This window comes from Odontesthes bonariensis, chromosome 2 (assembly GCF_027942865.1).
Source record: "Odontesthes bonariensis isolate fOdoBon6 chromosome 2, fOdoBon6.hap1, whole genome shotgun sequence".
NCBI lineage: Eukaryota > Metazoa > Chordata > Actinopteri > Atheriniformes > Atherinopsidae > Odontesthes > Odontesthes bonariensis.
Window position 1 is genome coordinate 31,805,435 of NC_134507.1, and position 131,632 is coordinate 31,937,066.

At 45.1% G+C, this 131,632-nt stretch overlaps 1 protein-coding gene across 1 annotated transcript; it reads right to left on the reverse strand.

Moving 5' to 3' along the window:
• Window positions 1-11,670: 11,670 nt before the first annotated feature.
• slc30a6 (solute carrier family 30 member 6) lies at window positions 11,671-120,744 on the reverse strand. The gene is made up of 15 exons (XM_075481407.1): window positions 120,546-120,744; window positions 114,513-114,559; window positions 109,445-109,531; window positions 95,503-95,587; window positions 77,208-77,250; window positions 75,034-75,099; window positions 66,448-66,528; window positions 62,160-62,195; window positions 51,280-51,374; window positions 44,337-44,385; window positions 23,026-23,145; window positions 19,956-20,058; window positions 18,587-18,634; window positions 16,436-16,504; window positions 11,671-12,796 (listed from the first exon to the last, which is right to left on the reverse strand). Exons 1-15 carry the CDS (start codon window positions 120,727-120,729, stop codon window positions 12,245-12,247), a joined length of 1,665 nt encoding a protein of 554 aa, XP_075337522.1. The 5' UTR covers window positions 120,730-120,744; the 3' UTR covers window positions 11,671-12,244.
• Between the last annotated feature and the right edge of the window lie 10,888 nt (window positions 120,745-131,632).

Sequence of the window (131,632 nt, forward strand, 5' to 3'; positions counted from 1 at the left end):
CGTCAGCTTTTTTTAATTTAGTCTTAGTCTTAGTCACAATGTCGAAAATCAATTTTAGTCTTAGTTATATTTATAATAATAATAATAAATTTATTTGTATAGCACCTTTCACAGAAAATAAAATTCACAAAGTGCTTCACAATACGATGCAAGTCAACATTTCATATACACACATAAACTTCTCCACACATACACACACACACACACACACACACACACACACACACACACACACACACATTAGCTAGTTACCGGTAGGTTGATCATGACTGGCTTTACTACTATACCCAATCAATTTCAACACCACGTGCATCTAAGTTTGACTACTTTTCGGTCAGTCTTGCCACACTCATAGTAGCTAGCTCTGGTCTGGTGAATCTACTACCATATTTTACTCGCCAAAATGTTCTGATCAACACAACACAGGCAGACATGTATTTGTCATTATCCCACTGTCCGAACACACTACGCTAACTGTTATGATTCTGACACACTTCTGATCATGTTAACGTTGAGTGCTGTTCACCATGCTTGTTGGAAAATAACCAATTCAATATAATGATCAGTCATGACCAATGTTTCCAAAAGCTTCTGTGCGTAAAAGCATCTCTCTCCAATTGTTTTGATATGGGCGACAAATAACACCCTCAGCGTGACGCTGTCAGAGCTAGTTAGCTAACTTATGTTCTGTGGGACAGGCGCCGTGCAGGGACAAACAGGGCAACAGCGCGTAATCTTCTATGAAGTTCAAGAAACACATATTAACAATTACAAATTCCAAATTAATTATAAACAATTACATTTTTTAATGTCCATTTGTCCATGGCTTGTAAATTTCGTCTTATCTTAGTCTCGTTAACGAAAATAATTTTTTATTCTCATCATATTTTTATTTTCTGGAAGCAATTTTGTGCGTCATCGTCTCATCATCGTCACGGGAAAAAGGGGTGTTAACGAAATATTTTCGTCATCGTCCTGGACGAAATTAACACTGCTGTAGACAGCTATGTCATTTTTACCAAGGTCCTATTTAAAACACAGCTTCTATGGCATTTTCAAAATGGCCTTGGTAAGTGCTTTTCAATGCATTTTCCCATTGCATTGTGGGTATTTTCAAACTTCCCCTCACTATCAGTTTAAAGGAGAAATGCAGATCAGATTAATAACATGAAGCTGTTATAACAGGGCAGCCATCTTGGCTCTGCCCTCATTAGCAGTCTGAGAACAGAGCAGGCTAACAAGGCGTTGCCCCGGTAACAGGAGCAGGTGCGGCTCATCTGTGTTAAACAGAGAGCAAACTGACATATGTGCACACACTATGGCTTCTTAAAATTAGACTATAATTTTGACTGTAGCCTACTGTCTCGAACAAACGGTCGCTGTTCGAAAAGTAAAAGTCGTATCCGAATAATTTTTTAACCGTCAGCGCCCCAAGAGACGGCATAAGTCAGCGGTGTAATTTTCAGTCGGCTACTATGTGTGGCTGGTTTTTTATGTCAGTTTTAAAATATTTTTTCACCTGAATTTGATGACTTTAGGCGTTTATAATGGAAATGCCTACGTTTCGAAGTAACATTTGTCCAAATCGGAAATTACCCAAGTAGAGTATTTTACACATTTTTGGTATCTTATATCCTATTATTTTTTTTAAATCCCTCCATAGTTTGTCCCAGCATCTTTTTAACTTTTGGCAGGACCAGAATATGTGTGGATGGTCAGCATCCATGTGACCACATGCTCTCCAGCATGGCTGCCGAGCAGACACCACTCCTTTCCTAATCTTTGGAGTCATAAAAAATCTGACCGTATTCTTCCAGTTGAATTCTCTCCAGATCCTGGAGCTAGTGGACGTGCACTGTGTTTTACAAATATTAAACCACTCTTCCTCAGTTATTTGTTCTTTCAATTCCTTTTCCCATTTTTCTTTGATATATAGAGAGGAAGACTTTCTGCATGACATCAACCTTCTATATAGGACTGAGATTACTCTGCATTTTTTACCTTCATATGCTCTCCGAAATACCACAACAACTTCGTTATCAGTGTCAGTTTTTATCTCCTTCTCATAATAGTCCTTTGTTTGCAGGTAGCGATATTGTTCATGTTTATCTAATCCAAATCTGCCCCTCAACTTCTCAAAACTCTGCAGCTTACCTCGTTCAACCATTGTACATATTGCTGTGATCCCTTTTCTCGCCCATTGTTTAAACCCTTTATCATTTATCCCAGGTATAAACCTATCGTCATACGCAAACCAACTCAAAATCTTTATCTCTTTCTCGAGTTTATACCTTTCAACAACAGTATTCCATATTTCCATTGTATTTTTGGTTATTACATCTAATTGGTTACCTAATTTTCCCAGCAGGCCTTTATTTGCTATCAAGTTTCGTACTTCAGCGTCCGTCTGCTTTATTTCTATACTTTTCCATCTTGAAAAATACTCATTGTTGCACCAGTATATCAAGGGTCTGATTTGTGCGGCATAGAAATACTCCTCTAGGCTTGGCAAAGCCAATTCTCCTTTGTCTTTAGGGAGCTGCAGAGTTTTGTACCTGATCCTCGGTTTCTTCCCTCCCCATATAAACCTCGATATCCACCTGCCCCATTCCATAAACTGCTTTGGTGGGATCGTTACTGGTAGAGATTGAAACATGTATAAGAGTCTCGGTAGGACATTTATTTTAATTATCTCTATTCTTGAGCTGAAGTCCAAAATAATAGCTGACCATCTCTCCAAGTCTCTCCTAATTTCTTGATTTATTTTGGTTTAGTTTGCATCATATAGCTTGTCTATTCCTTTCCTGATGTTTACACCCAAGTATTTTATTGATTTAGCATTCCAATTGAGTTTATATGTATCCTTTATCTCTTGGGACGGGGAGTAGTTAATTGGTAAGATCTGTGTTTTGGTGACATTAATTTTGCATAATTCTCTAGTAACCTGATAAGGTTTGGGAAGCTTTCATTGGGTTGCTTTAAAAATATCAATATATCATCCGCAAATAATCCTATTTTATGTTCCTCCCCATCTATTTTCACCCCTTTAACTTTTTCCTCCTGCCTAATCATTTGGGCTAGTGGTTCGATAAATAATGCGAATAGACTCCGAGAGAGGGTGCACCCCTGTCTTGTCCCCCTTTCCAGACTGAAACATTTTGTCAAGCTCCCACTTATTTTAATCCTTGCCATAGGTTCCTGATATAACAACTTGATGCAGTTCACAGATTCCTCATTAAATCCAAATTTTTTCCAATACCTTATATAGAAATACCAAATTCACACTGTCGAAAGCCTTTTCGGCGTCTGTGCTTACCAGATTTGCACTTTCCCCCTTGCTCTGTATGTTTTCTAGAACATGTAAGCTCCTTCTTATATTATCTTGTGTTTGCCTCTCTTTAATAAAACCAGTCTGGTCTTCATCAATCAAGTCCTGCATAAATGTCTCTAATCTCTTAGCTATAATTGAGGTGTAGAGTTTATAATCCACATTTAATAGCGATATGGGTCTGTAGTTGCAGCAGTATTCTTTGTCTTTACCTTCATTTGGAATAATAGAGATAATGACTTCTTTCTTTAGCCCCTTTCACACTGCCGAATAACCCGCGTTTAATTCGCGAATTTAGTGTGTCCGCTGTTGTGTTCACACTGCCGACCCGGGCTGCCGCGTCAACTCGACTCGCCTTTCGACCCGCGTCGGACCCTAGTCTTTTTGCCGAGCCGAGTTTGATGTGAACACAATCGACGCGGGTCGGACGTGGGCGTGACGTGAGGAGTTTAAAAGACAGAATGGACAGCTGATTCAGAACAACAGCGACAGGTGAGGACAAGTTTTACTCTGTTTTAGCCTACATCAAGTTGGAGACATTTTTTAATATGGCCAACTGGTGAGACAAGGAGGTCCGTGAGCTCCTCAGCCCCCGAACAGAGGACGTTATTTTCCGCCACATTTCGGGGACGGTGAAAGATGGACCTCTGCTGGAATTCGGGCTGGCGAGAAAGATGGGAGAGTGCGGTTTCCCACGCAGCAAGACGCACCGTAAAGTAACATCTCCATGAACTGCATTGCAAAAATGAGTTCTCAAGGTGTCCCACCATCGTTTGTTTGAAAAATTTGATGCAGACAGGTGTATTTAACCCTACCTCCGACGCATGGCTTGTGCCTACGTCATTGTACACGCCCAGCATTTTGTGTTTCGTGTGACGCTCTGCCACTAGGCAACTCCCCCTGAACTCGGCTTCAGGCGACACGGGTCACCCTGACACGCCAAGCGTTCACATTGCTCGACGCGGGTCGAAGGTGCAATTTGGACCCGCTAAGATAGCGGGTCGCAGTGTGAAAGGGGCTCATGATAGAGGGATCTTGCCTGACCTGAGACTGTAGCCCCTTTCACACTGCCGAATAACCCGCGTTTAATCCGCGAATTTAGCGTGTCCGCTGTTGCGTTCCCACTGCCGACCCGGGCTGCCGTGTCAACTCGACTCGCCTTTCGACCCGCGTCGGACCCTAGTCTTTTTGCCGAGCCGAGTTTGGTGTGAACGCAATTGACGCGGGTCGGACGTGGGCGTGGCGTGAGGAGTTTAAAAGACAGAATGGACAGCTGATTCAGAACAACAGCGACAGGTGAGGACAAGTTTTACTCTGTTTTAGCCTACATCAAGTTCGAGACATTTTTGAAAATGGCCAACTGGGAAGACAAGGAGGTCCGCGAGCTCCTCAGTCCCCGAGCAGAGGACGTTATTTACCGCCACATTTCGGGGACGGTGAAAGATGGACCTCTGCTGGAAGGGCTGGCGAGAAAGATGGGAGAGCGCGGTTTCCCACGCAGCAAGACGCACCGTAAAGTAACATCTCCATGAACTGCATATACAATTGCATAAACGATATCTCAAGGTGTCCCGCCATCGTTTGTTTGAAAAATTTGATGCAGACAGGTGTATTTCACCCTACCTCCGACGAATGGCTTGTGCCTACATCATTGTACACGCCCAGCATTTTATGTGTTTCGTGTGACGCTCTGCCACTAGGCAACGCCCCCTGAACTCGGCTTCAGGCGACATGGATCACCTGAACACGCCAAGCGTTCACATTGCTCGACGCGGGTGGAAGGTGCAATTTGGACCCGCTAAGGTAGCGGGTCGCAGTGTGAAAGGGGCTTATAATTAAATGAGTCCTGTAGTAGCAGGATTAACTCTTCCTTGAATGTTTTATAAAAGGAAGCTCCCAATCCATCAACTCCCGGTGACTTCCCTGATTTCGCCCGACCGATTGCCTCTTGAATCTCTTCGACTGTAATCTTCGAAGTCAATATTGCATTTTGCTTTGTGCCTATTGCTGGTAAGTCTAAGTTGTCTAAAATATTCATCAAGTGTTCTTCACCTGCATGACTTTAGTGGCTTTAGATCCTCCCTCATTATAAGTCTGTTTTATAAACCTTGCTTTCCTTTCCACCTCTTCTAACAAGATAACATCTATTTTTTTTCTGACTTCTTTAATCTGATCAAATATATCTGAATCTTTTGACTGCTTGTAATGCTGTTCCAGTTCTTTTAATTTTTCAATTTGTTTCTGATATGTTTCTAGTCTGACTCTCTTTAAAAATGCTGTGTGTGAAATCAACCTCCTTCTGATCACTGCCTTCAGGGCATCCCATAAGATTGTCGGATCAACTTCCCCATTGTCATTTTCTTTCCGATATCTGGTTATTTCCTCTTTTATTTCTCCAACTAGTCCCTTATTGTTCAGTATGCCTTCGTTAAGTCTCCATACTGTATTTTTCCTCTTATTGTTCAAATAAATTTTTAGGTAAATAGCACTATGGTCTGATACATCAGCCACCCCTATCTTACATTCCCTCACTTTGTGTGTATCTCCTTTACTCATTAGAAAGTAATCAATTCTGGAGTACATAGCATGTGGAGCTGAGTAGTGGGTATAATCCCGATCAAGTGGATGTAATTCTCTCCATACATCCTGCACATCCATTTCTAACATCATTGTTTTCATATATCTATTAATTTGTTTTTTGTTTCTCTTCATACTTGTAGTGTCTAACCCGTAATTCAATACCACATTAAAATCCCCACCGCACACTAATGTCCCTTCTGTTTCCAGATTTATAAGATCAAAAACTTTTTCATAAAATGCTTTTCCACTTTCCGGAGGAGCATACACATTGAGCAGTGTCACCAATTGATTTTCTACATTCCCTTTTATCATGATATATCTTCCCTTTTTATCACTAACTTCTTTGATCAGTTCGGACTCCACTGTGTTAGATATCAGTGTCACCACACCCCTCTTGTGATTCTGCCCAAAGGAACTGGAAAATGAGTTCCTGTAGCCCAGCTTTTTAAACTTTGCATGCTCCTCCTGTGATAGGTGAGTTTCTTTTTTTTCAAAGAAAAATAACCTGCATTTTCTCTCTTCTAAACTTAGATAGAGCTTTATTTCTTTTTTTGATATTGTTTAAGCCGTTAATGTTCAGCGACACCACCATTACATCATTATGTTGCATTGTTTGTATCCCTTGAAATAATTCCTAGCCCCTCCACTGTAATGTTGTCAAGCAACGTTTCCCCATGAACAAAGTATGAACGAACACAAAAACTGAACTTCCAAGCAAAAAAGAGCCTCAATCCCCATAGGCCCTGTCTCCCTGTTGGTGGGAGTGGGGGATAACTTTTTCTGAACAAAAGGCCCCCCTAGTGGTTTGGGGTATACCTAAAATAGGCCTTCCCATCCTACTAGGTAAGTCCAACAATCAGTAGGTTCCTAGCTCTCTCTATCGATTCACATGTAAACATAAACATTAGAGAAGTCTCATTTGTAGAAGAGGGAGGGTAATCTTAAGAGTCGCCACTCTTAGTCTTCTCTAGTGGAACCCTTTCTGTTGTATCAAATTTAGATAAAGATAAAAAATAAAAATAAAAAAACATCTCATCAACCTTTACCTTAAAAACAGTAAGCCTTTAACTCTTCTGGGCTCCCTAGGGACTCTTCCCCTCCCTCTCCCTCTCCCTCTCTCTGTTGACCAAAGTCTTCCTCGTCTCCTCATCTAAACTCCTGCAGCTTTTCTCTCGCTCGGTTCGCTGCGTCTTGGTTGGCGTCCTCGGATGCAGCGGATCCTCTGTTTATCTCCTGCCTCTCTCCGGCGTGTTGCCACGGTGAAGTTCTCCGGATCCGCTCCTCGAGTGAAGGTTGGCTGCTGTGCTGCTCGCCCGTCTCCAGCCCTCTTTTCCGCGTGTCCCGCGCTGCGTCTTCGGCGCTATTATAAATCTTGGGCCCGTCTGACCAGTGGATTCTTATCCTACTCAGAGGTGTCTGAAAGCGTATCTTTTTATTAGGGCTATGACTCGATTAAAATTTTTAATCGAGTTAACTACAGGCTTTGAAATTAATTCATCAAAATTAATCACATTTTAATCGCATATACTTTATCCTTTAGAAAATTAACATTTTCAACAATATTTCAACAAACACAGAACATATCCCTATTTGAAATCTGAATGTAGCATGCATGAAAACACAGTATATAGAATCTTGGATGTTAAGCTGCGTTGGGCCCCCGTTAGCTTCCACGCTAGCTGCTACATGTTTAGCGTTGAGGTGATATTTGAGGCTTGATCAGCGGCGGCGCCAGCGATTTTTTGTTGGGGTTGCTATGCAGTTGCTGCATGAATGTGAGGGGTTGCTAGTCAAAACAGCACACACACACCCCGCGCATCAACGCAACAACGTTATCGTTGCAATACACCTAGCAGCATTTCCGGTGCTAGAGAACTACAAACATGTCCGCTATCGACGAACATCCAGTCTTCAATACAACTCAATGGGATTTACAAAATGTCAAATAAAACACGACAGAAGCAACTTTTCGCTACAAAATTTGATATGGATTACCAGTGCACACCAGTAACCACTCCGGTGAGTTGAGAAGTTTGAAAACGGACGTTTATTGTGCTTTTACGGACCTTTTAAGACATGCACATGACTAGCCGTTCTGAAGCAGGTTGAGAAGAATCAAAATTAGGCAAATACCAGAGACAGCAGTAAACATCAAAAAAGCGGTGAGGGGGGTTCTAAAACATTGCAGACGACTCAGAAAAGAGGCTTAATGTTGAAAATACAGGAATTCCCCTTTAAGTCCGCCGTGGGCAACACTGAAGTCACTATTGCATACAGTGCACCTCGCCACGGTGTCATCGTTCTTCACCTTCACTAGACATGGATATACTTTAGTATATTCTGCTGTAAAATGAGTCTTATATTTTAGTTTTTTACTCGAGGATTCACCCTCTGCTATTTGGCAGGATGCACAGTTTTGAGTGGTAACTTAGGTGACTGTCAGAGAGTAAATTGAAGCCCTCCCACAACAAACGTTATTGGCTTATTTTGCTGATTAAACCAATCAGCGTGCTCTAACAAGCAGTCGCCTTGAACGCTCGTTGAACAGAGCATCGCTTTGGACAGATACGCACAGGTTTCACAAGCAACCTCTCAAGGGCCGTGTATACTTTCGCAGCAGTGTGTCACAGTGAGCTTGTCGCTGACACGACACAGTTATTTTTGATTTATGCCTACTTTTGAAGCGCTGTCTGCGCTATGTTATCCCACGCCACAACGCAAGAGGGACAATCACGAACAAGCTAGGATTGTGGGTGTTACAGTTACGGAGGTCATTCAACAACAATGGCGACTGGACGAATGCGCACTTTGATTGAGATGCAGCTGATCGATCTAGAAATAGAAGAAATATTGCTACTACTGTAGCTGGCAGAGAGGGAAAGAATCGTCACGGTTAGCACAGTTAGCGTCATCATTAGCCGGTTAGCAAACCGGAAATACGCATAGTGTAGAGCGGATGTAGAGTTGACCAATCAGAGGCCTCCTTTCTCTCCTCCCTGCGGCGATGTCTGCGGCACTGTCCGCGGTGAGTTACAATTTTGGGGAGGTGCACCAGAGTGTCTGCGTAGTGTCTGCGTTAACTGCGACACACACGCAGACGACCTGGTTTCCGACCATAAATCAGCCTTCACACCCCTCTCTCTCTCTCTCTCTCTCTCTCTCGTGCCTGCGCAGTCCAAACGCGCATGGTGCACGAGTTATTGTGTTGCCTGCACGCTCTCACTCGCATTGGAAAAAAAAAAAAAAAAAAAAAAAAAAACACTCCCTCGAATAGTCTAAAATCCGGGATATTTTATCCGACTCGCGGGCATCCGTGATTAACTATCAATATCAGGGAGACTCCCGGAACTTCCGGGAGACTTGGGATGTCTGATAGAAGGTCAAGGGGCAAGACAGCCCCAGCCCGTACGCAACCACACACGCACACACAGGCATACCTGTCCATCTCATTCATTCATAGCCCGTTCACTAAGGATAAAATAGCCAATCCACAAAGGCTACTTTGCCCACTGTGTTCCTCAAATAAGTTTTGATCAACTTCATCTTGGAAAAAAAGAGCTGGGAGGGAATGAGCTACAGTGCGGACTTTCTATCTCATCTCATCTGACGCACAACAGTTGTAGGCGACAACTTTCAAGAGATAGTTCTACCCGGCGGGCTTCCAACAGTAGCCTCGTACAGTGCTAAATCACACAGGCACGACATTACGTTCAAACTTGCTCACACCAGTCTGTCCGCTGCCACAGCGGACACATAGCCTACTCAAGCCAATCTACTCGCATCACATTATGGCAGAGGAAGCACGCTGGCAACCTAACATAAAGTAAAAAGTTTGTCCGTTATTTTCAAAAGATGGCGCTAACTGCACTGACTAGGCTACTTAGCAAGTAGCTCTAGATAGACTGCACGCACCTAGAGTCGACTAACAAACCAAGTTACAAGAAGACTATTTGATAATAGCATATGAAAAACAACTGGGTTTTCCTACCTTATTTGTGTTGCTTGAAGAAGGACATTCTCAAAATCGCCATATTCCAGTTAGAATCGCCAAATATCCATTTAGAATTGCAGTTTAGCTATGTTATGAGTGAATGGGTGCTAAAATGAGAGGAAAACTGTAACATATGACTATTCAAAAACGAAATAAACTGAGAATACAATTAAATAGGGTTTCTATTTATCTCATAAATCTGCTTTATGGAAATATTATTTTAGACCTCCGATTTCCCCGGGTAATTTAGAACAGACGTGATTGGCTGACTGTAGAATGACATCACCACAGCTACTGTAGATCTAGGAACAATGTGGAAAGCCGTTTCACCAGTAAAGCTGGTGTTTTATACCTTTCCATATGTATATTTATCAGCTAAAGAACGAAAAACGGGGATAGGCTACCACGCAGCAACATACGTGATTCTTTACTTCTTAATATTGTTGTCGTTGTTGCACTGCACTTCTGTTCTTTGTGAGCAGTAAACCTGCCTCGGGCCCCAAAGTTGGGGTAGCTATGGGGTTGCTGAGCACATTCTTGGGGTTGCTATAGCAACCGCAAGCAACCCCTTAGCGCCGCCTGTGGGCTTGATACGCTGCGGTGATAGGCAAATTCCTTGTTGCATAATCTGCACACAACCACGCTCTTGTCGACGCTTCCATCCGTCTGTATTTAAATAAAAAAATAAATTAATTATAGTGTGCGATTAAAATGCGTTTTTTTTTTTAACGCGCTAATATGTGTGTAGTTAATTAATCGAAATTAACGCGCTAAAGTCCCAGCCCTACTTTTTATCTTTTAGAACCTTTTTAATTTCGGAATAGGATTTACGTTTCTTCATCACCTCGGTGGGGTAATCGTGGTCAAGAAATATCTGTCTCCAGAAAAGCTATCAGGCTTGTGTTGATAATAATAAACTCCTGGACTATTTTCAAACTTCCAAATGCATCGTTTGGTGAGTACACACCATATTTGTACTACTGTAGAAGTTTGGTGTCATGGCATATGATTTTAGTGTGGTAATTTTGGAGATACGGACCAGGATCCATTAACCCTTGTACGAAGCTATTCGGGATAACTCAGTAACTCAGCTGATGTTCAGCCAATATCGAAAAAACTGCGGGTGGGCTACTTGGCTGGATATCACGGTTCAAATGACCCCAGGTTGAATCTACTCCGGAGTATCACTTTAAGGTTTTTTTTAAGGTTTTATTTTTCCTTTCTTCTGTGAGATTTCCCAAAAAACTCCAGACCAGTGGAGGCACATGGTTCCTGGTTCTGGTTCCTTCCTCGTGCACGCTCACGACGGGCACTGAACCAAAGCAGAGATTTAATGTGATGCTTCGGCTTCCTTTTCGGCAGCTTTAACTGGACTCATTTAGATTTAAACTCATTTAACTGGATTAGTACCGATCTGAACTGGACGGCATCTTTAGTTGTGAACTGGTGATGATATAGAAATAAAATAAGAGTTAAAAGATATCAGAATCTTTCCTCCCAACTGAAGCGTCTGAGGTGACAGCATTTCTTATGATCAGTCACGTGCACGTGGAGTAAAAAAACGTGATTAGATTATGCAACGGTACACAAAGCGATGGCAGAGGTGCAAAAAACGACTTCAATCAAATGCAAAACCTCCCGAAAAAAAGTCTAAAATTTGGAAAAACACGTTTTCAGAATGACTGAATGAACCAAAGTTAAAAAACTTGCCTGAACTGAAAAAAATACCCTCAAAATGACATAAATCGACTGCAAATGACCACAGAAAACCTTTAAATTTACTGGATTTTTATAGACAAAACAGAGACTTAATGTGACTTCGATATAAATTCACCCTGAAACAAGTGATGAGCACGTTCAGAGGGGGTCAGAGGGGGTCAGAGGGGGTCAGAGGGGGTCAGAGGGGGAAACGTTACACCAACTTCAGCTTTAATCTTTCTCTGGAACCCTCTGACCCGCTGAGAACCGGTTCTCCTGCCGGGCTTCTGCAGAACCGGCTCCAGCTCTGCGGTTTGGTCCGTTTCAACACTTTAACTTTGGTCTCAAACGGGTTTTAAATCCTGTGAGAAGAGAACTAAACCGTGGTTTTTTATTCTCACGTCGTCAGTGGAAGGTGATTTAACGCCGTGGCGTGCGGTCACATGACGCTTTCCCCTCTGGTGGCTTTAAATGCTTTGGTTTGATCATCGTTCTCCTCGTAAACAACCAGGAAGAAGAGCTCTGCTTCCTCAGTCAGTCCCGTAACCATGGAGATCTCCATCCTCTTAATCTGAAAAATAAATACCCCGGAGTCGCCGCCCAGGAGAACGCTACAGCACCTACAGCGCCGCTCGCCATGTCGGCGCTCAGGGTCGATACTGTCTGTACTGCTGGGGGCCCAGAGGGTTGCTGGTTCCGAACCGGAGCGCGGCCGCCGGGCCCTGCAGGGCAGTTCTGTAGCTGTGAGGCGAAGGTCCAAACTCGGCGCCGAGTCCCGGGCCGGCTCCGGGCCGTGCCAGGCCCTGACTCAGCGTCCCCGCGTAGGGCGCCGCTCCGTAGGCGAGTCCCAGGCCGCCGTAGGGCCGGTGCTGGCCCGGGGCCGGCAGCACCACCGGCTGCACGTTCCGCCCCGGAGTGTCGAAGGAGAACTCAGGAGGAGGGCCGGAGAGCCTGGAGGGCGTGGAGGTGAGCGGGTCCAGCAGCCCGGGGGGCAGCGAGGCGGCGTAGCCTTCAGCCGTGCCCGGGGGGGGGGCAGCCGAGGGCGAGGAGAGGGCGCCGGTCAGGACAGGTCTGCTCCAGTCGTCCTTAAAGATCTGCACCGTCAGCGTGGAGACGAGTGGAAGCAGCCGGTTGGTGACGTGAGCCAGAACCAGCTGCTCGTTGGCGTCGCGGCGAATACGGACGTGGGCGGAGCCAGCCTGAAACACAGCAAGAGTGGACAGGAGTGGACAACTGTTACAGAGAAAAAACATGGAGGAGAAAACCAGAGAGACTCAGAGGGAACCGGGTCAAAAGCCTAGAACTGCGTTCTTAGAACTGCTCTGTCCGAATGTGGCTAATGACAGCTGTGAGAAGCAGGAGAAAACTGTCAGAGACCGAGCTGAGCCGCTCAATTCAGTCACATCTGTGCAGCTTTGAGTGTTTCTGGTTCTGATCCAACTCAGCGTGTTCATGTTCAACCTTTTCCCTGGAAGTCTGACCTTAATACACCCAACTGACATCTTTGTTGTGGCCTCGTTTTTGTCCTCGCAGGAACATTCAGAGCTCGAAAGGACAAAACCACTGAGTAACACAGTAACACACACTCAGTGACACACTCGCGCTCGGCGCCTGGGGCAGGAGTGCAGTCAGAGGGTCAAATCAGTTTGGACAGCTGCTCTGTTAGCGGTGGGCCAACAGCGAGCGCTTGTGTAACTGCAGCAGCGTCGCAAACGACAACAACAGCAGCGGCGCCATCGAGAACACAAACGCAACAAAAAGGCATCAGGGTAAACAAAGGTAAACAGAAGGCAATGCGCCACCTGCAGGCGGCCGGCGGTACGGCCGCTCGGTCTGACATCCGACGGGATTCAGCCGAGGAACAAAGAGCTCAGTCCTGATCACAGAGAACAGAGAATAAAGCTGGGGTAGAAAGGAGATGGAGTCTTTCTGCCAGGGTCCATGACAGCTTTCCTTCCCTCTGACCATCACTGATGTGCAGCTCCTGATGACCTTTAATGGAAGTTAAAGTTTGAGCCTCACCTGCAGGTCTGATGAAGGACTCATCAAAGTAAAGTTCAATCATGGTCAGCCTGACTCTTCAGAACTCTAAGAGCCAAAAAGAGCCTCATTTCTTTATCCACCGGCAGGAAAACGTGGGATGTGGGCTGCCTTTTGTTCAAGCTTTCTGTCCTTTCTTTAAGGAGTCTTCAGGAACAGTTCTCCAGGCTTCTTGAAGGACATCCCAAAGCTTTTCTTTGGATGTGGGCTGCCTTTTGTTCCGTTCTCTGCCAACATGATCCCACACTGCTTCAGTAATGTTGAGCTCCGGGCTCTGGGGAGGATTCATCCCTCCATCAGACCTGCTGCCACTGATTTTCAGCCCACTTCTTGTGTCCTTTGGCACAGCTCAGCCTTTTCTCCCTGTTTCCCTTCCTTAAGAACGGCTTCTTGACAGCCACCCTTCCATGGAGCCCATTTCTGATGAGGCTTGGGCCAACAGCAGATGGATCAGCTGAAGGTCCAGATGCATCTCTCAGCTCCTGTGTCAGGTGTTTGCTGGATTTTTTCCTCTTTCTTAAGGACATCACTTTCAGATCCTGTTCATCTGCTGTAGATAGTTCTTTAGGCCTGACACTTCTTCTTTTGTCCTCCACTTGTCCAGTTTCCTCAAATGTTTTAAGGACACACTGCACACCATGCTGAGATATGCCAAGTTTTCAGCTAACAGCTCTTTGGGAATCACCTTGTTGCTGCAGAAATCCTGTTTTCTGTCTGTCAGACTGTGTTATCTTTGCTGTTTTTCACAGATGCAGCTAAAGAAATGGGAACAAATCTTAGTTCCAGTCTAAAACCCACAAAGAGCTTCTAGATTATTCATTTCTGGTGGCATAAAACAGTTTAATCATTTCATTTATATTCATTGTTCCATAATTAGTCATTAGATTATATCTTATCTTCCTTTTTTAAGCTTTAAATTTAATCTAATTTACTTTTTCTTGATGTTGAATAACATGTAATTCTTATTATTGTCTGTTTGTTTTCCTACTTTTCTACTTTTAGATGTGATAACGTTCATTATTTTGGGATTAGGATTTTTTTTTAAACTGAATTTCTTCACTGGTTCATCCCTTGAGTTAGGAGCCTTTTTCCTGCCTGAATGGTTCACAGCTCAGAGTTAAGTGGCTTAACAGAGAAAAAATGGACTGAAAATGAGGGAAAAGCAGAAAAATGTCCAAATAAAAACGTTGAAAAACCTACAGAAAGTGTTGAAACTATTGCTGAAGATCACTTAAGCTGCTTGGATGCAAAATATAAAGACATAAAAGGTGTCTCATGACCAAAATGCTTCAAAAACCACATAAAATACTTAATATGGCTGTCAAAATCATTCAAATGTAGTTTGAAATTAATTGTTATACAAGAAATTATAATGAAATGTCTGTTTCTGTTAATTTTAGGCCACTTTTTGAGTAAATTAAAGCTGCGGTCGGCAACTAATTTCAGTCATATTAGCTTGAACTGTCATGGGATTCTGGAAGTAGAATATTAAATAGGCTGTTTAGGAAAAATAACAAAATCTGTAGCTCCCTCTAAAGCCTGTAATCATGCTTGCAAAAACCGAGCGCTCCCGGCTGTTTTTAACCAATCAAGTTAGGGTGGAGGAATCCTACCTGTCAATCACAGCTTGTGCACACGCTGCTGAGCGTGAGTCTGCCCCAGCTTGTGTGCGCTCACACTGGTGTGAACTCACGTGCACAACCTCGTCCACAGAGGGGGAGGGGTTTGGGGGGCGATTCGGAGCTTGGTAGAGGTTGGGGGAGGGACCTGAAAGTTGTATCAGTTCGAATTTTCTGACTTTAGACTCGCAATTTTGAAAACCTGCCGACGGCAGCTTTAATGTAAAAAAAAAAATCTAATAATTTTTTGTTGCTCGTCTGACTCCAAATCTCATCTGTTACTGAATTTTATTCCTGTTTGGTGATATAAAGTTCTGTTTTTAAAGTCCTGTGACAGGCTGCTGGGAACAAAGTGCCTAAAGATCCAGTTTAAAATGGCTTCTTTGCTAAGTTGTCTGTTCTGTGTGGACACAACTCTGGTTCATCCCTTGAGTTAGGAGCCCTTTTCCTGCCTGAATGGGTCATAGCTCAGAGTTAAGTGGCTTAATGAAGAAAAACTGGACTGAAGATGAGGGAAAAAGCAGAAAATGTCCAAAGAAACAATTTAAAAGACGTTCAGAAAGCTGCAGAACTGTTGATCAGGACACTTTAAAGCTTACAGGTGGACTGGATCAGGACGATAACAAACTAACCAAACTGATAAGCGACTTCATAGCCATGCAGCTTGAGCTTTCAGCCACAGAGGAAGAGGACATGGAGTAACAGGTGGGTCTTCATGTTTGGCCACACTTCAGTTGAATTAGCTCCAGTTAAAGGTTGTTCTTCACTTCTCTGCTTATGGCAGCCGGCTTGTTTTCTGTTGACAACGTGCAACACAGATGACAACTCAGCAGACAGCAGCAGTGTTTCCTCACTAAAGTGGATGAGCAGAGCGGGGGAAGGACGGGGAATCTCCGCATGAATGACTTGTTCCTTCTTCACGTCTGGCTGAGCAAATCCCTTCAGATCGCTGCTCCGATCCGACAAATGTCGAAGACGGAGGAACGGGAGGAAGGAGGGTGAAGAAAAACTCGGATGAGCTGGAGGAGGAGGGAGGCCGCACACTGAGGTGTCTGAGACTTACAGCAGGGAAGGATTGTGGGAATTCTCTTAAACAATTAGAGACTGAAAATGAAGCCCAAGCTCTAAAACACAGAAGAAGAAGATGAGCTGTGGCTGCAGGACCGATTTAACACTCACCAGAGATCCAAAACCAACGGTCCAGAAGTGCTCGTTGCGAACCTCCAGAACTCCGTCCAGAGTCGACACCTGGTTGGACACATGGAGAAACAATCAATCAAACCGTCGTTAACACCCATGCAAACTTTCACAGGATTATTCTGTGGTTCTGGGCCAGGAGAAAAAGATAAAAGCCACAAATTAAATAGAATTCTTTTGTAATGTCCTTTGAATTATTTAGGAAATCTCTGCTCCATACTTATTTTATAATGAGGTAATTTAAAGGGTTTCCACAAAGGATCTGCAGTGGTGTGTCGAGCTAAGCTAAGCTAAACTAAGTAAGATTAGATAAGACAATATGAAATAAGCCAAGATAAGCTGAGCTAAGCTAAAATAAGTAATGGCCCTGTCACACTGTTGCGTATGAGAGAAGTGTATGAGTTGCGTATGAAAATTAATAATATAATTTTCATACGCACGAAAAGTCCTTGAAAATAAAGAATTGTGCGTATACTTACCGTATTGAACCTATGAGTAGCGTATGGTCAGCGTATGGACAGCGAATGGACAGCGAATGTTAGCAAATGTCAGCGTATAACCAGCGTACTCTGCGTATGACTAGCGTATGAGTAGTATATGAACTGCGCATGCCCAGCGTACGTTTCAACACGCCTATATCAGCAGCCTTTCCACATTGCTCCATTATTGCAGGAGACGACGCGCTATCAACATCTCTCGAGACATTCATCTCGATCATGCCTCCCAAGAAGCAATCGTCGTTTGCCCAGGCCCTGGGCCGAGGCCGAGGTCGAGGAAAAGGCAAAAAAACACAAGAATCATTCTCACCCAAACCAGCTGAAATGCCTGATGCACCTGCGGGTGATGAGTTACATGCTTCTGAGCCATCAAGATCCCCAACTCCTCCTGACCGCTTCCGTGAATCGTCGGTTGCCTCAGATATGTCAGTTGCCGCCTCCATCTCCGCCCGTCTGGCTACACCTTCATGTCAACGTATGGCAACTTATGTCCAGCGTTCTCGACCTATCAGTAACGTACCTATATCGTACCTCTAGCGTATTCAGCGTATGCCTAGCGTATGCTTAGCGTATGCTTAGCGTATTAACCATACGCTCGCATACGCACAAAAGTTTTGAGCATGTTCAAAAATGTATTTCTGCCTCAGCGTATGCCAACATATGCCAGCGTGCTTGAAACGTATACAACCTATGCCTAACGTTCCCCTAGCGTATGTCAGCGTATACCAGCGTATGAGTGATAATTTTCATACGCTAGTGCCATACGCAACAGTGTGACAGGGCCATTAGATAAGATAATATGAAATAAGCCAAGATAAGCTGAACTAAGCTAAAATAAGGTAAAATAAGTTAAGCTAACCTAAGATAAGATAGGACCATATAAAATACGCTAAGACAAGCTGAGCTAAGGTAAGCTAAGGTAAGCTAATCTAAGCTACAATAAGCTAAGATAATATGAAATAAGCCAAGATAAACTGAGCTAAGCTAAGCTAAACTAAAATAAGATAAAATAAGTTGAGGTAACCTAATTTAAGATAAGCTTAGATAGGACAATATAAGATATGCTAAGGTAAGTTAATCTAAGCTACGATAAGCTAAGATAAGACAATATGAAATAAGATAAAATGAGCTAAACTAAAATAAGATAAAAATAAATTAAGCCAACCTAAGATAAGATAAGCTTAGATAAGATAGGACAATATAAAATATGCTAAGGTAAGCTAAGCTAAGGTAAGCTAACTTAAGCTAAGCTAAGTTATTTTATTGATCCCAGACACAGGTAATTTCTGTGTTTGAGTTACCCTTTTTGTGTTTAGGAGCCGCTCTGCTTTAACTGTAGTCTGAAGGTGTTTGTGTTCACAGAACTGATATCATGTGACTGCAGCTACCTGCTCTGAAACACACTACACCTGTGAGCTGTACACGCCTCCTACACGTGTCCTACACGCCTCGGTGTTCAGATGCAACCCAAGGCTTTCAGTTGCAGATTTATGAAAAAAAACCTAACAAACTTAGAATAAATAGAATCAGAAAATAAAGAGAATTAAGCTCCACAGCATCGATGTCAAGAAGTTCTGTTGGTCAAACAGAGCTGAACTCTTACCGCCCAGAACCTGATTAAGACATTTCCTCTCACCTCTCTGAGGAGCTTGTCCAGCTGGCCGATGACGTGGGAGGGCGTGGTCTGTGCACAAGAGACAGCAAAACATTAGCAATCAGAGACAGCTTAAGCTTAGATAAGATACGACAATATAAGATACACTAAGGTGCTGTTTACACATACCCGGGTATTTTGAAAAACGCACATTTTCTAACCTTTGCAAAAATAACTAGGTGCACACAGCCCCGTTTTAAAAAAAAAAGAACACGTCTACATTGATCAGCATAAAAACGCTATCAAGAGCTGTTAAATTACGCCAAGCCTGACGGTGGCAGTGTTAGAACAATGAGAATTCCACACAAGCCAATCAGAAGCCTAATAGAGAACCGCTGACAGGAAGAACTTCCGGATCCTTTTCAAGAAGAAAGTATGGCGCCAGGCTCATGTGTGTGGACTGACAGCGAGACTGAGTTACTTTTAAACGTTGCGCTGGACTATAAAACTGCTAAAGCCCTGAAAATTGTATGACTGTAATTTTCAAAATCACACAAGCGAGTATAGCTCTCAACAACAGAAATGCTGCTAGTACCTCCATGCTTGCCAGATAAACAATGGACGGAGAGAATGGCGTTTTCACGCTAGCATTCTGCCAACATGGCGGATAGGGGCGGGGCTCTGTACTATGACGACAACTCCTTATTCTCAAGCCCAAAACTCCGTTTTTGTCTCTTTCAACCAGTTTATACACAAACGCTAAACGGAGTTTTTAAAAAAATCTCCACTTTTGCCAGAGTTTTTTTTATGCCTCTTTTTCGGAGGAAAAAACTCCGTTTGTGTATAAACGAAAGGCACAAACGAAGGGAAAGGTCTTTGTTTATCAAAATACCCGGGTATGTGTAAACAGCACCTAAGACAAGATGAGTTAAGCTAAGCTAAGCTACGATAAGCTAAGATAAGACAATATGAAATAAGATAAGAAGAGCTAAACTAAAATAAGATAAAATAGGTTAAGCTAACCTAAGATAGGACAATATAAAATACGCTAAGACACGATGAGCTAAGCTAAGCTAAAATAAGCTAAGATAAGACAAAAAAATATGAAATAAGCCAAAATAAGCTGAACTCAGATGAGCCAAGCTAAGCTAAGCTAAGCTAAGCTAAGCTAAGATAAGATAAGATAAGATAAGATAAGATAAGATAAGATAAGATAAGATAAGATAAGATAAGATAAGATAAGATAAGATAAGATAAGATAAGATAAGATAAGATAAGATAAGATATGCCAAGACAAGCTGAGCTAAGGTAAGCTAAGCTAAGGTAAGCTAACTTAAGCTAAGCTAAGTTATTTTATTGACAGAGTCCCGCTGGGGGTGAACAGAACCGTGGAACAGAACCGGCGTCTCACCTGCAGGAGGACTTTGCCGCTGTAGACGCTCATGGGATACATGGTGCCGAAGGTCATGAGAGCGATGGCCACCGCGGACGCAGTGTCCACCGCGTTGTAGTTACTGACCACAAAGAGAAAGGAAGTGTTATTTATGACCACCATTGATCCGCTTTCACCAGTTAAACCAGTTTAAATAGATGGTAACTAAGTAACTAACATCCAGATTCACTCCAGGAGCAGCATCTTTACATCTAGATTTAGGTTTATGGTTCCTTTTATCAGAACCAGGGGTCCAAGTTCAGCCCCGACTCGTGTAAAAGTTTAACGGGGAAGGAGGAGATGCAGAAATGAGCCAAAGCATAGATTGGTTCAGAGAGATATCAGAAACTTCAACCCTAATCCCTGATGGGGGACATTTTTCTCCACTTGGGGTGTACTTTCTTCTCTAATTTCACACTGGAAATAGTGATACTCATATTTGGTCCAGTTGTGCATTTTTGACAATTTTTTCAAATTTCAAAGACAGATCATATACAATGCAATTTTTCATTGTGTAGTAAAAAAACTCCTTAATTTCTGAAAAGGGACATTTTTGTCCCCTTTTAAAACGACCTAAAAACATAATATAAACATCACTACCAAGTTTTCAATTATTTAAAAAAAATTAACCCTTTAGATGCCAATTTGAACTTCTTAGCCCAAATTTTGAGCCTTTAAGGTGCCAGTATTTTCAAAACATTAAAAAAAATTTAAAATCCCTAAAAATCAATGTTGACATATCCCAGACCATAATTACCCCCGCTCAAAAATTCCACTTCTATATATTGAAAATATATAAATTTTTTTTTTTACAGATATTGGCGTTTACATCGTATAAACCAGTATTTAAAGGGTTAAATTTTTTGAAAATAATTGAAAACTTGGTAGTTATGATCAGAACTGAAGTGGAATAAAAGATCTACGAAAAAAAAAAACGGAAAAAAATATTAACATATGACGTTTTAAGGTCGTTTTAAAAGGGGACAAAAATGTCCCTTTTCAGAAATTGAGTTGTGTTTTAAATCAGGTCTGAGGGTTAAGTAGATGTTGGCTTCTCTCTGACAGTTTTTACATCCCAGATGTTTGAGGAGCTCATTTCTCACTTTAAATCGTAGATTTATCAGTTGGCCTGAAAGTCATTAAAAGCAGTAAAAATGTTAACAAACTGTTAAGTTACAGGCTGATGATTCGGCTTAAAAAGTAAATTGTTGGACAATCCTTTACTTTTATAATCAAGGCTTTGAGGCGTCATATCAAATTCAACATAAAACACAGACTGAAAGCAGCATAACTACAAACTGGAACTGGTTTAATGAAGCTTATCAACCCGGAACACACCTCCATCAGTCAGATAGCAGTTGCTTTGGCTATTAAAGGGATAGTTCGCCTCTTGACATGAAGCTGTATGACGTCCCATACTAGCAACATCATTTATGAACATTTTCTTACCACCTGCTGCGTCCTGTGAGCCGAGTTCCAGCCTCATTTTGGCGTTGATGAAGGTAGTCCTGCTAGTTGGCTGGGGTTTAAAAAATAAAGCGTTTTGCTTCTCAAAACAATATGCGTTCAAAAGAGTAATACATTTGCATCCCAAAATCGTTCTCCAGGAAAAAGTCAGACCTCACAATCGCTTGGCCCTATTTTCTCTCCCTTCGTATCACTGCCTGCTGACGCCTGCCGACAGCCGCGCCTGTTACGGTGTTTGCTGCTCGTGTAACCGTTGTCTGCGTTGTGTTGCGTTTTTAGAAGAAGGACCGACACTCTTTTAGCTTCAGGATTGGACTTTTATTGCCTGAATAACGATATGGAAACCGACCGGTCAGCTCACAGTCGCAGCACAGCTTCATGAGAGAAAGTTAGCAAGTTTAGCTTAGCCTTCGAGCCAAGATCGCTAACAAACATTATTTTAACATTACAAAATAAAAACACATCTAGTCAAATGCAATGCTGTCGCCATCTTACTGAGCATAATATATAATAATAATCCTGCTAACTGTATTATTACATCACATACAGTTTCAGTATAACGCTGTGCTTTGTGTAACAAACCTACCATGGGCTCAGTCCTGGTGTACTGGCACTGCGCCTACATCACAGCCCATATTTACGTGCTGAGGAGAGCCCTGCCAACCAGTGCGCGTCCATGATACACGAATAAAGGTAAATATAATTGGCAGTCACTGTGGAAGTGGAATCAACAGCCAACCCGTTACACTCGGAAGCAGGGGACTGCTCGGTCTGCACTTCGGTCTGCACGGTCTACACAGCAGGAAGTGATACGAAGGGAGAAAAAATAGGGCCAAGCTGTCAGCAGTAGGGCTGTAGCGATACACTAATCTCACGAAACAATTCGATTCAAAACGATTCGATACAATGCGATTCAAAACGATTCAATACGAAACACTTCGATACGAAACGATTCGATACACTTACATCATTTTCTGGGGGAAAAAAAGGGGGCCACAAAAATAAACAGTTTTGCTTCTCCGCCCCGCCTGATTCACAGTGTTTACTGCTTGGAAAGTTTCCCTTTCTGTCGGCAGGCGGCAGCAGGCAGTGATACGAAGGTGGAGAAAATAGGGCCAAGAGATTGTGAGGTCTGACTTTTTCCTGGAGAACGATTTTGTGATGGAAATGTATTACTCTGTTGAAAGCATATTGTTCTGAGAAGCAAAACGCTTTATTTTTGTGGCCCCAGCCAACTAGCCGGACTACCTTCATCAACACCAAAACGAGGCTGGAACTCGGCTCACAGGACGCAGCAGGGGGTAAGAAAATGTTCATAAATGATGTTGCTGATATGGGATGTCATACAGCTTCATGTCAAAAGAGGCGAATTATCCCTTTAAACCAGCTGCTTGGATATATTTGATGGTTTTCAGCTGAACCACGGGTGGTTTTTCATGGCTTTGGAATGAAGTGAAGATAAAAATGATAAAAATAACTAGAAACAGTGAGTGGTGCAGGTCATTAAATGGTTCTAAATGTTCTCAGGTGGAGAATGTTCGGTGTGCTGTTATCAGTGGGACTGAAAGAGTTTAATCCTTACTTGATTTCTATCAGCATGTAGGTGGTGCAGAGGGACAACGCTCCCGCCATGTTAATCAGGACGAACGGGTTCATGCGGGGCAGCAGGACGCTGCTGAGACCTGGAATGATGCCACACAGGCTGCAGGAACACAGGAACAACATGAGTGAACAGCATCGCATCCACATTTACTCACCAAATCAATTCCCAAAGCTCCCAAATGTTTAAGAAAAAGCAAAATATTGAGTGAAGCAACCCAAAATAACAGAATAATAATAATCTTTTAGTTGCATCTGTGGGGGTGGGGAAACATGTCGTACAGAAGATATAAAACCTGTCAGACGGCAGTTTAAACATGTTTATTATAGGGCTGGGCGAGTTAATTCGTTAATTATTTAACGTCGATAAATATTTTATCATACATTAACGCAGGTTTTATTAATTTTTTTTTTTTTAATTTTAATTTAAAGGGAGGGGGGGCTTTTGTGCCTTTAATGGATATGAAAGTTCAGAGAGACAGGAAGCAGGGGGCAGAGAGAGGGGGAACGACACGCATCACAGGGCCGTCTGATGCGGGACTCGAACCGCGGTCAGCTGAACCCACTACGCCACGGACCACCCCTGTTTTATAATTTATTTTATTATTGTAAAAGTCTGCTGCTCACAGGCTTTTATTTTGTAAAAGTAAAAGTAGTAATCGGCGGATCCACCAAACCTGGAGAAGGGTACGGAACTTTTACTCGGAATTCATTTTTGGATTTTGCGTACAAATGCGATTAATCGTGATTAATCAGGGAAATCATGTGATTAATTAGATTAAAAATTTTAATCGTTACCCAGCCCTAATTTATTATAAACTGATATCAAAATGGAGTCTGTCCTTCGGAGCAGCTGCAGGTCGTCTTCCGAGTAACCGACCCTGACAAAGGAGACGACCCAAAGCTAAACCGTGACGCCGGTTATCGACCCAATAGGTCAACGCGGGCTATCTGACTCCGGATATAAATGAAGGGGATCCTGGATCCGCCTATTTTAGCTCATCAGCTTGTGGCTCTGCCGTTTCATTCAAGCAGATCTGAATGTGGATTTCATCAACTTCTCCGGTAGTTTAAAATGATTTTAAAAACATTTTAAGAGGCGGATGTGTCTGTATATCTGAGCGAACAGACCCTTTCAGAAGGGTTAAATCTGGATTTTACAGCCCCAGGTTTGACCACATGAAATTTAAGACCTTTTTAAGACCTTTTTAAGACCACAAAAAATGAAAATTAAGACTGGGGTCGCGACCCTGGGGGGTTCGATCCCCTCTAGGACACAAAACACCACGTACACAAATCAGTTTAAAATATGTAATTTCACAGGTCATGCAGAGCAGTCACTGTACATATTGTGGACAGGTCAAGTAATTGAAAACACAGGTAAAAAAACACATATGCTTAAAGTGTACTTTTGACAACTGTACTTAATACAAAGTACAATATTTTCGGCGATTTAAAATGCGCTTCATTGCATTATTAGTGCGCTTGAGCACTACTAAAGCGGTACTTCAGCACACTTGCAGCACTGAGTCTGCTAAATTGGCACCACTTTTGGACAGCTTTAAGTGCACTACTAGCCTATTTTAGAAATTATGATCCAGACACAATTTAAGAAGACACAATTTAATAATGTAATCCAAGGTGTTCTACAGGTATTAAGGGTGGAACACAATCACAGGGTATTGTAGCAGCAATTTCTGAATCGCTAAACATAGCTTTGAACAGTGTTCCAATGCCTTCGTCAGAGTTGTAAGAGTGGTGGTCTGTAATTGTCTTTAACACCCAGAGCACCTCTGCCCGAAGTGACTGGGCGCCACCAAACCCTACTGACGGTGCCCTTTGCCGCCGGGCACGGTTGTTGCTGGCCATCTGTGGAAGAAGTTGCGGTAACTTGACGCTGTTCACCCCTGCAGAACATCGTGATGCTCGGTTGACGTTCTTGAGCTAGCTTAGCATGTTTTGCGCTCCTCATGTGAGAGTCCAGGGCAAGGTGACCTAATGTTGTAAGTTTGAATTGTTTACGACAGTATTTACATCTCGCCTCCACGTCAGTCTCCGGGGCCGCGAGCAACCAGCTGCTGTATTTTGGATCACTTAGCCATTGCGGGTTAAATTTGCACTTTCCCATCTTCGAAACAACTGACCACCAACTGCCAGGCGGGTTGGCTCACGCGCACTGTCACTGTCACTGTTACTGTACTCACGAACTCTCAGGCTAGCCGAGACCTGTGTGCGCATGCTCCATACACGTTCGAGCGCTCTGTTATTCATGTTTGACGTTCGTAGGGGCTGTGGTTCGTTCACGTTTTCTGCGTTGCTCGTAATTCGCTACAGATTGGTTGAGGGGGAAAAATAGACCAGAGAAATTTAAGACCTATGTATGACATTTTAGACCCGTGACACACATTTAAGACCTTTTTAAGGCCTAGAATCGGGGGTATTTTTTTAAGACTTTTTTAAGACTTTTAAGACCCCGTGGCTACCCTGCACCAGCGAGACGAACCTATGGTAGCATTTATTCATGAGCTGATGATGCGACTGGCACAGAAACCTGAACGGATCTACCAGGCGGTTCGGACAAAGGGACGTTTCCTCGTCCAAAGGAGCGCCCGTCGCTGTGAGGTGAACTCTGGACGTGGTCGTCACCAGTTTCCAGAATGTCTCTGGTGTTCATGAGTGAAAACGGCTCAAATTTAACTCGTTTTTTCCAACTGTGATGATAAAATCTTTTACAGTCCAGCAACTTTCCGTTTGATTCGAAGCTTTGGAGCAGGAGATTCCTTTGGGTGGGTTTTATTCCGCCTCGATGCCACGAGGTGACGGATCGCAGTAAGAAGTTAACCGGTTCTGTGACACTGAATACCCAGCGAGTCACCTGAGGTGACCTCACTAAGTTACTAATCCTGAACCCCGAACCAGGGTCAGGAAGATGGCCGGCCGGGTTCCTCACGGGTCGGATCTTTCTTTGTCACAGTTGTATCCATTAAAATGTAAATGTAAATGTACTTTATTTCTACAGCCCTTTACAGACGATCCTTACGGTGTACCAAAGTGCTTTACAGTAGGTAATAAATAAAGAGAAGAAGAAGTAAAAACAAATAAAAACAATAAAAGAACAGTGAAAGCTATAAAATACAACAAAATCAAATAAGATAAAATAAGATAAAAGTGTCATCATACTACTGGGTATTAAAAGCCATCCTAAATAAGTAGGTTTTTAGCCTAGATTTGAAGAGGCCCAGGTCAGAAATAAGACGCAGAAAGCACAATTAAAAACCCGATGCCTGCTCAGATGTAGGTTTTCATGTTGGTATCCCAGCGGTTTTCTTTCCTGTGGGTCAAACGGCTGAAGTTTAGGCCTCCTCCCCTCAGCTTCCCTCAGCTCTGTACGTGTTTGTCCTCAGGATTAGGCCTTTAACCTCATCACGCCGTCATAATGGTCTTTATGAGACTTAAACTGGACTTGATGGGATCATTGTTGTTTGGTTTCATGTTCTGCTGCTCTGAGCCTCAGCAGCCCTCAGTCAGCGGGTCACATGATGAGAGTAATTCCATTACAGCTATGGTTGGGTTATGCTCCTTATTTGGGCAAAGGGTAATTATCCTTAGGGGCCGCGGCTCAGTGGTTAGAGTCCAATAACCGGAAGGTTGGTTAGGTTCGATTCCCACTCTCGCCACTCAAAAATTGGTGGAACTGACAGCTGGAGGGGTGTCCGTCCACCTCCCTGCCCCGGCCTTGAGCAAGGCACCGTACCCCCAGGCTCCCCGGGCGCTGCGAATGGCCGCCCACTGCTCCAAGTTGGCATCTGTCAAAGCGTGTCATACCCTCTGATCAGCCCTCCTGTCCCTCGGAGTCAGCCCCTTTTCAGCCCTCCTGCCCCTCGGGGTCAGACCCTTTTCAGCCCTCCTGCCCCTGGGGGTCGGACCCTTTTCAGCCCTCCTGCCCCTGGGGGTCGAACCCTTTTCAGCCCTCCTGCCCCTGGGGTTGGACCCTTTTCAGCCCTCCTGCCCCTCGGGGTCGAACCCTTTTCGGACCCTTTTCAGCCCTCCTGCCCCTCGGGGTCGAACCCTTTTCGGACCCTTTTCAACCCTCCTGCCCCTCGGGGTTAGACCCTTTTCAGCCCTCCTGCCCCTGGGGGTCGAACCCTTTTCAGCCCTCCTGCCCCTCGGGATCGGACCCTTCTCAGATCTGTGGCACTCTTTAACCTCGGGAGCCCGTTATTACACTCAGTGGGGTCACATGGCCCTGAAAGGATCGGATTATTGGCTAAATTACAATCAGACAGTGAGCTGAGCAAGGGTAATTCTCCTTGGATATATGGCGGTGAATGAATGGGATCAGAGGCACAAAGCGTGTCATACCCCGGTATGATAGGTGGCGCTGTACCCATTCCAACTATTGCTAATAGAGCCACTTACTGTTGACCTCTTCACCACCAACAACAACAACAAACTCAGGCATTGAAGAAAGATGGAGAACGCAGAGCAAGATGAAGCTACGTCCCTCTACATTTGGTCTGTGATGAGCTGCTTGTTGCACAAACTCGATGCCCAACGGAGCATTCTCCATCGCGTTGTTTGTTTCTTTCTGACGGCGACAACAACAGTAATATCCTCTCCTTTGACTTCCGGGTCACGACCCCGGGAAAACATCTGGAGCATGCGCAGAACGCAAAGTCTAATTCACCACGTGCTTCAGCGTCTACAAGCAGGTTTAGAGTGACTTTCAACCCAGTTATCTCAGGGTCTTAATCCGATCCGATCCAATTCTTAGTCAGATTAAGGTGTCTACATGCACTTAATAACTCAGTCTGTGTTCGAAACCGCATACTACATACTGCATACTACATACTGCATACTACATACTTATCGATCAGACAGTATGCAGAGCGTTTACCCACAATGCATTTCGCTCCTACCCGAGCCGAAATCAGCCGGCCTGAAGCTGATTTCACTTAAGCTCTAAACTCTGTAAACTTTAGCAACATTTGAAACATTTTCAGGCGAGAAAGTAGTCGTTTAGATCCCCAACGTGTTGAAAATCTGACAAAATACCGGCTATTTACAATTTTGTTCCCACGAATTCGGCACTACTAAAACTAGCCGCATGAGCAACGCACTTCCGGTTATTTTCACAAAATAAAACACCCGTTGCCTTTTATCATAGGGAAAGCCATTACGATACAATTGGTGCTTTTGTTTTGAAAACAGGAAGTGAACCTACCCTCGTTGTTGCTAGCTTGAAACTGCCGTTTTGACAGGAAATGACAATCGGCGGCGTCACGTTGCATCTTGGGTAGTTTGAGCATGAGTAGTAACCTCATGATGCATACCCAACATTTCGGAGAATCTAGCATGCATCCAGGAACTTCTCGCTTATTCAAACTCGCTTACTAACTCGTAAAGTTAGTATGAGTAGTGGGAGAAGTAGGAGAAGTATGCGGTTTTCGAACACAGCCTCTGTCTGATTGTAATTTAGCCAATAATCCGATCCTTTCAGTGCCATGTGACCCCACTGAGTGTCCACGCAGGAAAATCCCTCCCGACCGTCAGAACAAGCCGTGACACGTCGGTATTCTTCCTTGAAAAGTCCTCTTTAATCACACCAACATGTCAGAGTTCCAAACCACATAACGATGAACGTTGCCTCCTCCAAACGTTTGGAAATATTCCTTTGAAGCAATACAATGTAACTTCTCAAAAAGCCCATTATGGAGCTCCCCCTACAGGCTTGGAGGTAATGTACGGTTACGACACTGTCGTAATTACAACACCCTTACAACAGGAATACAACAGGAAAATAGTTTTCCTCAGTTATAACAAACTAGCGAGTCACTTTCCGAACACAGTGAAACATCAAGCAAGTATAACACAGCACAAAGCATGGCAGCAAATAAGCTACTTACTAATCCAGCAGAAAGGTGGCTAGCTCTGAATTAAACTTGTATCCAAATGTTTCTTTCAGCTCTCGCCAACGAGTAAAAGCTGTTCCGAGAGCAACTCGTCTTGCTAACTCTTACTTTGTTGGCCTCTCTCTTTCTCTTCCTTGCTTCATCAGTCAACGTCTTCTTCTGTTTCTTCGGTGTCTCTGCCATGATGATCGTACTGACAATGTTGCGCTAGCTTAGCCTTATACCTGGGAGCGTGAGAGGGGTCTATTTGTTTTTGCGGTAGGTGTGCCAGAAAGCAAGTCGAAGTACTTCCGCTCAGCTCCCGGGCCGGTCCAGCAAAGTTACATAGCGCAGTTATTCCAACTCAGACCCCCGAAGGGCATAGGAGACAGGCCAATCGTAATATTAAAACTCATTCTAGCCGCACAATTTTTTTCAAGCTGTTATTTTAAGGTAGAAATGTTACATAGTATTGCTTTAACTGATAAACTCTTAAAGTAAAAACCCAACATCAAACTTCTGCAGGTGTTTCTGTTTAATTTTATGTTAAGACTTCTGAATCCAGTAAATTCTGTGATGGATCTAATCTTCTGAACCCCTCAGAGAACGATCGTCACATTTGGGCCTGCTCAGGAAACAGTGGTTTGATCTGATCCGACGACATCAGGATGTGAAACACGAAGACGGGACGCTCTGATGTCCGGGCTGATTTAATCAGAGAGAATTGACTGCTGTTAGTTTAATTGAATGAGGTCATGAGGCCACTCAGCACACACATCAATACCTTAAATGGAGAGCAAACATCAATCGTGCATCAACGTGACCTCAAACATCTTCAGAGAAAATGGGTAATTTATTTATTACGAGCTAAACTATCTGTGAGAGGCGGGGAAGAAGCTGGATCCATCGAGCTGGAAAAGAGCTGGAAAAGAGTTTGGAGTTGAGATGTTGAACTTGGACAGAACCACTCCAGCACCTCTCTGAGGGCGGCGGTGGTTGTTCAGGTTGCATCGCACCAGGGACGGGAAGGAGGTGACCAACAAATGTGTGGCAGACAGGTACGAATCCTGTACTTGTCATCATAAACTCACTGTCACTCAAAAGCCGCATTCCCACTGTAGGAACCTTCTGCAGTTCCTAGAACCTTTTAATCCACGGGGCCGTTTTTTCCCTCATTCGCACATACAGGAACTAGGGACCACGGCCCTCAGCTCCTGGAACCATTTCAGCTCCTTCTCCTCAGCTGGGTCTGTTCTGGTTTCCATAGGAACACACCTGACGGAGGTGTTTGGTGGTCGGTAGCTCCGCCCCTTGTCATGATGTCACGGCTGAAATGTTTACACATACGACACGGACACAACTGGCGCGTGTTTAATAAGTTAAACTGACACGTGGTCTCCTTTGTCTGCGGCGCTCTGCTCTCCTTCCTTCATGAAACCAAGAAGTATGGCCTGCGCTCCGTCCTTCGTCTCCTGACTCTCTCTGTGAGCTCTTCCAGCCTCCATGTTAGACGCCCGATGTGATCGTCCATGATTAATATCACCATCATGCAGACCATGAACACGGTGGCCTCCCCGCTCTCCATGTTAGCTTCTTGGTGGTGTTTTTTCTTCTCTCCCTTACTTTTACCGGGTTTTGTTTTGTTCTGTTTTGTTTTTGAATGTGGCGCTAAAGTAACATGTCGCTGTCGCAGACGGCTGCGCTGCATCAGTCCCGACCTGGTCCCGACTCATGTGGGAATGGAAACTGAAACAGTTTCCCTGGAGAAGGGCAGCTATTAGAACGGAATTCCAGGAGGACCGTTCTTAGAACTGCGTTCTTAGCTTTCAAGTCTCAAGTAAGTCCCAAGTCATTTTTTCTTGACAGAAAAGGTGGTGGAAGGACCTGAAACAGTCTGAGGGACTGAACTCCCCAGCATCCCTGAGCTGAAGCTCCGCCTCCAGGAGGAAACATTCAGACCTCACGCTGATATCAAACACTGGATCATTTCATGAACATCTGGACAGATGAGCCCCCACTGGAGGTAAACGTCCCTTCAAACAGGGAGGCAGCCGTTCAACTCATTTCTCTTGAGTTGACCGAGTGGACGACCTCATGCAGAGCGCTCAAAATGTTGCGTGGACGTGACGGATAAAGTGGCGTCCAGCCTCTGCAACACCCCCAAACAAACGGAGCCAGCATGGGTACCACACCCGGCTGCTCTAGGAGCAGATGAAACATCCCATAGTTAAGCTGCTATAGGCCCAGCCTGCTGGGGGGCCTCATCTGTCACACCTTTCCTCACTTTACTCTCTTTTTCCCCTGTTTAATTTCTCCAATGACATTATGTACATGTGACATTATTGTGGTCATTAACTCGTGTTTCCCTGTTCCAACAGGTATCCTTTGAATGGTGTTACAGTGTTTGTTGTCTCCTCTTTTCTGTCCTCTCAAACCCCAGCTGGTGGAGGCGGATGGCCACCCTTCCTGGTTCTGGCTCTGATGGCCACCCTTCCTGGTTCTGGCTCTGATGGCCACCCTTCCTGGTTCTGGTTCTGCCAGAGGTTTCTTCCTAATCAAAGGGAGTCATTCCTTTCCACAGTCGCATCAGGCACGCTCAGGACGGGAGATTGGACTGAAGACAAGTTTCTGTACAATCTGTTGGTTTCCTTAGCGAGGAAATTGTTTTTGAATTGGCTCTATATGAACGAATTGGATTATTTTATAAATAATTATGATTACAATGAATTGAATAGAAATAGAAAAGAAAAATAATTTATTTTTAAATTCAAATTAGTCAAGTAGCTCAACATTTTTTTTAAAATATTTACAAGGATTGTATTAAAGGGGAACTGCGGTATTTTCAACATTAAGCCTCTTTTATGAGTGGTCTGCAATGTTTTAGAACCCCCCTCACCGCTTTTTTGTTGTTTACTGCTGTCTCCGGTATTTGCCTAATTTTGATTCATCTCAACCTGCTTCAGAACGGCAAGTCATGCGCATGTCTAGAAAGGTCCGTAAAAGCACCATAAACGTCCGTTTTTAAAATAATCAACTCACCGGAGTGGTTACTGGTGTGCACTGGTAATCCATATCAAATTTCGTTGCGAAAAGTTGCTTCTGTTGTGTTTTATTTGGCAGCTCGTTCATGCTCGCACTATTTTCTTAGCGGTGGCGGAGTAATATCAACGAACATCCAATACAAAATGTCAAATAAAACAAGACAGAAGCAACTTTTCGCAACGAAATTTAATATGGATTACCAATGCACACCAGTAACCACTCCGGTGAGTTGATGATTTTGAAAACGGACGTTTATTGTGCTTTTACAGACCTTCTTGTACATGCACATGACTTGCCATTCTGAAGCAGGTTGAGAAGAATCAAAATTAGGCAAATACTGGAGACAGAAGAAAAAAAATCAAAAAAGCGGTGAGGGGGGCTCTAAAACATTGCAGACCACTCATAAAAGAGGCTTAATGTTGAAAATACCGCAGTTCTCCTTTAACAACAACAATAATAATACCAATTCTAGTAAAAAAAATACTACTACTAACTAATAATAATAATAAATGACTAAATAAACAAATAAAAAAAAATTAAAAATTCCAATTGGCTTGAATTGGACTTTATTATTTTAAGTGCCTTGAGATGACATTTGTTGTATTTGGCGCTATATAAATAAAAATGAATTCAATTGAATTGAATTAACGGGGCAATCAAGGCGTCTCCAGGTCCCCCGCCGCGATTCAGATTGAATTTCTGATGCACCCAAAGTCGGCGCTGTGAGGCGGTCTGAGGCGACGGCGCCGGGCGCTGTCACAAACGTGCAGCAGGGCTCAGTGGCTGGGCGCCGCCAGCTGTTGTCATGAGTTAATGTTTAAAAACAAAACACAGACACGGGTGTCAACACGTAATTAATGTCAAACGTGTCATTCAGAGCTGCGTGCTCGCCACGGGCCGACGCTTCAGAGCAGAGCAGAGACGGGAAAGGGGGGGAAGCAGCAGGAGAGGACGAAGGACGGCGAAGCTTTCACCTCCAAACGGCTCGCGTGTCGCTCTGAGAATAGAAGCGGGTAGAGTGGACGGTGTCATCAGAGCCCCGCCCTGCAGGAGGCGGTTCTGGTTCTGATGTTACCGGGATGGATGCTGCGATGCACCGCGGGGCGCCGTGCGCTCACCTCAGACCCACAGAGTCGGGCGCTTACAGCGACGCCTAAAACTGAGCTCCGAGTCACAACATGCGGGTCGTCCCCGCCAGATTTATGAGGCTTTCTCCTCCTCTGCAGGATCAATAGATCCATGCGAAAAATGAAAGGTTTCAGGTTCTGCAGCAGCGGCTCGAAAAGCTGCTTTTAGGAGAAGATCTTAAATCTGAACACGAGATGATCCGATAAATCATCTCCGCAGGTCGAAGGTTCAGAAAGGAAGAGATGAGACCAAAGAAAGGAGCCGAATCAGCCTAAAATATGCTGTTCCCATCCAACTTTTTAAATTAAAAACACAGAAAATGTAGAAAAAAGGATGTTTTTTACATTCAGGAGAGGTTGAGAACTTTGATAAATGTGCAAAATGACCAGAATAAAGGATAGATCACAGGAACCGGTGGAACCAAGTCCAGTTCACAGAGAACATCCTCAAGTCTTAAACTTAAGATTTTAAGGAATCCCTGAAAATGAGTCAAACTGAAGCACAAAAGCATTTCTGTCTGGAAAAAACACAGAAAAAGTCATTTTTAATCTGACTAAGAATTGGATCGGATCGGGTTAAGACCCTGAGATAACTGGGTTGAAAGTCACTCTAAACCTGTTTGTAGACGCTGAAGCCCGTGGTGAATTAGACTTTGCGTTCTGCGCATGCTCCAGATGTTTTCCCGGGGTTGTGACCCGGAAGTCAAAGGAGAGGATATTCCAAAGGAGTGGCTCTATTAGCAATAGTTGGAATGGGTACAGCGTCACCTATCATACCGGGGTATGACACGCTTTGTGCCTCTGATCCCATTCATTCACCGCCATATATCCAAGGAGAAATACCCTTGCTCAACTCAGTCTGATTGTATTTTAGCCAATTATCCGATCCTTTCAGGGCCATGTGATCCCACTGAGTGTAATAAAGGGCTCCCGAGGTTAAAGAGTGCCACAGATCTGAGAAGGGTCCGACCCCGAGGGGCAGGAGGGCTGAAAAGGGTCTGACCCCGAGGGGCAGGAGGGCTGAAAAGGGTCCGAAAAGAGTTCGACCCCTAGGGGCAGGAGGGAGAAAAAGGGGCTGACCCCGAGGGTCAGGAGGGCTTAAAAGGGTCCGACCCCTAGGGGCAGAAGGGCTGAAAAGAGTCCGACCCCGAGGGGCAGAAGGGCTGAAAAGGGTCCGAAAAAGGGTTCGACCCCAAGGGGCAGAAGGGTTGAAAAGGGGCCGACCCCGAGGGGCAGGAGGGCTTAAAAGGGTCCGACCCCGAGGGGCAGAAGGGCTGAAAAGGGTCCGACCCCGAGGGGCAGAAGGGCTGAAAAGGGTCCGAAAAGGGTTCGACCCCTAGGGGCAGGAGGGAGAAAAAGGGGCCGACCCCGAGGGGCAGGAGGGCTGAAAAGGGTCCGAAAAGGGTTCGACCCCTAGGGGCAGGAGGGAGAAAAAGGGGCCGACCCCGAGGGGCAGGAGGGTTGAGTGGAGTCCCATAATGATCCGACAGAACGGATGGAAGAGGAAGCAGTTCAGGCTTCACCTCTACAAACTGCCCAGATAGCAGTCGACTCCGGGGCGGATCCGCCGTCCTGATCAACCGCTCACCCCGCCTCCACTCAGTGTTCAGCGGACCCGTTGCTGACTCTAGGCGGATCCGCACATTGTACACGCTCTTTTCAAACCTCGGCTTCAGCTGCATTCGGAGTTGGGCAGCGACACGCCCCGCCCCCAAACAATGTACTGTGAAACAGCCGAAGCGCTGCACACTCTGGGCGGATCCGCATCATTCTTTGTTACAGCGTTATTCCAAGTTGGAAAGCAACAGCGAAACGTCTCCTTCGGCAGATCGTACACTGTAAGTAAACTTCCTACACTGTAAGTAAACTGTTAAAACTGTTAATATGTGCTTGTTTATGCAGATGGAAGCGGGTGAATCTCTCTCTATGATTTAACTTTTAACTTTGTAATATAGCATAGCGAGATAGCATATATAGCATATAGCATAGCAAGCGTGGTTAGCTAGCTCACATAGCATATTGCCGGTAGGTAGTGTAGATTTGAGTTAACCCTGGTAGTTTTGGTCACTATATCATTTACTCCTCACTCATTCATCTAAGTTGACTATACACAGGTTTTGGAGTGCATCACTATGTGTATCCTGTCACATTAATGCTGGGCGGTATGACCAAAAATACATATCACGGTATTTTTTCACGGTATCACGGTTTCACGGTATATCACGGTATTTTTTTTTCATGCATAATTAGGTGTTCACAGCATTTTCTACAGATTGAGAACAGATTTAAAAATAAAAATTCTTCAAAATAATTCCTTTGTTAATAATTGGTCACACAGAACTTTATTGTATTAATATTCACATCTTCATTGTGAACAAATGAATAACATGGCTAATTACACTGGTCGGACTGTTCAGCTGTTTCAGACTGATACCTCCGGTTCAGACTGGTCCTCATCCTCAACACGCACGTCTCTTTTTCAATAGTCATCTGGATTGAAGCAGCAAACATTCAGTGTAAACCTACTTTATTTGATTCACAGCTGCTAGTGTTTTGACCTCGACAACCCAACTACATTTTTTTTTTTTTTTTTTAAACGGCAAACTTGCGACTAGTTAACTTTATAAAGAAGGCATAATCGCTTGTTTGCTATGGGTCGGGTCGGGACGGGACAACATTGACTTTTTAATGGGAGCTAATCTAACGCGACGCTGAAGCTAGCAATGCTTCCACGCTTCCAGGGATGATCTCGCTGATGGAGAAACACGCGGTGTGCACTGAGGGGAGGGGTTGTGTGTGTGTGTGTGTGTGTGTGTGTGTGTGTGTGTGTAGGCTGACAGAGAGACGGAGGGAGAGCAGGGAAAGGAAATGCAGCTTAACGAATACGAGTATTTTTTAAATAGCGTTAAAAAAAATAATAATAACGAAACGCAATATGTGGCGGCCGGTGTTGAATCTGTGGCGCACCGCCACGAATTAGTCTATGTGTGGGAAACACTGCTATCCACCTTCACGTAACGCAAGTGCTTATTACCACCTCGCATCCATAGACAGTAAACATGCGTGTTTAGAAGCGCAACACTGAAAAGGGTCCTGTCTCAAACAATGTCGCGCGACGCAGCGTTCCCCCCGTTGTGTAATCAAATACACCGGTATGGCGGTATATTAAAAATTCATATCATAACGAAATTATAAACCGGTATTCGGTGTGAACCGGTATACCGCCCAGCACTATGTCACATTACAAATTGTGATTATGATAGCGGATGATGATAACTTAATTGAAAATCTCATTATGTGATTGCAGATTCTGTCAGAAAAAATCCTGTCGCTCGTGCTTCCACTGAACATGATTTCTGCAAGCATGCCATCCGGTGGTTCAACTTGGCAGCAGATAGGGGAACCCCAAGGAGACGCAGTACACACGAGGTTCACCCTGCTGACCATGTCTAAGCACAGCATATCACATGTTAGGCCAGTTCTTGTTTATTTATTCTTTTTCATTTAAATGAGTATGTGAGTATTCATAAATAAATGTAAGAATTTCCATCACATTTTTTCATGGTTTTTTGTGTCTATTATCTTATTAGCCACTTGTAGTGATGTGTTGGTCAATCTGGTGTTTGTGCCAGCTCTTAAGTGAACTCAATTCCACTTAATGGATTGTATCCAACCAATCATATGATCACAAGGATCATACTCTGTCCCATATATCTCCAGGGAGGTTGGTGGAGGTTACTGGAGGATGAGGGAGGCAGGGAGAACAGTACAGCACAATGGATAGCAGATGAGATCATACTCTGTCCCATATATCTCCAGGGAGGTTGGTGGAGGTTACTGGAGGATGAGGGAGGCAGGGAGAACAGTACAGCACAATGGATAGCAGATGAGATGAAGTACCCAGAGAGAACCCATGCATGTACAGGGAGAACATGCAAACCACATACAGAGAGACCCCTGGCTGGATTCTGCAACAGCTGCAACAGTGCTACCAACTGCACCACTGTGTAGCCTCAAAACTGTAAATTTACTCAGAATAATAACCCAATTTTAGGTCTTTTGCAGCTTCACAATAAATAATTTTCTGGTGTATAAGGCTAAACTGGTGGGGTTTTTATGGAGTAATTTTCTCGTTGGTAAACAAGTTTTTATCTGTGTCTACTTTTGTTAATAAATTCATAATAAATAAAGGTTCTGGACCAAATGAGTCCACCTCCGTATCACAAACGGATCCAAAACGGATGCGGGCCGGATGTAGCACTTAATGTGTGGATCCGGATAGGGTCTGGGGCGGATCCGACCCAGATCCGTTCCGGTGTGCAAGTGGACTCCGTTCCGAGTCCGTTTTGCGGATCCGTTCCTGAGTCTACCCTACGGAGTCCGTTTGCTATCTGGGTGCCCTTCAATAACTTCATAGCTGAAGTGGAAGCATTAGAACAAGCAGGGGTGTTGATGGAAACTCAGGGTGTGACAGAAAGTGAAAGGAAAGAACGGAGAGAAGAAGAACAGGAGACACCAAGAGAGAAGAGGATCCACAATCCTTTAATCCCTGCTTATGCATTGATATAATTTGACATGAGACGGTGTGTGTGTGTGCTGATCCACACCCACTGCAAACAGGATTAAAACAAACACTTGGTGCTGCGCTCTGTTGGCTCCACACTGAGCCCGATCAGATGGGCTCAGGCGGAGGCCAGAGTTCAGCTTCTGGGACCTAATGATGGAGTTTACTGAAGGAAACGTGCAGGAAACTCAGTTCATCTGAGCAGAGCTGCACTGTGAATCTGCTTCTGAGTGTCTGATTAAACCAGAAGCTGAAGCTTTATAACACATCCAGGTTATCTGCTGGTTATCTGCTGGTTATCTGCTGGTTATCTGCTGGTTATCTGCAGGTTATCTGCTGGTTATCTGCTGGTTATCTACAGGTTATCTACTGGTTATCTGCAGGTTATCTGCTGGTTATCTGCAGGTTATCTGCTGGTTATCTTCAGGTTATCTGCTGGTTATCTGCCCGTTATCCACAGGTTATCTGCAGGTTATCTGCAGGTTATCTGCTGGTTATCTGCAGGTTATCTGCTGGTTATCTGCTGGTTATCTACAGGTTATCTGCAGGTTATCTGCAGGTTATCTGCTGGTCATCTGCAGGTCATCTGCTGGTTATCTGCAGGTCATCTGCTGGTTATCTGCTGGTTATCTGCTGGTTATCTGCAGGTTATCTGCTGGTTATCTACAGGTCATCTGCTGGTTATCTGCTGGTTATCTGCTGGTTATCTGCTGGTTATCTGCAGGTCATCTGCTGGTTATCTGCTGGTTATCTGCCCGTTATCTACAGGTTATCTGCAGGTTATCTACAGGTTATCTGCAGGTTATCTGCTGGTTATCTGCAGGTTATCTGCTGGTTATATGCAGGTCATCTGCTGGTTATCTGCTGGTTATCTGCTGGTTATCTGCAGGTTATCTGCAGGTTATCTGCTGGTTATCTGCAGGTCATCTGCTGGTTATCTGCTGGTTATCTGCTGGTTATCTGCAGGTTATCTGCTGGTTATCTGCTGGTTATCTGCTGGTTATCTGCAGGTCATCTGCTGGTTATCTGCTGGTTATCTGCAGGTTATCTACAGGTTATCTACAGGTTATCTGCAGTTTATCTGCTGGTTATCTACAGGTTATCTACTGGTTATCTGCTGGTTATCTACAGGTTATCTGCTGGTTATCTGCTGGTTATCTGCTGGTTATCTACAGGTTATCTGCTGGTTATCTGCAGGTTATCTGCAGGTTATCTGCTGGTTATCTTCAGGTTATCTGCTGGTTATCTGCCCGTTATCTACAGGTTATCTACAGGTTATCTGCAGGTTATCTGCTGGTTATCTGCTGGTTATCTGCAGTCTATCTGCTGGTTATCTGCCCGTTATCTACAGGTTATCTGCTGGTTATCTGCAGGTCATCTGCTGGTTATCTACAGGTTATCTGCAGGTTATCTGCAGGTTATCTGCTGGTTATCTGCTGGTTATCTGCTGGTTATCTGCAGTCTATCTGCTGGTTATCTGCCCGTTATCTACAGGTTATCTGCTGGTTATCTGCAGGTCATCTGCTGGTTATCTACAGGTTATCTGCTGGTTATCTACAGGTTATCTGCAGTTTATCTGCTGGTTATCGACAGGTTATCTGCAGGTTATCTACTGGTTATCTGCTGGTTATCTACAGGTTATCTGCTGGTTATCTGCTGGTTATCTGCAGGTCATCTGCAGGTTATCTGCTGGTTATCTTCAGGTTATCTGCAGTTTATCTGCCCGTTATCTGCTGGTTATCTGCTGGTTATCTGCAGTTTATCTGCTGGTTATCTGCTGGTTATCTACAGGTTATCTGCTGGTTATCTACAGGTTATCGACAGGTTATCTGCAGGTTATCTACTGGTTATCTGCTGGTTATCTACAGGTTATCTGCTGGTTATCTACAGGTTATCTGCTGGTTATCTGCAGGTTATCTGCAGGTCATCTGCAGGTTATCTGCAGGTTATCTGCTGGTTATCTTCAGGTTATCTGCTGGTTATCTGCCCGTTATCTGCTGGTTATCTGCAGTCTATCTGCAGTCTATCTGCTGGTTATCTACAGGTTATCTGCTGGTTATCTGCAGGTTATCTGCAGGTTATCTGCAGTCTATCTGCCCGTTATCTACAGGTTATCTGCTGGTTATCTGCAGGTTATCTGCAGGTCATCTGCTGGTTATTTACAGGTTATCTGCTGGTTATCTGCAGGTTATCTGCAGGTCATCTGCTGGTTATTTACAGGTTATCTGCTGGTTATCTGCAGTTTATCTGCTGGTTATCTACATGTTATCTGCTGGTTATCTGCTGGTTATCTGCTGGTTATCTGCTGGTTATCTGCAGGTTATCTGCTGGTTATCTACAGGTCATCTGCTGGTTATCTACTGGTTATCTGCAGGTTATCTGCAGGTTATCTGCTGGGTATCTGCTGGTTATCTACAGGTTATCTGCTGGTTATCTGCAGGTTACCTGCTGGTTATCTACAGGTTATCTACAGGTTATCTGCTGGTTATCTACAGGTTATCTGCTGGTTATCTCCCGCTGAGCAGAACAACAGCAGCAGGTTTGGACACGTGAGCGATGGAAGCAGCATCAGGTGACCGAGTCGTTTGAATGTGGGAAGCTTTTCTCACTTTTATACTTCACAAGTTAAATCTTTAAGTTTCAGATGCAACAAAGTAATTTCCTGTCATATAAGATGGATGTCAGGGACGTTTGTATGTAGCTCCAGTTCTCCCGTGTGAGACAACTTGAAGGAGCATGAATAGTTAAGGCATCGTCTTTGAGACGCTCTCAGAGCAGCGGAAGCGGAACAGATGCATCATTTTTTATCCGGAGAGACAGAAAGACAGAAAGAAGTGAAGTGCTGGGGCGCACAGGGACGCCAACTGAAGAGGAAACGGGCAGAGAGCAGACGTGCATCTGTCATATGGCAGTGGCTCGGATCTCACGCAGAACAAACCGCGGCTATCAGCACATCCGCGGTCTTAAAAGGTCTCAAACTGCACGTCAGGATCTGCCAACAAGAGGTCCACCACCTTTATGGTTCTGAAACAGCTTTCCCAGGGATGCTCACCAAGACTCGGACCCGGCTTCGTAGTTCAGGCTCCTCTGGGGAGGAGGAGCTCTGTGAAGATGGGTTTGTCTGAGCGTAAAGCCGAGCTTTTATCTGAACTCCTGTGGATAAACCCGGCTTCTCCAACAGGTCTTTAATCTGCAAGCTCCGCCCACCGGGCCCCCTTCTGTCGGTGACGGCAGCTGTTTGTGGCGGTCTTCAGCCACGTTCCTTCCCAACAACGACCTCTGAACAAACTCTGCCACGGACTGGGGTTTGTTCCAGGTCCGACTCTGCAGAACCCAACCGGTTCCAGTCTGTTGTCTGTGTTCCTGTGGGAAGGAAACGCCTGAACTACGGAAGCCCGGAGGGAGCTCCAGAGCTGGAAGTTAAAGGGAAAACCAATTTTATGGGTTTTAAATTTTATAATAAAGTTCTGAGCAGATAAATTCCCATAAAATACATTTTTTAATTTGATTTAATTTAGTTTTTTTGCATTTACAGGACTCACTACTTTTATTTGTGTATTTTATTTGCATTTTACTGTCCCTGCTTTTGATCTTAATATTTGTCTTTGATCCCACTGTAGCACTTTGAGATTTTGTTGTAAATGTAAAGTGCATTATAAATAAAATTTATTATTATTATTATTTTCTTTCAAAAGAAATGGTGAAATGAGTCGATAAGCTGATGGATGCAGAATGAGCTTCAGTGGCAGCACGTCAGTAAAAGTCTTTGTGACGAATCAAACTTAGTTCACTCGAGTTTCTTTCCTTTGAAAAGACGGCGTCGGAAGAGCCTGGGACTGTTTTATTCTAAGAGAACATAACGGAGAGTTTTAGCTCCGAGTTTCACGACTCCCAACCCAGCTGATCGCTGCTGATGTCTTTCCTCCTTGGCATCGCGTTAGCACACACCTGGATGCTTTTACAGAGCTGCTCACACCGAGTGATGGTCAGTTAAATCCAGTGAAGACAACAGAAGTCTGTGAGAAGAAGACCCTCTGATGATAGAGTTTTATTCGAGTCCAGAAATACCTCAAAATAAATAAAAAGACAGAAGATCCCGACATGTTTGCTGTGGTAGAAACCGAAGTGACGAAAAGGACATCACTGCCAAACATTTCTTTGTCTCTCATACAACACACATTTCCTTTTAAACGTGTCTCTGTCCTCCCCGACGGCAACTTACACGTACACACACACACACACACACACACAGAGATCTCCGGCTCCTGGCTGGTGAGGCCAACAGAGCAGCAGGCTTTATATAACCCAGTTGGCCCCCAGAATCTGCCTGGGTTAAGTGAGGAGAGCACAGACGCTAACACACACACTGTCCTGCACACACTGAGGAAACACACAACACGGCTGCACAAAGGCACACGCTCTGTCTTCCACACACAGTCAGAGTGGAAACTAGGCTGGGACGTCCTGTTCACTTCTGCGCTCTGAGCCAATCACAGCTCAGTTCTGTTGCACAACTCTCCAGGCTGTCGCCCTCGGTAACCTGCACCGACTGAGCTGCTGACTGCGTCGGAGAGAGAGCGCGTACACCGTGTACTCCGCTGACTTCAGAGGAGGGGACGGGCGGCAGGATGTAATATTCATCACAGCGGTCAGCGCTGAGCGGCAGCCCGGAGTCAGATGGAAGCTCCTCGTTCCGCCTTATCAGCCTGATAATCAGCCTAATAATCAGTCTGATAATCAGCCCAATGATGTAATCAATCTAAATGTATGTTTTCTGTTAGTTAACCCCTCATTTTCTTTATATTTTCCCTCCAAGCATCCAGACTTTCTGTAATCTTTAAAGGATTTCTGAAGCATTTTCTGCTTTTTCACTCATTTTCAGTCCAGTCATATCATATATATATATAATTATATAAATATTAGTGCTGGGCAACGATTAAAATGTTTAATCTAATTAATCACATGATTTCCCTGATTAATCACGATTAATCGCATTTGTACGCAGAATCCAAAAATGAATCCAAAAGTAGTGTATAGCTTTTAGCATTTAGTTTTATTTTAAATGTGCTGCCATATGAATGAAAGTGCCATAACATTTGTTTTGCAAACACACTTTTAACATCAGCATCTTTCTGTAGTTTTTATGTAGAAGCCTCGCTCCACTGTCTGTTTCCTTGAATGACTTGCTGCTATCAGTTGTGTGTTTTGCCTTTAAGTGATATTTTAGACTGGAACTACTACGCTGAGAAGACAATTCAACTTGGCAGTGTTTACAGATGACTTTGGTTCTGTCGACTCTGTGAGCAACAGACTTTTACAATAATAAAAGCCTGTGAGCAACAGACTTTTACAATAATAAAAGCCTGTGAGCAACAGACTTTTACAAAATAAAAGCCTGTGAGCAAGAGACTTTTACAAAATAAAAGCCTGTGAGCAACAGACTTTTACAATAATAAAAGCCTGTGAGCAACAGACTTTTACAATAATAAAAGCCTGTGAGCAACAACCTTTTACAAAATAAAAGCCTGTGAGCAACAGCCTTTTACTAAATAAAAGCCTGCGAGCAACAGACTTTTACAGAATAAAAGCCTGTGAGCAACAGACTTTTACAATAATAAAAGCCTGTGAGCAACAGCCTTTTACAAAATAAAAGCCTGTGAGCAACAGCCTTTTACTAAATAAAAGCCTGCGAGCAACAGACTTTTACAGAATAAAAGCCTGTGAGCAACAGACTTTTACAATAATAAAAGCCTGTGAGCAACAGACTTTTACAAAATAAAAGCCTGTGAGCAACAGACTTTTACAATAATAAAAGCCTGTGAGCAACAGACTTTTACAAAATAAAAGCCTGTGAGCAACAGACTTTTACAATAATAAAAGCCTGTGAGCAACAGACTTTTACAAAATAAAAGCCTGTGAGCAACAGCCTTTTACTAAATAAAAGCCTGCGAGCAACAGACTTTTACAGAATAAAAGCCTGCGAGCAACAGACTTTTACAGAATAAAAGCCTGCGAGCAACAGACTTTTACAGAATAAAAGCCTGTGAGCAACAGACTTTTACAGAATAAAATAAATAATAAAACCTGCGCTAATGCGCGATAAAATACTTAAATAATAAACAAGTGAACACGATAATAACGAGTTAACTCGCCCGGCCCAAATAAATATATATTAATCTATAATGATGTGGTTACATCATGCAGAGCTTCAAAGTGTGAAACAGCCTGAAACAAGTAATCCAAGAAGCCAAAGCTTGTTTGCTCCTGAACAGAAATGACTGGTGTAGATTTACCGATTGATCAGCCTGATAGACACGGCTGCAGATGTTCGAATATTTGACCCCCGAAGCCCAAAGGAAGGACTCAGGTCAAGCAGGGTGAGGGGCGGCTGAAATGTGCTCCCCTGTCACTGTACTCTCTGACAAACAACAAAAAAAATAAGCTTACAGCTGTTTCTGAGAGGCTGGATCAATGAGCCGCCCCCCTCTGACCCTGAGCCCGAGTGACCTCTGACCTCAGAAGGTGACCATATGTGCCACTATAAACACACACCTGGACAAACAGAAGCAATCTGAGCCGCAGCACAGGTAGCTTTCCCACTGCTGAGTGTGTGTAAACAGATCTGCTGATGGAGGAGGAACTAACAGGAAGGATGAGGCGGTGTTCTTACCTTCGACTCAGGTCGGCCACGTGCTCCTGGAGCCAGCTGCTGCTTGCCGCTGCGGAGAGAGGGACGCCGTTAGTGTCATTGCATCACTCACAATCCCTCACTGCATCCCAGCGACCAAACATCCTCCTCAGCCCACAACTTTAAGGATCGACTTCATGGCTACATTCAGTTTCCTCCTCTGAGACTTTGTAACCGATTCAATAAACATTACGGATCATCAACAACAGATCATTTACAGAGAGGAAAGTGTCACAGTGACATCCTGCTTTAAGAGAAGAAACCTCAAGTTAAACTGGTTCCTTTGGTCATCTTTTAGGTCGTAACTTAAAATAAAACAGAAAACTTCAGCTTTCTTCTTCTGAAGTCGTTTTCAGCCTTAAAGCGGGTTATAGGAGGGAACTCCTATAACCAAGTCTAAATTCCTTCCGGATGTTTCAGGGGATGCTCGAGGATTCACCCATCTTCAGTCCAGTTCTTCTAGCCGAGCTTTAGAGGAATAAAAGGCACCGAACTGAAGGATGAACCATTTTGGTTTGGTCTTCTTTAAAAGCTGGCGTGCATTAGGGCAGAAATCAGCTGTTTCTGCTACTAAACAGTGAACTTAACCAAAGAATTCCTGAACTCAACCAAAGAATTCCTTAACTCAACCAAAGAATTCCTGAACTTAACCAAATAATTCCTGAACTCAAAGAATTCCTGAACTTAACCAAATAATTCCTGAACTCAAAGAATTCCTGAACTCAACCAAAGAATTCCTGAACTTAACCAAAGAATTCCTGAACTTAACCGAATAATTCCTGAACTTAACCAAATAATTCCTGAACCGGTCCTCATTTTTCTCCAGTTTCCAGTTGGCCAACATTTAGCCCAAACCAACACCTGCTGACCAGACTACTGGTTCTGATGAATCCTCCCCAGAGCTCAGAGCTCAACATTACTGAAGCAGTGTGGGATCATGTTGGCAGAGAACGGAACAAAAGGCAGCCCACATCCAAAGAAGAGCTTTGGGATGTCCTTCAAGAAGCCTGGAGAACTATTCCTGAAGACTCCTTAAAGAAAGGACAGAAAGCTGGTCTGAGAGGGTTCAGGCTGTGTTGGAGGAGAAAGGAGCTCAGAGCAGATATTCACCTTTAAAGCTGCACAGAACTGAACTAACTCTGGTTCTGACTCAGATTCTGGGTTTATGTCCATGTTTTAAGCTGTTTCCTGATCCAAAAACAAACGAAGGAGCTTTGAGACATTTTGCTGAATGTGAAATAAATTTCAATAGAACCAGAAAACAGGGAAGGTTTTGCCCGATGATCAACTTTGAGGTTTATTTGCTCATGAAGCTGCTTTTCTTTGGCAGTCGTGTGCTTGTGGAGGACATTTCTTAAGTAACTTGCAGATGGAGATGAGAACAGAAAAAATGCTTCTAGTTCAGCGCTGCATGAAACATTAAGACCCAGCTGCTTCCTCCATCTCCGTACGATCGCTCTGATCTGTTGCTTCATTCTCCTTTTATTTGCCTCCTCGTGTGGACCTGGCTGAAGTGTCTCTGAAGGAGAGGTCGGCTCCTGGAGGATAAGAACGCCGCCCACTCCTCTTTAAATAAAGATAAGCTCTCTCGCTCGGCTGGGCCGTCCCACCTTTAATGTGCGACGACGCCGCGGGGCCCGAAGGCTCTGCGCCGGGTCAGAGGACCTTCGCTTCCCATCCCGCTCAGCCCTCAGTGTGTGGGTGCTTTGTTTGTTTTGCTAGCAGGGCGAGTCAGTCCAAACAAACATTTTAATGGAGTGACTTATTTATGATCCGTGCATCGGAGGCAGCGTGCGGCGTCAGGGTGTGACAGCGTGCGAGCGGCCCCAGCACGCCACATTATCCCCGTCTGGAACACGGTTACATAACGCACTCTCAGAGGCTGCGTGTGAGCTTCAGGGGGAGCTTTGTGTGTTCCAGCAGAGTTAGAGTGCACGTGCATGTGCACGGGTGTGTGCACGGGTATGTGTGTTCCAGCAGCGTTAGAGTGCCTGTGCTCGTGCACGTGCCCGTGCACGGGTGTGTGCGCTTCAGTGTGGAGTTCTTCCCTCTCTCCAAAATGTCAGATGTTAAGTGGTGTTGAGACTGTCGTGAACGCAAGAGCAGACAGCTGACACACACGTGCACGCACACACGTGCACACGCTGGAACACACTGACGTTATTCATCAGTGGGTTGTTCATACTGAAAGTGAGTCAGTGAGGAGGGGAGGGGAGGACAGAAGTGGAGAAGGGGGGAGGACAAACAAGGGAGGGATGGAGAGAAGGGGAGAAGTGGACGGGAGAAGGGGGGAGGAAAAACAAAGGAGGGATGGAGGGGAGAAAACAAAAGGGAGAATGGAACCAGAAACAAGAAAGAATAAAACATGAGATTTTGAAGTTAAAGGTGTAATTTCCCTGGTTTGGGGCTCAAATAGTAGGAAAATGACGAGTTTTAAGAGTTTAAATGTGAATCTGATGCATCAGTAATCAGTAGCCCCTTTCACACTGCGACCCGCTACCTTGGCGGGTCCAAATTGCACCTTCGACCCGCGTCGAGCAATGTGAACGCTTGGCGTGTTCAGGTGATCCGTGTCGCCTGAAGCAGAGTTCAGGGGGCGTTGCCTAGTGGCAGAGCGTCACACGAAACACATAAAATGCTGGGCGTGTACAATGACATAGGCACAAGCCATGCGTCGGAGGTAGGGTTAAATACACCTGTCCGCATCAAATTTTTCAAACAAACGATGGCAGGACACCTTGAGAACTCATTTTTGCAATTGTATATGCAGTTCATGGAGATGTTACTTTATGGTGCGTCTTGCTGCGTGGGAAACCGCGCTCTCCCATCTTTCTTGCCAGCCCTTCCAGCAGAGGTCCATCCTTCACCGTCCCCGACATGTGGCGGTAAATAACGTCCTCTGCTCGGAGACTGAGGAGCTCGGGGACCTCCTTGTCTCCCCAGTTGGCCATTTTCAAAAATGTCTCGAACTTGATGTAGGCTAAAACAGAGTAAAACTTGTCCTCACCTGTCGCTGTTGTTCTGAATCAGCTGTCCATTCTGTCTTTTAAAATCCTCACGTCACGCCCACCTCCGACCCGCGTCGATTGCGTTCACACCAAACTCGGCTCGGCAAAAAGACTAGGGTCCGACGCGGGTCGAAAGGCGAGTCAAGTTGACGCGGCAGCCCGGGTCGGCAGTGTGAACGCAACAGCGGACACGCTAAATTCGCGAATTAAACGCGGGTTATTCGGCAGTGTGAAAGGGGCTAGTGAGATGCATTTAAAGTGGGAGGGTCCTGTAACCTGCTGACCACACTGGGAAGCTCTTATTGGTTCAGGTGAGGTGTCAATCAAAAGCTAAAGGTTTCGCACGGCTACCAACTGATTTTAAACCGTTTTTATTTTAGACTCAACGTTTGACTGGATCATCTGGGTTTCTGCCACGCCTGAACGCTCAACACGCCTAACATGGACTTACCTGAACGTTCAACACGCCTAACATGAACTCACCTGAACATGCCTAACATGAACTCACCTGAACACGCCTAACATGAACTCACCTGAACACGCCTAACATGGACTCACCTGAACGTTCAACACGCCTAACATGAACTCACCTGAACACGCCTAACATGGACTTACCTGAACGTTCAACACGCCTAACATGAACTCACCTGAACATCCCTAACATGAACTCACCTGAACACGCCTAACATGAACTCACCTGAACACGCCTAACATGGACTCACCTGAACGCTCAACAAGCCTAACATGGACTCACCTGAACACGCCTAACATGAACTCACCTGAACACGCCTAACATGAACTCACCTGAACACGCCTAACATGGACTCACCTGAACGCTCAACAAGCCTAACATGGACTCACCTGAACGCTCAACATACCTAACATGGACTCACCTGAACGCTCAACAAGCCTAACATGGACTCACCTGAACGCTCAACATACCTAACATGGACTCACCTGAACGCTCAACATACCTACCATGGACTCACCTGAACGCTCAACAAGCCTAACATGGACTCACCTGAACACGCCTAACATGAACTCACCTGAACACGCCTAACATGGACTCACCTGAACGCTCAACAAGCCTAACATGGACTCACCTGAACGCTCAACAAGCCTAACATGGACTCACCTGAACGCTCAACATACCTAACATGAACTCACCTGAACGCTCAACATATCTAACATGGACTCACCTGAACGCTCAACATACCTAACATGGACTCACCTGAACGCTAACCATTACTAACATGAACTCACCTGAACGCTCAACATACCTAACATGGACTCACCTGAACGCTCAACAAGCCTAACATGGACTCACCTGAACACGCCTAACATGAACTCACCTGAACACGCCTAACATGGACTCACCTGAACGCTCAACAAGCCTAACATGGACTCACCTGAACGCTCAACATACCTAACATGAACTCACCTGAACGCTCAACATATCTAACATGGACTCACCTGAACGCTCAACAAGCCTAACATGGACTCACCTGAACGCTCAACAAGCCTAACATGGACTCACCTGAACGCTCAACATATCTAACATGGACTCACCTGAACGCTCAACATATCTAACATGGACTCACCTGAACGCTCAACAAGCCTAACATGGACTCACCTGAACGCTCAACAAGCCTAACATGGACTCACCTGAACGCTCAACATACCTAACATGAACTCACCTGAACGCTCAACATATCTAACATGGACTCACCTGAACGCTCAACAAGCCTAACATGGACTCACCTGAACGCTCAACAAGCCTAACATGGACTCACCTGAACGCTCAACATATCTAACATGGACTCACCTGAACGCTCAACATATCTAACATGGACTCACCTGAACGCTCAACAAGCCTAACATGGACTCACCTGAACGCTCAACATACCTAACATGAACTCACCTGAACGCTCAACATAACTAACATGGACTCACCTGAACGCTCAACAAGCCTAACATGGACTCACCTGAACGCTCAACATACCTAACATGGACTCACCTGAACGCTCAACATACCTAACATGGACTCACCTGAATGCTCAACATACCTAACATGGACTCACCTGAACGCTCAACAAGCCTAACATGGACTCACCTGAACACGCCTAACATGAACTCACCTGAACACGCCTAACATGGACTCACCTGAACGCTCAACAAGCCTAACATGGACTCACCTGAACGCTCAACAAGCCTAACATGGACTCACCTGAACGCTCAACATACCTAACATGGACTCACCTGAACGCTCAACATATCTAACATGGACTCACCTGAACGCTCAACAAGCCTAACATGGACTCACCTGAACGCTCAACATACCTAACATGAACTCACCTGAACGCTCAACATAACTAACATGGACTCACCTGAACGCTCAACATATCTAACATGGACTCACCTGAACGCTCAACATATCTAACATGGACTCACCTGAACGCTCAACATATCTAACATGGACTCACCTGAACGCTCAACATATCTAACATGGACTCACCTGAACGCTCAACAAGCCTAACATGGACTCACCTGAACGCTCAACATACCTAACATGAACTCACCTGAACGCTCAACATAACTAACATGGACTCACCTGAACGCTCAACAAGCCTAACATGGACTCACCTGAACGCTCAACATACCTAACATGGACTCACCTGAACGCTCAACATACCTAACATGGACTCACCTGAATGCTCAACATACCTAACATGGACTCACCTGAACGCTCAACAAGCCTAACAAGAACTCATCTGAGCGCTCAACACGCCTAACATGAACTCACCTGAACGTTCAACAAGCCTAACATGGACTCAACTGAACGCTCAACACGCCTAACATGAACTCACCTGAACGTTCAACACGCCTAACATGAACTCACCTGAACATCCCTAACATGAACTCACCTGAACACGCCTAACATGAACTCACCTGAGCGCTCAACACGCCTAACATGAACTCACCTGAACGTTCAACAAGCCTAACATGGACTCAACTGAACGCTCAACACGCCTAACATGAACTCACCTGAACGTTCAACAAGCCTAACATGGACTCACCTGAACGCTCAACACGCCTAACATGAACTCACCTGAACGTTCAACACGCCTAACATGAACTCACCTGAACACGCCTAACATGGACTCACCTGAACGCTCAACACGCCTAACATGAACTCACCTGAACACGCATAACATGGAATCACCTGAACACGCCTAACATGGACTCACCTGAACGCTCAACAAGCCTAACATGGACTCAACTGAACGCTCAACACGCATAACATGAACTCACCTGAACACGCCTAACATGGACTCACCTGAACGCTCAACACGCCTAACATGAACTCACCTGAACGCTCAACACGCCTAACATGAACTCACCTGAACACGCATAACATGGACTCACCTGAACACGCCTAACATGGACTCACCTGAACGCTCAACACGCCTAACATGAACTCACCTGAACACGCCTAACATGGACTCACCTGAACGCTCAACACGCCTAACATGAACTCACCTGAACACGCCTAACATGGACTCACCTGAACGCTCAACACGCCTAACATGAACTCATCTGAACACGCATAACATGGACTCACCTGAACGCTCAACACGCCTAACATGGACTCACCTGAAGGCTCAACACGCCTAACATGGACTCACCTGAATGCTTTAGACCCATTTATTCAGCTGTTTGGGTTTACAACTTATGGACTTCTCCAGGGAATAACCACAGATGCCACCTTTCAGGACTCAGGTCCGTTTTACTTCAATAATGCCCCAAAACAGAAGAAGACATAAAACGTGCTGCTTCTCAGCGATGGCTTGCTGTTTCTTAGCGATGGCGTGCGTTACCAGCCCGTTTCTTAAACAACCTGTAGGAGCTGAATGTACCTTCTGAGACGTAGGCGAACGGCTTGTTCCTGACGGACAGTAAGGTCAAAAGGTTGAAGAAGAGCGCAATGAACGTCCCGACCAGCAGGCGACCTCTGCAGAAAAGACACAAAAAGTCAGAGTGAGAATGTGTCAGAAACATCTGTGAGATGAGTGACAGCCATCACAGCTGGACCTGTTAACTCCTGCTCACAGATCCTCACTTTCAGAAGGATCCTGGAAAAACTGCCGTACTTTCATCCCTTCACTGGGTCCCCGGAAGCTTTGAGGCTGATTTTAAGGTATTTTAAGGCTGTTGTGAATGCTTCTGACGGATCATGTCGGAATAAAATTGTAAATAGCCGGTATTTTGTCAGATTTTTAACAAGTTGGGGATCTAAACGACTACTTTCTCACCTGAAAATGTTTCAAATGTTGCTAAAGTTTACAGAGTTTAGAGCTTAAGCGAAATCAGCTTCAGGTCGGCTGATTTTGGCTCGGGCAGGAGCGAAATGCATTGTGGGTAAACGCTCTGCATACTGTCTGATCAATGAGTTTGGCTGTGTTCAAAACCACCTATTTCTCCTACTACTTCTACTAACTTTTTGAGTTAGTATGCGAGTTTGAGTAAGCGAGAAGTTCCCGGATGCATACTAGATTCTCCAAAATGTTGGGTATGCATCATGAGGTTACTACTCATACTCAAACTACCCAAGATGCAACGTAACGTGACGTCGCAGATCGTCATTTCCTGTCAAAACGGCAGTTTCAAGCTAGCTACAACGAGGGTAGGTTCACTTCCTGTTTTCAAAACAAAAGCACCAATTGTATCGTAATGGCTTTCCCTATGATAAAAGGCAACGGGAATTTTATTTTGTGAAAATAACCGGAAGTGCGTTGCTCACTAGCTTTAGTAGCGCCGAATTCGTGGGAACAAAATTGTAAATAGCCGGTATTTTGTCCGATTTTCAACATGTTGGGGATCTAAACGACTACTTTCTCGACTGAAAATGTTTCAAATGTTGCTAAAGTTTACAGAGTTTAGAGCTTAAGTGAAATCAGCTTCAGGCCGGCTGATTTTGGCTCGGGTAGGAGCGAAATGCATTGTGGGTAAACACTCTGCATACTGTCTGATCGATGAGTATGTAGTATGTAGTATGTAGTATGTGGTTTTGAACAAAGCCTTAGAGTCTGAATTGGGCCAACTGGACTTTTTCTTCTTCTTCTTCTTGGTTCTTGAGGATGTTTCTTCTCTCATCTGAAAGGATTCCTCTGTCCTACACTTGTTGGTGCAGAGTATCACCTTCTCAGCAGTATCGGGGCCGTTCACACTTTGGCGGGTTGTTAAGGTCACCTGACCAGCATGCCGGTCTCACCTGCGAGTTGTCTGAAATAGCGTGTTTTGGTCACAGGATCCGAGGTGTGAATATCTGTGAAAGCAGCTGAGGAGCAGACCTGATCCCACCTCCTCTGTTTAAAATAGGATTTTTTTCTACAAATTGCAATGATAACAACTTGGATATCAAAGGAAAATGGGAACTGGAAGCGAATGTCATAATATCAGAAGAAGAGTGTGAGGAAACATTTAAAGAGGGACTTAAACTAACTAGTAGTCCAACATGGAGGGAATTCGACTGGAAAGTGAAAATGCTTTACTTTTACACTCGAAATACAGCAATACAACTGATTTATGTTGGAGGGAGTGTGGAGCAGTGGGTGACTCCACTCATATTCTGGGATTGCCCAAAAATAGTAGCCTGGCTGACACGTCCACATCTCGATGAGATGGTGGTCTGGGAACTAGGTGTGCATTTTCTCGTATTTGAGGCGTGGTTTACGAATGCCTAGAGCCGTTTATTGGGCGCTACGAATGTCTATCAAATGGCGTCTGGTTTTTCCCATGCTGCTTTACACGCGATTCATAGCCAATTGTATCACTTATACCAGATGACGTATGTCGAGCGACAGAAATTCGACGAGCAAATACATCCTTCTTGGCAATGAAATCTTTCAACACCAAACTTTGCTCTTTTTTAAAAGTAAACTTGCGTTCTAAGCTACTTAAAACACTTTCTAAGGCTGCATCGAACGGTAACGTTGTATCCGCTGCCATGTTGGATTAACACTCTACAAGCTTCGGTGTCGCGCATTGACGTCGTCATCGTCTTGCAACGATTAAAATGTTTTAATTTAGCGCCGCCCCCTACTGTTTAAGATGCAAACTGCAGTAAAGCCCGATTTACAGTCGTCCCGGAAAGGCCACGGAGACCCTCCCGGAGACACTCTCCGGCTCTTGCGTGCGTCGGCCAACATTCCTATCTATCCGTTGAGGAGGCGGAGACTCGCGCAGACGGCAAGGGTTGTGATTGGTCGGCTAACAACGTCATTTCTGGAATGACTTTTCCGGTTTAGCTCCTTCCTCTCAGAGCAACAACACCGCCATTTCTGAAAGAGTTTACTGTGTGCCGGTCAACATTTGGTCAAACTTATTTGCATTTCAATTTCAACAAGCTCCAACTCCAACAACAGTCTTTCTCTCTCGGTCGCCATCGTTCACTGCGAGGAGTGGAACGGAGCCGGAAGGTGAACAATCAATCAACCACTTTCACCATAGACGTCGCCAGATTGGGTCGTATAGCGTAGCGACACCTACTGATCGGGAGGTGAACTGCCTTGGGTATCTGTTATATGCTTTGGGCACATTGGTAATTATTTTGGTAATTAATTTGATTACGTTAATTTGTGGCGCTGTTGGTACACCTATAAATAGGCTGGGTTTCGACATGTTAGGGAACTGACTTCCACCGTTCCACTCGCTTCCTCTCGCTCCATCACCAATGGGAACGCGTTGTGACGCGGTGCACGCTCGTCCAGTCGCTGTAGGCCGCAGCTGACGTCTCCAGCCTGCCATGCAGTATTTTTGGATAGTCTTTGTTTGTTTTCTCGTTATGATTTTGGCCTGGTGGGACCGGTTGTCCTGGTTTCGTTCTTTCTTTTGCATTAGGTTCTTTTTTGCTTTAGTCCGGTACTAGTAGGGGCTTCGACGGCCCTGTATAGGGTTGGCCCCCTGCTGTACCGTTTTGTTCTGTTTGATCGGCTCACCAGGTCCAACTTTCTGTTAATACTTTTGGGGTTGTGCTTCTCCTTCTTTCTTTTTTGGGACACGGGAAAACTGAGGGAAGTTAACTCTCTTTTTCTTCACAGAAAATCAAAAGCAGCTGAACCAAGAACTAAAGTTCCAGAGAGTTTAACAATAAAATATATATTTTTTGGAACCCTCAATCTGGTCTCGTGTCCTCCAAATATGTTGTGCCTTGGTGGCCGTAACAGTATCCGACATCCCAACGGAGAACTTCCAAAGGTTTAATAGCCTCTGCGTGACCACGGAGTCGGATTGACGGATAGCGACAGAGAAGCATACCGAGGCCTTTAGTCAAATCACTTGTGAAATCACCAACGCATTGAGGAAAATTAGCTTAATTTTTAACGTTGAGCTTGACCATTAACAGTTATTTTTAACCTGCTTCAGAAATAAACGAGACCCCCTAAAGCCTCGTTTCCACTATGCAGTCCGGGTCGGGTCGGGTCAGTTCAGGACGGTACGGTACGGGTCGGGTCTCTTTGGGGTCAGCTTGCATTCCCACTGTACAAAGGGAACCCTCATGGGGTGGGCGGAGTGCGTGCCGAAGCATAAATAGCAAATAACAGCTAATAACAAATTACATCCATACTTGGGAACCACCTCCAAGCTTCTTCAGCTTAATGCCACACTGGCTCGCGGTCTGGTTGAAACCACTCTCTGACATTTCTGCGGCAATCAGCTGGAAAACTTTTTGGTTTGGCACAGCGCCATCGAGCTCCGGCTGCACAGCCTCCTCACTAACAACGGAGAGCAGAGCCTGGAACCGGTCCCCCAAGCAGAAGGGTTACACACATGGTAACGGGTTCCATGGGACCGGTACGCTTTGGTGGTAGTGGAAACACTGAAATAAGCGAACCGTTCTGAACCGACCCGTACCAGGCTGCATAGTGGAAACGCGCCAATATTGGGTCATTGTATCATAATGTGAAACATCCAGCTGTGGTGGTAAAGGCTCTTGTGCAGGGACGTATGCAAATCATTTACTCTCTGCTGTTTCTGTTCTGTTCCTCCATTAAGCTGAAAAAACTCTAAAACCCTGATGGGGACGATCGAGAAGAAGCCCAAATGCACCCAAACACACACAAACCCTTCTCTCAGGTCCTTTAAACTGAATAACTGGTGTTAAGGGGACTCCTGAAGTTGCCACAACAACTCACGTCCTCCCAGAGCAGGTCAAACGGGGACACACAACTGCAGTCTTTAATACACTAATTACATGGGACAATCCATTTAGGAGCCTGAAACTTGGTGCCCAATGGTGAGCCACAGTAACGGGAGGATAACCCCCTCAGCCCCACACCTTCACCACCTCCCTCAAAGCGCAGATTAAAGATCACGTCTGTCTCTGCCGTCTCTCATGTCGTCCATTCACATCCATTCAGACCAGAGGACAAAGGACAGGGTAGAAGGAGAGTGTGGGGGAGGGGGGTAATCTCATCACAGGAGACGGGTTTAAACCTCCCTGTGTTACGCGTTATAAAAGCCACCATTAATCTGTTTCATCAAGGAGGGGGGAAGGGTTACCGGAGCAGGAGATCTGGGAAGAAAAGCGTTTTCCATGAGACTAGGGAGCCAATCGGATTTTCAGAGAAAAAAAAAAACGGAATAGACGAGTTTCCCTGAGTCGGCAGAGTGGGAGAAGGTGGGGGAGTGGGCTCGATTCCAATGAGTTCAGACTCGAGTCCAATGACTTCAGACCCAAGTCACGAGTTTAATGACTTCAACTCGACTCCAATGACTTCGGTTCGAGTCCAATGACTTCGACTCCAGTCCAATGACTTCGACTCCAGTCCAATGACTTCGACTCCAGTCTAATGACTTCGGTTCGAGTCCAATGACGTCGACTCCAGTCCAGTGACTTTGGTTCGAGTCCAATGACTTCGACTCCAGTCCAATGACTTCGACTCGAGTCCAATGACTTCGACTCGAGTCCAATGACTTCGGTTCGAGTCCAATGACTTCCACTCGAGTCCAATGACTTCCACTCGAGTCCAATGACTTCCACTCGAGTCCAATGACTTCGACTCAAGTCGTGAGTTTAATGACTTCAGACCCGAGTCACGAGTTTAATGACTTCAGACCCGAGTCATGAGTTTAATGACTTCGACTCGAGTCATGAGTTTAATGACTTCGACTCGAGTCATGAGTTTAATGACTTCAGACCCGAGTCATGAGTTTAATGACTTCGACTCGAGTCATGAGTTTAAAGACTTCAGACCCGAGTCATGAGTTTAAAGACTTCAGACCCGAGTCATGAGTTTAATGACTTCAGACCCGAGTCATGAGTTTAATGACTTCAACTCGAGTCATGAGTTTAATGACTTCAGACCCGAGTCATGAGTTTAATGACTTCAGACCCGAGTCATGAGTTTAATGACTTCAGACCCGAGTCATGAGTTTAATGACTTCGACTCGAGTCGTGAGTTTAATGACTTCGACTCGAGTCGTGAGTTTAATGACTTCGACTCGAGTCGTGAGTTTAATGACTTCGACTCCAGTCCAATGACTTCGACTCGAGTCCAATGACTTCGACTCAAGTCCAATGACTTCGACTCAAGTCGCGAGTTTAATGACTTCAGACCCGAGTCATGAGTTTAATGACTTCAACTCGAGTCATGAGTTTAATGACTTCAGACCCGAGTCATGAGTTTAATGACTTCAGACCCGAGTCATGAGTTTAATGACTTCAGACCCGAGTCATGAGTTTAATGACTTCGACTCGAGTCATGAGTTTAATGACTTCGACTCGAGTCGTGAGTTTAATGACTTCGACTCGAGTCGTGAGTTTAATGACTTCGACTCCAGTCCAATGACTTCGACTCGAGTCCAATGACTTCGACTCAAGTCCAATGACTTCGACTCAAGTCGCGAGTTTAATGACTTCAGACCCGAGTCATGAGTTTAATGACTTTAGACCCGAGTCATGAGTTTAATGACTTCAGACCCGAGTCGTGAGTTTAATGACTTCAGACCCGAGTCGTGAGTTTAATGACTTCGACTCCAGTCCAATGACTTTGACTCGAGTCCAATGACTTCGACTCAAGTCCAATGACTTCGGTTCGAGTCCAATGACTTCCACTCGAGTCCAATGACTTCGGTTCGAGTCCAATGACTTCCACTTGAGTCCAATGACTTCGACTCGAGTCCAATGACTTAGACTCGAGTCCAATGACTTCGACTCGAGTCCAATGACTTCGACTCGAGTCCAATGACTTCGACTCAAGTCGCAAGTTTAATGACTTCAGACCCGAGTCATGAGTTTAATGACTTCGACTCGAGTCATGAGTTTAATGACTTCAGACCCGAGTCATGAGTTTAATGACTTCGACTCGAGTCATGAGTTTAATGACTTCAGACCCGGGTCGTGAGTTTAATGACTTCAGACCCGAGTCGTGAGTTTAATGACTTCGACTCGAGTCGTGAGATTAATGACTTCAGACCCAAGTCACGAGTTTAATGACTTCGACTCAAGTCCAATGACTTTGACTCGAGTCTAACGACTTCGACTCGAGTCCAATGACTTCGACTCGAGTCCAATGACTTCGACTCGAGTCCAATGACTTCGACTCGAGTCCAATGACTTCCACTCGAGTCCAATGACTTCGACTCGAGTCTAATGACTTCGGTTCGAGTCCAATGACTTCCACTCGAGTCCAATGACTTTGACTCGAGTCTAATGACTTCGGTTCGAGTCCAATGACTTCGACTCCAGTCCAATGACTTTGGTTCGAGTCCAATGACTTCGGTTCGAGTCCAATGACTTCCACTTGAGTCCAATGACTTCGACTGAAGTCCAATGACTTCGACTCAAGTCCAATGACTTCGACTCAAGTCGTGAGTTTAATGACTTCAGACCCGAGTCGGGAGATTAATGACTTCAGACCCAAGTCACGAGTTTAATGACTTCGACTCAAGTCATGAATTTAATGACTTCAACTCCAGTCCAATGACTTCGACTCCAGTCCAATGACTTCGACTCCAGTCCAATGACTTCGACTCCAGTCCAATGACTTCGACTCCAGTCCAATGACTTCGACTACAGTCCAATGACTTCGGTTCAAGTCCACTGACTTCGACTCCAGTCCACTGACTTCGACTCTAGTCCAATGACTTCGGTTCGAGTCCAATGACTTCAGACCCGAGTCAGGAGTTTAATGACTTCAGACCCGAGTCAGGAGTTTAATGACTTCAGACCCGAGTCTTGAGTTTAATGACTACAGACCCGAGTTGGAGCTTAATAACTTCGACTCGAGTCGTGAGTTTAATGACTTCAGACCCGAGTCATGAGTTTAATGACTTCAACTCGAGTCATGAGTTTAATGATTTCAGACCCGAGTCGTAAGCTTAATGACTTCGACTCGAGTACAATGACTTCAGACCCGAGTCGTGAGCTTAATGACTTCGACTCGAGTCATGAGTTTAATGACTTCAGACCCGAGTCATGAGTTTAATGACTTCGACTCGAGTCATGAGTTTAATGACTTCGACTCGAGTCATGAGTTTAATGACTTCGACTCGAGTCATGATTTTAATGATTTCAGACCCGAGTCGTAAGCTTAATAACTTCGACTCGAGTCGTGAGTTTAATGACTTCAGACCCTGAAGTGTGGAGGTATTTTAAAGTGGACGACAAAAATGCTGCGATTGCAAACTGTGAGATATGCAAACTTGGGATTTCAAGAGGTGGTGAAGACATGGCTAACATCCTTGATGAGAACAGGAACAGGCTCAAACCTGACAAGGTAGAGATGTTGGTTTTCATCCAGAAAAATTTACATTTCCTTCTGTGAAGCCACAGGAGGAGAGGAAGAATTAGGAGTGCAGTTAAAGCACATTACTGGCCTTACTTTATAACACTGTGGCACTTTAATTTGCTTATTTCTTTACATGCCTGCAGGTATTTCAGGTTGAGTTGCTGCTCGTTTTTATATTAGACATTGTTGCACTAAACTACAACGTGAAGAATTTGTTTATTACTTGATTCCTTTTTTTGTTCAAGCTGCTCTGTTTATAAGTTCTAAATGATAAAATAAGCCAGAGATACTCACTGTGCGGTTCCTCAAGCTTTAATTGGTGGCTCGCACTCGCATAGTAGCTTATAACAACATGGTAACAATAACAATACATTTTTTCAAATAACATACAGCGAATACTGCACAGTATTAAGTATTTTTATTTAGTTTCCGTTTTTATAGTAAGTATTTTTATTAAGTATTAATTAAGCCTTAATGGTGTTTCCTAATGGGAGAACTGTTAAACCTGGCAACGCAGCCCGCTCCTTTAGCCAGCGCGAGATGCAGGCACAATGGATCGGTTTTTAATTAAAAAAAGGCAAAAACCAGCACAAAAACAAAACAAAAATCAGCATGAAGATGCCAGAGAGGGGACGAGCAGGCAAACGTCGGGTGTACCGCGAGATGCAGGCACAATGGATTGGTTTTTAATTAAAAAAGGGCAAAACCCAGCACAAAAACCATGCTCATCTTGAATGTCTCACTATGATTACAACAAAAAACTACGCATAATATGAAGAAAGTCAAGGACATGCATGCCAGCTTCTGATCATCATAGTATTAAGGTAAATGTGGTCTTAATTGAAAATGTGTTGGCTGTGTTGTTTATGTTTTAGTGAGATTTTTATATGTAAAAATGCATATTTGCTAAAGGGCACTTTAGTGCTTTAATGTGGCTCTTGTGAAAAAAATAGTGACTATCACTGAAATAAGAGAATAAAATAAAGAATCAGGGACATCCTGGATCTGTTTCTGCGCCGTTCTTCATTTTTTTAAAGTCCTGTAGAAGTATCGGATCGGGACATCCATTGTTTTATGTCCCATTTCTAAGCATCTCGACCAGATGTAAGCGCAGCCCACGGTGAATGGAAATGGAGACACGGGGAGCCTGAAAACCTCTTTTGTTTTGTCCTTTCATACGTTGGTGGGAAACAGAAAGAATAACGTGCCGGCTAACTGATGGAGCTGCCCGAGGCCGGCGCTCAACACTGTCTGCATGTGTGTGAATGACTGCTGGTGCAGACAGATATAGATCCTGTCAGAGTGTGAAATTAACAATGAATGTCAGTCGGTCTGATCCTCCGAATGTGGACTTCTGCTCGATGGTGTTCCTGACCCAGTTGTTTGGGATGTTCTGTTCTGACAACAGCTGGCACTGTGTGCGTGTGTGTGTGTGTGTGTGTGTGTGTGTGTGTGTGTGTGTGTGTGTATGTGTGTGTTCTTACACTAACTGTGGAGTGAGGACCAAGTCAAGTTTGTAACCAACAGAGTGAGGTCATTTTTACATAGTGAGGACATTTTGGCTGCTAGAGTTTTAACCCGGACTAAAAGATCTGAACACATCACAGCAGCTTTAAAATCTTTACTCTGGCTTCTAGTCAGTCACAGAATAGATTTTAAAAGCCTGCTGATGGTTTACAATCTGTGATATGTTCAGAGAATATAAACCCAGCAGAGCTCTTAGATCCAAGGACTCAGGTCAGCTGGTCCAGTCCAGAGTCCAGACTAAACATGGAGAAGCAGCATTTAGCTGTTATGCTGCAAACAAGTGGAACAAACTGCCAGTGGAGATTAAACTTTCACCAAATGGAGACATTTTTAAATCCAGGTTAAAAACATTTCTTTTCTCATGTGTCTATGCATGAAATATCTTTTAACTTATCTGGACCGTTGCTCGTTTTTAAATACATTTAAATGATTTTATTTGTTTCTCTTTATATTCTTTTATGTATTTTTAATGCTTCTTCCACTCCCTGCTGCAATGCTTTTATTTTATGTAAAGCACTTTGAATTGTTTTGTACATGAAATGTGCTACAGATAAATCTGACTTTGATTTGATGATTTGATTTTGGCCGGTCCTCACTTTGTTTCCCTCTAGATGACCTCCTTAGGTTATATAGATGCTATCCTCTAATTTTCTCAGAAGGAATCTCAGAATGTCCTAAGTGTCAATTTTTCACCCCTAAAGTTTAACACAGATTAAAATCTTTTTCTGAATCTTTTGTGCTTCTCAAAATCTAAAGCAGTGCATTGGATCACTATGCCACCGAGTGTCTGGAATGACACTTTGTTTGTTTCTAAGGCCCCATCCACACGTAGCCGGATATCTGCTAAAACGAATATATTTTTCTACGTTTGGACCTGTCATCCACATGAATTTTTGGTTTTCGAACGTCACAATATGCGCCAAAACAACAACAAATCTGCTTTAAAGTCTAAAGTGTGACCTTTGTTTACTGAAGAAGCATGGATGTCTTGAGAACTGTGGTGGTTATTATTGTGCAGGCGTTGTTTACAGCCTTGATTTTACACGCCCAAGTCGTACTCCCCACTCCTGTCGCTGTGGGAATTATTACGTCCTCATATCGAGGGGCAGTCATGCGATCACCTGTCAGTGTGCTCAAAAAAGTTGCGTGCACACTTTATTATTTAGCTGACGAGGGCAGATTGCGCAAAACAGCAAATGCATTTGGGTTGTCAAGACACGTGAAAACGCAGATGTTCGGTTATGTGTGGAAGGTGTTTTTTCCGAAAACGAGGTAATGTGGATACAAATTATTTTATAAACGGAGGGGGGGAAACATTCGGTTTTAAAAATACCCGGCTACGTGTGTACATAGCCTAAGTGAACTAGAAATACTGGTCCTCACTTTGTGATTGGTTTTGCTCGGCCCTTACTCAGCACTAAGTGCGAGAATGTGTGTGTGTGTGTGTGTGTGTGTGTGTGTGGAGGGATGATACTCACGTATGGACCTCAGGCTGCTCCATGAAGCGTTCCACGCTAACAAAACAGAAACAAACACAGTAAACAACAGCAGCCAGGTGGGACTAAAATGATCCTGTGGGTTGCACATGCACATGTGTGTGCGCTGTGTGAGTCAGAGAGAGTGATTGAGATGAATGAAATGAATGAGAGGAGACAAGGAGCGAACGAACAGTGAAAGAAAACAGGAAACACTTTACAAGCACAAAGACACATGGAAAAAAATCCAAAATCGTCTGCACTGCTGAGCGTGTACATGTGTACATGTGTGCGTGCACGTGTTGCCTCACACATTCGCTTGATCGCTCGAACAGGGAAAGCTGTCGGAGCTCAGAAGCAGCGCACAAATTACATGTTAGATAGGCTGTGAAACCGCATACTACATACTTATCGATCAGACAGTATGCAGAGCGTTTACCCACAATGCATTTCGCTCTTGCCCGAGCCGAAATCAGCCGGCCTGAAGCTGATTTACCTTAAGCTCTAAACTCTGTAAACTTTAGCAACATTTGAAACATTTTCAGGCGAGAAAGTAGTCGTTTAGATCCCCAACGTGTTGAAAATCGGACAAAATACCGGCTATTTACAATTTTGTTCCCACGAATTTGACGGTACTAAAGCTAGCTGTAGTGAGCAACGCACTTCCGGTTATTTTCACAAAATAAAAGACCTGTTGCCTTTTATCATAGGGAAAGCCATTATGATACAATTGGTGCTTTTGTTTTGAAAACAGGAAGTGAACCTACCCTCGTTGTGGCTAGCTTGAAACTGCCGTTTTGACAGGAAATGACGATCGGCGACGTCACGTTACGTTGCATCTTGGGTAGTTTGAGTATGAGTAGTAACCTCATGATGCATACCCAACATTTTGGAGAATCTAGTATGCATCCGGGAACTTCTCGCTTACTCAAACTCGCATACTAACTCCAAAAGTTAGAATGAGTAGTAGGAGAAGTATGCGGTTTCAAACACAGCCATGGACTTTTTATCCGTCAAAAAGTTTTCTAACGGCCAGAAAACCCCCAGAAAAGTCTCTTTTCCCAGCGTGACGTCACAGCTGTGTACGTGCACTGTGATGTGGGGGGTGACTCTACTGCGCATGCTATGGGCCGCATAGCGCGGAAGTAAACACGGAAGTCATAAACTTTTTCGGCGTATGCGCCAGGCAAGCAACTCCATTGAAATCAACGGCGGCCATTTTGCGGTCCGTTATCCAGTTAAAGGACAAGACCGTTTTTTTGACATTGGGCCCTTGATTTCACATTATAACATGATGTTCTACTCACCCCTGCTTGTTGTTGGTCATTTGGAGCTGTTCCGAAGATATTCGAGAGGCGTCTGGCTGCTCTCTTGAGATATTCGGCCATGAAACGGTTTCCTATGGGCAACGTTATACAGGCACAAACTATGCTGTTTATAATTTATTAATTACTGTACACTAGCACTGATAACGTGGAGGTGCGTCGCTTACTTAAAAATATCCGGGTTACTGTAATTTTGAATTTTAGCCGAATGAATAAATAGGCAGCAGGTCTGTGGGCTGTCTGTGGTAGTAGGACGACGATGACGTCAGTAACACCCACTTTACGACAAAAATTCAAAATTACAGTAACCCGGATTTTTTTAAGTAAGCGACGCACCTCCACGTTATCAGTGCTAGTGTACAGTAATTAATAAATTATAAACAGCATAGTTTGTGCCTGTATAACGTTGCCCATAGGAAATCGTTTCATGGCCGAATAACTCAAGAGAGCAGCCAGACGCCTCTCGAATATCTTCGGAACAGCTCCAAATTACCAACAACAAGCAGGGGTGAGTAGAACATCATGTTATAATGAAATCAAGGGCCCAATGTCAAAAAAACGGTCTTGTCCTTTAATATAATACATCCATGGACCATCCACACACACAGGAGGAGGTTCAAACCACAAACGACCGTATTATTCGGCTCTGTGGTGGAAGAATACTTTAAAGCTGAAACAGCTCCAAGCTGATGAGGCGTATCAAAGCGAGCACTGAACACACACGTGCACGTACGTCTCATCTGCACATCAAAGTCTTATCAGGAAGTCAAAGTCAGATTTATTTGGAGCATATTTCATGAACAAAACGGTTCAAAGTGCTTTACTTAAAATAAAAGCATTGCAGCAGGGAGTGGAAGAAGCATTAAAAATTAGGAATGGGCAACGATTAAAATGTTTAATCTAATTAATCACATGATTCCCCTGATTAATCACGATTAATCGCATTTGTACGCAGAATCCAAAAATGAATCCAAAAGTAGTGTATAGCTTTTAGCATTTAGCTTTATTTTAAATGTGCTGCCATATGAATGAAAGTGCCATAACATTTGTTGTGCAAACACACTTTTAACATCAGCATCTTTCTGTAGTTTTTATGTAGAAGCCTCGCTCCACTGTCTGTTTCCTTGAATGACTTGCTGCTATCAGTTGTGTGTTTTGCCTTTAAGTGATATTTTAGACTGGAACTACTACAGTGAGAAGACAATTCAACTTGGCAGTGTTTACAGATGACTTTGGTTCTGTCGACTCCGCCGTCTGGAAGAACTTTAAAATAAAAATGGCCGAGTAAAAGTTCCGTACCCTTCTCCATGTTTGGTGGATCTGCCGCTTACTTTCTTTTCCGGTTCCACAGCAGACAGCAACAGACTTTTACAAAATAAAAGCCTGTGAGCGACAGACTTTTACTAAATAAAAGCCTGTGAGCAACAGACTTTTACAATAATAAAAGCCTGTGAGCAACAGACTTTTACAATAATAAAAGCCTGTGAGCGACAGACTTTTACAATAATAAAAGCCTGTGAGCGACAGACTTTTACAAAATAAAAGCCTGTGAGCAACAGACTTTTACAATAATAAAAGCCTGTGAGCGACAGACTTTTACAATAATAAAAGCCTGTGAGCGACAGACTTTTACAAAATAAAAGCCTGTGAGCAACAGACTTTTACAAAATAAAAGCCTGTGAGCAACAGACTTTTACAATAATAAAAGCCTGTGAGCGACAGACATTTACAATAATAAAAGCCTGTGAGCGACAGACTTTTACAAAATAAAAGCCTGTGAGCAACAGACTTTTACAATAATAAAAGCCTGTGAGCGACAGACTTTTACAAAATAAAAGCCTGTGAGCGACAGACTTTTACAAAATAAAAGCCTGTGAGCAACAGACTTTTACAAAATAAAAGCCTGTGAGCAACAGACTTTTACAATAATAAAAGCCTGTGAGCGACAGGCTTTTATTTCATGCATAGACACATGAGAAAAGAAATGTTTTTAACCTGGATTTAAAAATGTCTCCATTTGGTGAAAGTTTAATCTCCACTGGCAGTTTGTTCCACTTGTTTGCAGCATAACAGCTAAATGCTGCTTCTCCATGTTTAGTCTGGACTCTGGACTGGACCAGCTGACCTGAGTCCTTGGATCTAAGAGCTCTGCTGGGTTTGTAGTCTCTGAACATGTCACAGATGTATTCTGGGCCTAAACTGTTCTGGGATTTGTAAAGTGTGTGGACTCTGCGACCTGTGTGTGTTGTTATTCTCCAATTTCCCCCCCTCCCTCGCCCGAGAACTGACCTCAAGACAACCCCAAACCTGACGCCCAGAGGTGTGAGTGTGTTACAAATGCCACTGTGGCTTTCTCACACACTTTTAATTCGGCCACTCACACACACACTCACAGTAGTCACATGGCCACTAAGTTTGTATTAGCTTCTAAAGTGTGTTTCATGTGTTCACCTCCTACATTCCAAACTACTACGAAGCCACTTTCTGCGGTAATTTAGAGGTTTAAGCAGCTTTTGAAGACCTCTTCTATTTAATCCAGTGTGTAAACCATCACATCACGGCCCTGCGTTACTACTTCTATTAGAAAACAGGTGGAAACAGAACGCCCACATGGGAACAGATCGGCAAAATAAATATTTATTTCCATGGCTTTGCACCATCTAAGAGAGGCTGAACTGTTTCATTAAATTATTTGCAGCACAGTGGAGCTGAGACCCCAGGTGGAGGTAATGACATTAATAACGAAGGAATAAAACTAAGACAAAGAAAGGCTTTCTGTTGACGTGTTAGGATTAGAAAATAATTGAAATTTTAACTGAGAGATACAGTGAGGAAAGACAAAGAGAGAAGGGGTCTTAAATAATGACAGTTATAGACACTCACTTATACAATAAATGCCTTTTTTTTAAATGGTTTTACTGCAGATATGATGCGTTTGCAGCGTTATGTGTGGGAGACGTACACACCTTTCCTTCAGGATGAACAAAGCTCCCAGCTGGATGAGAACAGTTGAAGCAAAAACTGCCAGAACCTCCAGTCTTTCAAACCTGAAGAGAAGGAGAAAAGAGCAGAAAAACCTATTCAGCCACAGCGAGACACATCCGACATCCACTGATGTCCACAACGATCCTCTAAAAACTCAAAAAGCAACTGGAAGAGGGACGAGATTCAGGATTAGGTCATGAGGATCACTCATGAAACACCAGGGTCAAAGGAACCAGAGGAACCAGAGGAACCAGAAGAACCAGTAGAACCAAAAGAACCAGAGGAACCAGAGGGACCAAAGAAACCAAAGGAACCAGAGGAACCAAAGGAACAAAATGAACCAAAGGAACCAGAGGGACCAGAGGCACCAGAGGCACCAGAAGGACCAAAGGAACCAGAGGGACCAAAGGAACCAGAGGGAACCATTAACACCCTCTTCTGCTGTAGAAGCTACACATTGAAACAGAGTCAATCATGAGCAATCAGACCAGACCTCCTCGGTCCACATGGACATTGTGGGCCCCCTGAACATGGGTCAGAAGCCGAGCATCACTATACACGACAAACTGTGATGCCATCCCAATCTGGCCCCTGTCAAAGAGCTTAAACCCATCAACCTCAGATGTTCACCTGTAGCCTGATAAATTCCACCAACTAGCAGGTGCCACTGGAACCAAATCACCACTGATTTTAGCTTCACTGCTAAGTCTCCCCAAGACGCAGTTTGTAACACCAGGAGTCGGCACGCCCAGGCTCAGCACACATTGCACCCAACCTCAGATTTACTCCCCACGAATGGTGTCTTCCTGTTTCCTCTTCGGACTGACCCAGGGCTCAGCCTTAGACATAAGGGGAGGAGCTCCGGCATCCGGAGGGAGCTCGGAGTAGAGCCGCTGCTCCTCCACATAGAAAGGAGTCAGCTGAGGCGGTTCATCTGGTTAGGATGCCTCCTGGGAGGAGACCCCGGGTCAGAACCAGAACTCACTGGAGGGATTATACATCCCATCTGGCCTGGGAACACCTCTGGGTCCCCCAGGAGGAGCTGGAGAGAGGGGGGCTGGGGAGACGGATGGATGGAAGGACGGACGGATGGATGGATAGATGGAAGGACGGATGGATGGATAGATGGATGGAAGGATGGACGGACGGATGGATGGATAGATAGATGGATAGATGGATGGAAGGATGGACGGATGGATGGATGGATGGATAGATAGATGGATAGATGGATGGACGGATGGATGGATAGATGGATAGATGGATGGATGGATGGATGGATAGATAGATAGATGGATGGAAGGATGGACGGATGGATGGATAGATGGATGGAAGGATGGATGGATGGACGGACGGATGGACGGACGGACAGATGGATGGATGGACGGAACCATTTTACCAACTTCCTGTTAGACCAGAATAGAAAAAGTCTCGAAATGCTGCTTTTCCATCAAACTATAAAGACTAGAAATTAAGTACCAAACAAAACTTATAAAAATGTACTTCCTGTCTGAGATACAGCCCAACACACAGAGTAGATAACAGCTCCCACCTCTGCCATCAGTCAGACTCAACAGTGACGAAGCTCAGTGCTGCTGCCCCTCAGCAACATGCAGCCACTACAGTTCGCTCCATCCATCCAAAGTCCCACCAGAACCTAAATAAAAGACGCTCTGACGATTAATCTGATGTCAAAATGTTCAAAAGAGAAGATGCAGCCGGACAAAACTGATAATCAAATACATCCCATAACTGTTATGGGTGTCATAATTTTTTATTGATTAAGTCCTAAATTATGCCCGTAAATCAAAGGAAAATGTCCACAGTAACGACATCAAAGTAGAGAAAAACAATAAGTAGCAACAACAAGAAAAACGGGTCAAAAGCTGCAACAAACCAGCAGAACAGGCAGCATCCATTCAGCTGTAACAGTTGCTGACCTGTGACCTTTTCCACATGACGAACTGCTGTGGCACAGCGAGGGGCCCGCTGCACTAATGGAGCTGAATTAAACACGGACCGTAATCTAATAGCTTGCGTGATATTGTAACACGAACTTTAAGAGCTTGTGAGTGCGCTAAGTGAAGCAGACTTAAGACGGTGCCATTGTGCATGTTTAGAGGTTGAAAACAGTTACAGGAGATTAAGTAAAACCTGTGTCGATACAGATCAAGATCAGGAAGCTGCTGCGTTCATATAAAAATTAATCAGACTCCGTGTGACGTTGAACTGGTTTGGTTTCCTCTTAGAATGAGAATATATCTGCAACCCACGGCATCCTTAGTCCAGCTGATCCAGGATCAGAGCGAGCACAAGTTAGAAGCTTTTAACCTGATGGGTTTAATGTGAGACTCTAAATGTACAGGATGGTGGAAATGTCAGCTCCAACCGCATATAAACACGACATATCTCTCGTTTTGTCTTCTTAGCTTCGTTTCATATGTTAGCATACAAGCTAGGATGAGAACAATTTAATAACTATGTATGAAACTAAAGCAAAAGGTTGGAAACTCATATGATATTAAATACAAGCTGTGATGGGGAAGTTTGGAGCGAGTAATCAGGTAAAAAACAAACATAAAATAACCACGATTCAGTCCGAAAGCAGCCTCCAAGACAGGCTGAATCTTTGAGGATCAAAGGTGTTCAGAGGATCTCCAGTTTGTCCACAAATGTGTTTAAAACAATGTTCCTCAGAGAAAGATTGGAAGGGATCTGCATATTTCTCCCTCTGCAAAGAAGAATATCATTAAAGCATTCAAGGTAATCTGGCCTGCCTGCAGTCCTGAAACGTTACAGAGTGGGAGAAGGAAACGTTACAGAGTGGGAGAAGGAAACGTCACAGAGTGGGAGAAGGAAACGTTACAGAGTGGGAGAAGGAAACGTCACAGAGTGGGAGAAGGAAACGTCACAGAGTGGGAGAAGGAAACGTTACAGAGTGGGAGAAGGAAACGTTACAGAGTGGGAGAAGGAACAGAGTGGGAGAAGGAAACGTTACAGAGTGGGAGAAGGAAACGTTACAGAGTGGGAGAAGGAACAGAGTGGGAGAAGGAAACGTTACAGAGTGGGAGAAGGAAACGTCACAGAGTGGGAGAAGGAACAGAGTGGGAGAAGGAAACGTTACAGAGTGGGAGAAGGAAACGTTACAGAGTGGGAGAAGGAAACGTCACAGAGTGGGAGAAGGTCTGTACGGTTATGTACCGTTAAACATCTTAAAACATCAATGAGTTGAGCATGGATCCTCGATACAATCTGTCAGGCTGAGCTGCTTGGTCTCATCCACTGAGAGCTTTGACTGTTTAACTGTCAGCGATCTGACAGCCTGCATCATAACAAAGAGCTACTGATCAACCTGAATTAAGCACATTAAGGATTATTACAAACAATAGCCGTACGAACAAAGACCGTCACGTGACCACAGATTGAGAAGAGTTTCATGTTTCTGAGCCACGGCTCTCTCCATCCCCTCGGTCTTTGCAGCAGGAGTCTTAGGCCCAGGCCACATGTACACATATAACTACAAGGGCTGGGCTCATTATTATCGCGTTAACTCGTTAATTATTCAACGCCGAAAAAAAATATTGTATCGCGCAATAACGCAGGTTTTATTTAAAAAAAAATTTTTTTGGGGGGGGGACTATTTTATTTTGTAAAATAGTCTGTCGCTCACAGGCTTTTATTCTGTAAAAGTCTGTTGCTCACAGGCTTTTATTCTGTAAAAGTCTGTTGCTCACAGGCTTTCATTATTGTAAAAGTCTGTTGCTCACAGGCTTTTATTATTGTAAAAGTCTGTTGCTCACAGGCTTTTATTTTGTAAAAGTCTGTAGCTGTCTGCTGTGGAACCAGAAAAGAAAGTGCGGCTCCACCAAACACGGAGAAGGGTACGGAACTTTTACTCGGCCATTTTTATTTTAAAGTTCTTCCAGACGGCGGAGTCGACAGAACCAAAGTCATCTGTAAACACTGCCAAGTTGAATTGTCTTCTCAGCGTAGTAGTTCCAGTCTAAAATATCACTTAAAGGCAAAACACACAACTGATAGCAGCAAGTCATTCAAGGAAACAGACAGTGGAGCGAGGCTTCTACATAAAAACTACAGAAAGATGCTGATGGTAAAAGTGTGTTTGCACAACAAATGTTATGGCACTTTCATTCATATGGCAGCACATTTAAAATAAAACTAAATGCTAAAGGCTATACACTACTTTTGGATTCATTTTTGGATTCTGCGTACAAATGCGATTAATCGTGATTAATCAGGGAAATCATGCGATTAGTTAGATTAAACATTTGAATCGTTGCCTGGCCCTAGTAACTACCATTTATTCTTTGTTCTTTGAGCTAAAATCACAGTCCTGTCCACAAAGCACCGTCTGAAAAACTTACACTACAAGCAGCGACAGGCTTGTTGATGCTGAGCTCATTTTTCAGAATCAACGAGGCATCTTTCCACAGAACAAAAACAGCATTGAGTGAATAACATGCCCAGCAAACCCTCTGGACCTCCATCAGAGTTCAACTGAAACCAAGGCCTAAGACACAGCTCCACCCTAGGAATCTGATCCGTTACAGCCGATTGAAGAAGCTCATTTGACTGATTCCAAAGTCAGAACCCTCCTAAAGATGTTTTCCCACCTCAAACAGTTCGACATCACTGAGACCAGTTTTTGGTTAAACGATTAAAAGTAATTTTGGTCCAGATCAAACCGAAAGTGATCCGCAGAGCAGCAGCTTCCACTCCCCCTGAAACAAAGACGGCCTCCACTGACATCACTTCCCTGGAATAAATCTAAGTGACACTTCAGACGTTTTGTTTGCACCAATTAATCAACGTCACGCTGACTGGACCCGACGCTGATGAAGTTGTGAGGAAAACAAAATTAGAGCTGCCTCTTTATATTCTGTTTGACAGTGCTGTGACGGCACAGCGCTGCTCCGATGACAAGCCGCTGACAGCCGCGCTGTTAATATCTTTCAACAGCTTTCTCATCTTCCTTTGGAACCAGAAATGAAGAAAACTTACCCTGAACACTTTATGGACACCCTGAAAGGCTTTAGGGACACCCTGAACACTTTAGGGACAGCCTGAAAGGTTTTATGGACACCCTGAACACTTTATGGACACCCTGAAAGGCTTTAGGGACACCCTGAACACTTTATGGACACCCTGAACGGCTTTATGGACACCCTGAACACTTTATGGACACCCTGAAAGGCTTTATGGACACCCTGAACGGCTTTATGGACACCCTGAAAGGCTTTATGGACACCCTGAACACTTTATGGACACCCTGAAAAGCTTTATGGACACCCTGAAAGGCTTTATGGACACCCTGAACACTTTATGGACACCCTGAAAGGCTTTATGGACACCCTGAACACTTTATGGACACCCTGAACGGCTTTATGGACACCCTGAACGGCTTTATGGACACCCTGAACGGCTTTATGGACACCCTGAAAGGCTTTATGGACACCCTGAAAGGCTTTATGGACACCCTGAACAGTTTATGGACACCCTGAACACTTTATGGACACCCTGAAAGGCTTTTAGCAGGTTGAAATCAGCACTTTTGGACAAGAATGGGTCGTCAGGAGGCTTCAGTCTGACCACACAGAGGTGGTCTCAGACCCATTTATCTACATTTATTCAGCAGTCTGACCCTGAATGTGTTCTGGGATGACTTTAATCATGACTTTAATGACTTTAAATGACCATCGCGTGACCCCACCTGGCCACCAGGGTTGAAAAGTCGTCGTTGGGTTTCCTAAAAGAAGGTAAAAAGTCACAGAAAACCTCCAGCTCGTCTTGAATGTTCATTTCTTCGGCGTGAGAGAAAAAAGCTCCTACGCTCCGGATCCGTCCCGTCAGTCGCCTCCTAACGGGCCTCCACCCCGAGCAGGCTCATTAACAGCAGGCTCAGTGTATAGACAGCAGAGGAGGGACATGATCTCCATCACGGCTCAGACTCCAGACAACTACTGTGGAAACGACACAGAGGCTCCAGTCGTCTCAGATGAGGTGTCAATCATAGGCAAAGGACACTGGCTATACTCTGGAAGCACCGTGTAGGCCAAATGTGTCAAACTCAAGGCTCGCGGGCCAAATGTGGCCCGCCACGTCATTTTATGTGGCCCGTGAAAGCTTAAAAGGTCTGATTGTCTAAAAATAAACAAGTTAAATACGTACAGTGACCAAAAACTACATTTCCCACAATGCATGCTGGACTGCAATGTAATATTTGTAACTTGAATAAGTAATAAATTCAGAGTTATTTAACATTAAGGAGTAGTTACATTTATAAGTTACATCTGGCCCTTTGAGGGCAACGATTATGCTGATGTGGCCCTCGGTGAAAATGAGTCTGACACCCCTGGGTTGATCAGCAGATTCCCAGGATAAAGCTTGATTTATGGTCGTAGACGGAGATCCTCCCAGAGATGCTCTCCGTGGCTTGCGTGCGTCGGCCAACATTCCTATCTATCTATCTATCCGTCGAGGAGACGGAGACTCGCGGAGACCGCGAGGGTTGTGATTGGTCGGCTAACAACATAATTTCCTGAATCCCTTTTCCGGTTTAGCTCCTTCCTCTCAGAACAACAACACCACCATTTTTGAAAGAGTTTACTGTGTGCCGGTCAAAATTATTTGCATTTCAATTTCAACAAGCTCCAACTCCAACAACAGTCTTTCTCTCTCGGTCGCCATCGTTCACTGTGAGGAGTGGAACGGAGCCGGAAGGTGAACAATCAATCAACCACTTTCACCATAGACGTCGCCATATTGGGTCGTCTAACGTAGCGACGCCTACTGATCGGGAGGTGAACTGCTTTGGGTATCCAACATCCCAACGGAGAACTTCGAAAGGTTTAAAGCCTCTGCGTGACCACGGAGTCGAATTGGCGGATAGCGATGGAGAAGCATACCGAGGCCTTTAGGGACGCTGAGCTGCTCCTTTACTTCTGTCACAGCATGTTTATTACAGAACTGTGTTTACTGACTTTGGAGCACCTGAAACCGTCCAACACATGTTCACTGAAGCTCGACCTCCGGTGTCCTGTTTGTTGGTCAGCTGACGGGCGGCCGGGTGGCGGCCGGCTACAGAGCGGATAGCTCAGGTTTGATCCCGAGTGGCCGGTCAGGACACTGCGTTTGGACCTTTAAACGGCTCGCCCACGATGGAGGTTAATTCATCGAATAAACAGACCCACCGACTCTAAATGATTGGATAAACCTGTTCAGGAACGTTTCCACGACTTTAACTTTAAATATTATCTTACAGGCACTAAACCTTCTCTTTAAACCTAATCTGCCTGATTTTAACCACAGCGGGAAAAGTGGAGCAGACAAATTCCTGAAGGAATGTTTTAGACTCTGGTGACATGTGTTGCTGAGCCATTAGTTACTGGAAGTCCATTAAGACGTGCACACACCAACAGTACGCTCAAATGAACGTGCACTGTTCATGCACAGATTCCGACGGAGGAACGTGCACACACACACACACACTCTGGCGTTATAAGAGTCAAATGAAGCTGAAAAGCAGATTTTCCCTCGATGGTCGTCCTCCCAAACCTCCTGATCAGAGGTCAATCGAAGCGGTCGGGACGCGTTTATGTGTTGATGAGCTGTTCAGGGATCCATTCAAACGTAACCGTGCAGTCACTGTGTGTCGGGGGGGTTATGGGACAGCATTAACTGTGAGCCTCTCACACTGAATGCAAACAGGTACCAATCGGCTAATTCCTGACGGATGGATGGATGGATGGACGGACGGACGAACGGATGGATGGACGAACGGATAGATGGATGTACGAATGAACGGATGGATGGATGTACGAACGGATAGATGGATGGACGAACGGCTGGATGGACGAACGGATGGATGGATGGATGAACGGATAGATGGATGGACGGACGAACGGATAGATGGATGGACGGAACGATGGATGGATGGATGGACGGACGAACGGATAGATGGATGGATGGACAGATGGATGGATGGATGGATGGATGGATGGATGGACGAACAGATAGATTGATTGGTGGATGGACAAATGGATGGATGGATGGATGGACAAATGGATGGATAAACGGATGGATGGACGGATGGATGGATGGACGAACGGATGGATGGATAAACGGATGGATGGATAAACGGATGGATGGATGAACAGATGGATGGATAGATAGATTTGATGGATGGATGGATAGATAGATGGATGGATGGATGAACAGATGGATGGATGAACGGATGGATGGATAAATGGATAATTGACAGCTCAGGGAGTGGACATACAGACTAAAACGATGGTGGAACAAACAAACGCTGCAGCTTCTTCCATCTTTGTTCATGTTTTAAAGCTGCTTTTAACCAAAGTTAATGCCTTCATTTTAGTAATGACAGAACCACTGATGGTGCATTCAAAGACCTGAATAATGGCTGTAAAACCCCCCTCAGACTTGTTGAGGATTTCCCCCCCATCACACACAGTATGTTTTCAATTTTTAGTCATTCAGAATATATCTGAACTGAGAAGCTTTTGTTGTAAAGATTCAGAACAACTCACCCAAACGTGTAGACCTGACTGGGCTTCTTCATGGTCACCCAGGAGCTGATGAGACAGGTGATCAGGCTGGGGAGGAAGGAAGGGTGGTGGCAGGGAAACAGAACAAAAAGTGATTGATGGAAGGATGGAAGGAGACGGACAAAAGACAAGAAAATAAGAAGAGTCAGTGAGGGACAGGTGGCAGATAACAGAAAAACAACAAGGTCGGCTAAAGTTCACCTCTTCAACTTCTCAAAATCCACTTTTCACTTTCAGGAAAACCACAAACGTGAGGAAGCTTAGAGTTATCTCACAGCTTTACAGAGCCAGTTTAAAGGTCACTAAATGAGTGAAATAAATTCTGATAATAACCGTTTCATGAGCATATGACTGACGAACCGTTTCAGCTTTAATGCAGATATTATGCTGTAGAAACATCTGTTCAATCAGCTCATAAATCTCTAAATATCGTAAAGATCTCATTATAAGATATTTTCCTAACAGAGCACTTCGCTCCCAAACTGCAGGTTTACTTATGGTTCCCAGAGTTTCTAAAAGCAGAATGGGAGGCAGAACCTTCCGTTATCAGGCCCCTCTCTGTGGAACCAGCTGCCAGTTTGGGAGGCAGAGCCTTCAGTTATCAGGCCCCTCTCTGTGGAACCAGCTGCCAGTTTGGGAGGCAGAGCCTTCAGTTATCAGGCCCCTCTCTGTGGAATAAGCTGCCAGTTTGGGAGGCAGAGCCTTCAGTTATCAGGCCCCTCTCTGTGGAATAAGCTGCCAGTTTGGGAGGCAGAGCCTTCAGTTATCAGGCCCCTCTCTTGAGGAATAAGCTGCCAGTTTGGGAGGCAGAGCCTTCAGTTATCAGGCCCCTCTCTGTGGAATAAGCTGCCAGTAAATGTCCGGGAAGCAGACACCCTTTCCACTTTTAAGACCAGGCTTAAAACTTTCCTTTTTTATAAAGCTTATAGTTAGGGATGGCTCAGGTGATCCTGAAACATCCCATAGTTAAAGGGACACGCCACCCCCAGGTCAAATTAAGTGTATCCCTGCATTCCCGAGACATAAATAAGTGTGTGGGAGCGTTTTCCTGGCGACCCAGGCATTGTCCGAATCTCACAGCACTGACCACTGCTTGGTTTCGCGTAATACCTCCATGCTAGCGTCGCCAATCGAAATATTTCGCCCAACGTGAATTAATTTCCTTGATTTACCTTCTGATTACTGTGTGAGTGGTGTACTTTCACATCGAGTGCAAATGACTGTGTAAATCAACACGGAAGGCTTGGTTTGCTCATGTCGGTTTGGGAACTAGTTTTCAGAGCGGAAAACACAGCCGAAGCACACTCCCCGCTACGTCATTGGGAACCACCCCCCCGGCTGTTTCACACTGGTTTGTTTGAGGAAGTCGGGGGTGGGGATTCCCAAAGACGTATCAATTAATTCACGTTGGGCGAAATATTTCGATTGGCGACGCTAGCATGGAGGTATTACGCGCAACCAAGTTGTGGTCAGTGCTGTGAGATTCGGACAATGCCTGGGTCGCCAGGAAAACGCTCCCACACACTTATTTATGTCTCGGGAATGCAGGGATACACTTAATTTGGCCTGGGGGTGGCGTATCCCTTTAAGCTGCTATAGGCCCAGCCTGCTGGGGGAGCTCATCAGTCACACATTTCCTCACTTTACTCTGTTTTTCCCCCCGTTTAATTTCTCAAATGACATTATGTACATGTGACATTATTGTGGTCATTGACTGGTGTTTCCCTGTTCCAACAGGTATCCTTTGAATGGTGTTACAGTGGGTTTTTTCCCCTCTTTTCTGTCCTCTCAAACCCCAGCTGGTGGAGGCGGATGGCCACCCTTCCTGGTTCTGGTTCTGCCAGAGGTTTCTTCCTGTAAAAAGGGAGTTGTTTCTCTCCACAGTCGCCTCAGGCACGCTCAGGACGAGAGATTGGACTGAAGACAAGTTTCGGTGCAATCTGTTGGTTTCCTTAGCTAGGAAATTGTTTTTGAATTGGCTCTATATGAATGAATTGGATTATTTTATAAATAATTATGATTACAATGAATTGAATTCCAATTGGCTTGAATTGGACTTTATTATTTAAGTGCCTTGAGAAGACATTTGTTGTATTTGGCGCTACATGAATAAAACTGAATTGAATTGAATTTAATAAAGACTGGCAAACACTCACCTGAAAAGGTCGAAGATGGTCAGATACGTGTAGGCAGTTAGAGCTGGAACGAAAAAACAGAAAAACTCAAGTTACCGTGAGACAGATGAACTTGTGTTGGTGACTTCTTAGCTGCAGCACACAGAAGGAGACGATTACGATTGGGCTGTGGGAACCTTTTCCAGGAACCGGGGCCTTTCAGGGCCCTGTTTCGACTTCAGGAACCAGTTCTGAGGCATTAATCTCACCCTGAAAACAGCTCAGTTCAGGAGGCCGTGAACCTTGGAGCTTGGGCTGGGCCGAAACCGAAAAATAGCGATTAAAAACATTTCTAGACTCCGCAGATTTGTTTTGCTTTAAGGGACTCCGTAGTAGCCGACGCTCTCACTTTGCCTAAATATGATCACGTTCCCCGCGGCACCGACAGACGTAGCATGCAATAAAAATTAGTGCTGAGCAATTTTATCGATACTGCGATATATATCGATATTTCGTTTCCCGATAAAGTATCGATTTTTTTAAATTTATTTTTTTTAAAGCAAACTATATTGAAAAGTCAGGCGTTACAATTAGTGAAAACACAGAATATTAAAGGGATAGTTTGCCTCTTGACATGAAGCTGTATGGCATCCCATATCAGCAACATAATTTATGAACATTTTCTTACCCCCTGCTGCGTCCTGTGAGCTGAGTTCCAGCCTCGTTTTGGTGTTGAATAAGGTAGTCTGGCTAGTTGGCTGGGGTTTAAAAAATAAAGCGTTTTGCTTCTCAAAACAATATGCGTTCAAAAGAGTAATACATTTGCATCACAAAATCGTTCTCCACGAAAAAGTCAGACCTCACAATCGCATGGCGCTATTTTCTCTCCCACGCTAGGTGGCTGTACGCATTGATATGAAGGGAGCCAAAAATAGGGCCAAGCGATTGTGAGGTCTGACTTTCTGGAAGGACGATTTTGTCCCGAATCGAAAATCGTCCATCAGTTAGAAAGAGCGGCCCTGTGCTGCGTGTCTTTCCCCTCTCTGCCCCCTGCTTCCTGTCTCTCTCAAACTGTCCTAACATTAAAGGCATAAAAAGCCCAAAAAAAAAACTTTAAAACAAAAACCTGCTGAGTCTGTTGATCTTAGGTCGAACCACAGGATAAAATGTAGCTGGTACCTTCAAACACCATGAAGTTCATTTCAGACGTGAGATACGACAACTTCAGTCTGTCATTCAGACACCTGACCTTTCCCATACCTACAGAGCTCGCGTCTCACATCAGATTTGTTCAGAAACACACAGAGGAGGTCATAAAGAGGAGGAAGCCGACTCAAACTCAAATAACAATGAGAATGGGAGGCTGACAAGGCTAAAGGGGGAAAAAGAAAGGGTGAAAGTGAGAAAAGTGAGAGAAAAAATGGCCAAAAGAAAAGACAAAAGCTATTTATATACAATATGTACGTTAAAATATTCCTTTTTGTGTCTAATTTGTCTTTTGCTCGTTATTTGTGTGTCATGCCGACAGTCGACAGCTTCTGCTGAGTCAAACTCGGAGAATAAAAACTGGAGAGAAGCCAACATGGCAGGTAAGCTGAGGGGTCAGTTAGCCAGTGAGTAAACCAATCAGTCATTTAACCAACAAGCCAACAAATTAATCAGTCGGTTAACCAGCCAAACACTGGGCCGGCTTGAATAACGTGAACCTGTCCATCTGCCAGCCTGCATGTCTGTCTGTCCTAATGCCGACCGACCGGCTTTCTGTAATCAGGCTGTGCTGTGGGGGGAGCGGACAGAGGATTAGGCCGGCTTTGTGCTGAGAGGAACATTTTGTTTCCCCACCACCAGTCCATGTTGGCCAACCTGACGCCCTGTAATCCTGGCAGACGGACAGGAGGACGGACGGATGAGAGATCGAGGCGGAGAGATGGATGAGAGGTGAGAAGGCAGAAGACAGGATGATGGACAGACTGAGGGAGGGAAAGTGAAGGAGAGGGAAAGAGTGGGGCTCAGAAGGGACAGAGAGTGGCAGACTGCGAGAGGAAAAACAAAGAAACTTCCCTCCATCCCTGAGAGATTAGAGCACTGATTTATGGGACGTTAAGGATCACACAGCTGGTCCTGGTTAGCATGCTAGCATGTTAGCATTCACTCTGACCAACACCAGGAGAAAAAAAAGAAGAAAGCAGTATCTTAATGCCTTTCAGTTCCAGTAAAAAAAAAAAAAATCACTTAAAAACCCTGAGAACTTCCTGATAAATGGGGTTTAACTCCAAGCTCTGCAGCTCCCTCCCACAGGAAAAAATGTAAATCTTACCAAGTATATTTGTCTCATTGAGTATCTCATTATACTTATTATAAGACACAATTGCCTAACAAGTACCATTTCAGCCAGATATAGGGACTTGTTTTAATACAATACATCTTGAATATCTTGTTAAAGGTAGGGTAGGAGATCCTGGATTTTGAGTCCAGCGAAGCTGCATTTTGAAAATACACAGGTAAAAAGTCCCAACCCTTTTCTTCACTTTCCCCCCGAAGGCACGCCTCTAGAGTACATGAACGCGCACGAGCGCTGTTCTGACAGCAAGCATCGATCGTTGCCGTATTTAGTATTTAGTTTATGCTAACTATACGTTTAATAATGCTAGGTGCTAGCCAAGCTGGCTCTAGTTTAGCTTCCTGCCAAGCTTCTGGACGCATAATTCGTTCACGGAGCAGGGTACGCGCACAGGGGGAAGGAGGGGGAGGGAGGAGCAGATTGAAGTTTGATAGACGGCATCAGAATCCAATCATTGTGAACGGTCCAGTCAGTATGATTGGATAGTGTTTTTCCTAGATTGTACGTTCTAGAGGCCACTAAAACTTTTCATATTTGTGTCAAAACTTTTAATTAATTGGTTGCAATGGGGGTGTGAAGAGTATTTCAAGCAATATGTAAAAAAATGTTCCAGAAAAAGATCCCCTACCCCGCCTTTAAGTGAAAACATCTTGTTTTGAGTCATATTTCACATGAAACAAGCTTTTTTTTTTCATTTGAAGAGGTTTTTAAGCTAATTTCAAGATCACTTTTAACTCAAAAGTCCTAAATATCACATTTTATTTCAAGGAAATCTTGACAAGCCGATTTTCACTAGTTCCATTGGCAGATTTTTTTGCTTATTTCAAGCAAAAACGTCTTGTATTTGTTGTTTTTCTCCAGTGTATATCTGGCTGAAATAATACTTATTAGGCAGTTGTCTTATATTAAGTGTAGTGAGATATTTTGACTAGAAATGAGACAAATATACATGGTAAGACTTTGATTTTTTCCAGTGCCGGGTTTCCGTAGTCCAGGCATGTCCTTCCCACAGGAACACAGACAACACCTGGAACCGGTCGGGTTCTCCAGAGTCAGGGTCATTTCAGTGTGTCCGTACGATGAGCTTACAGATTAAAGACATGTTGGACGTTTGTACGGCGGATAAGCCAGGTTTATCCACGGGATGAACACCGTGGAGCGTGTGCTGCCAAGAAGGAAGTGTTACAGGAAGTCGGACACCTGAACAGGTGATCCCATCCCAACAGCCGATGCAAGTTTGAAGGGAATAACTTGGCTGTGCAGCGGCACCATTCATCTTTTCTTCTAAACAAGACTCAGAAACAGTAAGTGGAGCCTGGTTAGAAACTGAGAGCTGCTTCCATGGAGGTTCAGCTTCAGGCTTCATGTTCTGAAACATCAGCATGAGGAGCTCGGGCTGCACGCTCGCTCATTTTAAACAAGTCTTTGGTTGTGTTCGAAACCGCATACTACATACTGCATACTCATCGATCAGACAGTATGCAGAGCGTTTACCCACAATGCATTTCGCTCCTGCCCGAGCCGAAATCAGCCGGCCTGAAGCTGATTTCCCTTAAGCTCTAAACTCTGTAAACTTTAGCAACATTTGAAACATTTTCAGGCGAGAAAGTAGTCGTTTAGATCCCCAAACGTGTTGAAAACCTGACAAAATGCCGGCTATTTACAACTTTGTTCCCACAAATTCGCCGCTACTTAAGCTAGCTGTAGTGAGCAACGCACTTCCGGTTATTTTCACAAAATAAAATACCCGTTGCCTTTTATCATAGGGAAAGCCATTACGATACAATTGGTGCTTTTGTTTTGAAAACAGGAAGTGAACCTACCCTCGTTGTAGCTAGCTTGAAACTGCCGTTTTGACAGGAAATGACGATCGGCGACGTCACGTTACATTGCATCTTGGGTAGTTTGAGTATGAGTAGTAACCTCATGATGCATACCCAACATTTCGGAGAATCTAGTATGCATCCGGGAACTTCTCGCTTCCTCAAACTCACATACTAACTCAAAAAGTTAGTAGGAGTATGCGGTTTCGAACACAGCCTATGACCTTCGAATGGCGTTCAAACGACAAGAAAACTGATTTTAAAGCAGAAAGAAGCGGAGTTACGAGCCGGTGTCTTTGTTTAACCAAGCGAGAAGAATGTGAGTCCTTCTCTGGAACATCACTGACATGGGATCATTTTAAAGTTTAACTGTGCTGTGTTCAACATTCACAACTACTGCTCACCTGTGCTGAAAAAGCACTTCAAACTCAGGCTGCTGACATGAAGCCAAACTGCCTCCCTGAGCTGTGGATCTGGACAGGAGTTCAGAGTAAACTAAACTAAGCTGGAATGTGAGGAACCCACCAATCTGAGATTTGTGGGTGGGATAAGGAACACAAAGTTATGTTATTCTGTGCTTTTTTTGCATTGCTTCGATGCTTTTTGACCGCTCAGAGCCACCGTACATACAAACATCGTCCAAAATGGCCTCCGTTTCAGAGTTTAAATGTACTCCGTTACATTTACTTAAGCAAGTTTTTGAAAATAATTGTACTTGTAGGAGAAGTTTTAAATCACTATACTTTTTACTTTTACTTGACTCATATTATTCTGAAGTAACAGTACTTTTACTTGAGTACAATTTTTGGCTGCTCTACCCACCTCTGACAAATGAAGTCACTTAAAGCATTCAGGGGTGTTGCATTCAAAGACCGGTTATTGTGGAACGGCAGCTAAACGTCAGCCATCTAAAGCTAAATTAATCCGTTAAATTTCCCTTAATCAGCCGGAATATTTCAGGACTTTCCTCAATGAAACGGCTAAGTTTGGTTTGGTTTTGTGTTCTTGTTTTCCTTCGCTGCAGCTCAACTCTTCACAGAAACAAAGAAAAGACGAGGCGTTTAAATGGAGAGTTTCTGCTGTAACTTCAGAGTTTCACTGTGAAGAACACAAAGTCTTCAGAAACTTTCTCGGGACTTCTGCTCTGGTTTTTGCTGCATCCGCCTGATATTTTGATACGCAGCGGCTCGTCCGTCCGCGGGGATCAATGCGGGTTGATGTCATTGTGTTGTGTTGAATTAAAAGCAGGAGACAATAAAAGCAATAATAATACAAACGCTGACATCACAGTGACCCTGAAAGCAGCCCGAGCCGATCGATGGACGGGCTGAAATTTCCCCTGGCTGTGCTGGGATAGGTTTACATGGACGCTGACACACACAAACACACACAGTTCAGTTCCTTCATGAGTCTCAAGCTTCCAAACACTGACACCCAGAGGACGTGTGGATCTGATACCAGAGCAACAAACAGCAGACGCCACATTATTCATCTGCAGAAAGGAACAGATGGACACACATTTCAACACATGTTCAGACATAAAGACACGCACACACACAGGCTGGACCTGAACCCAATACCCCGAACAGAACGGAGGATTAAAACCTCCGTGTTTGTTTTCAGAAATGATCGAAGGAGAGGAGGAGTTTCCTCAAACCACTTACTCATCACCTCCTCTGATATTCCACCAGTTCAGCTTCATCCCCCATAATCCTGGTTACCACCAAAGAGGGGGAGGAATAAGGATTCACAACAAGAGACGGAAGACAGGAAGCAGAGAGATGACAAGACAAATGAAAGGAGAGAAACGCCAGCAGGAGGATGAATATTTAATGCCGTCTGCACAGAAGCAGCCCAAACACACACAGAGCATCAGAGACATGTTCAGGATGTGGACGCTCCATTCATGAGCCGAGTGACCACACAGATCTGCTCCCAATAAATAAACAAACCGGCTGATTCTGAGGATCTGAGGCTCAGAGTAAAGACGGGACGGGCCCTGAACCCGTCGCCTCCTAGAAACTCTGAGGAACTCTGAGCCAAACAGCAAAAGGTCCCGTGCATCAGCAGCTTTATTCATTCATTCAGCCTGAAAAACAGCCACACAGAGTGTGTTTGCTCAATTCAAAGGTTGGAAACTCGTATGAAACGAAATACAAGCGGTGATGGGGAAGTTTGGAGCCAGTAGTCAGGTAAAAAAAACAACATGGATCTGGTCCTACAGCAGCCTCCATGAGGAGTCTGAGAGGAGCAGAGATGTTCAGAGGAGCTTCAGTTTGTCCACAAATGTGTATAAAACAAATGTGAAAATGAAAACACATGAAATGAAATGGTGAAAACAAAATGAAAATGAAAAAAAAAATGTAAACAGAAAAATATGAACTCATGTTAGTGTATACACAAACATTTTTCATGTGTTTTTATTTGTTTTCATGTGTTTTCATGTTTTTTTTCCGCATGATTTCATGTGTTTTACGTGTTTTTACAAGTTTTTACGTGATTTTACAAGTTTTCATGTTGTTTTACTTGTTTTTACGTGATTTCATGTGTTTTACACGTTTTCCTGTGTTTTTACGTGATTTCATGCGTTTTCATATATGTTTCACATATGCTGCCTTCAAGACCACATCTTTTCCAGGGACGTCCGTGCATTGTTCAAGCAGACCATGTAAAAGCACATTCTGCACACGTTCTAAAGGCACGGCTGAGGAGGAGGAGGGGACGGGTGCTGGCCTGCAACAGCCTTGATGCCACAAAAGTCTCCTAAAATCTAGATATTCCAAATGTATTGGTCACCGTTTTGTTGGTTTTCAGGCAAAGAATAACTTGGTTTAAGACTCTTTCCCATCCTGCTGCTGTTAAACAAACACAGAGCATCAGGGGGTGGAAGTGCTCACCACAGCAGAGAGTCTTAGTGTCACTGGTTCCGGTAAACAGTAAACTGAGACCCAGCACACACACACACAGGGTGGGTCGCGGTGTCAGGTCAGCTCCTGTGTGGTGCAGATGTAAACTAAAAGCTTCTATCGAGCGCCTCAACTGCTGCGGTGAGGAGGATCCCTGAGGACGAGGAGGAGGAGGAGGAGCAGAGAGATGGAGCACCGACGCTGCTGATAACTCAGAAACCCGAAACTGGGCCTGCAGGCCGCCCGTGCACATGATAACGCACCTGAGCGGTGATGCACAGGAGAGCATGTCGGCAGATAGAGTGAGAGCACCAGTCTGATCCAAACCCACATTATTTTTGAATCCAGAGGCAGGATTTCTCCTTTTTTATGGAGCGTTTCAGTAAAAATAAACACCAATAAGTGCTGAAACACACACTCCCTGTAACCACGACGACGGCCCACAAGCATCCAGCAGCTTCTGTCGATATGAAACCGGACCGAAGCTCCGCTGCCTCCATTTACGAGGTGAAGCGGATTCTCGGATCTCCGTGTGGGATCTAAAAGGCAGCTGGTGGTGACATGTTAAACCCCCCCCAGTCTTCAGGGCCCAGGAGTGATGACCTGACCCCCCCCCCCCCCCCGACTAATGATAATCAATGTAACATCATCCGATTCGACAAAACTGTCGTGTGCTGAAGGGGCTGAGCAGGTAATCTGTGAAAACTGGGACAGAATTCTCTGAAACGACCGAAACTCGACCAACGAACCTCCAGCAGAACTCCAGCAGGTCTCATTCTCAGAAACAACGAGGAGCGGATCCTTTCTAAGGCATCAGCCACAACAGGAGCAGGAAACCTCATGAAAACACTCAGTGGGGTCACATGGCACTGAAAGGATCGAATTAATGGCTAAATTACAACCAGACTGAGGCTGTGTTCCAAACCGCATACTTCTCCCACTACTCCTACTAACTTTTTGAGTTAGTATGCGAGTTTGATTAAGTGAGAAGTTCCCGGATGCATACTAGATTCTCCGAAATGTTGGGTGTGCATCATGAGGTTACTACTCATACTCAAACTACCCAAGATGCAACGTAACGTGACGTCGCCGATCGTCATTTCCTGTCAAAACGGCAGTTTCAAGCTAGCTACAACGAGGGTAGGTTCACTTCCTGTTTTCAAAACAAAAGCACCGATTGTACCGTAATGGCTTTCCCTATGATAAAAGGCAACGGGTATTTTATTTTGTGAAAATAACCGGAAGTGCGTTGCTCACTACGGCTAGCTTCAATAGCGCCGAATTCGTGGGAACAAAATTGTAAATAGCCGGTATTTTGTCAGGTTTATTAAAACAGATAAAAAGGCTGTTACAGTAGTCTTATCGAGAGGAAATAAAAGCGTGGATAATCATCTCAAGTTCAGCCTTCGAGACCAGTGACCTTAATTTGGCAATGTTCCTTAGGGGAAAGAAGCAGTTTCTGGTCCGTTCTGCAGAATGCTGCTCGAGAGGCTCGAGTCTAAATGAACACCTAGATTCCTAAGACTGGGCTTAACAGACCAGCCTAGATCCTTATCAATGAACTGCTTGATCTCAGGGATTTTGTGACCTGGTGCAATAATAAACGTTTCAGTTCAGTTTGGTGAGAAAAATCAGAGCAAATCTGTTGGAGACGGCTCCCAAAATAAAAATAAAAAATAGATTTTTCTGGAACGCTCTGGGAGCAGAACCTCGTCTCCCGAGTCCGTTTCACAACCTTTTCACATATTTTTGTTCCCAAGTGTCCAAATAAGGGATTAAATGCTGAGAAATAACACTGACAGGCTGTGTGCGACTGTCCCTTCTCTTTGGGGAACACATTCGCACACACCGTCCGCGTCTTTAGGAGATAGAGTCCCACCGAGATTGAAGCAGATGCGGTGGCTGTTTGGGGAGTAAGAGGAGCTGATTGCACACGTGCACAGTCTGAGAGCGAGTGTGTATTGGCTGTACCCGAGGCCCCGCGGGATGGAACGCTTCACCAGCTGTGTTCTGACACACAGGAACACGGAGGGCCCGGGGACAGCACACACGGCTCAGATCACACGTGCGCACTCGAGCGTCTGCGGATGACAAACAAACAAACTAATAGATATGCATACAAACCCTGCACTAAACATGGCCGACGTGTTGGTCTGCGCTCGCAGAGTCGCAGCGTCCACGTCCAGGAACACAACATGTGTCACCATCCCTCTCCGTTTTGTGACATGAAACGGAAAAATTACACAAATTAGCCAACTGCGAGCGAGCGCGCCAACGCGCACGAGTGAGCGCGCACATCAGTGCGCGGCTCGGTCTGCAAGAGGGTGAGGAGGAAGTGTGTTTATTCATCTGTACGACGACATGTGACCTGGTTTCTGAGAGCTGCCGAGAACCGACAAAACTGTCCAAGACACACAAACTGTGAGGGAACACACAGACGCCTGAATGCAACACACAGACGCCTGAATGCAGCACAACGAAATGCATAGAAAGCTGGTGATAACAGAACCTCACAGATCTGACATCACAGAACTGGTTTAAGAGCTCAGCGTGGCGTCTGATCAGAGCCTCGCACACAGGCATCACATAATGAAGGTATATCAAAAGGGGGATAACAAAGATCTTCTCTCTGGTTGTGCTACACTAGGCTCTAGCATGGTTGCTCTAGCATGGTTGCCGCGTCTGCTAGCGCGAGCGGTGTTGATGACGTCACGAGTTCGTGCCGGCTACATATAGTGGCGCAAATTGATGCGCCAGTCGTTGCAATTTTCTCCGTCACAGAGGTGGCGCTGCTACGTGAAGGTTACCGCTACTCTACAACCAGGGAAGTGGAGAAGAAAACAATGAAGAGCAGGAACACTGACATCAATGATGCTGCTGCAGTATCTGGGAGATGAAATGCTTTGTGTGTTTCTGTGTTTCACCAAGTTCATGAGCCAAGACGATTCAGTTAAAAGAGGTGAAGGTCTGAAGCCCCCGGCATCAACAGAGTCTCTGCCCTCTTCTTTGTCTTCACGTATCTGTCCCGTAGCTTCTTCCACACATTCTTACAGAACTCTCCCTCTTTCCCCAAAGTTCTCCCAATCTCTGTCCACCAGTTTTGGGAGTTTACGTGCTCCCTGTACTGTTTCACTGCAGTGTCCTCACTGAACTTGGTCTCACATTGGTCCATCCGGTTTGTTGTTCTCGGTACAGCCAATTTACAAAAATCGACTGGTGCACGCCAACACTCTGCGCCGCCTTTTCAAGGCAAGCGCCAGGCCTGAAACCTCATTTTGACGTCACGGGTCGGCTGCACCATGAGCGACGCGTCAACTGTAAATCCAGCTTTAAAGGTAAGTGGCCACTTGCAGTTTGGGGCAAGTCGGCTGCTGCTAACAGGTGTGACACAATACAGAATGTAACCTTCCTACCTCATTTATTTGACATGATAAAATCATGCCAAAAGGGGGAAATGTTATAAATTGTTATTTGTTGTATGTTATATGTTAATGTTATAAAGACATTATAAATTCGTATTCTGTAGTTTACTAAATAATCTATGTTCCTAGTTTGTACTTTTCCGCTCATATAAACTCAATGTAAGACTTCAAGGTGATATAGCGGGACTAAATAACTGGGTCCCTGAGGATGCACGCTTAAAGCAACACTCACACACACACACACACGTTCTTTGGCTTATCCAGAGAACATGTCGAAGACGGTGTTGAACCTGCTCATGTCCAATTATACTCTGTCGAGTGTGAGTCCAACCTCTGGGAGATAAAGGGTCATATAAATATGAAATGTTTCCGGAAATCGAGGCTCGGTCTGACGGATGTCCTGCGAGGGCTCTGTCCCCTCCGAGCCCAGCGCTGCTATACTTCATGTGTGACCACCAATAAATACTTTGTTTAATTTAACTGAATTATAATACTTTATACCACCTGAAGACACCATCCTCTGGAGGAGCTTCACCATCATCTGGAGGAGCTTCACCATCATCTGGAGGAGCTTCACCATCATCTGGAGGAGCTTCACCATTATCTGGAGGAGCTTCACCAGCTTCACCATCATCTGGAGGAGCTTCACCATCATCTGGAGGAACTTCTCCATCACCTGGAGGAGCTTTACCAGCTTCACCGTCATCTGGAGGAGCTTCTCCATCACCTGGAGGAGCTTTACCAGCTTCACCATCATCTGGAGGAGCTTCTCCATCACCTGGAGTTTGTGTTGACTCAGTTTTGTTTGTCCGAGCCTTCAAAGAACAGATGTGAATTCTTTAAGAAGCTTTTATTCCGTTATGAATAAAGCACCAACATTGTTTCTCCACACACACAGATGGGAGTTCCAGCTGATGCATGGCTCTGCCGGGAGGAGGAGAGGAATCAGGAGGGCGAGGTCAGAGGAGCAAGGGAAGAGGTGAGTTCAGCTGAGAGTGTTTGTTTGTCAGACAGAGAGGTGATGGGTTGCAGGGAAGTAAACAGACTGTGTTGGACTGAAGGAGGAGGAAACCAAAGCTGCTGTGTGGGCCGGCCAAAGAGCTGATGTCTCTGCTTTGTAAGAGGCTGGAAACTGATCCAGTCGTCCGCTGCACAATTTGATACCAGAGGACCAGCACACACTAAGTTCTGTAGAATCATCATCAGATAATGTTTCAGCAACAGTGCAACTAAAGCTCTGCTTAAACAGCATCAACACACAATCCAACCTTCATGTGTGCACACATTCTCCACAAACACACATTATCTGCAGCCTGATGAACCATTCAGGCAGGAAAAAGGCTCCTAACTCAAGGGATGAGCCAGTGTTGTGTCCACACGGAACAGACAACTTAGCAAAGAAGCCATTTTAAACTGGATCTTTAGGCACTTTGTTCCCAGCAGCCTGTCACAGAGACACATCATTTGTTCCCATTTCTTTAGCTGCATCTGTGAAAAACAGCAAAGATAACACAGTCTGACAGACAGAAAACAGGATTTCTGCAGCAACAAGGTGATTCCCAAAGAGCTGTTAGCTGAAAACTTGGCATATCTCAGCATGGTGTGCAGTGTGTCCTTAAAACATTTGAGGAAACTGGACAAGTGGAGGACAAAAGAAGAAGTGTCAGGCCTAAAGAACTATCTACAGCAGAGGAACAGGATCTGAAAGTGATGTCCTTAAGAAAGAGGAAAAAATCCAGCAAACACCTGACACAGGAGCTGAGAGATGCATCTGGACCTTCAGCTGATCCATCTGCTGTTGGCCCAAGCCTCATCAGAAATGGGCTCCATGGAAGGGTGGCTGTCAAGAAGCCGTTCTTAAGGAAGGGAAACAGGGAGAAAAGGCTGAGCTGTGCCAAAGGACACAAGAAGTGGGCTGAAAATCAGTGGCAGCAGGTCTGATGGAGGGATGAATCCTCCCCAGAGCCCGGAGCTCAACATTACTGAAGCAGTGTGGGAACATGTTGGCAGAGAACGCAACAAAAGGCAGCCCACATCCAAAGAAGAGCTTTGGGATGTCCTTCAAGAAGCCTGGAGAACTGTTCCTGAAGACTCCTTAAAGAAAGGACAGAAAGCTGGTCTGAGAGGGTTCAGGCTGTGTTGGAGGAGAAAGGAGCTCAGAGCAGATATTCACCTTAAAGCTGCTCAGAACTGAACTAACTCTGGTTCTGCCTCAGATTCTGGGTTTATGTTCATGTTGGAATATGTTTCAGTGAATCTCTGCAGCTGTTACCATGGAAGCATCTGTAGATATTCACTTTAAAGCTGCTCAGAACTGAACTAACTCTGGTTCTGACTCAGATTCTGGGTTTATGTTCATGTTGGAAAAGGTTTCAAAAACCCATTTTCCTGGAAATGTCTAAAGAAATGATTCCTGGATCAGGCCTCAGTGACATCACAGTGACATCACAGTGCCATCAGCTTGTATTCCAGGCCAGTTTCCCAGCTCAGCAGTGTGTGTAACCAGATGATGGTGGCTGTGAACAGCACCTGCCGACCCGTCGGTGGTTCTAATGTTGTGGCTGACTGACTGATCCACAGTGAGACCACGATGCGCAACAGCTCCACCGCAGTTTCATCCAGTGTAACAGAGTTGATACCGCTAGGTTTGCACGGCTACGTGCACGTGTGTGTATTACAGTGCACGTATTTACATGTCTGTTGAGCCCACAGCCATGAACTAATGGGGCCAGAGTGTGTGTGTGTGTGTGTGTGTGTGTGTGTGTGTGTGTGTGTGTGTGTGTGTGTGTGTGTGTGTGTGTGTGTGTGTGTGTGTGTGTGTGTGTTCTGGTACAGTTTGTACAAATGCAGCTTTGTGTGCGTCAGCTGCTTTAGAACACGATGTTAGACTTGCAAAGGGAGGTCGACGAGTGCATGTGTACGCTTATATGTATATATATATATATGTATATATATATATATATATATATATATATATATATATATATATATATATATATATATATATATATATATATATATATATATATACACATATATACATATATATATACACATATATACATATATATATACATATATATATATATATACATATATATGTGTATATACATAGACATATATATATACATTTATATATATATATATACATATACATATATATACACATTTATATATATATACATATACATATATATACTTATATATATGTACATATATATACACACACGCATGTGTGTGGAGGCTGACTCATACGCGTCTCACGCTTCACTTAAAAGGCAGAAATCATCAGATTATGTTTCAGCGACAGTGCAACAACAGGACAAACACACAGCGTAACCTTAATAAAACATTTATGGTGAAGTCAGCGCACGTACACACATACACACACACAACACTGGTTACAGGGCTGATGAACTCAGCGAAGGAACTTCTGGAGGAGATGATTCATTACCGGTTCAGTTTAAACGGCCTTTATAACGTCTGTTAAGCCGCCAGTCATGAGCCCCTGTGTGGGCATGTGTGTGTAATTGTGTCTCCATGTTCCCTGGGCACAGAGCAGGCCTGTACATCATGTACGTGCCCAGCTTTGTGTTGCTCTGGAACAGGGTATTACACTTGAAAAGTAAGGTCAGCAGAGGCATGTGCAGGCGGGCGGGTGTGTGTGTGTCTGTGGGGCCGGACTACTTTGTGTCTTATGCTTAATTTAAACCTAAGACGGATATGCACTGGAGGCGCAGGATGTACATTTTCCAAGAGAAGGAACTAATCATTGAACTGTTTCGATGTAAATGGGGTCAAAACATAACATTAGGTTCAGAAATGAGGCGTTTAATTTGCCTAAAAGCCTCGGCTGATACTGAAAACACAATACAGGTATTAATGGGTCAATGTGGACAGAATTCCCTGCTCTGGGATGAGTGGGGCGACTGTGGAGGGAATTAAAAAGCATTCAGCCTTTCTGTCAGTGTGAAGCAGCCGCTATTCTGCCTTTTTTCTTCAAATGGAAATCATATTAGTGAACATAAAGCCGCTGAACGAAGAGAATGAAGCTGCTGAATGAAGAAAATGAAGCTGCTTAATGATGAGAATGAAGCCGCTGAATGATGAAAATGAAGCTGCTGAATGAAGAAAATGAAGCTGCTTAATGATGAGAATGAAGCTGCTGAAAGATGAGAATGAAGCCGCTGAATGAGGAGAATGAAGCCGCTGAATGATGAGAATAAAGCCGCTGAATGATGAGAATGAAGCCGCTGAATGATGAGAATAAAGCCGCTGAACGATGAGAATGAAGCCGCTGAACGATGAGAATGAAGCCGCTGAATGAGGAGAATGAAGCCGCTGAATGAGGAGAATGAAGCCGCTGAATGATGAGAATAAAGCCGCTGAATGAGGAGAATGAAGCCGCTGAATGAGGAGAATGAAGCCGCTGAATGATGAGAATGAAGCCGCTGAACGATGAGAATGAAGCCGCTGAACGATGAGAATGAAGCCGCTGAATGATGAGAATAAAGCCGCTGAACGATGAGAATGAAGCCGCTGAATGATGAGAATAAAGCCGCTGAATGAGGAGAATAAAGCCGCTGAATGAGGAGAATGAAGCCGCTGAATGAGGAGAATGAAGCCGCTGAATGAGGAGAATGAAGCCGCTGAATGATGAGAATGAAGCCCCTGAATGATGAGAATGAAGCCCCTGAATGATGAGAATGAAGCCACTGAATGATGAGAATGAAGCCGCTGAATGAGGAGAATTAAGCTGCTGGGTCTGCATTTTGTGGCCTAATCTTAACTTTTTAAGCTCAAACTTTCATGATAGCCGGCAGTCGCAGGTGGAGGTTTTTACAGAGTTGATATCACAAACAAAACAGAATAAAAAGGAGAAAAAAGTTTCTGGCTTGGTTATTCCTGGGATGTTTGGACTGAATATAACTAAAATATTTGTCCTGAGGATCATTTAATCCCACAGCTCAGACGGCTCTGACAGTATTGAGACCGGGCCGCTGCCCGTGTCCTCATCAGAGCCGAGTATCGACAGTGGTGTCGCCTTCTTCCATCTGTTCGATACCTCTGTTCTCCACTTCCTGTCTGCACCACACCCGACGCCACCTGTGTGTGTGTGCTGCAGCATTCGGAGAGTGACGCTGCAGATAAGGTTGCATGCTGATCTGTTCATGGCAGCGTTTTCCTGAGTGATGGAGTCCCTGAGAGGATCTCATGTGGACGGGGCCAGAAACACACCGCCTGTCTGCAGGAAGCACCGATACCAATGTGTTTACACTCAAATTATGATGCACACAAACAAACCAAAGTGATATCTGTCAGCCGTGACCTCAGCAAACATCAAGCTCGAAAGCACGACAGGCGGAGCATCCTGTTCGTCATGATCACCTTCATGAGGCAGACAATGCTCCTTCAGCCCAACACTGACCAACATTTCCTGCATGCGCAGAAGACCTTTAAAGCCAAAACTCCTAATTACACTCATTCAGACAACTAACTGGGAGAATCTGTGCATTTATTCAGGAAGGAGGACAAAGACCAGATTATTATCAAAGAACAAACTGAGCCGAATACAGCAGCAACATGGACAGAAGTGAGTGGAGCTGCAGGAGTGCGCAGGCTACTCGTTAGCGTTACGTTAGCCTTACGTTAGCTTTACACGTTAGCTTTACGTTAGCTGCCTCAGTCAGTCAGCAGGTAGCAGGTAACCTTAAATACGCCACCTGCTGTTCTCTGTAGGTCTGCTCCGTTAATAACAGCTCGGTTTGAACGCAAACTGGCTGTATTTACAGTGTCTGTCATTCGCTGGTGGAAAATCCAACCCTGCGGCACACGGTTCAAAAGAGTTGAAAGGGGACAGGACAGCCATCATTTCTGCCGCCAAGCCCCTGCTAACTTCCAACCCCGGCCGGGCCGAGTCCAAGCTGCCAGCAGCTGTACAGCTGCTCTCTAACGTTGTTCCGGTGGAGCCTACAGGCGGTCTGACCAAAGGGTCTTCCCTCTACTTTTTCATGTGTCTGGGCAAACACACGAGCTCCCTGAGCACACTGAGGACCACTGTGAGCAACATCAGATGTGCACGCTGTGGCCACACACCAGCATCACACCAGCATCACACCTGTATCACACCTGTATCACACCTGTATCACACCAGTATCACATCAGCATCACACCAGCATCACATCTGTTCAAATCCTTGGATCGTAGCAAGTTCCATGGCTTATTAAAAGAATCAAATCACAGCAGCAATTTTCATTAGTTTACTTTTAATATAAGTGATTTGGCCCACTTAAAATTAACAAAAATCTTGTTGTTCATGAGATGTGTAGTACACTGGAAAAAAATTAAATCTTACCAAATATATTTGTCTCATTGAGTATCTCATTACACAAGCCGATTTTCACTAGTTCCATTGGCAAATTTTTTTGCTTATTTCAAGCAAAAACGTCTTTTATTTGTTTTGTTTTTTTACGAGTAATAACCTGATGCATACCCAACATTTCGGAGAATCTATTTTATCCGGGAACTTCTCGCTTACCAACTCAAAAAGTTAGTCGGAGTAGTAGGAGAAGTATGCGGTTTCCAAGTGTATGTTATATTTGAGAGTCATCCTTGCAGCCTGCATGTTTTGCAGAGTAGACCTTTCTCACTCGAAAAAGGAAAAATCTCCCCCACTTTCACCGCTTGTTCTTCTATTTGCACTCAGACAGCCATTCCATCCTAAAAGAACCGCATTTCTGTTTTACTTTGGCTTGGTGAGTGGACGTATCGCTGGTGCTGCCCGTTGGTTTCGCCATGATAAGGGGCGTGTCTTAACTCCTAACTCCGCCGCACTGTTGTTAGCTAGCTAACCTGCACTATCAATGCTCTGATTGGCTGCATAGCGTAGGTAAACCGCATCGTATCATTGGCTGAACACCTGTCACACTGCGTTACATTGAAAAATGGTACAGAAAAACACATTATTGGTCTAATTGATTAGATTAGGTCTAGTATTAGATATTAATTAATACGTTTATGGTGAATTTTATTTTATGCGCTGCATAGATTTTCTTGTGCGCTGAGAATGTGCGAGCAGCTTAGAGGGAACGTTGAGTCCGAACCTGCCTTTCTGAGACTGTAGGTGGTGTAAATGTCTCGTAACACATACAGACGCCTTCTGGACAAGCTGACAGGACACAAACGGACTTAACTAAGTGGATCTGTTGTAGCGTGGAGAGAAACTGGACCTGCGCTGGCGGCGGACGGCACATAGACGCCTCGTGATGTCACAGCTGAAACGAGATTACAGTGATGTGACGTGTTTTCAGGATGGCTTCATGAACACAAACCATGAATGAAGCGCTCAGAACTCCACGGGTTGATGTTTCAGATAAATCCCAGGAATGTCTTTTCTTTCAGCGGCCATCAGCCCATCCAGCTGTGCTCCGCACGGCTGCCAAGCTGACAGATGTGTTCTGAGTCCCGTGTCCCTAGAGGCTGAAAAAAGACGCTGCGGAGGACCGCGTTCCTTCAACACGCCCTTTAAAGCACCACGTTTTGACTGTGGTGACCCTCTTATCTCCAACAACAACACACAGAGAGCAGCATCATGATCAGCCTGGACCCCCCCCGGTGAGAAAACAGAAAACAGACTTCCTCAAGACTCGTTCTCAGAGTGTGTTTACAGCAGCAGAGCGAGGCCTGTCGGCCTGAGTTTACTGTGTGTGGACAGGTATCTGCGCCTGTTAGCGTCTCACAGAGCGTGCGTGTTGCTGTCAGTCTGTGCACGTCTGCATGTCAGCTCACATGTGTCAGTCTGCATCCCGTGTGTGTGTGTTGGTGTGTGTTGGCGTGTGCACTCACCCATGCTGTTGGTGGAGCTGCACCACATCAGCAGACAGCCGGTGCACAGCAGGTTGAGTGCCCCGAACAGCAGGATCCTCCACGACTGGAAACGACAACAAACAAACAGAATCACCGTTAAAGCGCAGTCGAGGAGCAGAGAGGCTCTCCGTCTCCGGGGGCTCGACGCAGCGTCCGTCTACACCGAGTTACCGGGGGGGGGGGGGGGGGGGGGGGTGTCAGATTGGATAATGTATGTGGGAGTTATAAGCGACTTCATTTTTTGTGGCGAGTGATGGCGAGTCATCAAAGTTTGAGGCATCACCACGGCCACGCCCTTTAAGTTCTGAAAAAGTTTCTCCATGATTTTCCCCCCATGTCTTAAAGGCAGGGTAGGGGATCTTTTTCTGGAACATTTTTTTTACATATTGCTTGAAATACTCTTCACACCCCCATTGCAACCAATTAATTAAATGTTTTGACACAAATATGAAAAGTTTTAGTGGCCTCTAGAACGTACAATCTAGGAAAAACAGTATCCAATCATTGTGAACGGACCGTTCACAATGATTGGATACTGATGCCGTCTATCAAACTGCAATCTGCTCCTCCCTCCCCCTCCTTCCCCCTGTGCGCGTACCCTGCTCCGTGAACGAATTACGCGTCCAGAAGCTTGGCAGGAAGCTAAACTAGAGCCAGCTTGGCTAGCACCTAGCATTATTAAACGTATAGTTAGCATAAACTAAATACTAAATACTAAATACGGCAACCATCGATGCTTGCTGTCAGAACAGCGCTCGTGCACCTTAGTGCTCGTGTGCGTTCATGTACTCTAGAGGCGTGCCTTCGGGAAGACAGTGAAGAAAAGGGTTGGGACTTTTTACCGGTGTATTTTCAAAATGCAGCTTCGCTGGACTCAAAATTCAGGATCTCCTACCCTACCTTTAAGAGTAACCTGGCCAAGTTTGAAGTCTGTAGCATTAAATCTGTAGGACAAGTTCGATCTTAAGCAAGGCGTGGAATCGGGCAAAAATGGCACCAAAACGCACTTTCCATCCAAAATGGCCGCCTTCCTGTGGACGTGGGACCATGGCGGCATGAGACTTTTTTGTGGGTCTGGGCATGATGAATGAGTGTACCAAATTTTGTCATCCCACGTGAAACTAATCCCAATGCGGGGACAATTTTTAAGCATCGTAGGGGGCGCTACAGAGTCAATGAGCGACTCCCAAAAATTTAAAGTTTAGATTCCTTCATGTCGTCGACTGGCAGGTGGTGCTCGCAAAATTTCAAGAGTTTTCGAGTACCTTTTGCAAAGAATAAGAAGAAACAGTACAGATACAATAGGGTCCTTGCAGTTTCACTGCTCGTCCCTATTTAATGTTTTCAGCCTGAATTTAAACATGGCACAGGCGTCCAGCTGCTGGACCGTTATCGCTGTGATGATGGCGCCCGTCGGCTGAGAAAAAAAACACGTCAGAATGTGTTTACCGGATTTATCAAACCTGTAACTTACAGCCCAGGTTGGGTTCCTGTGGAGAACTGAAAAAAAAAGCCAGATTTTGGTCAAACAAAGTGATTATTCATCCTGTGAACAGCTGCCTGCTGCTGCTAAAAACTGCTGAATGGGGCTGAAGTTACAGTTCACACATGAACAGGAGTGGGATCAGGTTATCGACTGAAGTCTGTCTGACACTGTGAGAGACATCCTGCTGCCTCTGACCTCCTCAGGGTGCACATGGGTTCAGCCCAACTCAGTCTTTGAGCTACTTTCATAGTGATTTTTTTATTCATTTTAATCAGGAAATGCTGTTTTCAGTCCCCGTTTCTGACAGAAAAAAACAGTAAATATGTGAATGTGAGCAGCTGGATTAAACCTTCACTGTTTTTATAAAAAGATGAACGTGTGGAGCTTCAGTCCAGCTCTGATTTACTGTGTTTCTGGACATGTTAAAGGGATAGTTCGCCTCTTTTTGGCAATTTTGTGATGCAAATGCATTACTCTTTTGAACGCATATTGTTTTGAGAAGCAAAACGCTTTATTTTTTAAACCCCAGCCAACTAGCCAGACTACCTTCATCAACGCCAAAACGAGGCTGGAACTCGGCTCACAGGACGCAGCAGGGGGTAAGAAAATGTTCATAAATGATTTTGCTAATATGGGATGTCATACAGCTTCATGTCAAAAGAGGTGAACTATCCCTTTAACGTGCATTTTGAAAGCCTGAGACAATAAAGTGTACTTGTTTTAAGGATGTTTTAGGGACGTTTTAATAATAATAATAATAATAATAATACTACATTTTATTTGGAGGCGCCTTTCAGGTCACCCAAGGTCACCTTACATTAGAATTAAAAGCATAGAAAATAATAAAAGCATAAAAACACGAGACAACATAAAACAGAAGTGCACAGTTATAGGGAGTATGCCTGTTTGAATAGGCGAGTTTTAAGTTGGGATTTGAATGATGTGATGGAGTCTGACTGTCTTATGAGTGGGGGGAGGGAGTTCCAGAGCCTGAGTGCTGAGCAGCTGAAGGCTCGGTCCCCCATGGTGCTGAGGCGTGACGTGGGGATGGTTAGCAGTCCAGCAGAGGTTGAGCGGAGGGTGCGGGAGGGAGTGTGTTGGTGAAGGAGGTCGCTGAGGTAGGTGGGGGCTGGGTTGTGGAGAACTTTATAGGTGAGGAGAAGATTTTTGTAGTGAATGCGGTATTGTACTGGGAGCCACTGAAGTTGAATGAGAACAGGGGTGATGTGGTCTGAAGATTTGGTACCGGTGATGATCCGGGCGGCTGAATTCTGGATGATTTGCAGTCTGTTAATGAGTTTGGTGGAGAGTCCAGTGAGCAGGGCATTGCAATAGTCAATGCGGGATGTGACAAATGAATGAACCAGGATTTCAGTGCTGGATTGGGTCGGTGATGGGCGGAGTCTTGACATATTGCGTAGGTGGAAGAATGCGGTTCGGGTGATATTTTGAATGTGGGGTGCAAATGAAAGGGTGCTGTCCAGAATAACGCCGAGGCTCTTGACTTGGGATGAAAAGGGTACAGGAAATCCGTCGATGATGATGGGTGGAACTGGGTTGTGATGTGATTTGGTGAGGATGGATTTGGAGCCGATGAGCAGGGCCTCGGTTTTGTTGCTGTTAAGTTTAAGGCAGTTCCTGCTCATCCAGCTCCGGATGTCTTCAAGGCAGATGATGAGGGAGGGGGGAGGGATGGTGGCGGTGGGTTTGGAGGAGATGTAGACCTGTGTGTCGTCAGCGTAACAGTGAAAATGGACTCCATGGTGACGGAGGAGTGTGCCCAGGGGGAGAAGGTAGATGATGAACAGAAGTGGACCCAAGACTGACCCCTGGGGGACACCCAGTGAAACACCGGAACACCCAGACTTGTGGTTCCCAAGTTGCACAAATTATTGGCGGTCAGTGAGGTATGATGTGAACCAGGAGAGTGCAGCACCAGTGATCCCAATGCCAGCCAGGCGGCCCAGGAGCAGAGGGTGGGAGATGGTGTCGAATGCTGCACTGAGGTCGAGGAGGATGAGAATGGTGAGTAGTCCGGGGTCAGCTGCACGGAGGAGGTCGTAGGATGTTTTAAGGACATTTTAAGGATGTTAAACACGTGCTTAAAGCTGTGAATGCGATCCTTTCCCACCAGCACCACAGTGTCGTCCAACAGTGTCCACGTTGTAAATGATGGAGAACCGCTGAAAGTCCAGCGTGCAGCTTCACACTCAGCAGCTGTTTGACAGGCTTTAACAGGCTCTGTGGCAGCCGACCAGCCGCCTTCTCATCTAAACTCAGAGCTCCAAAGTGACCGGGAGCTGCTGGCGTTGGGCAGCTGGGTGCAGAGCGGCTCTGCTGCCCCGCCGGTCGGTTCAGGCGAATCCTCTGGATCCTCCAACTGAACGAGGCCCGGCCGTGCGATCCGACACTCCCGCCGCGCTCTGAGTCAGCTCACCGCAGAGACACCGGCCCACGGGAAGGTCACATTCAGAGCGAGTGAGAGCAGAAACGCACGCTTTGTTCTGAAAAAGAGCAGCCGTTTTTCTCTCCTGATGGTCAGAGTTTTACCTTCTTCCATCCAGAATAAAGACGGAAATCTAGCCAATCTGAAGCCATGTTTGTGGTCTTTCTCCATCATTAATCACAGCTGCACCCGGGGCCCAACTTTTGTGGCGTCATGTTGGGTTTAAGAGTTTATAATCCACACATATATCAGAAGGCTGCATCCAAGTTAATCCCACACCCAAAACACAACGGCCGAAGAGAGTGAGGCGACCCCGATGTACCGTCCTCGGCCCACAGGTGCACGTAGGGTGCGGCTGAAATGCTCCCTGTGGAACATCAAGCTGGGACTGAGCAGGTTTTTACATGGGATGCACATGCAGCCATCTTTATGTGCAACGCAGGCTGTGAGTGTTTGGTCTTTCATGATGAGGAAGAGCAGATCTGGCTCTTCCTCCATCAGCCTGCATGTAAAATCAATGAAGAAGAAGAAGAAAAGATAAAACAGTCTGTGTTCCAAACCGCATACTTCTCCTACTTCTCCTACTACTCCAACTAACTTTTTGAGTTAGTAAGTGAGAAGTTCCCGGATGCATACTAGATTCTCCGAAATGTTGGGTATGCATCATGAGGTTACTACTCATACTCAAACTACACAAGATGCACCGTAACGTGATGTCGCTGATCGTCATTTCCTGTCAAAACGGTACTTTCAAGCTAGCTACAACAAGGGTAGGTTCACTTCCTGTTTTCAAAACAAAAGGACCAATTGTATCGTAATGGCTTTCCCTATGATTAAAGGTAACGGGTGTTTTATTTTGTGAAAATAACCGGAAGTGCGTTGCTCACTGCGGCTAGCTTTAGTAGCGCCGAATTCGTGGGAACAAAATTGTAAATAACACGTTGGGGATCTAAACGACTACTTTCTCACCTGAAAATGTTTCAAATGTTGCTAAAGTTTACAGAGTTTAGAGCTTAAGCGAAATCAGCTTCAGGGCGGCTGATTTCAGCTTGGGCAGGAGCGAAATGCATTGTGGGTAAACGCTCTGCATACTGTCTGATCGATCAGTATGTAGTATGCAGTTCGGAACACAGCCCTTGAGTGTGACGCGCCCCCTGAGCAGAGAGAGCATGTTTGTGTGAGTAGGAGGCAGCAGAAACAGGAAGTGGACGATGGGAACGCGTGCGTGTGCTGGTCTGTCACTTCGTGTTGGAGTCAGAAGCCGCGCTGAGGAGAGCAGAGTGCTGTGAAATCTACAATTACTGTGGTGTGCCGTGTTATGACAGCGCTGGGGCGTCTGGTGACAGCACAGGCCGGCGACAGGCAGGGAGACCATCCCTGTGTGTGTATGTGCGCGTACACGCTGTGCACGCGAGCGTGCACGTGTCTGTGTGTGCAAACAGAGAGAGGCGCTCGGTCCAAAAGATCCTCGACCCCCTTTCACACACACACACAAGCGCCTGGGGGCCGTCTCTCTGTTGCACCGCGCCGCTCTGCTGCCCCCGTCCGTCCGTCCGAGAACAGAGACGCCGTCCCTCCGTCCGTCAGAGGGCAGAGACGCCGTCCGTCCGTCCGTCCGAGAGCAGAGACGCCGTCCGTCCGTCCGTCAGAGGGCAGAGACGCCGTCCGTCCGAGAGCAGAGACGCCGTCCGTCCGTCCGTCAGAGGGCAGAGACGCCGTCCGTCCGTCCGTCAGAGGGCAGAGACGCCGTCCGTCAGAGGGCAGAGACGCCGTCCGTCAGAGGGCAGAGACGCCGTCCGTCCGTCAGAGAGCAGAGACGCCGTCCGTCCGTCCGTCCGTCCGAGAGCAGAGACGCCGTCCGTCCGTCCGTCAGAGGGCAGAGACGCCGTCCGTCAGAGGGCAGAGACGCCGTCCGTCCGAGAGCAGAGACGCCGTCCGTCCGTCCGTCAGAGAGCAGAGACGTCGTCCGTCCGTCCGTCAGAGGGCAGAGACGCCGTCCGTCCGAGAGCAGAGACGCCGTCCGTCCGTCAGAGAGCAGAGACGCCGTCCGTCCGTCCGTCAGAGGGCAGAGACGCCGTCCGTCAGAGGGCAGAGACGCCGTCCGTCCGTCAGAGAGCAGAGACGCCGTCCGTCCGTCCGTCCGTCAGAGAGCAGAGACGCCGTCCGTCCGTCCGTCAGAGAGCAGAGACGCCGTCCGTCCGTCCGTCAGAGAGCAGAGACGCCGTCCGTCCGTCCGTCCGTCCGAGAGCAGAGACGCCGTCCGTCCGTCCGTCAGAGGGCAGAGACGCCGTCCGTCCGTCCGTCAGAGAGCAGAGACGTCGTCCGTCCGTCCGTCAGAGGGCAGAGACGCCGTCCGTCAGAGGGCAGAGACGCCGTCCGTCCGTCAGAGGGCAGAGACGCCGTCCGTCCGTCAGAGGGCAGAGACGCCGTCCGTCCGTCAGAGAGCAGAGACGCCGTCCGTCCGTCCGTCCGTCCGTCCGAGAACAGAGACGCCGTCCGTCCGTCCGTCCGTCCGTCCGAGAACAGAGACGCCGTCCGTCCGTCCGTCAGAGAACAGAGACGCCGTCCGTCCGTCCGTCAGAGGGCAGAGACGCCGTCCGTCCGTCCGTCCGTCAGAGAACAGAGACGCCGTCCGTCCGTCCGTCAGAGGGCAGAGACGCCGTGTGTCCGAGAACAGAGACGCCGTCCGTCCGTCCGTCAGAGAGCAGAGACGCCGTCCGTCCGTCCGTCAGAGAACAGAGACGCCGTCCGTCCGTCCGTCAGAGGGCAGAGACGCCCTCCGTCAGAGGGCAGAGACGCCGTCCGTCCGTCAGAGAGCAGAGACGCCGTCCGTCCGTCCGTCCGAGAGCAGAGACGCCGTTCGTCCGTCAGAGGGCAGAGACGCCGTCCGTCCGAGAGCAGAGACGCCGTCCGTCCGTCCGTCAGAGAGCAGAGACGTCGTCCGTCCGTCCGTCAGAGGGCAGAGACGCCGTCCGTCAGAGGGCAGAGACGCCGTCCGTCCGTCAGAGAGCAGAGACGCCGTCCGTCCGTCCGTCCGTCAGAGAGCAGAGACGCCGTCCGTCCGTCCGTCCGTCCGAGAACAGAGACGCCGTCCGTCCGTCCGTCAGAGGGCAGAGACGCCGTCCGTCCGTCCGAGAACAGAGACGCCGTCCGTCCGTCCGTCAGAGGGCAGAGACGCCGTCCGTCCGTCCGTCCGTCAGAGAGCAGAGACGCCGTCCGTCCGTCTGTCCGTCAGAGAACAGAGACGCCGTCCGTCCGTCCGTCAGAGGGCAGAGACGCCGTGTGTCCGTCAGAGGGCAGAGACGCCGTCCGTCTGAGAGCAGAGACGCCGTCCGTCCGTCCGTCAGAGAGCAGAGACGCCGTCCGTCCGTCCGTCAGAGGGCAGAGACGCCGTGTGTCCGTCAGAGGGCAGAGACGCCGTCCCTCCGTCCGTCAGAGGGCAGAGACGCCGTCCGTCCGAGAACAGAGACGCCGTCCGTCCGTCCGTCAGAGAGCAGAGACGCCGTCCGTCCGTCCGTCCGTCAGAGAACAGAGACGCCGTCCGTCAGAGGGCAGAGACGCCGTCCGTCAGAGGGCAGATACGCCGTCCGTCAGAGGGCAGAGACGCCGTCCGTCCGTCCGAGGGCAGAGAGCAGAGACACCATCCGTCCGTCAGAGAGCAGAGACGCCGTCCGTCCGTCCGTCAGAGAACAGAGACGCCGCGTCCGTCCGTCCGTCAGAGAACAGAGACGCCGTCCGTCCGTCCGTCCGTCCGTCAGAGGGCAGAGACGCTGTCCGTCCGTCCGTCAGGCACCTGGTCCTCCTGCTGATGGCGTCGATCCTCCTGCTGATGGCGCCGGGTCCATCTGCTGATGGCGCCGGGTCCTCCGGCTGGAGCCTGGTCACCCAACAGGGTCTGAGCTCAGGAAGCCAAACACCTGGAGCCTGGTCACCCAACAGGGTCCGAGCTGAAGCCAGACACCTGGGGCCTGGTCACCCAACAGGGTCTGAGCTGAAGCCAAACACCTGGAGCCTAAGCCAAACACCTGGAGCCTGGTCACCCAACAGGGTCTGAGCTCAGGAAGCCAAACACCTGGAGCCTAAGCCAAACACCTGGAGCCTGGTCACCCAACAGGGTCTGAGCCTAAGCCAAACACCTGGAGCCTGGTCACCCAACAGGGTCCGAGCTGAAGCCAAACACCTGGAGCCTGGTCACCCAACAGGGTCTGAGTTGAAGCCAAACACCTGGAGCCTGGTCACCCAACAGGGTCCAAGCTGAAGCCAAACACCTGGAGCATGGTCACCCAACAGGGTCTGAGCTGAAGCCAAACACCTGGAGCCTGGTAACCCAACAGGGTCTGAGCTCAGGAAGCCAAACACCTGGAGCCTGGTCACCCAACAGGGTCTGAGCTCAGGAAGCCAAACACCTGGAGCCTGGTCACCCAACAGGGTCTGAGCTAGGGCTGGGCGATATATCGATATTTAAGATATATCGATATATTTTTAAATAAGATATGGAATTAGACCATATCGCATATATTGATATAGTTCAAATATCGGAAACAGGTAATCTCAAGCTGATGTTTAAAAACGTTTTTCTTAAACTGAGCACTTTATTATGTTATCTCTTTATATATAAATGCTGCCCATTTTATTTTATAGGCCAATTTTATTTAAGATATTTTTTTTATTTAAATGTGCACCTTACGGAGCTTTGTTATACAGTGTTTATGTTTACATTTTATAGTGAGTTTTCAATAAATCTACTCGTATTTGGCTTTGACTTTGACTGAGCATTTCATTTCACAGCTCTCACTTTGCAGAAAAAATATCGGGATATATATCGTATATCGATATTCAACCAAAATATATCGGGATATGACTTTTGGTCCATATCGCCCAGCCCTAGTCTGAGCTCAGGAACCCAAACACCTGGAGCCTGGTCACCCAACAGGGTCTGAGCTCAGGAAGCCAAACACCTGGAGCCTGGTCATCAAACAGGGTCTGAGCTGAAGCCAAACACCTGGAGCCTGGTCATCCAACAGGGTCTGAGCTGAAGCCAAACACCTGGAACCTGGTCACCCAACAGGGTCTGAGCTCAGGAAGCCAAACACCTGGAGCCTAAGCCAAACACCTGGAGCCTGGTCACCCAACAGGGTCTGAGCTGAAGCCAAACACCTGGAGCCTGGTAACCCAACAGGGTCTGAGCTGAAGCCAAACACCTGGAACCTGGTCACCCAACAGGGTCTGAGCTCAGGAAGCCAAACACCTGGAGCCTAAGCCAAACACCTGGAGCCTGGTCACCCAACAGGGTCTGAGCTGAAGCCAAACACCTGGAGCCTGGTAACCCAACAGGGTCTGAGCTCAGGAAGCCAAACACCTGGAGCCTGGTCACCCAACAGGGTCTGAGCTCAGGAAGCCAAACACCTGGAGCCTGGTCACCCAACAGGGTCTGAGCTCAGGAAGCCAAACACCTGGAGCCTAAGCCAAACACCTGGAGCCTGGTCACCCAACAGGGTCTGAGCTCAGGAAGCCAAACACCTGGCGCCTGGTCACCCAACAGGGTCTGAGCTGAGGCCAAACACCTGGAGCCTGGTCACCCAACAGGGTCTGAGCTGAAGCCAAACACCTGGAGCCTGGTCACCCAACAAACTTTGCTTTCTAAGAATTCATTTCGTTGGCTTCCTGGCAGCACGCCACCCGCCGACCTCCAGCTTTGCGGAGAGCCCGGCGTCACGTACAGGAGCGCTCAAACAAACAAACAAATACATTCATGGATACGAGCGAGTTGTTGACATGAGAAGTGAACTATGTTTGGTCTGGCATACAACAGCGTGTAAACCAATCCGAGGCTCCATGGAGGAGCGGGACCCCACCATAATCCACTTTGATCAGAATGTGGTCAAAGTGGATTATGGTGCACAAAGCCTGAGATGCTTTTACATTTAACATCATATCTGCTCTAATCTTTACATTTCTGTGTTGTTCGAGCTCCACATCTGTCCACCCCCACACGCGATGCTCTACTTCTCGTTTCATTTACTCCCATCACGGCGAGGGAAAACACTGTTAGACCTGCCCGCTTACGTAACGGCGTGTTTACCATCGCGCTGTGGAAGTGGAGTATTTAACTCATGCTGAGCAGCTGCCTGCAGACACAGAAATCATCCTGTCCTCAAGTCAGGGTGAGACGCAGCAGGTGGCTGGTGCTGCAACCACACAGCCAACGCCAACCGAGAAACCAAGCCTCGCTAAGACTGAACGTCTCCACAGATATCAGCTCAGGCTGAGGTTTTATTTCACTACCAAACTGCTCAAGAGATTATTTTGTACCGCCATCCAGATCAGCCCTCGATTATCTGATCTGCCATCTCAGTGTTTAAAGATGACAAGAGCTCAGCATCAGGTGGGCTGTGTTCCAAACCGCATACTTCTCCCACTACTCATACTGACTTTATGAGTTAGTATGCGAGTTTGAGTAACCGAGAAGTTCCGGGATGCATACTAGATTCTCCAAAATGTTGGGTATGCATCATGAGGTTACTACTCATACTCAAACTACCCAAGATGCAACGTGTTCGTGGGAACAAAATTGTAAACAGTCGGTATTTTGTCAGGTTTTCAACACGTTGGGGATATAAACGACTACTACAAGACACTGCTGCTACCAGCTGCTGGATCAAGGGTTCACTTAGTTTCTCAGAGCGACTCTTCCTGCTGCTGGATCAGGGGTTCACTTAGTTTCTCACTCACTGCTGCTACCAGCTGCTGGATCAAGGGTTCACTTAGTTTCTCAGAGCGACTCTTCCTGCTGCTGGATCAGGGGTTCACTTAGTTTCTCAGAGCAGATCTTCCTGCTGCTGGATCAGGGGTTCATTTAGTTTCTCACACACTGCTGCTACCAGCTGCTGGATCAGGGGTTCACTTAGTTTCTCACACACTGCTGCTACCAGCTGCTGTATCAGGGGATCACTTAGTTTATCACTCACTGCTGCTAACAGCTGCTGGATCAGGGGTTCACTTAGTTTCTCACTCACTGCTGCTACCAGCTGCTGGATCAGGGGTTCACTTAGTTTCTCACTCACTGCTGCTACCAGCTGCTGGATCAGGGATTCACTTAGTTTCTCAGAGTGGCTCTTCCTGCTGCTGGATCAGGGGTTCACTTAGTTTCTCAGAGCAGATCTTCCTGCTGCTGGATCAGGGGTTCATTTAGTTTCTCACACACTGCTGCTACCAGCTGCTGGATCAGGGGTTCACTTAGTTTCTCACTCACTGCGGCTACCAGCTGCTGGATCAGGGGTTCACTTAGTTTCTCACTCACTGCTGCTACCAGCTTTTGGATCAGGGGTTCACTTAGTTTCTCACACACTGCTGCTTCCAGTTGCTGGATCAGGGGTTCACTCAGTTTCTCACACACTGCTGCTACCAGCTGCTGGATCAGGGGTTCACTTAGTTTCTCAGAGCGGCTCTTCCTGCTGCTGGATCAGGGGTTCACTTAGTTTCTCACTCACTGCTGCTACCAGCTGCTGGATCAGGGGTTCACTTAGTTTCTCACTCACTGCTACTACCAGCTGCTGAATCAGGGGTTCACTTAGTTTCTCACTCACTGCTGCTACCAGTTGCTGGATCAGGGGTTCACTTAGTTTCTCAGAGCAGCTCTTCCTACTGCTGGATTAGGGGTTCATTTAGTTTCTCACACACTGCTGCTACCAGCTGCTGGATCAGGGGTTTACTTAGTTTCTCACACACTGCTGCTACCAGCTGCTGGATCAGGGGTTCACTTAGTTTCTCACTCACTGCTGCTACCAGCTGCTGGATCAGGGGTTCACTTAGTTTCTCACTCACTGCTGCTACCAGCTGCTGGATCAGGGGTTCACTCAGTTTCTCACACACTGCTGGTACCAGCTGCTGGATCAGGGGTTCACTTAGTTTCTCACTCACTGCTGCTACCAGCTGCTGGATCAGGGGTTCACTTAGTTTCTCACACACTGCTGCTACCAGCTGCTGGATCAGGGGTTCACTTAGTTTCTCACTCACTGCTGCTACCAGTTGCTGGATCAGGGGTTCACTTAGTTTCTCACTCACTGCTGCTACCAGCTGTTGGATCAGGGGTTCACTTAGTTTCTCACTCACTGCTGCTACCAGCTGTTGGATCAGGGGTTCACTTAGTTTCTCACTCACTGCTACTACCAGCTGCTGGATCAAGGGTTCATTTAGTTTCTCAGAGCGGCTCTTCCTACTGCTGGATCAGGGGTTCACTTAGTTTCTCACTCACTGCTGCTACCAGTTGCTGGATCAGGGGTTCACTTAGTTTCTCAGAGCAGCTCTTCCTACTGCTGGATCAGGGGTTCACTTAATTTCTCACACACTGCTGCTACCAGCTGCTGGATCAGGGGTTCACTTAGTTTCTCACACACTGCTGCTACCAGCTGTTGGATCAGGGGTTCACTTAGTTTCTCACTCACTGCTGCCACCAGCTGCTGGATCAGGGGTTCACTTAGTTTCTCACACACTGCGGCTACCAGCTGCTGGATCAGGGGTTCACTTAGTTTCTCACACACTGCTGCTACCAGCTGCTGGATCAGGGGTTCACTTAGTTTCTCACTCACTGCTGCTACCAGTTGCTGGATCAGGGGTTCACTTAGTTTCTCACTCATTGCTGCTACCAGCTGTTGGATCAGGGGTTCACTTAGTTTCTCACTCTCTGCTGCTACCAGCTGTTGGATCAGGGGTTCACTTAGTTTCTCACACACTGCTGCCACCAGCTGCTGGATCAGGGGTTCACTTAGTTTCTCACACACTGCGGCTACCAGCTGCTGGATCAGGGGTTTAGTTTCTCACTCACTGCTGCTACCAGTTGCTGGATCAGGGGTTCACTTAGTTTGTCACTCTCTGCTGCTACCAGCTGCTGGATCAGGGGTTCACTTAGTTTCTCACACACTGCTGCCACCAGCTGCTGGATCAGGGGTTTACTTAGTTTCACACTCACTGCTGCTACCAGCTGCTGGATCAGGGGTTCACTTAGTTTCTCACTCACTGCTGCTACCAGCTGCTGGATCGGTGGTTTACTTAGGTTCTCATTGCGGCTCTTCCTGCTGCTGGATCAGGGGTTCACTTAGTTTCTCACTCAATGCTGCTACCAGTTGCTGGATCAGGGGTTCACTTAGTTTCTCACTCACTGCTGCTACCAGTTGCTGGATCAGGGGTTCACTTAGTTTCTCACTCACTGCTGCTACCAGCTGCTGGATCAGGGGTTCACTTAGTTTCTCACACACTGCGGCTACCAGCTGCTGGATCAGGGGTTTAGTTTCTCACTCACTGCTGCTACCAGTTGCTGGATCAGGGGTTCACTTAGTTTCTCACTCACTGCTGCTACCAGCTGTTGGATCAGGGGTTCACTTAGTTTCTCACACACTGCTGCTACCAGTTGCTGGATCAGGGGTTCACTTAGTTTCTCACTCACTGCTGCCACCAGCTGCTGGATCAGGGGTTCACTTAGTTTCTCACACACTGCTGCTACCAGCTGCTGGATCAGGGGTTCACTTAGTTTCTCACTCTCTGCTGCTACCAGCTGCTGGATCAGGGGTTCACTTAGTTTCTCACACACTGCTGCCACCAGCTGCTGGATCAGGGGTTTACTTAGTTTCTCACTCACTGCTGCTACCAGCTGCTGGATCAGGGGTTCACTTAGTTTCTCACTCACTGCTGCTACCAGCTGCTGGATCAGGGGTTCACTTAGTTTCTCACACACTGCTGCTACCAGCTGCTGGATCGGTGGTTTACTTAGGTTCTCATTGCGGCTCTTCCTGCTGCTTTAACTTCTCAGAAAACAGGATTACTGGAGGTGTTCAGCTTTGACTCCATGTCACAGATCCAGCAGCTAACAGGCTTACAGCATAATGTGATTAGAAAGTAAGGATTCCCCCCTGATGCGAACTACTGGATGGAGGAAGATTAAAGATATGAAGGACATCGGTTTGGGATGTTCGGGCTTGATCGCACACACTCACCCGTCTGTCTGAGGACACCAGTCTGAATTCTTGGAGCAGCTTCCCAAACATGGACCGCTGCGACTTCCTGAACGGATGAATCGTTCCCTGCGGGTAAAACAAGAGAAGAAGAAGAAGAAGAATTAGGCTGTGTTCGAAACCGCATACTAATCGATCAGACAGTATGCAGAGCGTTTACCCACAATGCATTTCGCTCCTGCCCGAGCCGAAATCAGCCGGCCTGAAGCTGATTTCCCTTAAGCTCTAAACTCTGTAAACTTTAGCAACATTTGAAACATTTTCAGGTGAGAAAGTAGTCGTTTAGATCCCCAACGTGTTGAAAACCTGACAAAATACCGGCTATTTACAATTTTGTTCCCACAAATTCGGCGCTACTAAAGCTAGCCGTAGTGAGCAACGCACTTACGGTTATTTTCACAAAATAAAACACCCATTGCCTTTTATCATAGGGAAAGCCATTACGATACAATTGGTGCTTTTGTTTTGAAAACAGGAAGTGAACCTACCCTTGTTGTAGCTAGCTCGAAACTGCTGTTTTGACAGGAAATGCCGATCGGTGACGTCACGTTACGTTGCATCTTGGGTAGTTTGAGTATGAGTAGTAACCTCATGATGCATACCCAACATTTAGGAGAATCTAGTATGCATCCGGGAACTTCTCGCTTACTAAAACTCGCATACTAACTCAAAAAGTTAGTAGAAGTATGCGGTTTGGAACACAGTCTTAAACCGGCGTTTAACTTGACCACAGGTAAGGAAGCCAGGGAGGCAGCGAAACAAAAGCAGACGAGCCTACAAACTGTCAGGGATGCCGTTTAATCCTGGAGCTGCAGACAGATTAGTTGTCCTCTGTCACTTTTAGATCTCATCAAAAAAACAATTTGTACCAACAGATAACGGATAACCTGGGGAAACTCTTAATATGCTTAAAGCCAGAGTTAATCCAGATATTTGTACCGTCGCAGCATCAGGTTATTGCTTCTCAAACTAAATACTCAGATAACTGAGGTGTTAGTAACCGGTGAACTCGGCTTAATGTCGTTGGGTTCTACTCCTCAGGGGCAGTAAGACGCTCCCTGAGCAGAAGTCACCGATAACGTCGGGTAAAATCATCATTTAAGCGTTAATGGGTGAAAAAGTTTGCAGTTTTGTCCAAAAGAAACAGAAAATCAGACGGTGATTTGGAGGTTAAACTGTCCCCGTGTGGCTGTGGAGCAGAGCAGGAGCCAAAAGTTGGCCTACACTGCCCCCAGGTGGTCGGCTGCTGTACTGCACCTGCAGCTTCCAGGGACCATGATATCAGATTCATTTCACACGACCCACACAGCAAGGAAGGAAGACTTCCACGGCACCACACAGGCTCTGTTCACAATAAGAACACGCTCCACAGGTAACGTCTGTTTTTCTGGAGTTTAAAGACTGAATTCCACTGATGATCAGACCTTATTAGCAGGTTATTTTGTGCTTTTATGTCTTAATAGATAGGACAGTTTAGAGCTGTTCAGCTGTACGTTCAGCAAGTGAAAAGCAGAAGATTTCAGCACTTCCCCTCCGTCTCAAAGATGCTGGACAGTCACACAGGTGCAGCCAGCATTTTGTGGCCTCTGATCAAGGCTTGGACAGGAGTTTGTTGACAGATTCAGTGACTTTGAGAAACTTTGAGAATCCCCTTCATGGATGTGGACATAAGTGAGATTTCAGCACAGATGGCTGAAGTTTTCTGTGTCGATCCTGTGGAAATGGAGGTTATAAACCTTCAGAACAATGTGCAGTTAAAGTCTCAGCAGCGTTCACAGCATTTCTGGAGCTTGGTAGAGCCATATGATTATGAAAATCTTCACCAAGCAGCTCTGAAAATGTCTGCTTTGTTTGGGTCTACATACCTGTGAGTCAGCTTTTTCTGACATGAATGTCCTGAAATCAAAGCTCAGAACGAGACTGACTGATGAACATTTAAATGACTCCATAAGAGTGAACTTAAGTGGATACACTCCAGCATACACCTCTTGTTGAGTCATTGGAATGTCAGTGATTGATCCAAAATAACATTTAATTTTCAGATGTCTTGGTGCATGTAGATAGTTTTGTGAAGTGTGATACAGTGACATGGACATATATAACGATGATATGTGAATAAGTAACAATATCTGTATTTGTAGTGATGATAATAATAATATCTTTGTGATGTTTTAATACAGAATGTGAGATGTGGACAGTGACATATTGTAAATGTTCAGGAAAAGAAGGCTTATTGAGTTTGTTTGTTCAAAATGAGCAATGATAATAAACAGGGCTGGGCGAGTTAACGCGATAATAACGAGTTAACTCGTTAATTATTTAACGCCGATTGATATTTTATCGCGAATTAGCGCATGTTTTATTTTTTAATTTGTTTTTTATTTAAAAAAAAATTATAATTTTTGGGGCGTTATTTTTTTTGGCTTTTGGATAGGAAAGTTCAGAGATACAGGAAGCAGGGGGAAGAGAGAGGGGGAACAACACGCAGCACAGGGCCGTCCGAGGACTATAGCCTCTGTACATGGGGCGCCTGCTCAACCCACTATGCCACGGACCACCCCTGTTTTATTATTTATTTTTACTATTGTAAAAGTCTGTCGCTCACAGGCTTTTATTCTGTAAAAGTCTGTCGCTCACAGGCTTTTATTTTGTAAAAGTCTGCTGCGGAACGGGAAAAGAAAGTAATCGGCGGATCCACCAAACATGGAGAAGGGTACGGAACTTTTACTCGGCCATTTTCATTTTAAAGTTCTTCCAGACGGCGGAGTCGACAGAACCAAAGTCATCTGTAAACTCTGCCAAGTTGAATTGTCTTCTCACCGTAGTAGTTCCAGTCTAAAATATCACTTAAAGCAGGGCTCAGTAATACGGGGTTTGTTTACCATGCAATACACACCCCAAAGCTGTAGGGGGAGCTCCGTAGAAAATAGGCGACAGTCTAACCAGACTGTCGTAAACCCACCAGAGGCAATTTACGGTTTATTTTTCAAGACACTGGCAGAGAGTTGGAGAAGACGACGGAGGTTCGCGATGTCTTCAAAGGTATGTAGTAAAAGTAATTATAAAAGCAGTATAAAAGCATATCTATTACAAACTATATTACAACTCTAGAAGCTAGAGGGGGTGTGTCTCTCAGGCTACCTGGCTCGGCTCAGAGCCCTTTACGACCTGCCATGAAGCAGTAGTTCTCGGCTCTCGTGTGTCGCGAGACTTCCAGAGCTAAACAAAGCACGCGCCGCCACAGGTAAAGTTGCAAGCGCTGTTTCGGGCTAGGCAGTGTTTCCCACACATAGACTAATTCTTGGCGGTCGCCATAGATTAAACACCGGCCGCCACATATTGCGTTTCGTTATTATTATTTTTTTTAACGCTATTTAAAAAATACTCGTATTCGTTAAGTTGCATTTCCTTTCCCTGCTCTCCCTCCGTCTCTGTCCCTCGCGTCTCTCTCGCATAGCCTACTCACACACACAGCCCCTCCCCCCCGTGCTTCCCTGGAAGCGTGGAAGCTTGCTAGTCTCAGCGTCGCGTTAGATTAGCTCAACCGAAAGAATTCAAAGGTTGGTATCACATGCACCTTTATAAAATCACACATTAAAAAGTCCTATAAAAATATTTTATATTTTGAATACAATGTTGTCCCGTCCCGACCCATAGAAAACAAGCGATTACGCCTTCTTTATAAAGTTAACTAGTTGCAAGTTTGCCGTAAAAAAAAATGTAGTTGGGTTGTCGAGGTCTAAACACTAGCAGCTGTGAATCAAATGAAGTAGTTTTTTTAAACTCTTACACTGAATGTTTGCTGCTTCAATCCAGATGAGTATTGAAAAATATTTTCCGCGATTGAAAAAGAGACGTGCGTGTTGAGGATGAGGAGCAGCCTGAACCGGAGGTATCAGTCTGAAACAGAGCTGAACAGTCCGACCAGTGTAATTAGCTATGTTATTCATTTGTTTACAATGAAGATGTGAATATCTGCAGATAAGCCACACCTGTGTTACCCACCGTGTCACACATCCTTACGTGCCCCATAATTTTCCTTGATGGAGAAATTATCCAGGTTCTTAACTCCAAATGTGACATATATGTCACATTACAGATCTCTGACAGTGGGGGGTGGTATTTTGGAAAAAAAATTCTGAAATGGGTTCTATGTGGCCTATTTAGTCTGTTATAACCCCCTTAATTTTCATTTAAGTAGAAATGGGTCTGGGTTCTTAAGGGTTAATACAATAAAGTTTTGTGTGACCAATTATTAACAAAGGAATTATTTTGAAGAATTTTAATTTTTTTACACCCAACCCCCCCCCCGGCCCACCACCACACATTGCCTTCACATCTGTGGGAAACACTGCTAGGGCAACCAGATGGAGATGGAAATGTCACCGTTTTCATGGGAACGGGTCAGCCAAGCAAACCGATGATTGCCAAGCAATTTTATGACCATGAAAAAGTTGCATTGCATGTCTTTAAAGGCAAAACACACAACTGATAGCAGCAAGTCATTCAAGGAAACAGACAGTGGAGCGAGGCTTCTACATAAAAACTACAGAAAGATGCTGATGTTAAAAGTGTGTTTGCACAACAAATGTTATGGCACTTTCATTCATATGGCAGCACATTTAAAATAAAGCTAAATGCTAAAAGCTATACACTACTTTTGGATTCATTTTGGGATTTTGCGTACAAATGCGATTAATCGTGATTAATCAGGGAAATCATGTGATTCATTAGATTAAAGATTTTAATCGTTGCCCAGTCCTAGCAAGAATCTAAACTATCATTTAAACATGGCTGCAGTTTTCACTACAAAAGTCTGAATAAAGTAGAATAAAGTAAAACACCTTAACTGCCACACCATCAGCCCAACTCCTCCATTCATGTAAATATGGGGAGAACAACTTTATTCTCTGTTCAAATCACAGCAAAACAACCAAACTAAGAGCTCCATAATTACCTAAAACTGGAAAATAGAGGAGACGGGCATTGATCCCTATGATAAGGCATCTTACGGGCTAAGAGATCAGAAATGAAACCCTCCATCACTCACCAGGACGTAGGTGTCGTGCTCGTGCTTCTTCCTGTGCATTGGGACATCTGTGGAGCACAAGTCATCACAGTCAACACATGGAGACAGAAACAGGAAATCACACAAACAAAACTCGGGTTTTACGTGTTACGGTGCGGTAGAAGATCCTTGTCTTCTTTGTTTTACTTGATAAAACAATTCTACGTAAGCCTGTGAATAACCTGAACTGAATCAGAGGGGAAAATTACAGGTTTTGCCACAAGAATTTAAGCCTAAAATGACCTTCCCAGCACAGACACCGTCTTTAAGGTACTTTAATGGTGATTTTGTCCGATGAGGCTTTTAAAAAAAAAAAAATCAGGATTTAATTAGAACAGAGCGACCGCGACGCTACCTTGGCGGATTTTCGGGCCCAGTTTTCAATCAAAGAAACAGAAAAACATGTGAATGAGAGCAGCTTTATAGGGAAAACATTCATCCATCCATCATCTTCCGCTGGTCCGGAGATCGGGTCGCGGGGGCAGCAGCTTGAGCAAAGAGACCCAGACGTCCCTGTCCCCGGCCACTTCCTCCAGCTCTTCTGGGGGGACCCCGAGGCGTTCCCAGGCCAGCCGAGAGACATAGTCTCTCCAACGTGTCCTGGGTCTTCCCCGGGGCCTCCTCCTAGTGGGACGGGCCCGGAACACCTCACCAAGGAGGCGTCCAGGAGGCATTCTCACCAGATGCCCGAGCCACCTCATCTGACTCCTCTCGATGCGGAGGAGCAGTGGTTCTACTCCGAGCCCCTCCCGGATGACCGAGCTTCTCACCCTATCTCTAATGGAGAGCCCAGACACCCTGCGGAGGAAACTCATTTCGGCCACTTGTATTCGCGATCTCGTTCTTTCGGTCACTACCCACAGCTCGTGACCATAGGTGAGGGTAGGAACATAGATTGACCGGTAAATCGAGAGCTTCGCCTTCTGGCTCAGCTCCTTCTTCACCACGACGGGCCGGTGCAGAGCCCGCATCACTGCAGACGCCGCACCGATCCGTCTGTCAATCTCCTGTTCCATTCGTCCCTCACTCGTGAACAAGACCCCGAGATACTTGAACTCCTCCACTTGGGGAAGGATCTCATTCCCGACCCGGAGAGAGCATTCCACCCTTTTCCGGCTGAGGACCACGGTCTCAGATTTGGAGGTGCTGATGGTCATCCCAGCCGCTTCACACTCGGCTGCGAACCGCTCCAGTGAGAGCTGAAGGTCACGGCCCGACGACGCCAACAGAACCGCATCGTCCGCAAAAAGCAGAGACCTGATTCTGAGGTCGCCAAACCGGACCTCATCAACGCCCTGGCTGCGCCTAGAAATTCTGTCCATAAAAATTATGAACAGAATCGGTGACAAAGGGCAGCCCTGACGGAGTCCAACCCTCACAGGAAACATGTCCGACTTACTGCCGGCAATGCGGACCAAACTCTGACAACGGTCATACAGAGACCGGACAGCCCATATCAACGAGTCCGGCACTCCATACTCCCAGAGCACCCCCCACAAGAATCCCCGAGGGACACGGTCGAACGCCTTCTCCAAGTCCACAAAACACATCTCCCTCCAGGATCCTGCGGAGGGTATAGAGCTGGTCCACTGTTCCCCGGCCAGGACGAAAACCACACTGCACCTCCTGAATCCGAGATTCGACTATCCGGGGGATCCTCCTCTCCAGTACCCCCGAAAAGACCTTACCGGGGAGGCCGAGGAGTGTGATCCCCCTATAGTTGGAACACACCCTCCGGTCCCCCTTTTTAAAGAGGGGGACCACCACCCCGATCTGCCACTCCAGAGGCACTGCCCCCGATGTCCACGCGATGCTGCAGAGACGTGTCAACCAAGACAGCCCTACAACATCCAGAACCTTGAGAAACTCCGGGCGGACCTCATCCACCCCCGGGGCCTTGCCACCGAGGAGTTTTTTGACCACCTGTCAACTGATCACCACCAGGTGGTGATCAGTTGACAGCTCTGCCCCTCTCTTCACCCGAGTGTCCAGGACATAAGGCCCCAAGTCCGACGATACGACCACAAAGTCGATCATCGAGCTGCGGTCTATGGTGTCCTGGTGCCAAGTGCACATATGGACACCCTTATGCCTGAACATGGTGTTCGTTATGGACAGTCCGTGGTAGGGTCGGCACGGTATATGTATTCGTACCAAACCGTCATGGTCCGGGGGTCACGGTTCGGTACGCACATTTCCACGCAGAATACACACGGTACGGAAGTTTTCTGAACGCGGAACTGTTATTTTGCAAGAGTTTCCTTCAGGACCCATTTAAACGCTGCCACATGTAAGCTCCGATTGGTACGTAGAGATATACGCTTTCGGACAGAGTAGTTACTATTACCGGCGCAAGCTGCTGAGACACGACGAAAGAACGCAGTTATCAGAACTGTCCTACTCGAATTTCGTTCTGATAACTGTCCTTCCCCAGCGGAGCTGTTTCAGTCTGCATTCGCACATGAGTCGGGACTGATGCGGCGCGCGCAGCCGTCCGCGTCAGTGATGTGTTAGCCGTTAGCCATTTAGCGCTACATTCAAAGACAAAACAAAACAGAAAGTAATGAGAGAAGAAAAAACACCACCAAGAAGCTAATATGGAGAGCGGGGAGGCCACCATGTTCATGGTCTGCATGATGGTGATATTAATCATGGACAATCACATCGGGCGTCTAATATCGAGGCTGGAAGAGCACACAGAGTCTCAGGATCAAGCGCAGGCGATACTTCTTCGTTTCATGAAGGAAGAAAGGAGAGCAGCGCGCCGCAGACAAAGGAGACAGCGTGTAAGTTTAACTTATTTAACACGCGCCGGTTCTGTCTGTGTGGTATGATGAAACATTTCAGCCGAGATAGCATGACATGGGGCGTAGCTACCGACCACCACACACCTACATCAGATGTGTATGTGTTCTATAGAACCATGAAAAGACCTGACCAATTACGTCTCCCAAATGTATTACAACAACCCCTAGATACGAATACATGCAGAGCAAAAAAAATTACCGAAGCAATTGGAATTTACGTCGCATCTGCTATGCGCCCATATTCCACTGTAGAAGAGGCAGGATTCAGATATCTATTACATGTGCTTGAACCTGGCTACACGCCTCCTTCGGCACTGTACCGAAAATGTACCGAACCGTAGGGTCCGTACCGAGGTACGTACCGAACCTTGAGTTTTTTGTACCGTTCCAGCCCTAGTCCGTGGCGAGCACAGAAGTCCAATAACAAAACACCACTCTGATTCAGATCGGGGGGGCCGTTCCTCCCAATCACGCCCCTCCAGGTCTCACTGTCATTGCCCACGTGAGCATTGAAGTCCCCCAGCAGGACAAGGGAGTCTCCCGGAGGAGTACTCTCCAGTGCCTCCTCCAGGGACTCCAAAAAGGTTGGGTACTCTGAACTGCTGTTCGGTGCATAAGCACAAACAACGGTCAGGACCCGTCCCCCCACCCTAAGGCGGAGGGAGGCTACCCTCTCGTCTACCGGGGTAAACCCCAATGTACAGGCGCACAGCCGGGGGGCAATAAGTATGCCCACACCTGCTCTACGCCTCTCATCGCGGGCAACTCCAGAGTGGAAGAGAGTCCAACCCCTCTCGAGGAGGCTGGTTCCGGAGCCCAAGCCATGCGTCGAGGTGAGTCCGACTATATCTAGCCGGAACCGCTCAGCCTCGCGCACCAGCTCAGGCTCCTTCCCCAGCAGAGAGGTGACGTTCCACGTCCCAAGAGCCAGCTTCAGTAGCCGAGGATCAGACCGCCAAGGTCTCCGCCTTCGGCTGCCACCCAGCTCACAATGCACCCGACCCCCTTGGCCCCTCCCACGGGTGGTGAGCCTGTCGGAAGGGGGACCCGTGTAGTTTCTTCGGGCTGTGCCCGACCGAGCCCCACGGGCAGACCCGGCCACCAGGCAGACCCGGCCACCAGGCACTCGCCGGCGGGCCCCACCCCTGGGCCTGGCTCCAGGGGAGGCCCCGGTAACCCACGCCCGGGCGAAGGTACACGTTGTCCAATGTTGTTTATCATCATAGGGGGTTTATGAGCTGTTCTTTGTCTGGTCCCTCATCTAGGATCTGTTTGCCATGGGTGACCCTACCAGGGGCTTAAAGCCCCGGGCAACATAGCTCCCAGACTCATTGGGGCACGCAAACCCCCCCACCACGGTAAGGTGACAGCTCATTGGGAAAACAGCTGGATTAATAAACACTTTGCTGCCTTTATAAAAACATGGAACTTTGGAGCACTTTGGCCCATTCAAGTATTTACAAGCATGAGTGATTTTATTCCCTTCTGCATCATCTGGGTGTTAATTACCTCAGTCAGACAAACATTTTCTGGCTGACTAAAATCAGTTTTTAAGTCTGGTTTCTGACCGACGAAAACTGAAAGATTTCTCCACCAACATGGTGGGCAAAACAGACCGAATCGACAGCCTGACACTGTAAATCTTGTAGTTTAAGTTGCTTTAACATTTAATTATTGTTTACTGTGTTAGCTTACAGATACAGACCAACCAACAGGCTTGTTTTAAGAAGATATCTAACTATTACCTCACTCTTCTGGGGGTTTTCTTCACCAACCTGGTGGGCAAAACAGACCGAATCGACAGCCTGACACTGTAAATCTTGTAGTTTAAGTTGCTTTAACGTTTAATAATTGTTTACTGTGTTAGCTTACAGATACAAACCAACCAACAGGTTTGTTTTAAGAAGATATACAAGTTTTGTTTCACTCTTCTGGGGGTTTCTTTAAGTCTCAGGGCCAAACTAAAAACAGTTTTGTCACTATCCTTCCCTCATCCAACATATAACATGTCGGTTCCCCCACAGCTGGTGAAATAAACTATAAACTAAACATCTCTACGCCAATTACTACAATTTCAGCGTTTTCTAAAGCTTAAACTGCCATATTTACGGTTTTCACTGCAAATGTTTAACTGCCTCAACTTGCTGAGAGGTGTACCAGATCTAGTCGTTCCCATATTATCTGGTGACCGTCAACCCTGGCTAGTAATTAGAACTTCTACCGTATGTTTCCCGTACGTGAAATCTATCTGGAGTAAACGCCACAGTCAAATATTGAAGTGTTACATCTCTATTAAACGCAAATGACCCAGTATAGTTGACAGAGCAACCAGCAACCACCGGGACGGTTGCCCAAGGTTCACCAGTTAAAGCTGCAGTCTGCAACTCTTTTTCAAGCATAATGCCTGGAACTGTCCGGGGATTCTGAAAGTAGTACATTAAATACCCCAATACAAAAAAAAAATGAGTTCTCTAGGTCCCCTATATGTCCCGCTAGGTCCCTCCAAAGCCAGCAGGTTTGTTTACAAAATTGCAGACAGGACCGGTAAAAGGTAACCAATCAGGTTACGAGCTGGGCTCTGCTGCCTGTCAATCACCGATTGTGCACGCGCGATACAAGGTATGCTGTCCCCACGCTTATTTATCTAGACTATTGAACTTCATTACGGGCTTGTCTACTTACTGTGTCTTCCATGATCGCAAATGACAGGTGAGTTGATGAATGAGGAGTCGTGTAAGCGCATCTGGCGTGCACGTCTACGTGCACGAGTTCTCATGTGTTTTGATGGGGCGGGACAGGAAGTTGAATAACTTTTTATTTTTCGGTTAAAAAATAAGCATTTCTTGCATTTTGCGACTACGGAGGTCACCGTTTTCAACTTCAAGCGTTCTGATAGATCATGTAAACTCTTAAAATGCCAAAAATTAGGACTTTACGTATGACAACAACAAATCCTGCAGACTGCAGCTTTAACATAGAAACCAGAAGATTTAAAGCACCGGTTCACTCGTGGCAGACGTAAACAGACCAGTTGTGGGTACATGCTGAGCGGTAAACCGACTCACCGTGAAGTTGAATTCAGGGTTAAAAATAATAAACGGCGGCACAAACCGCTTACCGGTGGACTCAGACACAGCTGTTAGCAAGCTTAGCTGAGCCGACCGTTGAAATGCAGCCGTTAGCCTGTTAGCATATTAGCATAACAAACCTGGATCCTTGATGTTAATCACATCCACCGACACCATGTCAGGTTTATCCAGCGGCCCCACCTTCCTCTCCGTCACCCCAGACGGCACCACGTCCGGCTTTGAGCCGAACTTTCGGGGGTAAAAATCCCCAACATTGTGGTATGATAGACCCGAAGACGTGGACATCATTCCGTCCATCGCCATTTTTGACTTCCTGTACCCATGAGCCTCTTGGGTGTAGCTGCAAAAGCGCATGCGTCAGTCCGTAGATCTGTAAATAGCACTCACAGTGTAGAGATGGTGTTAATATTATATATAGATCTACCATGTTTGTGAGTTCTTTATTTTTTACCAAATAATCAATAATAATCATTATAACTTTTATACAGTATAATATTAAGAAGTATTAAATCACAAATTAAATCATTTTGTCATACAATCTGAGTAAAAAAAATGTAAAGACATAAAATAGTGACTTTTTGGGCGAATTATCTCATTATTATCGCGTTACCTGCAGTTAATTATTTAACGTCTATAAATATTTTATCACGCATTTACGCAGGTTTTAGTATTTTTATTTTATTTTTTAATTTTTTTAACTAAGGCTTTTGTACCTTCATGGATAGGAAAGTTCAGAGAGACAGGAAGCAGGAGGCAGAGAGAGGGGGAACAACACGCAGCACAAGGCCGTCCGACACGGGACTCAAACCGGGGCCAGCTGAGCCTACTACGCCACGAACCACCTCTGTTTTATTACGGTATATTTTTTTATTATTGTAAAAGTCTGCTGCTCACAGGCTTTTATTTTGTAAAAGTCCGTTGCTGTCTGCTGCGGAACCGAAAAAAAAGTAATCGGCGGATCCACCAAACATGGAGAAGGGTACGGAACTTTTACTCGGCCATTTTCATTTTAAAGTTCTTCCAGACGGCGGAGTCGACGGAACCAAAGTCATCTGTAGACTCTGCCAAGTTGAATTGTCTTCTCAGCGTAGTAGTTCCAGTCTAAAATATCACTTAAAGGCAAAACACACAACTGATAGCAGCAAGTCATTCAAGGAAACAGACAGTGGAGCGAGGCTTCTACATAAAAACTACAGAAAGATGCTGATGTTAAAAGTGTGTTTGCACAACAAATGTTATGGCACTTTCATTCATATGGCAGCACATTTAAAATAAAATTAAATGCTAAAGGCTATACACTACTTTTGAATTCATTTTTGGATTCTGCGTACAAATGCGATTAATCGTGATTAATCAGGGAAATCATGTGATTAATTAGATTAAACATTTTAATCGTTGCCCAGCCTACTTTTGTTTTTTAAAAGTACATGCTATTTACTCAAAAAAGAGCTATAAGTATATGCTATTAGATGCCTTTTGAGGATTAGATTGTCGCTTTAGGGTTATGGTTAGATGTTGACGTTGCATGTTTTATGTCAGAGGGTCTCCCCGTACTGGAGCGAATATGTGCTCGTTCACAGATGTGTGTGCATCTCAAGTCAATTATTTAGTTTTGGTGTATTTCTGTGCACATTCCAGTCAAAGCTGACTCTGTGTGTGTTTGGAATATGCAGTTGCTCATTTGTAGGCTGCTGAAAGGAGATTTTTGTTTGCAACAGTTTGTCAAGTGACACGTGAGGCCCCCTGAGCTGAGCGGGGCACCGAGCAACAGATAGTGAAATGTATAGGGAGAGAGAGGAAGTGAGCCAGTGGGAGAGGAAAAGAGAAGGGAAAAGGGGGTGAGAAAAGATTTTAAAGTGTGACATCTGAGCTCAAAGAGCTGGAGGGTGGACAATGATATCATGAAGTTGTAATATAATGCACATGAGAAAGAGTCAGAGACCTAAAAGGACAAAGAACACTGGAAAAAATCTAAATCTTACCAAATATATTTGTCTCATTGAGTGTCTCATTACACTTAATATAAGACACAACTGCCTAACAAGTACCATTTCAGCCAGATATAGGGACTTGTTTTAATACAATACATCTTGAATATCTCGTTAAGTGAAAAAGTCTTGAAAACAAATTGTTTTGAGTCATATTTCACTTGAAACAAGCTTTTTTTTTCATTTGAAGAGGTTTTTAAGCTCATTTCTAGATCACTTTTAACTCAAAAGTCCTAAATATCACATCTTATTTCAAGAAATCTTGACAAGCCGATTTTCACTAGTTCCATTGGCAGATTGTTTTGCTTATTTCAAGCAAAAACATTTGACGTTTTTTTTACTTAATTTTGGGGATCATTTCTCTCCACATCTACAAACCTCACTGCAGATCATTTCTACACAAAGTGAGCGTGAAATTGGAAGTAAAATCTTTATCTTGGAGTCAGCCAGTCCTCCCTCGCACGTCTCCAGTTGGTCCAAAATGCTGCTGCTCGCCTCCTAACTGGAACACGTAAGAGGGAGCACATTACTCCCATTTCAGCCTCCCTCCACTGGCTGCCTGTGCACTTTAGAGTCCATTTTAAGATTCTTTTATTTGTTTTGTTTTGTTTTGTTTTGTTTTGTTTTGTTTTGTTTTGTTTTGTTTTGTTTTGTTTTGTTTTACAGTTTAGGACCGCTGCTGGTCCTAAACTGTTGAACGACCTCCCATTGCACATCAGACAAGCTCGTTCATGCTCAAACTATTTTCTTAGCGGTGGCGGAGTAATATCAGCGAACATCCAGTACAAAATGTCAAATGAAACACGACAGAAGCAACTTTTCGCAACGAAATTTGATATGGATTACCAGGGGTCCGTTTCACGTAGCAGGTTCAACCAACTCTGAGTCTATTCCTGATCTCTGAGTTGATCTACACTGAGATAGAAAACTCTGAGTTTTCGGTTCCACAAACGCTGATTTGAGTGAGGTTAATCAACTCTGAGTAGGTTCACCTTGAGTTTAGCGCGTGCACCACAACTTTAAAAAGCCAGCATCAATGGAGCCCCGATTCGACGAGTCACCTTGGCAACGGGGAAGAGGAGGGGCTACGTTTTTCACCAACCTCGAATTGGAAATCTTAATGCGCTCATATGGCAAGTTTCAATACGTTTTTAGAAATAAGTGCAACACCGCTGCAGCAGCAAAAGTGTAAGTTTAAATGTAGTCCTTTGCAATCACAATAATATTACAGGGAAACTGCTTGAATGGTAACCCATTCATTTATTTAATTTAGGTGCAATCTCGCGGGGGAGAAGCGCACTTGGCACCAGTTTAAGATGAAATATAAAAACATTGTTCAAACAGGTGAGACCTCGGCATGGAGGTACCTCATTTTGATCATGTTTTTTTTCCAACAATATTTTTATTATACATTTTTTACAGATATATCTGCCATATAACATAACCCACACAGTCAACAAGACAAACAAACGCCCTCTTAGATGCACATCTGCTTACAGTCCTTAAGTATACAAAGATAATAGTCCAATGGTGAGGCTCCCTTGTTTAACATCACGGTCCAACATTATTCTTGTCTTTAGCTGGCGACTTCATCTTGAGACAAGTCCACAGTCTCAACAAAATTCAGGAAGGGTCTCCAAACTTTCTCAAATAGTTCCTTTTTCCCTTTTTGGAGATATGTTATCCGTTCCACAGGTAAAGTCTTCAGCATGTGCCTGGCCCATTGTTTGATACCTGGTCTTGTTGTTCTCTTCCAGAATAGTGCTATCAGTCTTTTAGCTTCTAATAGACACATGTCTATCAACAGTTGTTCACATTTGGTGTACAAAGGTTTTTTTGGATACAAACCTAAAATTAGAAAAAGTGGATCTAGTACAACCTCTTTTGAGACAAGGTGTTCTACAGTTTCTTTTATTGCTTTCCAAAATTTTTTAATTTCCCCACATTCCCAGATACAGTGAAACAAAGTCCCTCTTTCTTCTAAACATTTTGTGCATATGTCTGGTATATTAGAATTGTAGCGGTTTAATTTGACTGGTGTAATATAGCTTCGCATTAACCATTTGTACTGCAATAACCTCAAGCGAGAGTTAACTGTTTGTTTCTGAGCCCTTGTACAGACAGATTTCCAATCCTCCTGAGACAAATTTACTCCCAGATCCGCTTTCCAGGCTTCCAGTTTCAGTGTTGAGTTCTCTGGGGAATTCAAAACTATAAAGTTATAGAATTCTGAAATCGCACCTTTACTTGTGCTATCTTTGCATGCAATTTTTTCTAGCCGGGACTTTGGTGGTTTGGTTAAGTCTTTAGTTTTTTGTCCTAATGTAGCTTCTGAGCTGAAGGTATTTAAAGAAGTACTTTTTAGTTATATTAAATTTCTGCCTGAGCTCTTCAAAAGACATCATGTACATTGAATTTGCTTGATACAAATCCTGAATTTTATCTATTCCCTTTGTGGCCCATTGTTTAAATACATAATCTGCTCTTCCAGGAATAAAATCTTGGTTTCCCCATATTGGAGTAAACTGTGATAACAAAACTGGTTCTTTTGTGAATTTTTTACGTCATACCATATTTTGATCATGTTTTTAACAATAGGATTTGCTGTTTTTCCCAACAATCTTGGGACTGAATCAGAAAACATATACAGAGGTAGAGGTGGGCTTACCGACTCAGATTCCATTTCTGTCCATTGGAGGACGTCCCTGGCATTAAAGTAGTATCTAACAGTTCTAAGTTGGGCTGCCCAATAATACCACTTAATGTTCGGACACCCTAGTCCTCCCTCACTGTGAGGTAAGTGCAAGAGCGACATTCTAACCCTCGGCCGCTTATTTTGCCATAAAAACCCAACAATCAACTTTTTGAAACTGTCAAACCAGCCTGCAGGAGGCAGCAGAGGGACATTTTGAAAAACATACAATACTTTGGGGAGTATATTCATTTTGTGGCTGTTGATCCTGCCAATCAGTGACAAGGGAAGAGGGATCCATCTATTGATGTTTTCAGTGATTTCTTTTGTTACACGTTCGTAGTTTTTCTTAATAATCATATCTAGATTTGAAAATATTTTAATTCCTAAATAAGTGAGTTCTTTGACTACCTTAAATTCTGAACTTAATTCTGGCAATATTTCTTTTTCATCCAATAGTAAAAAAGAAGATTTAGTTTTATTTATATTATACTTTTTGATCATGTTTTACACTGTAAAGTAAATATTAAGTGGCTATTTGACTGTGCAGTTATTTTATTCCCAACATAATGCTGTTTTCACACACATAAACTATGTCTTCTCATCTATACCATCCATCCATACCGCTGAATCCGTCAGTCGGCTCGCGGGGGGGCCGGAGCCTATCCCAGCAGTCAATGGGGAAGAGGCGGGGTGAACACCCTGGACAGGCCGCCAGTCCATCACAGGGCCACATAGAGACAAACGAGACAAACAGCCATACACACTCACAGTCACTCCTAAGGACAATTTAGAGTCATCATCTATATCATGTTCTGTTAAATAATTAAGCCTATTTAAACTAACACAGACTTCTACTGAGCCAACGGAAAGAAGGCAGATGCCCGTAAAACGGGTGGTGGCCACCACCTCTAACGGTAGCAGTGGCTGAGGGAATCCACCCCCAAGACACGAGTGCCTTTATAAAATATAATAGGCCTATATGTCTTTTTTAAGCCTATTCATACAAATATTTATTTGTCTTTTATGTCTTTTTTTTCTTTTGTCCCAACACATTGTGATGGTGCCGCTCAAAAAAATTGTCTGTAAATGCAAAAATCTATGCGCGGTCTGATAACCATCTCCGACGAATATTTAATTATCTGCACAGTAATGCTGCACCTTCATCCACGGGATCGTTGTCAAAAGGACATGTTCGTGAAAAAAGTCGCCTCCTACTGTGCCTAATGGACTTCTAGAACTAGAAGAACTCGCTCTGCTGACTGAATGAATGAGGAAATCAATTGGTGTGTGGCTGAAAGAGGGCGGAGACAGAAAGAAACTCAAGGTTTCTTGAATTAAAACCTGGTCCCGACCAGGTTAGGTTCAGAGAGTCTGTTACTCCGGTAACTGACCGTGAGGTTAAGTTACCTCTCTGTGTGAAACAGGCTAGAGTTACCCCTCTTTCTCTGGGTTGAGTTACCTCCCTTTGTGAAACGGAAAACTCAGAGTTTCCCTCATTTCAGGGTTAATCAACTCAGAGTTTTCACTAAACCTGCTACGTGAAACGGACCTCAGTGCACACCAGTAACCACTCCGGTGAGTTGATGATTTTGAAAACGGACGTTTATTATGCTTTTACAGACCTTTTAAGACATGCACATGACTTGCCATTCTGAAGCAGGTTGAGAAGAATCAAAATTAGGCAAATACCGGAGACAGCAGTAAACATCAAAAAAGCGGTGAGGGGGGTTCTAAAACATTGCAGACCACTCATAAAAGAGGCTTAATGTTGAAAATACCGCAGTTCTCCTTTAATGGATAGGAAAGTTCAGAGAGACAGGAAGCAGGGGGTAGAGAGAGGGGGAACAACACGCAGCACAGGGCCGACCGATGCGGAACTCGAACCGGGGGCCAGCTGCAGCGAGGACTATAGCCTCTGTACATGGGGCGCCTGCTCAACCCACTACGCCACGGACCACCCCTGTTTTATTATTTATTTTATTTTGTAAAAGTCTGTCGCTCACAGGCTTTTATTTTGTAAAAGTCTGTCACTCACATGCTTTTATTATTGTAAAAGTCTGTTGCGATTGGAAAGTGAAAATGCGTTACTTTTACACTCCGTTCATTACATGGAAATACAGCAATACAACTGATTTATGCTGGAGGGCGTGTGGAGCAGTGGGCGACTCCACTCATATATTCTGGGATCGCCCAAAAATACAGGATTTTTGGAAGAATATTCAAAAGGAAATTAAGCAGATTATGGGCATTAACCTCCATCTGGAACCAGCACTTTATATTTTGGGTGTAATTCCTGACGGTATGACAGATAAGAGCTCTAAATATGTACTGAGAATCCTGCTGCTGATAGCAAAGAAGACTATAACAGCTTCCTGGTTTAAACCACAGCCTCCAAGAATAATGCAATGGAGAGACGGGGTAACAAATGTGTTTATCATGAAAAAAATCACAGCAAGACTACAGCTGCTTTTTCTTTTTCTTTTTCTTTTTCTTTTTGTATTGTTGTTGCTCTCACCTGTAAATGACTCGTACTCTGTATGGTTGTTTTTTCTCACTTGTAAAGTACTCATATTAATGCAGAATGCTGGTTAGGGCATATAGAGCGAAGAAGAGGATTGGATTAGCGGAAATATGGCGTAAAGGTGCAAAACAGTGACTGAAATTTACAAAGATCTAGTCAGTGGAAGAAAAAAAGAGAGAAAGGACTTTTAAAGAACTTTAAGCAAGTATAACTGCATATAATATACACCCCATCTGTCTTTGTTGAGTTTGTGTTTGTATGTCTGTATATGTCAAATAAAATCAGTTAAAAAAAAAGCAAATATTTTATCACGCATTAACGCAGGTTTTACTTATTTATTTAATTATAAAATGCAAAAAAATAAAAACAAATTTGGCAGAGAGAGGGGGAACAACACGCAGCACAGGGCCGTCCGATGCGGGACTCGAACCAGGGCCAGCTGCAGCTGCAGGCTTTTATTTTGTAAAAGTCTGTTGCTGTCTGCTGCGGAACCGGAAAAGAAAGTAATCGGCGGATCCACCAAACACGGAGAAGGGTACGGAACTTTTACTCGGCCATTTTCATTTTAAAGTTCTTCCAGACGGCGGAGTCGACAGAACCAAAGTCATCTGTAAACACTGCCAAGTTGAATTGTCTTCTCAGCGTAGTAGTTCCAGTCTAAAATATCACTTAATGGCAAAACACACAACTGATAGCAGCAAGTCATTCAAGGAAACAGACAGTGGAGCGAGGCTTCTACATAAAAACTACAGAAAGATGCTGATGTTAAAAGTGTGTTTGCACAACAAATGTTATGGCACTTTCATTCATATGGCAGCACATTTAAAATAAAGCTAAATGCTAAAAGCTATACACTACTTTTGGATTCATCACAGACGTGTGTTTGCAGCGTTTTTACTGGTTTGCACGCGGAGGTGAAAACAGTGCACCCAACCCCTCCCTCAGTGAGACGTTCAACTGTCAAATAATCCAACAACCGGCTGCTTGTGGAGTGTTTTCAGGAGCTCGTTGATGTCAGCAAAGATTAGCAGTTCAAACACTTTTCTTTGTACAAATCACTTTTTACCACCACACAGGCTTGACACCATCTAAAGCAAATTTGTTCATCTTGGTATCATCAGATCACAGGACATGGTTCCACCAATCCATATCCTTAGTTTGTTTGTCTCTGATGAGACAATGATAAACAAATTTGCTTTAGATGGTGTCAAGCATGTGTGGTGGTAAAAAGTGATTTGTACAAAGAAAAGTGCCCCATGCTTAAAGTCAAGCATAGTAGTGGGAGTGACATGGTTTGGGGCTGTATGGATGCCATCAACAGTAGGAAGCTGAATTTCACCAAAAGAAACATGCTTGTCAACATGTACTGTGACTACTGAAGCAGATCATGATACTCTCCATAGGATTTCAGTCAAATCTCACACACGTCTCTTTTAGCCTGGTGCAGACTCAAAATGTAAAATTTCAATGTAAGGCAAGGATGAAACGCACAACGATGACCTCCCTTTTAATGCCTTTTCATTTCATGACATTTCGGGCCAACACGGCCCATTCTCAGGGAGTTTAACATAGGGGTGTACTCACTTTTGCACCAGCATAATTTCACAAAAATGGACTAATATGTCATTTAAGTTATATTATTGACCTTTCTTTTCTGTTGTAAGCTGAACAGATGTTGTATTAAACTTACTCTATGCACGTTTTGGGAATAGCTTGTGTGTGTATTAAAATATTGTTCAAAATGTTACTTTTCAACAGGGGTGTACTCATTTTCACTGTGCACTGTAACTGCCCCGCTGAGGTCCAACCCTGGACATGAAAGAATGCACACTGTAGCAGTTTCCATGATTAAGTCCTTCTTCTCCAAAGCTTTTGGTCTCATCTGGCTCCCATTTAACAGACTCCAGGGATTCATGAGGTTTCCATGTATGCTTTTCAGCGGAGCTGCCAGAATGAGCAGATGGTTTCAATCATCACTTTGTGTACAACATAAAACACGAACCACAGCAGCGTCCCGTAACTTAAATTAATATATCTGAATGACTCGTGTGAGCCTGTGATAACAAACCTGCTGATGAGGTGTTTATGGGGAAAGGAGTGAAAAAGATCTCTTAAAGCAGCAGAACTGGGAGACTCAGTATTAAAGGGATAGTTCGCCTCTTTTGACGTGAAGCTATATGACATCCCATATTAGCAACATCATTTATGAACATTTTTTACCCCCTGCTGCGTCCTGTGAGCCGAGTTCCAGCCTCGTTTTGGTGTTGATAAAGTTAGTCCGGCTAGTTGGCTGGGTTTTAAAAAATAAAGCGTTTTGCTTCTCAAAACAATATGTGTTCAAAAGAGTAATACATTTGCATCACAAAATCATCCTCCAGGAAAAAGTCAGACCTCACAATCGCTTGGCCCTATTTTCTCGAATCGTTTCGAATCGTATTGTATCGAATTGTATCGAATTGTATCGAATCATATCGAATCATATCGAATCATATCGAATCATATCGAATCATATCAAATCGTTTTTAATCGTTTTGAATCGTTTCGAATCGTTTCGAATCGTTTTGAATCGTTTCGAATCGTTTCGAATCAAATAGTATCGAATCGTTTCGAATCAAATCGTATCGAATCGTATCGAATCGTATCGAATCGTATCGAATCGTTTCGAATCGCTTCAAATCGCATCGAACCGTATCGAATCGTATCGTTTCGAACCGTATCGAATCGTATTGAATCTTTTCGAATCGTTTCGAACCATATCGAATCGTATCGAATCGTTTTGAATCGTATCAAATCGTATCAAGTTGTATCAAATTGTATCGTTTCAAAACGAATCGAATTGTTTAGAATCGAAATTAATCGTATCGTATCGATTCGAATTGCTTCGAATAGTTTCGAACAGTATCGAATCGAATCGTATCATATCGAATCGAATCGTATCATATCGAATCGAATCGAATCGTACCGTATCGTATCGTATCGTATCGTATCGTATCGTATCGTATCGAATCGTATCGTATCAAATCGTATCGTATCGAATCGTTTCGAATCGTATCAAATCGTATCGTTTCGAATCGTATCGAATCGAATCGTTTCAAATCGTATAAAATCGTATCGAATCGAATTGAATCATATCGTACCGTATCGTATCGAATTGTTTAGAATCGTTTCAAATCATATTGAATCGTATCGAATCGAATCGTATCATGAGATTAGTGTATCGCTACAGCCCTTCTGCCGACAGCCGCGCCTGTTACGGTGTTTGCTGCTCGGAAGCAGGGGACTGCTCGGTCTGCACTTCGGTCTGCTCGGTCTACACAGCAGGCAGTCATGACAAACATTTTTTTTCTCACGTGTCTATGCATGAAATCTGCACGATATCTTTGAATTTATCTGGACTTTTGCTTGTTTTTAAATTCATTTAAATGATTTTATTTGTTTCTCTTTACATTCTTTTATGTATTTTTAATGCTTCTTCCACTCCCTGCTGCAATGCTTTTATTTCATGTTAAGCACTTTGAATTGTTTTGGACATGAAATGTGCTAAACATTTGACTTTAAAGATTTTTACAATTCATTTTTGATTTATTTCATGTTTTTTCTGCATCTTTAATGATGAAATTCTGAAAAATTAAATTAAAAAAGTTTGTTTGTAATAAAAATCTAAAGTGGGCTGGTATGAAAATCGAACCTACTAAGTCTAGAAGTATCTCAATAAGTAGAGGGAAATTATTATTTTTATTATTATATTATTATTATGTTTCGCAGGAACAGCTCTTTCTAGTTTATCTAGGCTTTTTTGTTTTTAAATACATTTAAATTATTTTAATTGTTTCTCTTTATATTATTTTATGTATTTTTAATGCTTCTTCCACTCCCTGCTGCAATGCTTTTATTTTATGTGAAGCACTTTGAACTGTTTTGTACATGAAATGTGCTACAAATAAATTTGACTTTGATTTTTTGATTTTTTGAAGGTTTTTGCTTCCCGCCGTCACCAAATGC

What these genes read in the sequence shown, in the direction of transcription:
- slc30a6 (XM_075481407.1), bottom strand. Translation starts at nt 120,729, where the DNA reads ATGGCGATGGACGGAATGATGTCCACGTCTTCGGGTCTATCATACCAC. An exon ending in AGCACGACACCTACGTCCTG is followed by an intron (nt 109,532 to 114,512) that starts GTGAGTGATGGA and finishes TTTTACCCGCAG; the next exon opens with GGAACGATTCATCCGTTCAG. An exon ending in CAGCTCCACCAACAGCATGG is followed by an intron (nt 77,251 to 95,502) that starts GTGAGTGCACAC and finishes TTTTCGTTCCAG; the next exon opens with CTCTAACTGCCTACACGTAT.